At 34.3% G+C, this 134,232-nt stretch overlaps 8 protein-coding genes and 3 pseudogenes across 13 annotated transcripts; 7 read left to right on the top strand and 4 right to left on the bottom strand.

The window, feature by feature from the left end:
- Positions 1-8,811: 8,811 nt before the first annotated feature.
- Positions 8,812-11,649, bottom strand: QUA1 (Nucleotide-diphospho-sugar transferases superfamily protein). Its single transcript, XM_059606836.2, has 3 exons — positions 11,375-11,649; positions 9,756-11,003; positions 8,812-9,379 (listed from the first exon to the last, which is right to left on the bottom strand). Exons 1-3 carry the CDS (start codon positions 11,531-11,533, stop codon positions 9,104-9,106), a joined length of 1,683 nt encoding a protein of 560 aa, XP_059462819.1. The 5' UTR covers positions 11,534-11,649; the 3' UTR covers positions 8,812-9,103.
- A 13,883-nt stretch (positions 11,650-25,532) lies between these two features.
- LOC132166409 (acidic leucine-rich nuclear phosphoprotein 32 family B protein) lies at positions 25,533-26,862 on the bottom strand. The gene has a single exon (XM_059577215.2). The coding sequence runs from the start codon at positions 26,727-26,729 to the stop codon at positions 25,647-25,649; it is 1,083 nt and encodes a 360-aa protein (XP_059433198.2). The 5' UTR covers positions 26,730-26,862; the 3' UTR covers positions 25,533-25,646.
- Positions 26,863-32,169: 5,307 nt separating this feature from the next.
- LOC148587198 (wound-responsive protein-like protein) lies at positions 32,170-37,083 on the bottom strand. The gene is made up of 2 exons (XM_088513687.1): positions 36,857-37,083; positions 32,170-32,446 (listed from the first exon to the last, which is right to left on the bottom strand). Exons 1-2 carry the CDS (start codon positions 36,925-36,927, stop codon positions 32,374-32,376), a joined length of 144 nt encoding a protein of 47 aa, XP_088369813.1. The 5' UTR covers positions 36,928-37,083; the 3' UTR covers positions 32,170-32,373.
- A 6,915-nt stretch (positions 37,084-43,998) lies between these two features.
- On the top strand, positions 43,999-51,219 carry ACR11 (uridylyltransferase-like protein). The gene is made up of 10 exons (XM_059603407.2): positions 43,999-44,459; positions 47,135-47,192; positions 47,309-47,434; positions 47,616-47,710; positions 48,227-48,311; positions 48,417-48,476; positions 49,307-49,362; positions 50,141-50,246; positions 50,353-50,421; positions 50,910-51,219. The coding sequence occupies exons 1-10, from the start codon at positions 44,308-44,310 to the stop codon at positions 50,970-50,972; spliced, it is 870 nt and encodes a 289-aa protein (XP_059459390.1). The 5' UTR covers positions 43,999-44,307; the 3' UTR covers positions 50,973-51,219.
- Positions 51,220-69,182: 17,963 nt separating this feature from the next.
- Positions 69,183-70,345, top strand: LOC148587197 (rust resistance kinase Lr10 pseudogene; annotated as a pseudogene).
- A 1,996-nt stretch (positions 70,346-72,341) lies between these two features.
- On the top strand, positions 72,342-80,168 carry LOC148587196 (ubiquitin-like-conjugating enzyme ATG10). Of its 4 annotated transcripts, none has more exons than XM_088513212.1 (7): positions 72,342-72,711; positions 72,789-72,974; positions 73,069-73,106; positions 73,188-73,284; positions 73,458-73,551; positions 77,715-77,812; positions 77,926-78,558. In XM_088513212.1, exons 2-7 carry the CDS (start codon positions 72,816-72,818, stop codon positions 78,082-78,084), a joined length of 645 nt encoding a protein of 214 aa, XP_088369338.1. In that variant the 5' UTR covers positions 72,342-72,711; positions 72,789-72,815; the 3' UTR covers positions 78,085-78,558. The 4 variants fall into 4 exon arrangements, with proteins under 4 accessions (XP_088369338.1, XP_088369336.1, XP_088369339.1 ...); XM_088513210.1 differs by having other exon boundaries at positions 72,343-72,711; positions 73,452-73,551; XM_088513213.1 differs by lacking the exon at positions 77,926-78,558 and adding an exon at positions 78,572-80,168 and having other exon boundaries at positions 72,345-72,711; positions 73,452-73,551.
- A 15,855-nt stretch (positions 80,169-96,023) lies between these two features.
- On the bottom strand, positions 96,024-98,397 carry LOC132181768 (rust resistance kinase Lr10-like). Its single transcript, XM_088513214.1, has 2 exons — positions 97,469-98,397; positions 96,024-97,270 (listed from the first exon to the last, which is right to left on the bottom strand). The coding sequence occupies exons 1-2, from the start codon at positions 98,183-98,185 to the stop codon at positions 96,137-96,139; spliced, it is 1,851 nt and encodes a 616-aa protein (XP_088369340.1). The 5' UTR covers positions 98,186-98,397; the 3' UTR covers positions 96,024-96,136.
- A 41-nt stretch (positions 98,398-98,438) lies between these two features.
- Positions 98,439-101,053, top strand: LOC148587195 (uncharacterized). The gene is made up of 4 exons (XM_088513740.1): positions 98,439-99,222; positions 99,373-99,423; positions 100,133-100,186; positions 100,971-101,053. Exons 1-4 carry the CDS (start codon positions 98,448-98,450, stop codon positions 101,051-101,053), a joined length of 963 nt encoding a protein of 320 aa, XP_088369866.1. The 5' UTR covers positions 98,439-98,447.
- A 730-nt stretch (positions 101,054-101,783) lies between these two features.
- LOC132168084 (rust resistance kinase Lr10 pseudogene) lies at positions 101,784-103,320 on the top strand (annotated as a pseudogene).
- Positions 103,321-105,780: 2,460 nt separating this feature from the next.
- LOC148587194 (ubiquitin-like-conjugating enzyme ATG10) lies at positions 105,781-112,760 on the top strand. 3 transcript variants are annotated; one of them, XM_088513209.1, is made up of 7 exons: positions 105,781-105,949; positions 106,027-106,211; positions 106,306-106,343; positions 106,425-106,521; positions 106,695-106,788; positions 110,913-111,010; positions 112,508-112,760. In XM_088513209.1, the coding sequence occupies exons 2-7, from the start codon at positions 106,053-106,055 to the stop codon at positions 112,703-112,705; spliced, it is 684 nt and encodes a 227-aa protein (XP_088369335.1). In that variant the 5' UTR covers positions 105,781-105,949; positions 106,027-106,052; the 3' UTR covers positions 112,706-112,760. The 3 variants fall into 3 exon arrangements, with proteins under 3 accessions (XP_088369335.1, XP_088369333.1, XP_088369334.1); XM_088513207.1 differs by having other exon boundaries at positions 105,782-105,949; positions 106,689-106,788; XM_088513208.1 differs by having other exon boundaries at positions 105,782-105,949; positions 106,306-106,353; positions 106,438-106,521; positions 106,689-106,788.
- A 9,225-nt stretch (positions 112,761-121,985) lies between these two features.
- LOC148587193 (rust resistance kinase Lr10 pseudogene) lies at positions 121,986-123,235 on the top strand (annotated as a pseudogene).
- Positions 123,236-134,232: the final 10,997 nt, after the last annotated feature.

The following is a 134,232-nucleotide window of genomic DNA, read 5'->3' as shown; positions in this document are numbered from 1 at the left end:
TGATGGAATCAAGGTTCAATTTCAGGACCTTTAGCTCTGATACCATGTTAAATTACCACTTATCCCAAAAGCTTAAGCTTATAGGAAGAGGTAAATTTAATTACTTAATCAATACTTTAACATAAACTTGTTATACTTATTTGAGTATTAAACGACCCCCTTTATGTGAACATCATCCAAATTTAAATTTTACTATTAAAAGCTCATAAAAATACTAAACTATATGGGTTTAAAATTCTAATGTATAAAATTATAAATAAGTTGGTATTAAATACAATTTTGGATCCTTATATATATAATGAACAAATTTCAATCTTTATTACCATAAATACAATTTGAAATTTTTTCTAACCAAATTTTATCTATGACATACTTAGTTAATTGTCTCTCTTAATTTTAAACCATGCATGAGCAGCAGAATTTGTATCCCTCTTCATGTGATCAACTCTCCAAGAACTCAATTGACGCAAACTCTCTCTAATTTCGTCCACAATATATTCATATTTGAACAAGTTTTTGTTCTTCGCTTTGACCGCATTGACAATCTGCATAGCATCATCTTCCAAAATTATATCATAGAAACTCAACACCTTGCTGAGTTCTACTGATATATTTTTTGTTATACTTGGTGCAGCCAATATGAAACCTTCATAATCCCTTACAATAATGCCAATCCCTACACTCCCCTCAATTTTATCCACAGCTACATTCCAATTAAGTTTAACCATACCTTGGGGGCTTCTTCCCTTATATGGGCACCATGTCTTGGGTGGATCTCCTTGCATCAGTCTCTTGTGCATTGACTCTCCTAGACTCACCAAGGGAGTGAGCGGCTTCTTGGAATACTTAATTGGTTTGGGTGAGTGAATTCTTCTCCATGCACAACTGAATTTCTTTTGAACCATATTTTTCATGCAACCACCACCGCCAATTCAAGTTCCTCCAAATTACATAGTCCTAACATGAAAAAAAAAATGAGTCCCTCTTCCTAACCTTTTTGTGGCTTCTTCGTGGCGCACCCCCAAACATCTCACGCGGATGGGCAGTTCCATAATATATGTTGGACAACTTCTTCACCTCTTCGAAATAAATTTTTTTTAAAAAAATTTTTTGGTAAAAGGTTGTTGCAGCTCTTCACATAAACATTTTGATGCATTTAGAAATTTAAAATTCCATATTGCCTTCCAAAATTTAACTCTCTCTTTTTGCCTTTACGCCCCACCATTCCTCATTAACCTTTGCTCCTTTCCCATATTGATAGGCACTCATGATCAAGAAATCCCCACTAGTTGTACATCTCCAAATTAAAAGATCCTATTGTTATAATGGGCTCAAAGGAATTTGGCAGATGAATTTTGCCTCCCCCTCTTGGAACACCTCTCTAATCAGATTGGAATTCTACAATTTTGTATCTTGATCAATGAGCTATGTTACCCTTGCATCCTCCGCTAGTAATTTCCTTGGAGACTATACAAAAAAAGATATTAGAGTCAGAAGCCATCTGTCACTCCACACCTGTATATCTCTGCCATCACCCCACCTGACATACAAGCCCATTTTTTAACAACTCACATGCCGACAGCAAACTCCGCCATGCAAATGACAATCTTTTCCCCATACTAGCATCTAAAATGGTGCTATGTGGGTTATATTTTGCCTTGATGATACTTGATGCTAATGACTTGGGATTCTGTAAAAGCCGCCAATATTGTTTGGCCAAGAGAGCTTTATTAAAAGTTACCAAATCGCTGAAACCATTCCATCTTAATAATACCCAAATATGTATTAAGTAATGTATTTTTAATTAACAAATTACTAAAAGTTAGATCTCAACGGTCTGTTGTTATACAATTCTTATTGACCCAATTAAAATTTAAATATGTTATTTGAAACTAGGAAAACATTGTACATCTATTATATATATAACTACTCAGTAAATAAAATAAAACCCACTAAGCCAATGGCAATGGGTTAATTTGTTCCATTGAAAATATATATATATATATATATATATATATATATATATATATATATATATATATATATATATATATATATATATATATATATTATGGATGCCAATTTAGATGGGTTAATTGGGACCGGAATTTCTTAAATAAAATGGGAGAGAATTTTCATTCTTAGAGCGGGGAGTAGAGCTAAGAATGCAACAAACATAGAATTTTTTTTTTTTTTTTTTTAATTTCAAGTACTATTTCTTAAAAATAGTAAAACAAGAAAATAAAAATTTATGCATGATGGTCGAATTTGGATTGGTAATTATTGGACATTATGCATGCATTAAAGGGTTGAAAATTTTTAAGAACGAGATATGACAGTCTCATGTGAAAATTTGAGTGGATTCATCTGCTAGGCAAGTATTCACCACTCAAGTAAAAGAAATGGTATGGGCCAATATTTTTTTTCATATTTAGAACATTTAATCTTACAAATTTGTTAACTTATGTGGACTTCATTGACCCACATAAGTTAATGATAGACCCTAGGCCTACAAATTTAATGATTGATCTATTTAATTTGTAAGAAAATATGGATCAAATATAATAAAAGTATTGACCCGTAACTTTTTTTTTTAAAAGTATGACAAGCAAAAAAGAAAGAACCTAATTGCAGAATATAAAAACTCAATTCAACCTGATGATGAACCGAGAGAGGCAGAAAGTGTGTAATAACGAAGAAGACAGAGGAAGCCATAGAATCAGAGACTTAGGAGATCAAAGGTAGAAAAAAAATCTGGACGGATTCTGGGAGTAAACGTCTCATTCTTGTGCAGCTGGCATCATGTATCTAAAATTAATGCCTAAATTTTATGTATTCCATATTATGAGATATTTGAAACCCAAATAAACAAACAATTACTAAAATTTAGATCCAAAATAAATAGGTATTATGTGCGGCTTATTTTGGAGATTTTCAGTGTAGAGGAGGCTGAAAAAATTTGCAGCATCCCAATAAATGTCAATCGATAGGCTGATAAAACTTATTTGGGGTGGTAACTGTTCCAATCCTAGTGTTTAACATTAGTTAAGTCTAATCTTGACCATGTGTATATAAACTCTTTGATATCATTCCCATGCTTGCAAGCCGGTTTTCAAGGTGAGTTCTACCCAAAGTTTGTAATATTTGGTATCAGAGTTAACCACTATTTTGAGAGGTTCGAGTCACAAAGTTGGCGACCTATGAACTAGATTAATATACTGATAGGTGAGTGGAGCAGCCAAAAAAGAAAGGACTGCCATTGGGTAAGTATCGATAGAGTGGGCCGCCGTGGACATCGATAATTTTCCAGTCAAAAGTGCTTATCATATGGGAAGAAATTTATCCATATAGGAGGACAGTAAATGTTTCAGCTCTTCTAAACACCGTGATATATGGAAGAACATATGGGCTTTGAATATGCTCAGAGTTGTGAAGAGTTTTCTTTGGAAGGCGTGTAACAATCTATTATCGACTAAAGAAAATTTCTTCAGAAGGAAGGTGACGTCAGGCCCAGTTTGCCCACTATGTAAGGTAGACTGGTGTGTTAGAATATATTGTATGAGATTTGATATTATAGAGGATGAGACAATTTCTTTCAGGTCAGTTCTAAAAAAAAATTGAGAAGGAAAATACTGAATTATGAGTGACAGTTGTATGTAGAATATGGTTAAGTAGAAATAATGTGGTCTTTGAGGAAGATCTCATGCACGACAGCATAAATTGTCAAACGTTCAAGAGAAGTTGTAATTTGTAAAGAGTTTTATGCAGCGAAACAAAAAGAAATGCATAAAGATGTAAGAAGTCTTCCCGATAGGTGTGTATAAAATAAATTAGGATGCTACAATTGACAAGGTATGTAAGATTATGGGTGTTGGGGTAATTGTTAGAGATGATATGGTTATGGTTCTGGGCCTCCAGCACCAATGTGTTTGTTTGTTCGGTACATCATTGACCCGATTATTAGAGGTGAAAAAGCAATTATGGTTAGCGTTATTGGTTAGAACAGCTATCTGTAACTATCTAAGCGGTTAGTAAAATTCACTAACTGTCTATGTGATTAACCGGCGGTTAGCGGTTATTGGCTAGAACAGCTATCCGTAACTATCTAAGCGGTTAGTAAAATCTACTAACTGTCTATGTAATTAACCGGCGGTTAGCGGTTAATAACCCTAATAACCGCTAACCGGTTTTTATAAAAAAATAATAATAATAAAAAAAAAAAGTTTTTTTTTTAAAAAAAGAAAGAAGTTAATTTTTTTAAAAAAATTAAAAATTAAAAAAAATAAAATAAAAACAAAAATGACGTCATTTTTATGGTAATATGATAATACCCTACAACGATTATGGCAGAAGCGTATGCGGCATGGAACGCTATGCTATTTGGCAAAGATATATGCCTACATAAAGTCATTATAGAAGATGATGCTTTGGAGATAATTCATGCTTTTTAAACCGATGATCAACTATGACAGAGGTATGGTAATCTGACTGAGGATGCATTGCCTTGCACAGTCTAAAGCCTTGGAAGGTGTGTACATAAAGAGAGAAAGCAAATATGGTGGCACATGCTTTGGCAAAGACGGTGTTCCAGACATCTACTAAAAAAATTTAGGAAAAAATTCACTTTATCCCCTTGAAGTTTCAGGGGTTTTTCAATTTGAATCTCAAAGTTTAAAAATTAACAATGTACCCCCCTAATGTTTCAAAAATTTTCAATTTAAACCTACGTCAAATTGGACGGAAATCTATGAAATTACCTAATTACCCTCAGGCTTTTTTAAAAAAAATTCCGTCCAATTTAACGGAAATTAGTAACGGAAGGTTTAAATTGAAAATTTTTAAAACATTAGGAGGGTACATTGCCAATTTTTGAACTTTGGGGTTCAAATTGAAAAATTCTTAAAACTTCAGGAGAGTAAAGTGGATTTTTCCGAAAAATTTAAATAGGGGAATATCCTGATTTTTTACATGTTGTCTACAGTTGTATGCTTTGATAGTTTGTAATCTCTAATTTTTAAGAATGACTGAAAGAATGAGATTTCACTTTTAAAAAAATAAAATAAAATAAAACATTTTCCGTCTATTATATAATTACTCAATAAATAAAATAAAACCCAGAAAGCTAATGGCAATGGGCTGTGGGCTAGGCAAAATGCAGCACCTAAATCAAGTTGCAGCACGTCGGTGTTAATAATATAAGAGGGGCTTTCAGAAAATATAGTTTAATTATGCACTATGAAGTCTTACCGTTTAAGAGTCCATATCAATACGCATGCTATATCTAATTGCCTAAAAAAAATTATTATTGAAATAGTAATGGTAGAATATTTTTATTTCATAGTTATTTTATAATATTGATTTAGTAATTTTAATTAATCATTGAATTAGTTATTATTATTATTATATATTTCTCATACTGAAAACGGTCTCCATCCATCTAATGAGAAAAAAGAAAATATATATATATATATGCTCCGAAAAAGAGCAAAAGAATAAAATGAAATTTTTTACTTGATGGTATTAGGATTGGTAATGATTGGACATGATGCATTGGGTGGATCTCTCCTGCCGGATGGATATTTGGACAATCTAAATAAGTGTGGTTCGGGCTATCCTGACACCTATTTGAACAAGTGGAGCTCATCCATACTCTTACATGAGTTAACTATTGCACCTAATTGAGATCCGTTGAGAACATGATTACCAAAATCTCTATCAAAGTACTGCCTGATTTTGTCATCACCCCAATGCCTGGGGTTAGATTGGATTACATTGAAGCATGTCTTTTTAAATTGTGATTTGCCTTCAATCAACTTGGCTCATGGGTTTAATAATTTTCTGTGCTCTTCAATTTAATTCAAGTAGTTATCTCTATAGTTTACATTCGTTGCATCTCTTTCTATCCCAGCTTTATTTAGCTTATGATTAACATATAAAACTATTTACCATTAACAAAAAAAAGCATTATTATAGTTATACATTCTTATCAACAAATGAAGCCCATTTAACTTAGTTTCTAACCATCTTATGCGGGAGCTGGGAAGACTAAGAAATATTGTACAACGGGTGTGCACGCCGCGTGCAAAAAAAAAAATTGCACAGGTGTGCGTGGCACGTTGTACGCCGCGTGCAAAAAAAAAATTTGCACAGGCGTGCGTGGGCGTGCCACGCACACCGCGTGCTGCCAATCGCTGCCCTTGTACAATAGTTGAGGAGACACCATCTAGATCAATGAGACAAAGAACCACCAAGATCATATAATTTTTAGGTAGAAACAATGATCTAAAATTTCAAGTGAATCAAACGGGCTCTACAAACTGTAATGGAGGAGATTTGTTGCATGAGATCAAAAGGAACGGCGACGCGTAGGGTACATATGTGAGGGAGGGGGTCGGTGAATGGTTGGGCAACGGCCAACAATGAAGCAGGAGGCGCGCATGAGTGGTGTAGGTTGTGGGTTTTCAATAGATATAACCTCTAATAATCCAAACAAAAAACATTGAAAAACTAAAGTAGAAGAAGAGGGAAAAAATTAAAAAAATAAAAATAAAAAAAGCACCAAAAAAACAGATGAGGAAGAGGAGTACATGAGAGTTGTGGTAGGAAGCCCTAAGTAAGATATGAGGGGGGAAAAAGTTTTTTGTAGAGAGAGAGCTGCTGGTTGTGAAGCTCATTTTATTTTACACAAATAGCAACTACTTATAAAGATTAATCAGCTAGTTGTCTGCAGTCAGTAACAAAGCAATATTGATGTTGTTAAGTTCAAACATGATGGTGGGATTGGGATTGGTAATGATTGGGTGGGTCTCATATGCTGGGCAATTGTTCCAACTGTTTGAATAGATGTGATTCGGACTGCCCGAATACCTATCCAAACAGGTGGAGTCCACCACTTCGACGGCCTATTGAACCAAATCAAGATCCGTTTACAATATTGTTAGTAGAATCTCTTTCAAAGTGTTGCCTGACTTTGTCCTCAATAATCAAGTCAAAACATGTTCTTTAAAGAGCTCAAGATTCTATAATCAGATGAGGAAGAGTACATGAGAGTTGCGGTAGGAAGCCCCAAGTAAGATATGAGGGGGGGAAAAGTTTTTTGTAGAGAGAGCTACTGGTTGTGAAGCTCATTTTATTTTACACAAATAGCAACTACTAATAAAGATTAATCAGCTAGTTGTCTGCAGTCAGTAACAAAGCAATATTGATGTTGTTTAGTTCAAACATGATGGTGGGATTGGGATTGATAATGATTGGGTGGGTCTCATATGCTGGGCAATTTTTCCAACTGTTTGAATAGGTGTGATTTGGACTGCCCGAATACCTATCCGAACAGGTGGAATCCACCACTTCGACGGCCTATTGCATCAAATCAAGATCTGTTTACAATATTGTTAGTAGAATCTCTTTCAAAGTGTTGCCCGACTTTGTCCTCAATAATCAAGTTAAAACTAGTTCTTTAAAGAGCTCGAGATTCTATAATCTACAATATTGTATTTCTAATTCCTATGATCCACCTCAATATTCATCTAAAGCTCATTTTGTTATAGAGAAATGCTATATACCACTTTTATTCTATTTAACAGATGTTACACTGCGTGTCAGCCTTTAGATCCCTTATTTCAAACAAACAAACATAAACACAAATCCAATGGCGGATTGAAAGTGTCACATCAACAAAGTGAGATAAAGTATGGTGTATAGCATTACTCTTTGCTCAACTACTAATAAAAGATTAATCAATAGTCGTCAAAACCACTAATAAAACAATATATCTTTTCGGTAGCAATAGTTTTTACTTGGTGTTGTTTACTTCAAATATGTTCCTTCTCAAAATAAAAAGTGGGTAAAATAGAAGAGGACAAATCTTCAAAGGTCACAATATGATGCTTAAGAGGACGACAAAAAAGTGAAAGGAAAACGAAATTCATCAAAGCAATTTTGCCATTTGTGCCATAGGTAAAAGACACTTTGGGAGCAAGAAGAGAGAGAATAAAGACCAAAGATGAAACAAAAGAAAAGAAACCCATCCCCCGTTCATTCAGACTAAACAAAACCATAAAGACACAACCACCTTCTACGGCCAACCCTATCCCTTACTGTAACGTGAGGACTGTCTATACTTATAAGAACTTCAAAAACAGGAAAATACAGCAAAATTTAAACCAAAAGAAAGATTTAAGGGACAAAAGAAAAAGAATTCAAATTACTCATACAGGGTCATCATGTCCATGGCTGTTCTAAATGTATGATCAAAGGGCAACTAGTACTCTCATGATATAATGCAAAAATCATCTGGACTGCACCTTATACCCTAAACTACAAGAAGAAACAGCAAAAATGAAGAATGACAAAGAAAATACAAAGATGTTGGTATAGCAGAAGAGAGAATTATTTTTTTTTATCAGTAGAAGAAAGAGTTATCACACATACAATATAGGCAAGACAAGATAGCATTAAACGACTTGGAGAAAAAAAGAAAGTGAAAATGGACAATAATCTGTTTTTCCAGTGCACTTCTTCCCTCTTGAAATCCAGGTAGTAAAATGCTACTGTTGTTTAACTGAATCCAGTGCTCTACAAAGGGTGACAGAATGAGAACTCCGATATTTACCATACAAGAAAATAAAAGAGAGCATGCATAGCAATAGAGAGTGCACTAGAGCATTAAAGAAAATATTGAACTCAAATACTATTGAACAACAATGGTTCAACAGATTATACATAAAATTACCGTCATCTCTGCTTATGATAAATAAATTCATATTTAAAAACAGAAGATGTTACAACAAAAAGTCGCTACATTTTTAAGGGTAAAATGAACAGCTAAAAGCAACTTGAATATTGTGATAAGGATACAACGATCTTCTTAATGATTAACATCTGTAGACAAAATACTCGTATGGACAATTCAAAGAGGAATTCTAAAACTGATATAGCGAAAGAAGTACTTTACACTTGGGTAGAAAGCAATTTTTCTTGCGTGCAGAATAATGACTTGGTTAAGGTGTAAATAAATAGCAACAGAACTAATGACATGATACTTGCTATGGGGCCAATATAAGCAAATTCCTTGGAGAGAGACTTCAACCATGAGTATCATTATTCAGAGACCAAAATTACAAGCCTGGACAAATTCTAAATCATAGTCAACATACTTTGTCCAAAGGGGTCGAAACTGATTCATGGCAATGTCGAGCCATGGCTTCATATTCCCGTTGAAGTGCACCACTGCAGCGTTGCGGATCTCATCCATGCTAATGCTTGGATTGTAACCAAGTCCAAGAACATGCCATGATTTGTCCAGCGGCTTCGTTGTTGAGTAAAATGTGATTAGACCTGGGGGCAATGTCCCCAATTTCCACAAGGTACGGTTCTCATTCTGCAACAAGATTACAATTATTAGTAAATACTACTAGCCCACACAAGGTTTCTCGCAAAAGATATGGTACAGTACTGACTAACCCACGAAAATGCAAAAGAAAACATATTAATGACAATAAGACTACGATGTCTAATAAGCTTTATATCTTAAAAGTGAAGCCTCTAGCAGCAGAAAGCAACAAAACAGGCAGGGTGTTTAGAAAGCAACAAACAAGATCAATTGGTTCAAACTAGTGCATCAGAATTTGCAACCAAAACAGGTTGTAAAATAAAATCATTCGAGCTCAGTACAGTTTAATAGGCACCAAATGTTGCTCAAGCATGGTAAATGCACGAAAACAAGCATGTTAACAGAGAAAAAATCAAATCATTACCAGATTCTGCCAGTAATGATATTCTTCCGTGCACTTCTCCCTCCTCCAAGCATCCAAATCAAAGAAGTTCATCCCATAAGCCCACGCGCAAGCTTTTGGGTTAAACTTCTCCTTAATCAAAGGGTGCGAGAAATTCATGTACTGTGCATAGCGATGGAACGACCCAAAACATGTCTCGACCGCCCCATTCACCTTCCCATCCATATCTATCTTCCACAACCCTGTCAAGTCCCTCTGAACCACTATATCATCATCCAAAAACAAAATCCTATGCAATTTTGGGTACATTTCCGGCAAATAAAACCTCAAGTGATTCAATATCGACAAATACTTTGGGTTCCTAAACTTCATGTTTGTGGTGTCCTTTGTTGCATTCTCAAGCTTATTCTCAAAGTAAAACCTCTGGAGATTTGCAGACTCCAATTGCCGAAGCACTGGCACATACGAAGAGTTCAAGAACTTGTAATCCTCAACTGCCTTCACTTCAATGTGCGCTCCATTATAGTCCTTCAATTTGAACATAACTTGCATCGCCCCGAGATTCATCTTATCAGTCACGACATGGAAAACATGCTTCCACGGCTCCTTCGAGTTCTTTACCGCCGAATTGACCACCACCGACGCTGCAACCACATTATCTGAGAAAATTGCATAGTGGTAAAGCTTCGGATCCTCAAGCTCCGGTGGAGTCTGCCTCCCCTCATCTGAATACTTCTCTGGATGGGCGATTCGCTCTTCCATCAACCGCATTGCCAGGCAATGCAAGCTTTTGGGTATCGATTTTGCGGCTATCAAGCTCGAGAAAGCTCCTTGCTTCTTCGCCTTGGTTAACTGCTCATTCACTGCGAAAATTGTATCCTTCAGCTTCTGGATCTTCAACTGATTATCGAAAGACTCCTTCGCTTCCGCTATCACTTGCCTCGTCAGTTTGATTCGTTCCTTCACTTCCTTCTCGAATTGCCGCAACGCCGATTCATCGAGGGAGATCCCGTCGGATTCGTAGAGACCGTGATACAAGGGCTTGTTGAGGAGATCGGAGTAGTTCCGCGAGAGATCGGCGAAAACCCTAACGAGCTTGGAGTTCTCGAGCTTGAGCTTTCGCGCATAGGAAGCGTACGCCAGAGCCAATGACCGGTGGTCGTCCGCTTGCTTTCGGATCTGGTCCAACCGGGGCTTGAGAGGGTCCGATTTGAGCGCAAGTACGGATCTTCTCGTAGTTCCCAATCCATATGAACCCGACGCGAAACCCTAATTCATATCAATCCAGTAAGTAAATTAATTAATTAAACAACATGCTTCAACTACAAGAATTTGCCGCATTTACACTGACATTCCACAGTAGAAACCCGTTTGTTTCCCGAGAGAATAGAAAAAGAAAAACTATTTTCCGGGGAAAGAGAAACCTAACATGTCAATTACATTTCTTCCCGCGGATCCGTAATGTTAAGATCCAGAAGTTAAACCGTAACTCAAACCGAAACCAAAAAAAAAAAAAAAGAAACAAAAAACAAAAATAAATAAATAATAAAAAAGTTCCCTCACATAAGAAACAACCTGTTTGTTTCTCGGGAAAATTTTCCCGGAAATCAGATCTGAGAGGGAGAGAAAGAGAGACTTACGAGGTGGTGGAGGTGGGAAGTGTCGGTGCGAGACGTGAAGAGAAAAGAGAGAGTGAAGAAGAGGCAGAGAGCCACAGTGATGGCGCACCCCAACACTCTGAAGCTGAACTTCACGCCGGCGCCTCTCTCTGCGGTGCGTGCGGTTCGATGGTTCGCCATTTTCGTTGCCTTTGATTGATTGAGAACTGGAAAATGATTGCTGTCAGCCTTTCAGTGAGAGAGAGAGAGAGAGAGAGTGCTGGCTCCAACTCAGAATTTTCTTTTCTGTAAAATATATTTTTATATGAGATTATATGTTAACTGGCAGATGACGATAACGCGGGATGATCGCCTATTCGCCTCTGAGGAATTATTTTTTTATCATCTAATTATTTTTAATAAATTTCAATAAACTAAATAATTAAGATTTACTCACATTAATATTTACTATTTTTTTTTATCAAAGCTAATAATAAATTATTGCTTCACCTGTGACCTGTTAATTGTTATCTAGTTATCAAATATTTTTAATACAGTAAAGTACCAATAATGTAATTTAAAAAGGATATAGTAATTTAATCTACAAATTGTTCAGTAATAAATACATATTTTTTTAATAGCATTAAAAGAATTTGAGTAAATTTTATTAAAAATATATATATATATATATATATATATATATATATATATATATTTTCTTGAATGTTAAAAAATACAAGGCAATTTTATAAATTGAGTTGGAAGATTTTTTAATTAACTTTGTTCATTTAAAAAATAATTATTAAAATTTAAATATTTTTTATATTATAGACAATCTTTATTGGCGTTAAGAATAATGTTGAGATAAATGTTATTGGTTAGAACTAGTAGTGGAAACATTTTTGAAAATTTTGATTATTTAAAAAGAAAACAAAAATTAATTGAAGTTAATCAAATAATTGTTCTTTTTAATTGAATCTAATCAAACAATGAGATAAAAGCTAATAGAGTTATTGATTAGAACTACAATAGAGTTATTTGGCACCCGAAATGGACTCTTCCTTCTTGTTGATTGAATCTAAAATTTCTATTTTAAAAAAAAACAGCATTTAGTTATAATAAAAGTTAATATAGTTTCATGATTAATTAATATCAACCAGGTTCAATAATGACTAGTATTAATTACTTGGAGAAACTTCACCTAAGGCACTTGAACTATACCACTCATTTTAAAAAAATTCCTTCAAATTTCAAAAACTCTCAATTTTACCTCCTCAACTTTTAATTTGATTCAATGTACTCCTTACATAAGATTTTAAACATTAAAAATAATAAAATGGCATTTATACTCTTGACTTTTTTTTATAAAATTTCAAATTTATCCTTAATTTCAAATTAAAAATTAGAAAAACAAAAATTGAAATCTATTTTGGTATTTTTAGTAATTTTTACGACTGAATCTGACGGATGGGTCAATTAAATCAAATTAAAAGTTCAAGGGTTAAATTGAGAGTTTTAAAAATTTGGGAGGATCTTCTCAAAAAGTGTGGTAATTTAGAGGTTTAAAGTGAAGTTTCCTCTAACGATTAAGTGAGCAATTGAGCATACAAGATTTTTTTATGTTTTTTTCCTAAGCAAATAACCAGAAAGGGGAAAGGAATGATTAACAGAAAACAAAGCACAGATAAATGACTCGGTAACCCCACAATAAGCTCCAATACAACTAGATTAGTACCGAAAAACAAAAAATAAAAGAGAATATGCCAAATGAATGACACAATCTCATCAAACGTTTCCTCAAAACTAATTAAACCATAATTTGACCAAGTTCTATGCCCTAATGCATGTTCAACCTCATAAATTCTTTTTTAAGCCACTAAACTACGGCCACCGATGATAATAAAGATGTCATATTGAATCTACGAGATAGAGTCTTAGAGAAGTAATTTTATTATGATAGAAAGAGTTTAAATGCTACAAATTTATAGCAAGAATTAAACTCTTCCAACCAACAAAAATAATTCTCTCAAAAAAAAAAAAAAAAAAACTAACAAAACTAATGGAATGAAGATATTTCAAAAACAGCTAAAGTTGAAAGAGAGAAAAGACAAGTGACGGTGGACTAGGAAACAGTATGAAAGCTGGTTGAAAAATTGCCACCCCCCCCCCCCCCCAAAAAAAACTTTGGAAAATGTCGATTGGGGACAAAGAATGTATTTCTGGACATGTGAACACTAGAACCGGAATAATACGTGGCAAAAATTGATTGGTCTATGAGAAGGATCAAGGATATGGATCATATATGTATAAATTTTGGAGAAAATAAAATTTAAAAATTAGTTCTCAAGCTTTAAAAACAACATCACTTTTAAGGTCTGTCTGTTTAAACGGAAACCATTTTCTCTATTTTTTTTTTTATATATTTGGTACAACAACAAAAATATGCTCAAATATTCTTTAATTTGGGTAGAATTTGTCGGAATTCACCACAGAAGTTAATTGGAATTTGCTACGGACCATTGAAGTTAACCAGAATCAGCCGCTAGTCACCGCTATTGGAGGTCCTGAAATCTGTGATGTTCGTCGAAAGTCGTAAGTCATTTTTTGTCGTCGTTAATTTTTTTTTTGAAAACAAGACAAGCACGTCTTGTATATATTATAGAAACAGAGTTTGTAAAAAAACTCTAAGAGACAAGAGCAAGTTGCTCTAAAGTAACAATTGAAATAATACAATTAGGAATCTCCTCCATCCATATCCTATCTTGTAACTTGAGAAGAGCATTTTTTGCCAATAAATGAGCCGCCGAGTTCGCTTCTCTCTTCACATGGCTAGCCACCCAGCTCCTCCTTGTATATAATACGCTACGAGCATCCGCAACAATCTGCCCGTAAGAGCTCCAATTTGGGCTGGCACTCATTAAAGCTTGGATTACTAGAAGAGAATCTCCTTCCAAAATGATGTCCTGCAAACCCAAATCACGACATAGCTCTGCCGCCATCAAAGCGCCCATGGCCTCCGCATGTATCGGTTCGGGAAACCCATAAATTATCCTCCCTTGTGCAGCAACCACAAATCCACCATGATCACGCACCACAATTCCACAGCCCATATGTTTTGCACAAGAATCTAACGCTATATCCCAATTGGCCTTATAACGACCAAAGAGAGGGGATTTCCAGCGCATGGGTGATCGACATGGTGAGTGGCCCATAACTGAAGTCGTTCTTGACACTGTCCTGGAGAATTGAGTCTGTAATTCAGTTGCTTCCAGCACAACCTGGTTTGGGTGCTTAAAAATACCACCATAAAACACACAGTTTCTTCTCGCCCAAATCATTTTTGCTGCAATGGCAAAAACATACAACTCCTCCTTGCTGCATCTACGCATCATAACATCCACAACTTCTATGAAAGAGAAGAATCTACCCGTAGTTTTTTGGATATTGATAGCACAATTCCCCCAAACATCCATCGAGGATGGACACTCCCACAATATATGCAAAACAGTCTCCCTCTCCATTTTACAGAACATACAAGAGTCTTCTTTCACGACATTCCTTCTAAGAAGATTGTCCTTTGTAGGGAGGATGTCAGAACAAGCCCTCCACAAAAAGACCTTTACTGCATTAGGTACCTGTAAATTCCAAACAGCCTTCCATACAGGAGTATACCCAGACCTATTTGACCCTCCCCCCTTGCACACAGCCTGCTTCTCCATCTCTAAATGATACGCACTCCGTACAGAAAATATGCAATTTTTTGTGGGTCGCCATATCAATGTATCAGATCGGTGGTACCTACTCATAGGTAAACTGCAAATCAAGTGAGCTTCATCATCTGTAAAAATATCCTGAATCAATTGTTTATTCCAACCCCCCATATCCCTATCCATGAGTGCCTCTACCTTGGTCTCCCTTGGTAATCTGGAACACGCCGATTGAACCACATAAGAGGTTGGGCGCGGTAGCCATTTGTCCCCCCAAATCCGGACTGTACTTCCATCACCAATACGCCACATCAACCCCTCTTCAAAGAGCTCTCTAGCGGATAACAAACTGCGCCAAGCAAAAGAAGGCCTACTCCCCAATTTAGCCAAAAACAAAGACCCTCTCGGAAAATATTTTGCACGAAGTATCCCGCCTGCCACACTCGCTGGATTTTGCAATAATCTCCACCACTGTTTTGCTAGAAGAGCTTTGTTGAAACATATGAGATCCCGAAACCCCATTCCCCCTTGATCTTTAGCAATCCCCATTTTCGCCCAACTCATCCAATGTATCTTTTTGTCGTTGTCCTTATGTCCCCACCAAAATTTCTGCATAATGGAATTCAACTCCCGACAAAGTTCTTTCGGCAAAAGAAACACGCTCATACTGTATGTAGGGATCGCTTGAACTACCGCCTTAAGCAATATTTCCTTCCCAGCTAGGGATAATGATTTTGTCTTCCAATCGGACACCTTTCTTCGTACCCGATCAATAATATTATGGAATTCATTGATACGAGATTTGCCCACTAAAGCTGGTAATCCCAAATACGTATCAAAACGTTGAGATTCAGGAATTCCAGACAGCCCCAAGAACCACTCCCGAGCCTCCCTGCTAGTATTCCGACTGAAAAATACCGAAGTTTTTTCCTTATTAAGCCTTTGCCCCGATGCTCCCTCATACTCTGCCAAAAGATCAGAAAGACACTGCCATTCCTCCGGATTAACCTTACAAAATAGTAAGCTATCATCCGCAAAAAATAAATGGGTTAACCGCGGGCCACCAACCGAAGTTGGAACCCCTCTGAGTGTACCCTGTCGTTCTGCTTGCTGAAGCTTGGCACTTAAAACCTCTGCACACAGGAGAAAAAGGTAAGGGGAAAGGGGATCCCCTTGTCTGATTCCCCTAGATGGCTGAATATCACCCACTGGTTGGCCATTGACTATAATTGAGTATCGGACAGTAGTTATACATTTCATTATAAGGTCAATCCACCTTAGAGCAAAACCCAACTTACACATAACTTCCTGCAGAAACACCCACTCTACTCTATCATACGCCTTACTCATATCTATTTTCACAGCCATAAAACCCGCCTTTCCCCACATACGAGCATGCATAGTATGTAGAGTCTCATACGCTGCTAGAATATTATCTGATATAAGACGACCCGGAATGAAAGCACTTTGGGAGCTAGAAATAATAAAAGGAAGAACCTCCTTTAACCGGTTAGCCAAAACCTTAGACAAGATTTTATAAACAACATTACATAGGCTTATAGGGCGAAACTCCGACACTCTAGAGGGCTGCCTATTTTTGGGAATTAAAACGATATGTGTGTAATTAACATCATCTGGAAAACTACCACCATTTAAAAAATTCAGAATTGCATCACATACCTCCGGGCCCACAATCTCCCATTGATCTTGATAGAAGCATGCCGGAAATCCATCAGGACCTGGGGATTTCAGAGGAGCCATCTGCTTCAAAGCCACCCATACTTCATCTTTCGAGAAATCCCGTAGAAGTTGCTCATTCATTCCATTTGAAATTCGACAAGGCAGTGCTGCCAACCCATGTGATAAGTCTATTGGCGCAGAGGATTTGAAAATCTCCTTAAAATAATTGATGAATGAATTTTCTACAGCTTCTGGAGTGGTATGGTACTGCCCCTCTGTGTCGAAAATACTGTGAATAGTATTCTTTTTCCTTCTCACTTTCACACACGAGTGGAAATACTTCGTATTCTTATCACCCATAGTCAGCCAATGTTCTTTGGCTCTTTGCCTCCACTTTAACTCCTCCTCCTCCAACAAATCATTTACTTCCCCTTGTAACTTTCTAATTTCCATTAAATTAGGCAAACCCTCCACTTCTTGCAGTGAACTAAGACTCTTTGATTTTTGATTGATAACTTCCTCAGTTGAACTCTTGTTAACCCTCTGCCACCTCATCAACCCTTGCTTGCATGTTCCCAACTTTTGTTTAATAACCTGCCACCCCTCCATTCGTGGAATTTTTTCTCGCCATATCTGATGCACAACTTTCTTTGGCTTTTCATGCTTCCCCCAACTAGCTTCATACCGGAATGGCTTCACATAACGCCGACGCTGCCCTCCACCCTTCTCAAAGAATGTGAAACAAATAGGAGCATGGTCAGAATTTTTAGAAGCTAAAACATGAACCTTACTGTTCGGATAAAGCTCTTGCCACAAAGGATTTGCACACACCCGGTCAAGTCTTTCTTTGATAAAATCAGCCCCCTCCCTCATGTTACTCCAGGTAAACTTCGGACCCACATAACCCAAATCCCGCAAGCAACAAAAGTCCAAGGTGTTACGAAATTCCAACATTTGCCTTCTAGACTTCATGACAATGCCAAACTTCTCATCCACTTCCAAGATTTCATTGAAATCTCCTACACAAACCCATTCTTTTGGAGAGAAAGAATTTAGATGGCGAAGTAAACTCCATGCTTCATGACGCCTCCCCACCTCCGGATGGTCATAAAATCCTGTAAATTTCCATGATTGTCCCAACATTTCTGTTTTGATCACTGCGTTAATGTGACGGCGGCTATAATTTTGAATTTCCACCGAAATATCTTCACTCCACATCAGTGCCAAACCACCACTTTTACCAACACTATCAACGACAAACACATTACTTAACCCAACACGAGCTTTGATAGATTCCACCCGATAACTACGCAGTTTGGTTTCCATAAAAAAAACCAATTTGGGCCGCTTCTCCTTCACCAACCGGCAAAGGTCTCGGACTGTTCGGAGGTTCCCAAGCCCCCGACAGTTCCAACTAATTAAATTCATTGGAGTTGGCGGGGCTGATTAACAGCCTCCGCCAATGCCATGGTGCTAGAACACCCTTTTTGCCCAACATTAGTCTCCTTCATCTTTTTCCCCACTTGCACTTTAGCACCCCCTACTGGTTGCTCCTTTCTTTTAGTCCCCAGAGTAGCAGCCTGAAGAGTGTTAACGCTGCAACCTAGAGGCTTACGGGCTTTTTTCTTCCATTGTTTCATGTTACCGCCACCGTTTTTTCCCTCTTCATTGCCCACAGTGGGCAAAAAAACCTGCTGCTCCAAAGATGGCATCCCGCTTAAAGGCATAATACTTTCCTTAGTTTGGCCCACCCCATCTGACTCAACCCCTACATCCATGCATGTAAGTTCATGTGCCAAAGGTAGCAGCTCCCCATGATCCTCCCCCATCACTTTATTATTTGCCACGTTGAGATTAAGAGACTCTCCACCTAGCATGAAATTGCCACCTTGCATGAGATTGCCACCTGCACTATTCTCATCCCTTAAAAATAGTAACTTTGAACTCTGATCCACGTCTTCAAGCACCTGTAAACCTCCACTAATTATTCCTTTTCCCTTCCTGTTTTGTCCCTCCATATTTCTAGAAACCAAACCATCTACATCAGTGACCAATCCAACATTCAAATTTTGGAGTACGTTATCCTCACCAGCTTTCAAATTTTGAATACCGTAATCCTCTCCCCCATTTTGGCTCTTCGTAGATTCACCCCTACTAACCTCCATAGTTGGTTGTTGGTAATGGCTAGTTATCCCGTGAGAACCGGAATCATCTGACTGATTGTGCCGTGCTGGACGTTGCCTCCAATTCGCCGTTACGTGTTCGTCGGAGGAAGAGGATCGTCCACCATTACCTTGCCGGAACTCACCCTGTCTCTTCGGAGCTTCCGCCCTCAGCCGCACTCCCCATTCTTTCCCTTCTTCCCCACTACTCATCCTCCGTTGAGAGCTTAAAGGACAACCCTTCATACCATGAATCACACAGCCACACTTAAAGCAAAACAAAGGTAGTTTTTCATATTTAAAAGGCACCCAAAATGCCTTTCCTCCTACATGCAAGGTCCTGCCCCGTTCCAATGGCCTAGTAAGATCAATAGTCACCCTAATCCTAAGACATCTCCCCCAGCCTGCTCCGTCCCCAGCCACATCAATGTCCTCCAATTCCCCTAGAGATTCACCAATTTTCTTTCCCACCACTCTAGTCATGCAGAGAAGCGGCATATCATGCACTTGTATCCAGAATGGCGACTTTGTGAACTCCATTTGAGATGGTGGGCACTGACCATCAAATTCATTTAACACCAGAATTTGCCTATCAAAAGACCAGGGTCTACCTTCCATCACCCTGTTTTTATCTGCCTCCTCACTGAATTCAAAAAGCCAAGTATTGTCTTGTACCTCTTTGAAAACCACCGATCCCGCCATACGCCAGAGCCTAGACAATACAGACTTAAATGCTTCTCTGTTAATCGGTTTCTCGGGCCCTATCCTGCCAATCAAACACCTCCCTCCAATCTCACGTATTTCAGCAATTTCTCCTTCCGAAACTGAGATCTCCACCTTTTCCCCCTCCAACAACGAAATCTTGCTACATAACTTGGACAATTCGGAAGCCATTGCTACTACCAGCCGCCCCTAATACTCAACTGCCTATCCTCCTCGTACAGATTAGGAGACTAGACCCTCACCCCACGATATTCTCTGAGAGAAAAACGAGAGAGAAGACTTTCGATGCCGATGCAGTTGCTTTTTCGTCGTCGTTAATTTTTCATACGAGCTAAACGTCAAATTTTGTTAAAAATATTTTCAAACGTTACGCTGAAATAAATGAAGCCCAAGTGTCAATCACTGCATTGGTATTTTTGTCCAATTTATTGATAGAATTTCAATCGCATCAAGTCATCAACCAGTTGCTAGTTCTACGTAAAGTTACAATTATATATTAAAAGTAATATAAAAAAAATATTTTTAAGACGAAATTGAAATTTCGCACCGGCAGTGGCGTGATTGGCTGATGTAGTCACCTATATGAAAGAAATTCTGAATTTTTAAATGAACTAAAACCAGTCAAAAACCAAAGGAAAACCGACTAAATAATGAGTCGACCCGCTTAGAAAAAATAAATAAATAAATAATGAGTCGGCGCCAGAACAGAAGTCAAAGTTATATGGAGAGATAAAGATTGGTCATAATTTATTTTAAAAAAGAAAAGAAAAGAAAATCTCAGCCCACCGTCTCAAATCTAAATCTTTGGCGTTGTCCTTTTCAGTCAAAGTGCAAAAAGTAAGTAACAGATTTAGGGGATTGGGAAAATCAAATCCATTATTATTAGATATTTAAATAATATTATTAGCATCCTTTCCCACTTTAAGTTGTAGTCCCTTCAAGTGGGCGTTTGGCAAATGAGAAGGCCTAAACACTGTAGTTGATGTAGATTGATGTAAAAAAAGTAAGAATGTTTGGTATAAAAAAAAATAAAAAAGTTGTATGGAAAAGTGAAAAAGTTTTATTTTGTAGTAATTTTTTTATTTGAATAATAATAAAAAGTGAATGATTTGATATTAAAAGTGAAAAGGGTATAATGTTTTGATGTTAATTTTTTTAGGAAATTGTGATGAACAGTGTTTGGGCCAACCCCACCCCCATTACCAAACAAAGCTCAAGGTAATCACATTCCGCTCAACATTTTAACTATTTATTTTTAAAAAAATATTATTTTTTAACCATTTAGCTGAGTGGATGTATAGTCTGTCTAAAAGAATTTTGTTATAAAATGAGCTAAAATAACTTTTTAACTATTTTATTGAGCGCGGAACAAAATATAAATCTTAAAATAGTTCTTATGAATTTCACTTGAAAACATAGAGAATCATATTCCGATCAAAACATGGACAAAATCACCGCTAATATCATTAGTTATCATCGTCCAACGCTAAACAAACCATCCCACCCACATCAATTGCAGGAAGTAATTTAGGAAAGATAAATGCCATACATAGGATTTGTATCCCTTTTTTATCCCTCCAAAGATAATGTGATTTTTAAAATAACCATTAAATATGAAATTGATCATTATTGAATTTTGATTAAATAATAATTATTAAATGCACATCACCTTTAGGGGGATAGAAATCTTAGAAGCTACAAATGGAACACATATCCTATTAATAAAATAATATTTAAAGTTTTTTTTTAAAAATTAAAATAATAAAAAATTACGGGGTGTCTGGCCATCCCATTTTAGCCCTAGGGGTGGCTGCCCACCCATGGCCCTTGGGGAAGGTTCAACCACCCCCCAAGGGCCAAAAAAAAAAAAAAAAAGGTTGCCTTGGGGGTGGTTGAGCCACCCCAAGGTCCATAGGGTGGTTCGGTCACCCCAAGGGCCAGTTTGGGGTGGCCAAAGTCACCCCCATGGCCTTTGGGGGTGGCAGGGGTGGCTGGTCGCCCCTAGGGCAATTCTTTTTTCTTTTTATTTGGTCTTTGGAGGTGGCTGAACCACCCCAAGGGTCATAGGGTGGCCAACCACCTCCTAGGGCCAAAATGGTGTGGCAAGCCACTTCATAATTTTTTATTATTTTTTTAAAACTTGAAATATTAATGGGACATGTGTCTCATTTATAGTCTCATGATTTTTAATCTTGACCCTTAATTGGACACTCTTTAGTCTATTTTGAACTAAAAATGATCCATTTCGGTCAAGTACACATTTTTTGTCATGACACTAAAAATTACCATTGCATCTAATATGTAATAGTAATTAATTCAAAATATAATAATAATTTTTAATATCCCATAAAATATATCTATTTCGGTCAAGTACACATTCTTTGTCATGACACTAAAAATCAACATTACATCTAATATGTAATAGTAATTAATTCGAAATATAATAATAATTTTTAATATCCCATAAAATATATATATATAACTTAAAAGTGAGAATAACACATTTCTGAATAAAGAAAACGATAGACTTGACAGTTCAAGTAATTGTGACCATGAATAATAAATTAATGGAGGGTCTTGAGTGAACCTTAAATGGACGGGCTTTGTATTATATATTTGCCTTTCAACATCACGATTCACAACCCATAAAAAACTCACATGGGTTGTTTTTCTTCCCAAAAAGCATGATAAGGGACATGCTAGGTTTTTTTTTTTTTTTTTAGATTGTCATATTCTCTATTAACATTTTTAAGGTGTTAGCTTTTTATAAAAAATATACATACAGTAATGATGCATTTTTAAAATTGTTCTCTTACTGTCTGAACATTTTATGGGACCATGTTCGGTTTTTTCTTTTTTAGGAACAAAATTAAAGTTATTTCCTGACCGGGGGTGCATTTGGCATTGTATTTTTATATTATAGATAAAAATTAAAAAAAAAAAAAAGGAATTTTAAATCAAATTGCCAAAAATGGATTGTTTGGTTTGCGTTTTTAAAAAATTGCGATTTGAAAATGTAAAAGATATGTGTTTTCCAATTGCATGTAAAGAGTTTTTTTTTTTTTTTTTTTTTTTAAATGTACAATTTTAAAGACTAAATTATGATTTTAAAGTTCAAACTGCGATGGAGGACATTACAAAAATTTGAAAGTTCGATATCATAAATTGAGAGTTTTCAAAGTTTAGGGAGTAATTTCAAAATGGGTAGAAGTTTAAGGAGGGTTTTGAGAAATTTCTCATATGTATAAAAAAATTACAAGTTTAAAACACGCGAAAGAAAATAATTTTAATTACAAAATATAAACAAAGAAAAGAAAAGAAAAAAAAACACCTTGTCTAAGGGTGCGATTTAAACAAAAATCATTATTTCACATAACAAATATTTGATTTAAAAAAAAAAAACATTTTAACATATTTTATCAAATACTTTTGCGATTTTAAAAAGTAGCGATTTCAAAAAACAATTTTTAAAATCGCACTTATTAAAACTGCAATCTCAAAGACCCTAAAACTAAGAGCCCTATCTGCACATCAAACTAGGAAGATTGTTCAAGCTCTCGTCTCACCCTAGCTAGTTAGTAGAAGTTGATAAGAATAATTCCCCTGTTGTCATTTTCTCTCGTTCAATTAAAAAAAAAAAAAAAAGGATAAGAATAATTTATCTTGTAATTTATCCCTTTTTTAAGTCACGATAGGATTAAGATAATAAGTAATCTATGATTTAAAAAGTTGCTTAAGAATCATACTTTTGTAATTTATTTATTTAAAGAAGTTGAGTTTTGATAAAATGGGGAAGATTTTTTTTTAATCAGATGTTTTATGTTTTTTTGGGAGGTTTAAGTTCTTCGACCTACCTTCACGGCTTCATGTATGGAGGCCCAAATCCATTGAATTTGTTATGTGGACACGTAACATGCCCATTTATGGTCTACACTCTAGACCAACAAAATCTACTTTGTTTGCTCATTGAAGCCTTTTAGGTCCAACCAATCATTCCATACCAACTCTTCTATGTTAAACTAAAAAATAATGTGAAAAATTATATTTTTATTTTATAATTATTTTTTAATATTTTCAAGTGGCATATTGGCAGCTAGTCTCAACCGATCTTTGGATCAATTTTTGTTAAAAAGAAAAAAGAAAATACAATGGTTGATTGGATAAAAATGTGGTATATAGTATTGATTTAAACTAAATTCTTGTATTTATCAGGACCCAAATTCTATTTCTAACTCGCGACATGGCACTCTCAACTAATTATTGGATGATTACATAAAGAGAATAACTTCAATCAAGTCATGGTGTAAACTGGGTGTTTTGTACTTTCGAATAGGAAGCAGACTCCTAAGCTTGAAATAACAAAAAAATTATATAACCCTTCAGACTAAATAATTTTTCTTCTTAACAAAATGCCTCATAGACAAAACCACCAGAGCCACCGTCTTGATTGGTTTTGGATACTCTAGTGTCAGGGGCTCAAAGGTCAATGGTGGGCGTTGGTTTAAAATGAATAGAAAAGTCCATGTAATTTATTTGAATTAAATATACGATGTTCTCATCTCTATTGTATTTGATATTTTTATATGATGTGCCAAATTTTTATTGAAAACGTAAATAGAAGGGACTATTTATAACATTACTCTTTCTAATTTATCCTTAATTTCGTAGGGCCTTCATATTGATTCTATGCTGCTTAAGTTTAGCTCTAAATCATGTAGTAATTTTGTGTTTTTTTGTTGTTGTAAGTAGTAATTTTGTGTTAGAATACAAAAAGGGATGGGTAGCAAGTCAATGCAAATCTTAGAGGATTTTAGATCCCAACCAATTTGATCGAACAAAGAATCATGGCATCCTTGGTTTTGCCTAGGATGCCGATTCCCAACCTTATGTGAACGCAAGTAATAGCCAATGAAGAGGCAGATTACCAAATATCATAATAAGACTGTTGGATGCACCTCCTATCTGGTTGTCTTGCAAAATAATCACTCCATAACATGTGACATTATAAATTGAAGGGCCCTTAAGCCATTATTTTATAGTTACCCTTACTTTTTCGGTTACAGGCAATTGCTGTGGCCTCTCTCTATAATGCAACAAGTAGCATATCCAAATTCCGTGCAATGTGGTTGCTCGTTGCACGGTATAATGTGATAGGACACCTAAATTTTATATGTTTAGAGAGGTGTTCGAGCAGCTTAAACAAGTAGGTCTGAATTACCTGGACAAACTAATATCTGCTAAAAATAAAGACACTTATTTCTTGGATCATGGATTGTGAGATTCAGATCCCGTGCAATATGAGAATGTCCTTTGCACAGTATAATGTGAGGACAACTCAAATAGGTGGGTCTGAACTACGTGGACAAGTTAAGATATGCTAAAACTAAGGACACTTATTCCATAGATTATGGATTGTGGAATTCAGATCTTGTGCCATATAAGACTGTCATTTGTAGACAGTGTAATGTGAGGACAACTCAAATAGGTGGGTTTGGGCTACATGGACAAACTAAGATCCGATAAAAACATGGACACTTATTCAATGGATCCTAGTTTGTGGGATTCAGATCCTGTACAATAAGATTGTGCATTGCATGGTATAATGTGAGACGACACCTAAATCTCACCTGACTTGTACGTTCGGGCAGCCCAAAACGGAGGGTTTAGGCTACCCAAACACTTGTCCGAACAAGGTGGGGGCAACCCACTTATTGCTAATTGTGCACAATGAAGGGGCTCTAACATGGTAGGAACTTAACCGTTCATGCCATACCCACGCGCACCAACAAACTCAGAGAATTATCACAGCAATGGAGAAAAGCAATATTATGCAGGCGTGATGAACTTTTGCCACGCTGCTTATTATAAGCTAGTTCGCCTAGAAACCTCCTCTCTATAGCAGAGTTTAATTATGATTTGTTTTTAATTAAGAACACTTATCATGAACAAAAATGTTAAAAACAAAAGGGAATATTTACTTGTTATTCTTAAACAAGCTGACACATATCTGATAATTGCAAATTAATCAAACATGAACAAAATTCAATGGTATCCTTTCTTGCCATGCCTGCTGAGATTGTGCAACCATCCAAACCCTTTGAGGGTTTTGGAGATCTTGACAAGATTAGGCCTTCCCATTCCCAAGTTCATCTTCCCTGCAGAAAACTTCAGAGCTTGTAAGCAGCATAGCTGCTCATCCATGTCTTCCTCTTCATCTTCATCATCATCATCCTCATCATTCTTCCTGTTGCTGCCTTTTTTCTGACCCTTATTGGATTCTGTCTCATATGTCTCCCAAAGCATATCCATTCCTTCTCCTCCTCCTTCCACATTGTGTCTCTCCTCAAAAAGCTTGCATGCCAATGTCCTTCTCCACTCCTTCTCTTTCCTCATTGATCCAAAACTTCCAAGATTGGGAGAATTTTTCTCCATCACTGCCTTGGATTCTTTTTCTCTGTTTTCCTCTTCTTCTTCCTCTTCTTCCACTTTATAGGACTCTACGCCGGTTTGGTTGACTTCTTTTTCTTCCTTTGAAAAAGACATGGTTTTCTCTAACTCATTCTCTTCTTGGAAAAAGCTTTCCAGCCTCTTCACTTCCATAATCTGCTGAGTGATGACTTCTGCAGGCTGTGTAGTCTCATAAACCAGACTCTTGTCAACCGGTGGCTCATCATATGCTTGTGATGAGCAAATTTCTTTAACTTCCAACTCCAAAACTTCAGCCGGCTCCTCTCTAATCTCAAAGGTGGAGGTGTCAAACACAATCTTGTAAACTTCAAGCTCCTCAAAATGCTGGAAACTTCCATTGTCATCCTCCAATTTTGGCTGCAGTGTGTTCAAAACAGTTTGATATGGACTAACAAGAAAACCCAATTCGGATGAGTGGGACTTTTCCTGGACAAGGTGGGGAGAGATAGTGAGAAGAACAAGGAGGAGGAGGAGGGTGGTGATGAAGAGAGGGGAGAGGAAAGAGAGGAACTTGAGAAGGTATGGGGAGAAGAAGATGAAGTAGGAGAAGTAGAGAGGGTGGGAGAGAATGAAGAAGCAAATTTGGAAGAAGTCAGAGAGGAGAAGGGTAGAGAATTCTGTCTTCTTGAAGGTGTTTGAGAAGGAAAACTCAGACATTTTTTTAAGGAAGAGGGTTTGGTTGTAATGAAAGGGAGATGTAGGAAACCTTTCTTTCTTCTTGTTTTTGTTTTAGCAGTGGAGGAGAAAAAGTGTGTATTTGGAAGTGAGAGCGGCGTGAATAAAGGGGAGAGACTGGCAATTGAGAGAGAGAGAGAGAAAGAGAGAGAGAGATAGAGCAACTACCACTAGAGAGAAAAAGCCCCTTTGGAAACTTTTTCCTGTCTATCCATAACCACCATGTTTTCTTTTCTTTTCTTTTCTTTTCCATTTGTTTAAGTCATAGTTAATAATTACATGGAATCTGTACAAATTCTATGCTGTCAAACAAAATTACCTCAAATCCGGAACAACATCGTCTCCATTTTATGGTTCAGTTTGGATTTTATAGCATCTAATGATGTATATGTTGCTTATATTGTCATGTCATTTAAAATTTTTAAATAATATGACACAATATACACCGTTAAATATCATAAAATTCAATTTAGACCATAGAATAGTTCATCTCCATTTCATATTAGCATGTTGCAGTTTTTTAATCCCATACCATATTTGTTATCTATATATGTTTATTATATTGCCAATACAAATCCCTTGACGTGAATAGGATTAAGGTTAATTAAAAAATGGTTGTCACTTGGATATTTTAATTTAATATGATATCAAACTCAAAGTAGAGGTCGTGAGTTACAAATTTAATTCTCCTAGTTTATCCCTATTTAAATTAAAATATTTCATGTGTTATATGATCTCACAAGTGGGGAGAGTGCTAAAAATATTAATTAAATAATTAAATTTACATATTTTGAAAAGGGAAAGGAAAGGGTGATGAGACAAGAAGAGTAATTGGATTTATATAGACAAAATACGATAATATATGCTTACAATAACACAAAATTTAACGACGAATCTCAATCTTTAAGAACTTATTTCAATTGTATGACATTTATATAACAGTCTACTTAATAATATTATTCATTAAAAAAAAACCCATAAGATATTTACAAGAATAATTGCAAAATAGTAAACAAGGAGTCCACCCAAAAACTTGTGTAGTTTCCGAGTAAGAAAGAAGCATGTTACTTGTTAGTCACTTTTGTCATGGCATGATATTCTTATCTCAAAACATGTTAATTTCTTGTCTTCTTCTTTCTTTGATATTCTTATCTCAAAACATGTTAATTTCTTGTATTCTTTCTCTCTCTCTCTCTCTGTTTGTTTTTTTTTCATCTCACTTTTCTAACATGAAGTTGAAATGGTTAGATAAAGAGAGATGAGATATGAAGAAGACTTGTTTAAATATCTTATTTATCTCATTAACATTAATTAAAAGACACCTACTGAGGGATTTATTCAGCAATATAATCAACATATATGATATGGTACAAACAAGAGTCGTAATACAGTGGTACAAAACAGAACATATCAGTCAAGCTTCCCTGAATTTCTTTTTATCAAATTTTATTTCCAATATTTGGTAAAATGATACAAACATCAACTAGTACTTGCTCTTAAAAATCGGTTTACAAAGAGAGGAAGCCCAAGAGCTTATACACACATGGTTAAAATTGCACTTAAATCATGTGGAACACTTAGAATCGTAATATACGATCACACTTCGCAACCGACGTCCCCGACAACCCATTTTATTGACACTGATTCGATTGTAACCTTTTCTCATTTAGGGGTTCCAAACTCATTTCAATATTCAATGATCTAATAATATGCCCATACATAGTATTAAGATGGTTTAATCCAGCCTTTAGGTTTCTCTCCTCCGTGACTTATCCACAAAGTCGTAACCTATTCGATCCTATACTCGACAAACTGCGTCTGATCTCATACTCGACGAGTTGGTGGCTTTGGTACCAAATGATACAAACCTTATATATAATTAACTCATCCTTGAAAATCAACTTATAAGGAGGTGGTGCCCAAAAGCTTATACACACATGGTTAAGATTACATTTAAACAAAGTAGAAAACTTAAGATCATAACACAAAAGGTTCACAACCTAGATTTCTTTCAAAAGGTTGACATATTTAAACACGGGTTTGGTTTGGGTCCACTTATAACCGAAATTGAATCTATTGGGATAGGGACATGTGTCCCATAACAGTAACACAAGGGACACATATTTAATCCCAATAAATTTAGTTTCAACTAGAATGGAATCCTTTAAACATAGGTATTCAACCACTCTTAGCTTCACCTAATGCAGTAGCACTAATGTCAAAATCTAGCTTAATAGTATACACGGCACAACAACCTTTAATTACAACCCATCATACTTAGCTTTATAGAGTCGGTAGAAATTCTAACCCTTTCTCATGCTGATTACAACATAACAACCACTCATGCATTGAAGCTTTTGGTTCAATTTGATGAAACCGTTATAGCTAAACTAAATAAATATGTCTCTCTCCGTAGCATGTGAGGAATAGATGAAAGAGATAAACATACCTCCATTCTTAGACGGTGAGTTTTTCATCTTTGATTGATAGTCGCATCCCTATCTGTGGGTGCGCGTGGAGGAGACTGATCTCTTAACTCTAATATTTCTGATGACTTAATGAAGTCTAATGGGCCAACTCCATTTATATTTAGTGTAATAGTATAGGGTTTCCTCAAGTACTTATAGAATAGTTCAGCTCATTATGGACCCAATAATAAAACGATGAGTTTTTCATCTCTGATCGATAGCCGCATCCATGTCTGTGGCCATGTGTGGAGGAGACTGGTCCCTCAACCCTAATCTCTCTGATGACTTAACAAAGTCTAATGGGTCAATTCCATTTATATCTAGGGTGAGAGTACATGGCTTATTCAAATGCTTACAAAATGGTTCAGCTCATTACAGACCCAATAATAAAATGATTATACGAGTTCACCCAAAAGATAATAAACACAACATAAACTAGAAAAATAGGTTGTGGGTTGTGGATGCTTCAAAAATCACACATAGGAAGAATGAAAATAGGAGACAGATGATGATTGAGGTGTTGGGAGGGAAGATGGATTTGCACATGGGAAGCCACTCATTGCCACTCAAGTTCATGCCTTGCATGCACTCCCATTGTCTACGGCTTTTTTCACCTCTCGAAAGGGACCCATATGTCTCTTGCTTCCCTTTTGGATTTTGCCTGCATGCTATTGGGGTGTCAATGGAAGCTTTGGCAGATTCTCCTTTCCCATCTCATTTTGACCAGGCCATCAATGCCATCGTGGTACTTGGTCTTCTCTTGTATGTCGGTAGGATTTGCCGTCTAGGATATGCATTAAGCGGTCTAAATTACTAGTAATTTGAGTAGTTATTGTGAGAGAATACATATGAGATTTACTTGTCCAAATAGGTGGTCGGCCAACCCAAAATTTATTTAGACGGATAGATTCTACATAAACTCTCTCATAGTAGTAGCATATTCCATTCTTCTTCTTCTTCTTCTGGGGGGGGGGGGGGGGATGTGAGAGAAATAAAAGGAATAGGAAAAAAATGCAAAATTAGTCCCTATGGTTTACCTGATTTACAGTTAACTGCATGTGGTATCAAAATGAACTCTGAGGTATTTGAGGTATGCCAAAAAATAATTTGGTCCTTACAATCAAATTTCGCTTACCAATTTAACAGATTTCATTAGTGTGACATTGACTTAAATGCAACAAGTGTCACAATTTTATTGGTTTTAACGTTTCATGTTATCAAAATCTTATAAGTCAGTGAACGGAATTTGACTGTAAGGACTAAATTATTTTGTTGACATACTTAAAGAACCTTTGAGTTCATTTTAATACCACATGGAGTTAATTGCAAATCAGATAAACCACATGAACTAATTTTGTATTATTCCCAAAGGAATACGACATGGGTTATTGCGACTTTCTCATGGAAACGCTTGGAGTATCATGACTTTCACTCTAAATTTTCCTGGAAATTGTCGTTGTGGTTTATAATTGGTGAGATGAATGAAACGTCAAAGTCACTAACTAATTAAATTGATAAGTCAATTTTTTAGTTAATTATTTCATTAATTATGGACAGTCATGTTAGTTTATAAAAAAATTTATGGCAAAAGTTGTAGTAAGCCGAATACACTCTCTTTCTCACTATTGATGGGAGAGACAAAAAGGGAAAAGAAGAGATGGAAATGCTTTATGTTAAATCAATGAAGACGGCCTACTTGGCCAAATTGTAGGCAGAGAAATTGGAACTTCAATGAACTTTGACAGCTGACCATACCACATCAAAGTATCAAATTGCTCAGGAGAAAGTGAATATCTCTAAAGATCGAATGGGCGATATTTTCTTGTCCAAAGAGAAACTTTCAGAATTGCAAGGATGGCAAAAAGTGAATAGCCATTATCATAAGATGGTCGAGACCAAATGAAAAGCTTTCTGAGAGTTATTTTGTTCAGTAATTTCCCAAGTCAAAAATATTTTTTTAAATAAAATTGTGATAAATATCTTATATGAGAATGCGTTCGAGAAACATTAAAGATGGTTTGAAAATATGAAAAACTTATGTTTTCAAATCAGGTAAAAATCCTGTTTTTACCAAACGTTTACCCATATTTTTAAAAATCATGTTTCAACCCAAATCAGGTCACAAGTTTCAACTCAAACACAACCCGTTTAATCAGTTTTAACCCAAACACAGCTTGTTTGACCCATTTTAATATGTATTTATTATATAAAAATAATATATAATTTTATAAATGGGTCAAGCGAGTTGACCAATGATTAACCAATTTATTAAACAAGTCAAGTGAGTCGACCTGTTTATGACCTAAACCTCATTTATGCTATCTTAATTTCATTTTAGGTTTATGAGTCATGTCAAAAAGTGTCAATCTCAACTTTTATAATCTTCTACCCATGTTTTGGAATAACTCAAACCCAATGCACAACATACCAAGGCTAGCAACCACTTTTGACGCGATTGATGACTCGATATGAACCAAACACAAAATTAATAAATTAAGGTTTGCAGATCTAACATATTTAATTAAATGAATTAAGTTAAGATTAATCTACATAATTTTATATCTATACTTTGATATGACCCAACCCGACACGTAAATATCAATTATCACCGTTAAATTAAGTCAAGTGAAGCTAGTGATTTGTCGTCTAGCATGAAAAGAATGGATGTGTTTATGTGTGTGTGTTTACTCTAGGAATGTGACTCTCCAGACATTGATATTTGCCTCTGGCCAGAAATGACTAGAAGCTGACCCTATCAGAACTGGAACAGATAGCCACAAATCCCATTTCAGCTCGGACCCCACCTTAAAGGCTTAAAACCATGTTCTCAGGTAATTATAATGACTTCCATATAGCCATGGACAAGTAGGGCCTACTGTTGACAATTTCTCAGCATCCTAACCAACAAAGGCAGCATATAGCTTTTAATTGTTCCTAAAGAAAGCTTTACCCTATTTAAGTCAATCAGCAGTCCTTGATAATCCCATTACAAACTCAAAATAACATCCATGTCCAAGAAGAAATCATGAAAAAAAAAAAAAAGCTCAAAAGAAAAGTCATAAAACCATGGGTTTAATCAAGAGTAAGCTTACATTTAGAATAGCAGTTCAAACATCAACCATCCTACCCCATTTAAAACATGAAGGCCCAAGTGGATATCACTCTGTCATAACAGGCTTATTCTCGTTTGCTTTGGGTCTCTGCTCCTTTGGTTTCTGCTCTTCCATTTTCCTGGAAACCCCATCAAAAAAGCATCCATAAATCATGAACTTTCAAAAAGTTGCATTATTAATTCATTACATACAAATCAACCGATTTAAGTAGGTTGAAAAGAAGAAAGAAAAAGGTAAAGCACACATATATGCACTTTGCATACTTTTAATAGGTGGTTAACACACAAGTATCAATATTAAAAACAAAACCGAGAGCTTTAATGGATGAAGAAAGGACTGTAAATTTACCTAAGAGAGGGACATAGATAAAGATCCAAATGAAAATGTTAGTTGGCTTAATAGATACCTCACCAAACACACTATGAAATGGCATAATCATACATATTAATATCATAAATCAGTCTGAAAAACCCGAAATGTAAGAATGAGCTGGCTAGGGTGAGGCTCATAATCATAAAATCAAGTTGAATTCGGTATGTGGACCAGAACTGAACCCAGCAGTCTTCAATGATCAAACCACATCCAACCAGCCAAAAATTTTCTAACTCCAAAACAACTAACCAAGACTAAACCAAATATTAAGTATGTATTGGTTGGTATATGTGACAAAATGCCTCCTCTAACACACATATATAACAATCTAAATTAGCGCAGCAAATGAACCATGAATAGCTAGAACTCGACTCTAATAAACTCAACTTGAGTTCGATTCTTTTAAGCTTGAACAAAAATTTAGACCTGTTAATTAAATGAGACCAACCCATAGTATAATATAAAAATATATAATTATGTTCTTAGATATATATTTGTTTTGAAAGGGAATATGTATTTTATATGCATACATATATTATGCATTACCCTAAATCTCTATTTACCCTATCTAACTTACCCTAAATCGCAAATCCATATTTCTTTCTCTTAATCTCATATAAACGCCCTCTATCTATCTCTCTTCTCTCTTCTCTCTTCTCTCGCACTCTCAATCTCAACTCTAGCTGGCTCCTCTTGTTATCTCAATCTCAGCTGACTGCCTCTCTTGATTTCTCTCAAAATATATACATCTTGTCCCTCATCTGAGCAAGTTTGCTACTCCGACTGTTTTATCATGGAGTAAGTTTTGCTACTCCTTTCATTAGCAAACAAAAAGAAAAAGAATGGAAAATACAATTAAAAGAACTTCCTCTTAAGTCCGCCAAAATTTACTCTATAAAACAGGTGATATTTGAAGAGAAGATTTGCACCAAGGAAAAAAAAAAACCAATAATCTCTTGGGAGTAATTATGTAATAATATGCAGGAATTGGCATAGGTTTTATATTAATCTCTAAAACTAATTGGATTATCATTTACCCTATAGCTTTGCAATCTGCGCCTCAGTGAGCTATTTGAAAACTAAAAAACTCTTCATGTGAACATCAAACAATATTTCACTACAAAAAGCTGCAAAATAATGGCACCTTCACTAGTCGAACTGTGTTTATCTATTAAGGTTTATAGGCAAGGACAAGCATTGTTTGCAATTTATTTGTCCAAATACTACCTGTAATTTACATAGAGGGAGTTTTGATGTTCAGCTAGGTCTCAAGGCACAGTTTATGTGGGTCATCACCACCTTGGTAAGCTATTGCCACAGCAACTGGCTAATCAGACATGAGCCCCACATCAGATATCATTTTTTTGCTTTTCAGCCTACAGGGTGTTTAGCAACCATTTCCATTTGTTTCCCTCCTATGAGCAAGTTCTTATGACTAACAAAACTTCTTGTTTGTAATTTTTGGTCAACAGAAACTTGCTAAATGTAAAGATTGTGTCAATCTTGAAATTATAGGATAAATACTGATATAATTGAAAATTCAATGTTTATTTTAAAATTATGAACAAATTCTGTTTTCTATAATTTACCCTTTTTGTTCAAATCTCCCTTCAATCTAACCAATAACAAAAACAACACAGTTTTCTACTTTTTATCTTTTCTTTCTTCCTTTATTTCCTATCAAAGAAATCAACTAAAACTAAACAATAACATCCAAAAACATTATGCTTTTCCCATGTTTTAAAAAATAAACTAGAGGTGTGCAAAAGGTTATTGGCTATAATCGTTAACCGCAATCGCCTTAGGCGGTTATCGATTTTTAATAACCGCAACCGCAACCGCAACCGCCTAGGCGGTTAGCGGTTATTCAATCCAATAACCGGCGGTTTTATAACCGCTTTTTTTATATGGGCTTTTGGGTTTTTAAAGTGTTTTGGGCCTTTAATTGGCCTATTTTATTGGCTTGTTTTAAGGGTTTAAGGCCAAAATGTTCCAAAAATGATGGAAAAAAAAATATGCTTTTTTTGGGCCCACCAATGTTGTTGAATAAGGCTTGGCCCAAAACATCACATACCACATTATATATTTCACATACATAGTCATAAATAACCCAAATCCATTAATCCAAATACAAATGAAAAAATTAAAAAGACAAAATCCAAATGGAGGCATAGCACAGCCAAATGGCCCAAAACCAAAACAAATAATATGTCTGGATCAGGCAGCCAGGCAGGGAGAGAGAATAATATGTTTTGGTGTCTAACACCAAAACAGCATCATTTTGGAGGGTTTATTATATATTTGATTATTATAAAATATTTAATATATATTTTAATATTATTATATATAAAGGTAGGCGGTTAGCGGTTATTAACCGCCTTGCCCTACCCCTAAAACCCCTAACCGCAACCGCCTTAGGCGGTAGGTAGTTTTTATAACCGCCTACCAATGCGTTTAGCGGTTTTGCGGTTAGCGGTTGGAGGGTCGATTATAACCGCACCATTTGCACACTCCATCTCATGATGGCACTATGCTTTTTATCTAAACCCATGATTTCCAGCAATCCTCAACTTTACTCTCAAAGTTACAAATATTTTGTGACTGTATCTTTTCCCAAATTTATACTGCTTTTAAAATTGGTGATTTTATCAAGTTCTCTTACTCTTTTTCCAAGATGCCTAACCTTTCATGTATCTCCGCATGATTGTGACACCACCATGGCAGAACCCAATTGGAAAAGCTGACACCATCACTTTCGTCACATAAGACTTAATCTCATTAACAAAATTCACAGGTAGATACCGTCAAATTTGGCTTGAGCTTGAGCTTGAGCTTGAGCTTGAGCCCAAGCTAAATTTATTTTGTTTATTAAAGACAAACTTGAGCCAAGCCAACTTTAGTCGAACCAAGCTGTAATACCCCTATTCGAGCTCTTCTTGAGCTCAAGCCAAGCTTCAGCCAACGTGTATGTTTGTCGAGCCAAGCTTGAATGCTCAACTTGGATCACATGCATCTCTACCTATATCAATGACCATCTTTACATTTTTAAAGTACAATAATCGCAAAATAAAATTTATTCTTCTTCAAGTGCAGAATATTTATTAATAATTAGTCCCTGCTTCTAACTCTTTTTAAAGAGCAAATTAGCTGATTAAAAAGAAGGAATACCAAAGGGGTTTTAGGTATTCTTCTTGGCAGATAATCTGCTTGCATAAAAGAAGCAAGAAGACGATAGAGCATCCATACTATAAGGCAATTCCTTCTGGTAGATCTCTACTTTGGTGTGTTTACATGTTTTATGAGGTGGACATGAAAGAGCAAACTAACACTAAAACAAAAACAGACAGTGAATACAACAAAGATATAAACAAAAGAACAGACACATTCACACACAACACTCCACAACATTTGAATATACGTAATAGATTTTGTTATATAAGCAGGCATACTACAACAACGAAAGGTACCGCTTTAAACAAAACGGGGGAGCAGGCAGGCAGCCTACAGCTCAGGAAAGTGAGGAAATAATTTGGATAACTACAAACAAGCTTCTAGAGGATGCAGTCCTTTGTAGAGCACTACTAAGAGATCAAATCCCAATTATAATATAAGAGACTTATCACTCAAATCCCTGATGTAGGAAAACCCACAAAGAAGGTGTAGTTGATACTAGAGATATTCAGAGATGAAAATCACCCTACTGCGTCCAATTAATCCAATTTGAGTCGATTTCCTTTACCAATCCAATGTTTATTGAGAGAATTCAAGTGAGATACAATTGCAAACAAAGGAAGCCCCCTAAAATCATTTTTCATATCAATCTATTCCCCCTCCTTTTGGGCTTTCATATCAAAGCACCAAACCACAAGCATATTTCCTCCAAAAAAATTCATCCCCCCAAAGGAACGTAGTATTTCTAACAGCGAGTTTTCTAAAGCTATTTTTCACAAAGTGAGTCCACTAAAAAACCACATTCATCAACAGCTTCAAAACAACCAACCCAAAAGGCATTAAGCTAATCCATTTATTCCACAGCTTTCAACAGAACCAGAAACCCACCACAAATAAAACCCACAAACCAATATATCTATAAGCACATAAAATGAATATCTACATCCATAGAAAGAAAGAGAAAAAGAGAGATTCAAGTACATACCTCTTGTCAGAGGAACTACCCTTCTGGCTGAGGAAGGATCGGAAGAGGTGTGAGTTCACGTCGTATATCATCGTCGCCGATTAGGTTTCGTGGGCTAGCTCTCTCGCTTGCTCGCTCTTTCTGAGTTGCCGACCTTCTACAATCTTCGTTAACACAACGGCGCACGGGTTTTCGAGAAAAACTCAGGCATTTTATACAGAATTGGGTCGGCAAGGCCTCCCAGTCCAGCCCAGTGAGGCAACAGAGTGGGCTGCCCAGAAAAAAAAAAAGAAAAAAAAAAAAGAAGAAGCTGGGCCTACTATTTATTTTGAAATATTTAGGGTGCGTTTCGCATTGTGATTTTATAAACAAAAAGTACGATTTTAAACCAAATCGCTAAGGGTGATCATGGCTAAAACCGCTAACTGCAACCACTTAAGTGGTTAGTACATTTTACTAACTGCTTCTGCTAACCGCTAGGTGATTAACCGCTTAGGCGATTAACCACCTGGTTAGCGGTTAACCGCATCCAGCTAACCGCTTTTTCTACTAGCCGCTTTTTTTGGATTTTTTTGTGCTTTGTTTGGGCTTTATTTTTGGGCCAAATTTGAGAATTATATTTTTTTTTGGGCCAAATTTGAGAATTATATTTTTTTTTGGGCTCACTTTAAATGTTTTTTTCCTTTTTTTTTTTTTTTTTTTTTTTTGGCCTTTTGTTCCAATTTTCAGTTTTGGGCATATTTTGGCCTTTTTGGCATCAAAATATGCAATATTTAACAAGCATATAGGTTGCGATATACCACATTAGGCTTGCTCCAAAATGAGCCCATATAAAAAAAAAAAATGTAAATGGTACCTAAAAAAACCCAAATGCTGTCAGCATAAAAAAAAAAAAAATAAAATAAAATAAAATAAAAATAAAAATCCATAGTTAGATGAAAACCATCAAGATGATCAAATTCCTAACCCAAAGATACAAATATGAAAATCAAAGAAAACCCAGTTGTTAAAAAGCCTTAGAGTAGGTATCCCAAATAAGGAACACAAACATAAACATATTCAATTCTACTTCCATCACCATTTGGTCTTCTATATTATATATTATATATAATTATATATAATAAAAATATTATATATATATATATATATATATTAAAAAAAGGGTTAGCAGTTTTCAAAAACCTGCGGTTAGCGGTTACAAAGCGGTTAATAAAAACCGCATGAACACCCCTACAAATTGCAAAAAATGAATTCTTTGGGATTACTTTTTGAAAAAATTGTGATTTGAAAACGCGTAAGTTAAAGAGATGATTTTTGAAAACGCGTAATTTTAAAGGCTAAACTGTAATTTTAAGAGTCAAACTGCGATTTTGCCAAATACTTACTGTGTTTTTAAAAATCACATTTTCATATCGCACATTTTAAAATCGTAAACCCAAACGAACCCTTATTCAACCCTAAAAATATGTTATTGTTGTGAGTGAAATTATTTGAATAAAGTACATCAAGCCGCCGTATGGCCTCAAAGTTTTGGAGGATTGTGATCTTAGAATACGTAATTTTTAGAAATAAACATATGAGACCTTAAAGGCTTAAGGGCCTTTTGGGATTGCATTTGAGAGGTTTAGAAGTATTTGTTTTTTTAACACTCAAAAGTACGTTTGAAAAAAAAAAATTATTCGTTTTGTAAAAAAATTAAAAGCACTTTTAAAGGTCTAAAAAGTTAAAAAATTGCCAAAACGCACTTTTGGCAAAAGCTTAAAAATGAAGCGTTTGCCAAAAAACGCTTTTTGATTTAAAAGCTCTATTTCTTAAATGCAATCTCAAAAAGCTTTAAGTGCATATTTGAGATTGTGTTTGAGAAATAGAGTTTTTAAGTCAAAAAACATTTTTTTAGCAAAAACTTCATTTTTAAGCTTTTGTCAAAAGTGTGCTTTGGCCCTTGTAGAGCCTGTTTGAGTATGAGTTTAAGGAGCCTAAAAGTGCGTTTAACACTCAAAAAGTTTGTTTGAAGAAAAAAAAAAAAAAAACCCATTTAGTAAAAAAATTGAAAGCGCCTTTAACGGTTTAAAAAAGCCTAAAAATGGTCAAAACGCATTTTTGGTAAAAGTTTAAAAATGAAGCTTTTGTCCAAAAAAAGAACTTAAAAGTTTTATTTATCAAACACAATTTCAAACATGCTCTTAAAAGTCAAAGTATTTTTGAAATTTTTTACCAAATATGCCAGCTTTTGTTTGGCACAACTTTTTAGGTATTAAAAATATTATTTAAGCCCTCTAATGCAATGACAAACAAGCTCTAAGTCACTGGACGAAGATTTCACATAAATTTGGACAACTTAAGAGAAGGAAGTTGTGGAGCGTACCTGCTACATACAAGTGAACGTTAATGCACTCTAGGTTGCTCGGGATACGTAGGCAACTTTTTTTTTAAGTTACCCGAATTTTGTGAAACTTAAATAGCCTACTCTCAGGGGATCTCAATCTTAAGTCAATGTGCGAGAACAATTTAGATATTCAAAAAATAAGCATGTTCATTTGACATTATCATCTTGAGTTAGAAATCTATTTTCTAATTTAACAGTTGTACTGTGATTGAAACCTTTTAACAAACTATTTTTAAATTATCTTGTATAATATTTTGTTTTCTATATAATAATTTTAATTTCCTATAGTTAGGGTCAGAGCTCATGAGGCCAATGACTAGGGCAATATGCCAAACGACTTGAGCACTAATTTTGAGGATGCAAAGGGATACAAAAGGGATTAGTATCATTTTCATTTATGATCTATATTAGATTTTACAGATTTAGTAGTGTATATATTACCACATAGTGAATATATTATCACGTCATTTAAAAATTTAAATAATGCGGTATCATATTTAAATATAACAAAACAAAACCTTGATTGTAAAATAGATCATTTTCATTTCACTTGCTGCTGCTATTTTGCTAGATCTGCATTTTTTTTGGCAGCTTCAACAGCTTGTAAAAGAAAAATAGCACAAGACATGAGAACAAAAAAGGGAGAGAACAAATAAAAGCATGAGTTAGATTAAACCTCGGAGTCTACACAACTCCTAATGAGACAGGGGAGAAACAATAGTTACCACATTTAGCTGTTGCTAAAAATAACAGTGAATGAAATGCTTCTTCCTAATATATAGTTCATATATATTCTCTTAAGCCTATGTTTTCCTAATATACAGTTAATTAATATATAGTTCATATAAATGCTTCTTCCTAATATAAAGTCTATGCACATTTACATTCAATACCTCAATTGGATGACGATAAGGAACAAGTATCCCTTGTTACGACTTGACGATTTATTTAATTAGTTGCAGGGTGCCGGTGTATTCTCCGAGATAGATCTTGGATCCGGGTACCATCAGCTGAAGATCCAAAGCAAAGACGTGTAAAAGACGGTTTTTAGGACTTGATATAGTCATTTCAAGTTCCATGTTATGTCGTTAGGGCTGATCAATGGCCCCACTGTTTTTATGGATCTATGAATTTAGAGTTTGTTTGGGTTTGCGTTTGAGAAATAGAGCTTTTAAGTTAAAAAACATTTTTTGACAAAAGCTTCATGTTTAAGTTTTTACCAAGAGTGCGTTTTTGTTATTTTTAGGCTTTTTAGACCTTTAAAAGTGCTTTTTAATTTATTTTTTTTTTATCAAAATAGTAACTTTTTCTTCAAACGGATTTTTTGAGTGTTAAAATCACTTTTAAGCCCCTCAAACGCAATCCCAATTCCCAAACAAGCCTTTAGTATTCCAAAACTACCTATATCAATTCGTTGTGGTATTCATAGACTAAGTCCTAGATATATGTTAAAGTAATGATTAAGTGATTAAATTTATCTCTTTCTATTAGCTTAAGTTTTTAAGACAAATAGTGATTTAACATGGTATCAAAGTCACAGGTCTTGGGATCGAATCTACTCCGTCAATTCACCCTCATTTAAATTAAATATGTTAAAGTACTGATTAAATGATTAAATTTAGAGAAAAATGCAAAATTAGTCTTTGTGGTTTATGTAATTTACAATTAGCTCCATGTGGTATCAAAATGAACTCAAAGGTCCTTGAGGTATGCAAAAAAAAATAATTTAGTCCATACACTCAAATTTCCTCTACTAATTTAACAGATTCTGTTAGTGTGATACTAACTTAAATATAACAAATATCACAATTTTATTAGCTCTAATGTTTCATGCTACCAGAATATGTTAAGTCAGTGAATTGAATTTGACTGTAGGAACTAAATTTTTTTTTGATATACCTCAAGGACCTTTGAGTTCATTTTAATACTACATGAAGTTAATTGCAAATAAGGTAGACCACATAAACTAATTTTGTATTTTTTCTTTAAATTTATCTTTTCTTATCAACTTAACTTGTTGGAACAAGTGGTAATTTAACAACGCATGTTAACACACCTTTAATTCTTTTTAAAGCTGCGTAGTTTAAGATAAAAATGGAGAGATTTAATCTGAACTGTATATTAAAATAACAACGGATATCATCACCTGTTCTACATTTGCATATTTCTTGATGTAGATATCATTTATTAATGTCAAATACACACTTGTAATTATATATATAAAGAATAAAATAACTTTTGTTTTTTATAACAAAATTACTTTTGTTTTGAGTATTGAAAACCAAAAACACTTTATAAAAACGTTCACTAACCACATGAATGAATGCAAATGTTATTATTATAAAGCCTAATTATTAAAAAAAAATTTTAAAAAAATCCTAATTAATGAATCCTATAATTAGATTCAGCCCTGCCTTTTGACGGCTTGGTTCCATCAACACAACTGCTCAACAATAATCTTTGGTGACAACTGACGTAGAATGAAAAGATCGATGGAAGCATTTCTACGAGGTACTCGATTAGCAACTTGCCAACTTACATAATAAATGTAGGATTTTTTCTTTTTTTGGTTTAAATTTTGGTGTTCAAATTATTAATAATATAGACATCAAATATAAAAGAATTTTTAAGTGATTTAATCGTTTAAGCAAGTTTCAAATAGCCCACTCATATATTTGGGCAAGTGGCCTCATAACAATTTTTTCTCACATTTGTCCGAATTAGTAGGAAATTACCGAAATTTTGAATCCATAAATGTATAGGTGCTTTTTGAGTCTACAAATTTAGTGACTGATTTATTAAATTTATAGGATGAGATGCTCAGGAAGGACTTAGATGGCGGAAACCGCAGATGCACCCTCAAGACCAGTTGAGCCATAGCTTAACCGTTGGCCCCACCAGGACATCAATGAGAACTAAAGTGGTTTATACTAATCAGGCATAATGATTCTCCATTGCAGAGATTCGAATTCACACCCTAGTATTTATCTAACCACTTGAGAATTTTCTTACCATTAAACTACCACCCTTAATGGTATTTACAAAACCATTTACTTAAAAATAATATGGTTGAAAATATTTTCCGATATTTTTCGTCGAATCTTAAAAGGCTTGCAAGTTGCACCACCTATGGCTATGAGTTTTTGTCATCTCTAAATCTGACCTCAATAAATCTTATCCTGTTATACCTTCTTTTTTTTTTTTTTTTTTTTTTTTTTGTCCTGTAATACCTAGCACGCGCTATCATATTAAAAAAATTTGAGAAAATTATATTTACGCCTCTCTAATTACTATACTTTTTACAATATCTCCCTCATGTTTTAAATTTTGCATTCAATATATATATATATATATATATATATATATATATATATATATATTCTTTTTAAAAGAAGACAAAATACTGTCCATTATATCACAATTCACAACCCTCCATTAGAATCCCTAGTCTTCCACCTTTCCAACATACCATTGGGCATGAATTTTTTTTTAATTATTTAATTTCTTGAGAAATTGGGCCATGTTTGTTTCATTTTTTTTTTAATTTTTTTATTTTGTTTAGTTATTGAATAAATACATTAGGAAACAACTCAAAACAGTAAAGATTTCTCAAAACAACAAATTTTTTATTTTATTATTATTATTATTATTATTATTTACCTTAATCATATGATATCACCTTTTCAAATTAAAAATACCCAAAAAAACACATTAATAAACATGAGTGTTGCATTCAGTGGCGGATACACACGGGGCCCTGCCCGCACCTAGTAATTTTTTTTTTTTTTTTTAACTTAAAAAAAAAAAAATTTATGCCCAAATTTTTTACTAACTCCTATAAAATAAACCCAAATTTCATATCTTTGACACTTTTAGCTCTTATAGAACTCAATCTAACCCAAATTTTAGCAAAAAAATCAGAGTAAACGGTAAAAGATGATGTTTTACACTACTTTTTACCAACTTGCTACCACAATTTATTTTTTCTTTCTACTTGTTCATTGTTGTTGGCTGTGTGATTCTGTTTTGTGAAACCCGTGGTGAAAGTTTTCTTGTCTGAGCAGTGAGTCATTTTTTGCAAGCCGTAGCTTCATTATATTTTATTATCTTATTTTTGACCCTATTAAGATAAATTCCTAGATTAGCCACTGGTTGCAGAATGAATACCTAAAAAATAAATGAAGTGTTTTTTTTTTTTTTTTTTTCTTCAAAGGGATTGGCTCAAGGTGGTAAAAGCCTTGATCTTAATAGCATTCTATCAGGTCTAAAATTTGAATTTCTTTAAGTGCAAACAATTCTTTAAGGCCAACTTGTCGAAGTATTACTAGATCTTTGTGGAAGGAGCACTTTACATAAATCTAAAGTTTATCCAATAAGAATGAATAATAGGTACACGTAATGGTTCAATGGTTCTGTCTTGAAGAGATAAAATAACTTTATTTAGGCCTAGGTATTTTTTAGAGCCACTTTGTCCCAATGAAAATGTTCGTCCGAACCCATCAAACTAAGGTGAGAAAAAGAAACACACCCAAAAATAGAAGAAAAAAAGTTATTGCAGGAAGAAAAGAAATTGAAGCTTGTGGCCCTGTATTTACATTAACAAAAGTTATCCTATCTGCTACGTAAACATCCGAGGCTGAACCAAACGCGTCGCTGTTATGGATGCAGATGGGAACAACCAAATCAATAAATGAAAGGTGGGATTGAAAAAACCAGTAATTATATATATATATATAATAAGAGAAACGTAGATGAGATGATGAATGGACGCTGGAGATAATTTGTTGCTGCTGCTGATGAGATAAATGGCCTGAAAAAAAGAAAAGAAAAAGAACAAAAAGTGTTGGCTCTCTATCTATCCAATGGCGTATATTCCTAGAGCTCGCCAACCCAGCTGCCACTTTTTATTCTCCATCTTGTTTGCCCAAAACCCACATTCCCATTTCTTCTTTTTCTTCTGCAAGATTGCCATGCTCTTTGATTTGGGTTTTTTGGGTTTTGTTTCTTCTCTCTAGCGTCTTCTTCGTTGGCCTTCATTAGCCTGTTTCTTTTGTAAAGTTTTAGTCTTTTGAGCGAAAATCTAAGAATGGCTGTGGCTGTGGCTTCTTGGGGTCTCGGGAAGTACCTCTGTGATCATACTTGTGTTCTGAAAGCTTCTGATCGCGTGTCAAGTGGGTCTTTTATCAGGGGCCCCCTTGGGTTTGCCACCAAACGTTTCTTCATTCTTCATAAGACAAGGTAAAGCCTTTTTCATTCTTTCTTCATGTTATATATAAAAGAAGAAGAAGAAGAAAGAAGAAGATTATCCACTTGTTTGTTTGAGGTAGTTGCTGTTTTATCTCATTTGAAGTTTAATGTCACTGCTCAAGCTTGTGCTTTTGTATAATCAAGTTGATTTTATACAAGTGCACTGATTTTCTTTTCTTAGATTTACTATTTCTCTTTGGATTGACTTGTTCTCTCCTCAAATTAGGATATGAAAATAATCTCTTTAGTTCTTTTTTTGGGGCAATTAAGACTGAGTCTACTTTACCAAAAAGAAGTAAGAATCTGTCTATTCTAAAGAGAAAATAGTACAAAAATCAAAGGGAGTATACCCCAGCAAACTGTACAACAAAGAAAAATCAATATAAGCTCTAGAAAACAGTCCTGCATAGGGAAGCGGACAAACACTAGCTATTAGAATTACAAAAGAGAAAATCGGGTGGTTTGCAAGGTCTCTCAATCCACAAGTTTTCCGGATTCCCAAACCCTTGATCATGTTGATAGGAAATTGCACATTCCTCAAAATGGTTATGACGAAATATCGTCTAAGTGAAGCATAGGCTTCCATCAAGTCTGCCTTCAAAACACATCTAGGACAACAGGAGGCTCTGAAAATTTCTCATAAGTTTTTGAAAGAGGAAGATATTATCACCAATCCTTGTCTTCTCAACAAATGCAGTTTGCTGCTCACCAATTAGACCTCGGAGAACTTGCCTTATTCCATTTGCCAAAGTCTTGTTATTGCTCCTGTACAGTGTACACTACAAGACATGGGTCTATATTTAGTTAGCCTGGTTGGATTTGCAACTCTCGGGATTAAGGTAATAAGAGTAAGTAAATATCCAGAAGCAAAGAAAGATTAATTTCTTCTGGTATATCTTTCCCAATTATATGTGAAGTCTTTGTGAAAAACAAGGTATTCTAAGCATCAGGGAGTGGAGTCTTGTTGTCTTTGAGTGAGAACATTGCGTATCTAACCTCTTCATCACTTACCTTCTTGAGTCAGCCAGTCCTCTGTTGAACACCAAGCCTTTTAGAAATAGCAGCATTCAATCTTTCCTCATTCAGCTCAGCAAAGTTAGAATTTACACCCAGAAGCTTTTGGAAGAAGCTTACCATTTCATAGTTGACCTCTTCAGGGTCTTCCATCCTATTTCCATCTTCTTTAAACACACATCTGTGATTTTGTTTCTACTGTCTCTGTACTTAACATATTTGAACTAGGCTTAGCCACTGCCCTCTAGCCTTTATCATATAGAAGCTTTTAACAACTCTTTTTCTTTCAACAAAAGCTCACCCTTTAAAGTATTCGGCTGAATTTGCTTCTGGATGCTCTCAAGTTTTTCTCTACCCATGACAACTCTCCTTGATAATTGTTATACTGTAAGAATTATCTGCATAACAATAGAGACAAACAAGTCCATTTCATGTTCCAGCATGTTGCTGATATTCTTTGAGCAGGCAGTTGTGGAATGTCTGGTACTCAACTTCAATGGTCAACAATCACTGTTGTCGCATTGCAAATCTAATTCCTCAATTCGACCATCAGCTGCATCCATTTCAACACTTATTCTAACAAAACTAATCCCCTTTTTTTATTCTGTCCATGTGCCTGCCAGCAAAGGCTTACCAACTACATTTGCTGCATAACTGAATCACGTACCTGAACGACATTCCTGAGGAATATTATAAAACATCACCCTTGCTGGAATATTTTTAAGATGTTCTTCGGAAAGAGGCATACCAGGCTGGCACTTTTTGAGCACCGGTAGTTTATCAACAAAATGCCAAGGGCGCTCTATCAATAAGAGCATTCACAGCATCCATATCAATAACTATAATAAAAGAAAGACCATTATCCTTAGAGAGGACCTCCATCAGACCATCCTTATCCTGATTATGAGCAATATTATTCACATGGAAATTGAGGCAACTCATGTCAAGAAAATAGCACACTATGGTATGCTCCCAGTCGGATTGTCGTTCAGCAGCAATCATTTTCGAAGGGGTAGCCTTAATTTTATCACCCTCCTTTCTGGGGTTGTGAATTCAAACTCCATCCTGCTCACCAGACTTGACGACTGTACCATCTACCACTGTGGCGGCACCATTATGGTTGCTGCTGGAGAGATTGAAACCCCTACCAGCATTTCCCAACCTCCCCCCCCAAACCCCACTTACTTTCTTGCTTCACCACAAGCATACCCTGGTTTGAGAGCTGTAAACTCCAAAACTTTTCTTCAATTCAATCTCTAATTCCAAACTTTTCCCCTCTGACCTGGCCTAAGTCTTCTTTAAAATCATTATAAGGCTAGCATTTACTAGCTGTAGAGAATGATGATAAAAACAAGTTAATACTCTCACTAGGACATTTTATTGCCTAGAATCTTATGAAATCTTCTTTCATACTAGATCTTCTGATTCTTCCAGAATTCTGTTTTTCCATTTTGTTAGGATTAGACAATTTGTTTCTCTATTTTACTCAACTTGGCACAGCTTCATCTTGTCGGGATATGTATTCAGAATTAAATGATGGCATAATGAAATCATCATACTTAGTACCTCTAGTAGCTTGTCCAACATCTCCTCACACTCGGGTACGGCATTGTTGCTATTCTTTTTGTTAAGTTTCTGTGGGTTTTTGTCAGATGGTTATCTTCAATCACTACAATCACTCCACTAGCATCATCAGCTACAGCTCTGGAGGTATTCAACAATTTTTTTTTTTTTTTAATCTATGCAATTGGGATTTTTGCATATTAACTAGCTGACCTCTCTAATTTCCTTTGGCTTTTGGATTTGGGGAATTGGATGGCAAACAGGATGCAAGTCCTAGCGATAGTGATACCATCCCAACTCCTGTAGTTATTATCGACCAAGACTCTGATCCAAGTGCAACTGTCGTGGAGATAACTTTTGGGGATCGGCTTGGAGCTCTTCTCGACACTGTATGAAGCCAGTTACTTCTTCCTTTATATGATCATGTTACCTCTCTTATTTTTGTTTATTATATTGATGTTTGAGTCTTTAGTTTATTGAGCATGAGAAGTTTTTGCTTCTGTGTGATTTATATTAATTTGTTTTTGAAATATGTTGGTTACTGGAAATTAACCAGCAAATGGGTTGCAGATGAATGCGCTTAAAAATCTTGGACTCAATGTTGTTAAGGCAAATGTTTTTTTGGATTCTTCTGGGAAGCACAACAAGTTTGCCATCACTAAATCGTAAGTTAAATTATGCCTTACTTGTACATATGAACTTCAGACTTCAGTCCTTATATAAATTACTGTCTATCTCTGCTCTTATATTGTCCTGACAGCCGCCAAATTTGCAGTTGATATCAGTAAATTTATTTATTTATTTTTTCTCTCTTCTTTCTTTTTTATTTTCTGGTCACTCTTGACTGAAAGTTCAGATCTCTGTTGTCCTTGAAAGAGACACTTCTTATATGTTTTCTGGAGTGACCTTCCTTGCAATTGGTGGTATTTGATTCACAAATTTGACAAACCCTTGAACTAATGCAAACACCTAAAAATAAAAAGAGAACTGGTGACATTAGTTCCCGGGTAAGGAAACAGCTAGTAGTTTCTGATATGGTTGCAAATCTTAGTTTCCTAGATAATTCTGAGAAGTGAAAACTATAAAAATTTGACATGTGACTCATTCCTTGTTGTAATTAGTTCTTGTAGTCGCTGTTTTATATGGATTTTGATTTATTTGTTGGTGGAGTTTGTTTGCAGTGATACTGGTAGAAAAGTAGAAGATCCAGAGTTGCTTGAGGCAATTCGCTTGACAATTATAAATAACATGATGGAGTATCACCCGGTATTTCATCTTTAAACCTTTTTTTTTAATGTTCTTTAGATAACACCTGGTAGAGCACCACTTCTAGGAGTTCCTCTCTTTCTAAGCTTCCTGAACACATTCCAGGAATCAAGTGCCCAATTAGCAATGGGAGCAGCCTTTGGAGTAATGCCTCCAAAACAACAGGTTTCAAATCTTTCTATTGTTATATTTTATTTTTGAAGTATAAATCTGGTTCGAGTTTGTGTGTGGTGGAGCACTTCTTGTTGCAAAGTTAACTATCAGAGCTATCACATATAGAATATTATTGCTATGTTTACCTTTCTTCGTTGAATATGTTTGGGTTATCTTATTCATTAAAAAAAAAAAAGGTTTGTGTTATGTTTCATGATTATGGTACAAACAAGTGGCTTGAGGTCTCTTCTGCTGTGTGTTTGCATCTTCGTGCACACTCTCAATATTCATGTACAATTGAGCATGAAAATGTGCATGTGGCCCTGATTTTGATGATGCCCTAGTTCTCAGTTTGCCATAGTGACCATTGCCTTTGCCCATCACAGTCATGGTAGAAATATTCTTATTCAAAAAGTGTTTGATGGATCTACTGCTACTGGAAGTGGAAGCAACCTCTTCCCCCCTCCCCCCGGCGGGCCCCTTACTAGAAAAATAAATATATAGAAAATGCATGAGTAGAATACTTTTCTGCACTTCTTTTTTATGCTCCCTTTGTATAACATTATGCAGTGGCTTGAGACTTATTAAGTAGTATTATGTCAAATTCCCAAATTGCTGATTTACTATCATATTGAGTTGCTTGTGTCATGTAATGATATTTTTTCACTAATTAAGTTGTGGAACATGGTGGAAGTGAGATAGTATTGTCATGTAATGATATCTATGAGGGATATATTATGTCCATGCATCCTGATAGATTTATGGGCGCATAAAATATATGTCGATTGTTGAAGTCCCACACTTTTGCCCCAATTCAGAGATATTGTGTTGTTATTCCTCAGGTGGATGTGGATATAGCAACTCACGTAAGCGTCTATGATGATGGCCCTGACCAGAGGTAATGCATGTATCGGTTTTGTTTACTCATGTGATTAACTCCAGCAGCCCAACAACAGTTGCTCCTATGACAATTTTTGAGGTTGCAGCCCCACGCCCACATTAGCAATTATCTCCTAAGCATGAATCATGACATCCTTACTATTGAGTATATGTGTGAGTGTAAAAGGAATAGAGTCCCACATTAGAAATATGTAAGAATTGTGAGTAGTTAATATAGTATTGTTGGGCCTAAACCTATGGGCTTAAGCTTTTGGGTTGTGTGGTGTCTCAATATGCTATATTATGGGTTCACTAAAAAAGACTTCCCAAGCTATTAATCTCCCAACAACTGGTATCAAATTCAAGTTTAGTTTCTTGGGATGGGTGTCTGGACGCATTTGATTTGGAGTTGTGTCCGCTTCCGCAACTCTTGCATGTGTGACACTCTGGGAAATTTAAAAAAACTCATAAGCGAGGGGGAGTTGGGCAAATGTGGTAATGGATTCACACATAAGGGAGAGATTGTTGAGTATATATGTGGGTCTAAAAAGAATAGAGTCCCACATTAGAAATATGTAAAAAGTGTGAGTGGTTAATATGTTAATATAGCATTGTTGGGCCTAAACCCTTGGGTTTAAGCTTTTGGGTTGTGTGGTGTTTCAACATGCTATATTTTGTGCTCACTAAAAAACACTTGGCAAGGTATTAATCTCTCGACATTTACATGAGAATCCAGCTGGCAAAAAATAAATTTTCCTGTTGTCTCCCCTGCCCTCTCCATAATATTATTTTTGCAGTTTACTATATGTGGAGACAGTTGATCGCCCTGGATTATTGGTGGATCTCGTGAAGAACATTACGGACATCAGTGTTTCTGTTAAATCGGGAGAATTTGATACAGAGGTAATAATTTCTCATTCACTGTCTGCCCGTTTTTATTTATTTTCTTTCCCCCTATTGTATGCTGAGTATACTGATATATTCTCTACATTTTGTTTCTGGGACCTAGGGTTTGTTGGCTAAGGCAAAGTTTCATGTTAGCTACAGGGATAAAGCCATAAGCAAGCCTCTCCAGCAGGTAATCCAGCATTCTGGCAATGCTAAAACATTAGAATTGTTTTCAAACTATCAGGTGAATTTTAAGTACCTTCCTAACATCCATGCCAGTGTGACTTGAAAAAGCATTTGTCCTTGGCCCACCAGCTATATGTACTGCAGCTTTTCCAACTTTCCTTTACACCCTAAAGTGGGAAAGACTACTTGCACCCCAAAAAAAAAAGTGGGGAAAGATTTGGGTGGAAACTAAAGTTTTTAAATGAGAATTTTATCACTAGAAGAATATAAGGACACAGCCCTTATACTTGCCTTTCCAAACTTCAAGGATAAATCTGATCCTCTCGTCTCCTCTCCCTACTAAATTCACAATGATTATATCAGATTATGTTGTGCTGAGCTTGCACCCTGCAACAGGATATTGAGCAAAACTGAGAATTTACAAGCCTGAGATTCTGATGCAACTCTTTTGTTGCAATACTGATGTAGAATTTACTCTACTTCATTTGGCAGGTTCTTGCTAATAGCTTGCGATATTTTTTGAGGCGGCCAACAACCGAGGAGGCGAGTTTTTGATTTGTGTAGAAGACCAAATTCAAGATAATATATTCAAGGGTTTTTGGCATTGTCAGTTAACAACCTTAGGGGAACTGTAGGATGTTGTCATTTCCACATTTCAAGGGATATACATACAGAATAGTGAAAAAAAAAAAAAAAAATCCACAAATCTAAATTTGGTAAATTTGCAGCTAAAATAGAGATGTAAAATGATAATACTTTGTTACAGTGATAGCATTATAATAACCCTTTGTGCTTTTATGCATTTGCTGATTATGTCTCCCCAAAAAAACAACAGAAAAAAAAGAAAGAAAAGTATTTGTAAATCTGAAATGCTGGGGCGTTCTGAACTTTTCATTAATTAACTGCATTACCTACCTTCAATCATGCTTAATTAAGGATAACTCTTGTTAATTAGATTGTCTTGGTAAGACAAACCCGTAAAAGAAAACTTTACACATGTAGGACTAGTTAATAGGGGAGAGTTTTCCATGTTTGGAGGGGCATATTTGCTTTTTTGACTTCTCAAAGAAAGCAAGCTTGTCTCTTACGCTTCAACCCACCCCCTTGTTTTCCTTTCTTTCCCATTTCTCTAATTCATCTCTCAGGTCTCATTTCAACCTCTTCCAACACTTTCACCCTTATGAGCTCAAACCATCTCAAAAGACAACACTTTTTAGCGAAGGATGAGCTCGTTAAGTTCTCTTAGTGTTTTTATTCACACCATTGCAAGTAATCCATCCCCTCCCCTCTCAAAGTTATCATCTATGTTATACTTGAACTTATATGTTAAATTTTCCTTAAATATTGAGAAACATGTCATATTATGGTTAAGCCTATAGGTGAAATTTTTGCTTAGGTATTAAAAAGTTTATTTAAGCCATGAAAATGTGACTATGTTGCTTTACTAGATAACTTTATCTTTAGATGATCATGGATTTTGTAAATAACCAATTGTATGAATATATGAACATACCATGCTTTAATGAAACCTTGTAAAGTCATTTAGTAGCCAAAATGCATGATTTTGTAAGATGGTAGTTTTATAACCTAAAAGTTATTTATGTTTACAAGATATGTTTCTCTTTTTGTAGAAAATATTTGTTCTTTAAAAATGAGAACTTCATAATGACCCTTTTAATAATGTTCTTTCATGAAAAAGACCTAGGATTTCATCCCTAAAGCCCATAGTGCTTATTGATGTGGAAACTGAAAAGTGTATTTTTAAAATGTGTTATGGGCATGGATTTTAGGCTAGGTCAGAAATGTTTATGGCCAAACAAATTTCTAAACATTGGCCCTTAAAAGTGGCGTTAAAACCATTCCAAGAAAACAATTTATTTCTCATATATGGCATCAAGAAAGGCTTTGAGTTAAAATCTGAAAATTTTATGTCCATGACATGGTTGTGTCTGTGTTTTGATCCAAATTTTATTAAGTGTGCCTTTGATGTGTTTGGGGCCAATGGGCTAAGTGGTTAATTGTAGTGCACTAGTTTAAGCATTCAGTGAGTTGTAGGCCTTAGTTAGGAAGAGGTCCAAGTGGGCTATTTCTAATCCAAGCCCCCATAAAAACAATTTTTAGATTTTGGAAGAAAAAGTAAACCATTTTTGGGAAAATTCCAAGATTAACCCTACTTTGATCTCTTTATTCAAAGGTTGTGAAAATATCAATAAGATAAATAAGACTAAAATTAAATATGTTTTTAGGCAAACTCAAATCCTATTTTCGGACTGAGGGCAAAATAATAATAATAATAATAATAATAATAATATTATTATTATTATTATTATTATTATTATTAAAAGATAGAGAAAGAAAAGATACTCTAGGATTAAGCCCTTAACTTATTTCTAAGAAGAAAACTACTCTAATAATTGAGGGAAAGGTCATAAAGGTCAAGTAAGTTAGGATGGACATCTAATTAGCGTCTATGTGCCTAGCATAGGGCTAACTTAGCTGAACTTTATTGTTCAGGTTTTAACTGATTCCCACATACCATACCTCTATTGCAGTATTGGTGATGCATGCTACACATCATTTTCTTAACCATCTTTCAACCATCTATTTTTGCAAATCAAATGGATCTACCATTAGATTTGTGGACTCACGTGAGTCCCATAAAAATTTAATGGTAGATTTACCTATTCACTACACGGAAATAGTTGAAAGATGGTTGAGAGAATAATTTTTATCATTTCTCTTATAAGTTTTAGCAGCATTTTTAAAAACGTCGCTAATTTGAGTTGGGAGACATTGTTAGTAATATGTTACACAAAATGCAGGATTGATCTATTTTTTTAGTGCCTTTTACGAAGGTGCAACATTACTCAGGTGACTCTCTGCTACGATCTCATTGGTGTTGCTTTTTTCAATATTTCATGGTATATGAAAATTTTATTTCTTGATTTTTATGGGACTTAAGAACTTAATGTTGGGGCAAACTATTTATGAGTGAATTAAACTAATAATTCAAGCAACATATGGAAGAAAAATCATGAGTAATTTTAGAAGTTTCTCTTATGTCTCTCTAATAATGATGTGACTCTTAAAATTACTATTTGAATCCAATAATGATCAATCACAAGCCCAATGGTGATTTTAAGAGCCACATCATTCTTGAAGGGACATAAGAGTGATACAAGAAGGACTCATAGCATTATTCAAAAATCACACTAACAATTAATCAAACACAAAGAGAACAACGAACAAGAATATAACTAATGTTGGAACTAATGGCTCATATTAGAACACCAATGGATGTCCAAGTAGACGGAGCGGAGTGAGAGTATTTTGGGAATTTCAAAAATACGTCAGTACAATTAGGGTTTAGGGTTAATAGAAAAATATAGCTGCACTCTCTGTGGACGTAGGCACATTGCCGAACCATGTTAAATCTGTGTCTCGACTCTCTCTTAATCTCTCTCTTTTCAATTCTATATTATTCATCATTATTGTGCACGGTAACAACACTAAATTTACCTAGAAAACTTTTAGTGTGGAGAGAAAAATCAAGGCGTCAATCCAATCAGTCCATCATAATAAAATAAAAAGTATAATACTCAAATTTATGCTCAATACTTGAGTTCATAGCAAAATTGTTTAAAAAATAAAAAATAATCTCACTACAAATCAATACCTAAATCCCACTTACTCGATGTGGGATTCTATTATCTCAATCGATCATTGTTTGCGTTGATCCTTGGAGACCTTTTTCTTCCAACAACTAGGAAGTGGAACCAGTCAAAAATTGGAAAAGAAAGCATTGTAGGTTGAACTTCTCATGATTCATGCCATTTGATTGCATGTAGACTAAAGAATTGGAATTCTCTAAAATTATATAATTTTTCTATTCGAATTTCTATTAATGAGGATAGTCTAAGAAAGAAAGATTGTGAGATCTACTTGTCTCGAACAAGTAAATTCGACAATCTAAGTTATCAGGGTAGGTGGGCTATTCAATCTCCTTTCTTGAATTGTCCAAATTTCTATAAAATTCAAATGCTTTAATTGTTGAGAATCTTTATCTCTGGGCGAAACCACATAGTTTCTTTGAAAATTGCATGTTATTTGTCATATTTGTTTCAATTCTTATTGTCATGAGTCGAGTCAAATGGGAGATTATGAGAGTTTCCACTTGCTACTTCTTTCCATAGTGTTTTCTTTTCTAGTTTTATTAATCCATATTTGTTTCAATTCTTATTGTCGTGAGTAGAGTCAAATGGGAGACTATGAGAGTTTCCACTTACTACTACTTTCCATAGTGTTTTCTTTTCTAGTTTTATTAATCCTCCACTACCAATCGTGCTGCACGATTTGCTTTACTTCAAGTGGATAATCAAGTGGCACAAGAATAGAAAAAAAAAAAGTTGATAAGTGGCACAAAAGGTAAAGTTGTTTTTAATTTCTAATTTAAAAATTTGTTTTAATGTAACATAAAAGTAAAAATTATTATTTTTTTTTTTTTTGTCACTTCATACAACCAGATTGATTATATTCCTTTTTTTTTTGATAAACTGTGTTACTCTTATTTCCAATTAAGCATCAAAAATAGCTTCCTCAAGAACCAGTAGGTTCTGAATACAGAGAGGAGGGTCAACAACCCACATAGCATCCATTACACTTTTAGTTGCCATTCTTGCAAGCTCATGTGCTGGCCGATTGGCCTCCCTTCCACTGTAAGCTATCTTCCAGTGTGACAACTCCCGCAGATGATGGTGAAGGTCTTCGAGAAGAGGGTGCCGCCGACTCCAACCTCGCGCCCCCTGCTGAACTGCTTCCACTACCAGCTGTGCATCGCCCACAAACAACGTGCTATCAAAGCCCCAGGTTCGGCAGATTTGGACAGCAGTAATAGCTGCCATTGTCTCCGCATCGATAGCACTAAGATAACCCCGTCGTGTGATACTTCTTGCCATAATCATCTTCCCTTTGTGGTCTCGCAGTAACACTCCCAGTCCAATAAGTCCTCTGTCCATGTCCAACGAGGCGTCCCAATGTGCAATAATCCACCCATTCGGAGGAGTCATCACCTGAACAGGCCTGGCTGGTGTCCCCGGCACAACTGGCTTCTCGTTGGCTTGTTGGAAATCTAGTAGAGCCCCCCTTGTACGTAGGAGCAGCTCTTTTGGAGAGGCAAAAGAACCTCCATGTATCACCTCATTTCTTCGTAACCATATCCGCCTTGCCAATCCAACGAACAGTCTCATTTCTTCCAAATTACATGCTTGGAACATTCTTTCCACAACTTGGACAAATTGAGGACCATTGAGGGAGCTTTTCTGAAATTTACGATCCCCTTCACCCCACACATCCATAGCTGAGGGGCATCTCCATAGAATATGGAAGACCGTCTCAACCTCAAGGCCACATATAGGGCACCTTGGGTCGTCTATGATGTGTCGTTTGTGGAGGTTTTCTCTGGTGGGTAATATATCCTGGCAAGCCTTCCAAAGAAAATTTTGTTCCACACTTGGTACCTTTAATTTCCAGATCAGCTTCCACACGGCTCTACTGGAACTGCGTATTGAGCATTCTCCACGTCCCTCTTCCTCCTTCTTCTTTTGCAAATGGTAAGCACTTCGAACCGAAAAATCCCCCTTCACCGTACCCCTCCACACCATACAATCTTCTTGATTTCTGCTACTAAGGGGGATGGCTAGAATCATTTTAACTTCTGCCGGAGAAAAAATCTGTTCGATGAGGTTGGTGTTCCACCATTTGGTGTCTCTATCCACAAGTTCACACACCCGAGCCGTCGGGGCAATCACTGTTGGTTGGGAGTGTATCTGGTAGTCGTTCGGATTGTGAAGCCACTTGTCTTGCCATATACGAATCTTCTCCCCATTTCCCACTCTCCATATAAGACCCTCCCGAACGATATCACACGTGCTTTGGATGCTCCGCCAAGCGAAAGAAGGCCGTTTCCCCTTTGGGGCATCAAGGATAGAACAGTTAGGGAAGTACTTTGCTTTCATAATTTTTGCAATAAAGCTGTCGGGCGACTCCCACATTCTCCACACCTGTTTTGCCAAAAGGGCCTTGTTAAAAAAATTAAAATCCCGAAACCCCATACCTCCGGACCCTTTTGAGGCCCCCATCTTGTTCCAACTCATCCAAGCAATTTTGTTCTCCTTCATCTTATGGCCCCACCAAAACTTTTGCATAAGTGAGTTTATTTCCAAGCATAAGGACTTTGGAAATAAAAACACGCTCATGCTATAAGTAGGAATTGCTTGAATGACCGCCTTCAATAGGACCTCTTTTCCAGCTTGAGAGAGGAACTGAAGCTTCCAGTCTTGGAGGCGTTTCCATATCCGCTCAATAATGCTTCGAAAAGCCGCCGTTCTCGATTTCCCCACAAGTGTTGGTAACCCCAAATATTTTTCATATCGTTGAGTGGAGGGTATTCCAGCTAACTCCAAAATTTGTCGACGATCCTCCATTGGAGTATTTTTACTGAAAAAGATGGAGGTCTTATTGTCATTCATTTTTTGTCCGGATGCCCCTTCATATATCTTCAAAATCTCCGTCATGGCCTGCCATTGGGATTGAGTAGACCTGCAAAATAGTAAACTGTCATCTGCAAAAAACAGATGACTAATAAGGGGACCGCGTCGGGAGGTAGGAACACCCGACAACCTCCTTTCATGATGGGCATTTGTCAACATGGCACTTAGCGCCTCCGCACAGATTAGAAACAAATATGGAGATATAGGGTCTCCCTGTCTTAGGCCTCTTGAAGGAATTATATTGCCCCAAGGAGAACCATTGACCAAAATTGCATACTTTGTCGAGGTTACACACATCATAATCAATCTAATCCACCGCTCGTCAAAGCCCATACCCTTCATAGCTGCCGCCAAAAATCTCCATTCTACCCGGTCGTAAGCCTTGCTCATATCGAGCTTGACCGCCATAAAACCTTTTTTTCCCCTCATCCCGGAGTGCATTGTATGTAAAGTCTCATACGCCGCGAGAACGTTATCTGAAATTAACCTCCCGGGGACAAAGGCGCTTTGGGTAGGAGAAATGATGAAAGGTAAAACTTTCTTTAGTCTGTTTGCAAGGACCTTGGATAAAATTTTATACAACACGTTGCATAAACTAATCGGACGGAATTCCGTAACACAAGAAGGGTTGTTTGTCTTAGGAATAAGGGCCACATATGTCGAATTCAACGAAGGGGGCATCACTCCCGAATTTAAAATGTCAATAACTGTTTTACATACCTCATCTCCTATCGTTTCCCAATTTTTTTGGAAAAATTCTGTCGTGAAACCATCCGGGCCCGGAGCTTTAAAAGGAGCCATTTGTGAAATTGTCACCCTTACTTCTTCATTAGTGAACTGCTTCAATAAATCAGCATTCATCTCCCCCGAGACTCCCACAGTTAGGTGTCGTAGGCATGGTTCCATATCCTCCTCTGGCCCTGCTGTAAACAAATCAGAGAAATAGTTAACAAAGGCCTTGGCTACCGTCTCCGACGTCTCCCAAATCTGCCCCTCCACATCCTTGATCGTATATATTGAATTTTTCCGTCGTTTGGCATTTGCACATGCATGATAATATTTAGTATTACGGTCCCCATCTTTTAGCCACATTTCCTTAGCCCTCTGCCTCCATTTAGTATCATCTCTGTCCAGGAGTATTTGTAGCTCCTGATGGACCTTTTTTTCCTCCTCACTTGCTGCTGTCCCTTCTTGCCCTTGCAGCTCCAATAGTTTTATTTTCAGCTCCGCAAGTTTTGGGTCCCGTTTATTTCTTTGCCATTGAAGTAAAGCTCTTCTACAGCCCCTTAATTTTCCATCCAGATTGTTCCAATGGCCAGTGTTTGGGCCTGGTCGCATCCAAACATTTTTAATCACATCAGAATATTCCTCCTCAAGGAGCCAACTCGTCTCATGTCGAAATCTTGGTCCCTTCTTTCGGTCTTTCTCCAGTACTGCAGGATATAGTATAATAGGTGAGTGGTCCGACCCTAAGGCTAGCTCCACGTGCACCTCAGCAGTTGGGAACAAATCTCTCCATGCTTGGTTGGCCATGCCCCTATCTAGTCTTTCCTTAATAAATTCCTCCCCCTCTCTACAATTTTTCCAGGTAAACTTTGGCCCATAAAATCCCAAGTCAGTGAGTTCGCAGTCCTCTAAGGCCTTTTGGAAGGCCTCCATTTGATGTCTTTGTCTCACAGCCCCACCCCACTTCTCAGAAGATGTCAAAATCTCGTTGAAGTCGCCTAGGCAGACCCACGGTAGTGGTTGGAATTGAGCTAGAATTTTAAGCAAACTCCATGTAATCGGGCGTTTGGCCTGGACCGGGTGGCCATAAAATCCCGTCAGCTTCCAGGGTATAGTATTCTTTGGATCTTTGATTATGGCGTTTATATGATGTTGACTAAAATTCTGTATCTCCACTTCTGTTCCCGAGTCCCATAATAACGCCAACCCGCCGCTTCTCCCAATACAGTCCACCACAAATACACCATGATATCCCAGTGTGCACCTAATTGCTTCCATTTTATTCTGTCGAAGCTTGGTTTCCATTAGAAAAACCAAGTTGGGTTTTTTTTCCCTCACCAAACGGTGCAGGTCTCTAACTGTCCGAGGGGTCCCAAGCCCTCGGCAGTTCCAGCTTAGTGTCGTCATTGCGGTCGGCGGGGCTGTTTTCCAGCCTCCGCCAATCCCGATCCATTTGAGAGACGCACTTTTCCACTGAATTTTTTCTCCTTTGGCCCTACCATGTCCTCACTAAGTGACCCACGAGATTTTTTATTTTCCTGCATTGGCTCTTTTGATTCTACCTCCTCTACAAATTTTCTTTTCCACGCAGTCAGAGCTTTTGCTGGGTCATTGATTACCTGGGCCCCCTGCAACGTTCGGGCCACCTCAGATATACATGGGCCTTTATATCCCGTTTCCCCCGGGCTTGGAGTGAGGCCCAAGTGTCCACTCTCTTCTGGGCGCATCTCCACCGAATTACCGCTATCTGCTCCTTTTGTCTCTTTCCTTTTCCCCAGCAGTTGACTCCCCTCTGTTTCTCCCACATTAATACTCGCAAATCCCTCTGATTGGGGATTCCTACTTTCACGCCTAGCATCTGGCCCTTTTGAACGTGATTTTTCCGTTTCTCTCCTATTTTTGATTTCTCCATTATTTTCTCCTTGATTCCCGTTTTCTTTCCTTCTAGGCGACCTGGAGTGATTTGCCGTAACGGATTCGCCGGAAAAATCTCCGTCTTTCCTTCTGGGTGATCGGGGTTTGCTAGCCGGAAAATTGTCGCCGGCAGTCTCATACCCTGTCTCCTCCCTCCAGTCATATTCTCTCTTATGATTCCGCCCATACCTCCGATCCCGTTCACCTGTTGGAGAACGTTCTGAGTTGGCCGGACCCCTTCTCTGCATATTCTTGTTTCGTTCAGCCATTCGCGTGGGGGATGGCGCCCTCAAACCGGGACCATACTGGGGCTTAATTTCTGAGTGGCGTAGATCACTTTTCTTTGCGCATCCTGTTCTACCGTGACTAATAATCCCACAGTGAAAACAGAATTTCGGGAGGCGTTCGTATTGGAACGGGATCCATTTCACTTGTCCTTCAATATTCAATTTTCGTCCCCTGGGAAGAGGTTTTGTTATGTTCAGCCGAATCTTGACTCTGAGAAATTCTCCCCAACCCATTCCGTCGCTCTCCGTATCTACGTTCTCCACCACTCCCACCGTCTCCCCGATCTTTTTGCCAATTTCACGTCCCATACAGGCCAGAGGTAGGTTGTGCATCCGAACCCAGAACGCCGCTTGATCAAAGTGGAACTCCGTTGGTTGGGCCGATCCGACATACTCCTCTATCAGAAACAGACACCCTTCGAATACCCACGGTCTCCCTTCCAGCACCTTCTGCTTATCCTTTGGGTTTTCAAACTCGATCAAGAACATATTCTCTCCCAGGATTTTGAATGTCAGCTCATTTGCCGGTTTCCACCATTGGATTAGGGTGGTCTTCAGAGTCTCCTTACTCACCATTCTTTCCGCAATCAGTTTTCCAACGACACATACTCGCCCCCTTTTTTCCCCTTCAGCCAGTTCAATACTTTTGATTCCCACCTCCACCTCCTCATCCTCCGTGAGATTCAGATTTTCCCATAGTTTTGGTAGTTCCTCCGCCATAGTCTTGAGATTGCTAGTAAACAGATGAAAACACTTTTACCTTTCACAGACTCAGTTCAGCCTGGAAAGCACTTGTCCTTCTCCACTAGGGTAAAGCTAGCGAGAAAACGAATACGAATTCGATTCGGCAAAAACTTCCAGCAAAACTCTGATCTCTCCCTAATGGCCTCAATGGACAATCGGTAGCGCCACCTCAAAGGCTACACCCCCCATTGTCCCCACTAGGTTTTTCGAAATTAGAGTTTTCCGGTCGCCGGAGATTATATTCCTATCTTATATGCCATGGCACCCGCATACTATACATTCAAAGCGCCGAATATACATTAAATAAAAGTGATGGGAGTGGATTGTGGAGCGTTTCCCTCACTCTAAAGATGGGGATTTTCCCACTTGGTACGCCTTCATTAATAAATATGTTTTATTTAGGTATAAATGAAATACTAAAAACAATTTATATATTAAAAAAAAAACCCACAGTTTATACATAATGTTCCTACGATGTCATTATTTTCTAAAAACATCATATAGCAAAATCTTTTGCTCTTTTTCTTTGAAGACTATCAAATGATGTCAATCAAAACAAATATAAAATAAAATAAAATAAATAAGACTAAAATAAAATATGTTTTTAGGCAAACTCAAATCCTATTTTTACACCAAGTGCCAAAAAATAAAATAAAATAAAATAATATTAAAAAAAAAAAGAAAAGAAAAACTTATTTCTAAGAACACTACTCTAATAATAGAGGGAAATGTCATAAAGGTTAAGTAAGGAAGCATTTTCTACACATCATTCTCTCAACCATCTATTTTTGCAAATCTAAAGGATCCATCATTGAATTTGTAGACTCATGTGGATCCTATAAAAATTTAATGGTAGATTTACCCATTCACTAGACGGAAATGGTTGAAAGATGGTTGAGAGAATAATTTTTATCATTTCTCTTATAAGTTTTAGCAGCATTTTTAAGAAGGTCGTTAATTTGAGTTAGGAGAACGCGGTTATTTCTAACATTTTCATTTTTCACTAATATGTTACACAAAATGCAGGATTGATCTATTTCTAAATCTATATACCGACGTTGAGAAAAAGACTGATAAATAAACATTAGCAATCGTTTTCCAACGTTTTTATTTTTAATATAGTCGTAGCTAGAAAACCGAGGATCCGGCTTACATGCTGTTATTAAAATAACATCATATATGCTGTAGTGTAAGCAACGGTCAAGATTGAATCTCTCAAAATCTTTCTTCATTTTCTCTCTCCTATTAAAAGCTTCTCAAAGTAAGTCAACTTTGAGATTCAATCTTGACCGTTGCTTACACTACAGCATACATGCTGTTATGTAAGCCAAATCCAAAAGGGAGAATGCATGTGCCATAACATATGTTAACCATTAAATTTATATTTCTTTCTTTTCTTAATTCTTGGATTTCTCACTCTCATCACTTTCCATTAATTCATGCATACCCCCATGTTACCATGCCTATGTGATAACTTATTTCTAATTCTAAAATTCCAAACGCTGACGTTATTCTTTTCTTTGTCACAGGCTTCCTACTACAGGACCTATTAATGAGTAAGGTTTCTATCTCAAGGACTAAAGGATATATGATAGAATATTTTATTTTATTTCTGAGAAAAATATATGATATTGAATAACACAATGAAATACCCTCTGAAACTAGGAAACAGATTCCCGAAATGAAATGGAGAGGAACCATTTAGGTTAAAGGGTTAGGACATAATTCTCTTAAAGGATAAGGTAATTTTGTCTCAATTTTAACACATTTTTCACTAAATGCCTCGTTCCCATTTCATTTGAAATGAAGAGGATTTATTTCCTTGAAACTATCACCTTATTGTTAATGTTTTCTTAAACTATTGATAAAGCCAATGTCTCTGGTAAACTACAAAAAATTATTAATATTCTTTAGACTAGCAAAAAGACAAAAATATCTTAAAATCTTTTCTATAAGACTCACATACCTTTATAAATTTGCAAAAAAAAAAAAAACCGAGGATCTGATTTGGTGAGTTTACCTACGGTTATGGATAAGTAGGGTAATTTGAAGAACCCTAAAAACTCACAATCAAATCAAGAGCTGAACAATATTAATTTCTCTGATGATGAAGTACCCTCCGGCCATTAAGGCATTAAGCATCGGAGAGTTTAAACGAGAATTGAAATACAACTTCCACTTCTATATTATTCCTACGAGGACTCATTGCTTTATGAGTCAATATCCTAATTAATCCTATTGGGACCACAAGTCCCTACTTTAAGAGCAAGACTATTTATGTAATTCTGGATTCTTCTTTACCAACCACTTTCCACATGCCCAGCTGTGGAACTTCTTCGATCTATAATTCTTTCCTTGACTTCTTTGACTCGAGACGTAGGCGAGTTTAATTGGTGTAAAAAAGGACGTACGTGATTGATAGGTTTAGTGTTGGGTTTTGCATTTTTTATTTTATTTTATATATATATAATTTATTTGGGAATGATATTCTTGGTTGTTTAGGAGAACATTGATTCAATTTTTTTTTTTTAATTTTTTTTCAAGTTGACTCGATTTATAATTTGAGAGGAATCATTAACAATGAAGTACAAGTACATAATAGTTTCATGAGTGTATATGTAGGTACTTTTTCCAATTCTAAGCAACCTAAAGTCTAGAGGTTTATAGAGTTATTTATATTTATTGTTTTTTTTTTTTTTTTTGATGAATAAGCAACTTCATTAACAAAACAAACTAAGAACACATCAACAACTAATACAAGCCTGATTAACAAACTGAAAACAGCCTACACAGAGGCCAAAAACCAACAAACAGCAGAAAAATACTCTAGCTAACAGTCCAAAACAGTTAAACCAAACCCTTACAAAGGCCTAAACAAAAGCCTCAAAATAGAAACAAAAAACCAACAAAACAGAGGAGAAAGACCCTATCCTCAAAACAAGCCACATAGAAAATCTGCAGCAACACCCTTACAGAGGAAACAGATTAACCTCAAAACCATAAACACACCACAAAAAACCTGCAGCATATCATCAACAAAACAGACTTTCAGACAAGTTCCATAAGGAGCAGAGTAACATATTCTCCCTGGTCCTTGGGAACTTTCATTTCCCAACAATTCTAGCACGATTTTCCCACAATACTTTCTTCAAAATGTGCTCTTCAGTGTGTGGATGACCTGCATGCTTAATTTCATTTCTAGTGCACCAAATGTTATAAACTGCAGTGTAGCACCCCAGATTTTTAAAGTCTTATTTTAGAGATATTAATTTGATGCTATTAATGTTCATATTAGGTAATGACATTTACTTTGAGGTTGAGATATTTATTGATGATATTAGGTAATAATATTTATTCTTGAGGAACTTATTAGATCTTATGAATATTATTGGAATGAATATTGATTTGAGGTTATTATATCATGATGATGATTTTATATTGATTATTTTATTGGGAGATTTAAGAGATATGATAATTGATGATTGATTGGTATAATTTGGAGTATGATTGTAATAATTGGTGATATAATAAGATAGTATATGGTAGGTATAAGGATGGTATAATAAGAAGGTAGAATAGTATATGGTTGGTGAAATAGTATAGGGTTGGTGGAATAGTGTAGGGTTGGTGGAATAGTGTAGGGTTGGTGAAATAGTATAGGGTTGGTGGAATAGTGTAGGGTTGGTGGAATAGTATAGGGTTGGTGAAATAGTATAGGGTTGGTGAAATAGTATTTGATTTTCTCCTATAAATAGAGCTCTTCTCCTTCACAATTTTCACAACTCATCTCCTCTCCCATCTCTTGCATATATTCTTCATTCTTCCGCTTTTTACTCGGTCTTTCTTCTTTCTAAGAGTGTTTAAGAGAGAGAGAGAGAGAGAAAGTCAGTGAAGGGATTGTTATGGGTATGGACCAACTGCAGCAGAACGGGTTTCAAGTAATTACCTTTGATGATCCATTCATGTAATCCACTGTAAGTATTCTTACTTACTGAGTATGATATTGATATCCAATAATAGGGATTTTTGTGGTTTTATAACTTGTCTAGCATTTTGCTATATATGATTCAACAATGATTTATATTATCGGAAATCAATTGACTCACTACTTCACAGTTTTTGTAGTGTTTGCAGGAATGGAAAATCAAGGTAATTATGCAGTTGTGATTAGAGATTCATATTGAGATGTACAGAGATTCCAAGTTGGTTAAGTTTTGTCTAGAGTTTAGACTGTCAGATAGATTTGTATAAATGCCTTGTACGACATAGCTTTGGATATTTTTTGTATAAATAAAAGTATTTTTTTTGTATTGATAATTACAGTTTTTCCGCTATATGAGATTAGGATGTTACAATTATGGTATCAGAGCCACCTAGTAACGCCAGGTCATGTGGTATAGAAGCACTGCATGACGTGACCCGGTCCCATATTGGGAAGATGAGAAGAAGCCCACATTGAGTGGGTAGTTTATAGAGATAGTCATGGGTGCTAAGTCTCACATTGCCTAGTTACTAGGTGAAACTGGGCTAGAAATATTGGGATGTTACAAATGGTATCAAAACATTACCCAGCCTGAGATGGTGGGAGTTTGCACAAGCCTATGAGGGTCGCTAGTGGACACACGTTGGTGATGCCAAAAGTGGGTTATATTATAATGGTGTCAGTTAAGACACAATGAAATGTATAAGGGCCAAAAGTTAAGGGCCGAGAATGAAGAAATTCCCTGAGGATTGCCAACGGTGACACTGGTGCCCAAGAAGAGTGCTTGTAGAGTCTCACATCGCCTGGGTATGGAATATGTTATGATATTTATTTATGAACAGATTGAAAAAAAAAAAAAAAAAAAAAAAAAATTTTTTTATAGTAACTTGAGTAAGTTATGGTTCAAGTGTGATTTGTTTTTAATTTGGGTTGCTCAATTTGAAGATAGGTGGCAATTTATGGGCTTTAATTTCGAGGACGAAATTCTAATAAGGAGGGAAGATTGTAGCACCCCAGATTTTTAAAGTCTTATTTTAGAGATATTAATTTGATGCTATTAATGTTCATATTAGGTAATGACATTTACTTTGAGGTTGAGATATTTATTGATGATATTAGGTAATAATATTTATTCTTGAGGAACTTATTAGATCTTATGAATATTATTGGAATGAATATTGATTTGAGGTTATTATATCATGATGATGATTTTATATTGATTATTTTATTGGGAGATTTAAGAGATATGATAATTGATGATTGATTGGTATAATTTGGAATATGATTGTAATAATTGGTGATATAATAAGATAGTATATGGTAGGTATAAGGATGGTATAATAAGAAGGTAGAATAGTATATGGTTGGTGAAATAGTATAGGGTTGGTGGAATAGTGTAGGGTTGGTGGAATAGTGTAGGGTTGGTGGAATAGTATAGGGTTGGTGGAATAGTGTAGGGTTGGTGGAATAGTATAGGGTTGGTGAAATAGTATAGGGTTGGTGAAATAGTATTTGATTTTCTCCTATAAATAGAGCTCTTCTCCTTCACAATTTTCACAACTCATCTCCTCTCCCATCTCTTGCATATATTCTTCATTCTTCCGCTTTTTACTCGGTCTTTCTTCTTTCTAAGAGTGTTTAAGAGAGAGAGAGAGAGAGAAAGTCAGTGAAGGGATTGTTATGGGTATGGACCAACTGCAGCAGAACGGGTTTCAAGTAATTACCTTTGATGATCCATTCATGTAATCCACTGTAAGTATTCTTACTTACTGAGTATGATATTGATATCCAATAATAGGGATTTTTGTGGTTTTATAACTTGTCTAGCATTTTGCTATATATGATTCAACAATGATTTATATTATCGGAAATCAATTGACTCACTACTTCACAGTTTTTGTAGTGTTTGCAGGAATGGAAAATCAAGGTAATTATGCAGTTGTGATTAGAGATTCATATTGAGATGTACAGAGATTCCAAGTTGGTTAAGTTTTGTCTAGAGTTTAGACTGTCAGATAGATTTGTATAAATGCCTTGTACGACATAGCTTTGGATATTTTTTGTATAAATAAAAGTATTTTTTTTGTATTGATAATTACAGTTTTTCCGCTATATGAGATTAGGATGTTACATGCAGAACCCAAAGTCAGCCTACAAAGCAAGCCTTTAAGAGTATTACAACTCCAAGGACTACATCCCAGTTGAAGAATATCCTCCCATATAATAGGGGGATTAGCCACTTTGCATCTAGCCATACAAAACTTCCAAATTCTATAACAAAAGCTGCATTCAAAAAATAAATGGTTTCGACTCTCCATTTGATTTCTGCAAAAACAGCATTGAATATCTCCTCTATAACCCCAACTCAGCAACCTTACTCCTGTAACCAACCTATCCTTCATGGCAAGCCATAAAATGAAAGCTTGCTTAAGAATGGCTAAAGAAAACCAGACTAGTCTCCACCACTCAATCTGATCCATTTTTTCCCTAAGAGCCTCTCAAGTATCTGAACTTACATAGATACCTTTCCTAGAAGCAAGCCAAATAGGTTTATCACAAGAACCCAAACTGATTTCGGTAAGCCGAGTTTGAATATCCACCAAGGCTTCAGACCTAGCAGGCCTCCAAAACCATTCTCCATTATGGATAACAGAAGATAATTTTGCCTCCACACTACTTTGAGCATCATAAACAACTCTAAATCCATACTTCTCAAGAAGAATGCCACCAGGATGCCAAAAATTCAACCAGAAATGTATATTTCTTCCATCTCCAACCTCAAATCTCAAGAGCTTCTTAGCTGTATCCCTCAACCTGAGGAGTTTCCTCCAACACCAAGAGCAATTCTGTGGTATATTGACACTCCAAAAACTCTTTTGCTTCAGAAAATTTGCCTTAATCCAGGCCACCCATAAAGAACCTGATCTAGCAAACAAACTCCATATGTGCCTAAGCATAGAGGTTTTATTCCAGACATCAATTCTCTTCAGCCCCAAACCACCCTCTTTCTTAGGAAAACAAATATCATTCCAAGCCACTTTTGCTTTTGCAGCCTCCATATCCTTCCCATTCCATAAAAAACCTATTAAATTTCTGCTCAATAGCCTTTATAACCTTCTTAGGCAGAATGAAAATGCTTGTCCAGTAAACTTGCAAACTATATAACACAGAAGAAAGAAACTGAAGCCTACCTGCATAAGAGAGATTTTTGAATAACCAAGAATCAATACGCCCAGTAATTCTCTCCAAAAGCACCCCACAATTAGCTGAAGAAAGCCTAGAAGAGATTAATGGGACCCCAAGATATCTCACAGGCAGCTTCCCCTCCTTCATCTGCAAAGCATTTAATAAAATTAGGTCATACTCTTTTAAAATTATTCAAGTTACCTTTTCGATTAATTAATGATTTTTTTTTCCATGTTGTAGATATTTGGGAGATAATAACGTACACTACCAGGTGACTACTTGCTGTACGGTAAGAACGTATTTATCTCTTTTGATTTTGATTATTATTTTTTTTTCTTTCCCTTGCAATGTGATGTTATTACTGAACTTTGCATTATATATATATATATATATACACAACAAATACTCTATTTTCAACTTTAAAATAAATGTTAAGTTTTAATTCTGTGTTTCCAAACACTGATGCATGTTATTCTTTTCTTTGTTAAAACAGTACAAAATATTGGAGGATTTTATGAACAGCTGTATTACAAAGGTGCGGTTTCAATCTCAAATGATACGATGATGAAGAAAATAGAGGATTTACCAAGTATTTGGGAAATGGTTGATCTCAAACTTTTAGGTTTATGAAACAATGAGGAAACTGAAAAATAGCTTATTGCCTTCTTCCACTGTTTCCTTCATAAGATAGCCAGATTTGTTTATGCAATTTTATTAATTATTTAATTTGTTGCAGCTTTGCCAATCAAAGTATTGACGTTACGTAGAACCCTCTCTCCTTTGATCTACTTTAATATTTTTTCTTTTAGCAAATTATTCTTTGCATTGTAAAGCACGAATTAAAGATGGGGCTAAAATTAAAATATTGATTAGAAAAAAATATACTTTAACCCTCTGAACTATTATTCTTTTCGTACTTACAATTCCAAACTTTAAAAAATGACTTTAATTAGGGCCTCACTTACTATCACCATATGTCAAATTAGATACTTTTGTATTTTTTTCTTGAAAATACTTTCGAAGTTACTATATATAAATATATATAAACAACAATTTGAAAAAAATAAAATAAAGAGGGAAAATATGAAGAGGGCCACCCTTTTTTGGCGTTTTTAGTTTTTATTTTTTATTTTTTTAAAATAATTTTAATTTTTCTAATGGTTTAAATAAGTTTAAGGGTATTTTGGAAAAAAAAAAATGTAAAAGTGACTAATTTGACATACAATGATAATATGTGGTGCCTCGATGTCACTTTTTTTAGTGTGGAGGCATAATTACAAAATGAATGATAATTCAGAGGGCTAAAGCATATTTTCTCCTATTAGTTATTACAGAAAAAAGATAACAAGTACTGTAAGGATCAAGAAGATTACAACAATGCAACGACATGTATTGGCTTATGATTCATTTTGGTGATGTTCTTCCATAGGACTATTCCAAGCAGCAAAAATGATATTGGTGACTCCATTTGTGATTGCATTCTTGATATATAAATGGCGTAGGAGGCATTTATCAATGTATGATATTGTTGAAGAATTCCTAGAAAGTCAAAATAATCTCATGCCAATAAGGTACTCTTATTCTGAAATTAAGAAGATTACCAAAAGTTTTAAAGACAAATTGGGCGAAGGAGGTTATGGCACTGTATTTAAAGGAACGCTTCGAAGTGGCCGTCTTGTGGCCATAAAGATGTTAGGCAAGTCCAAAGCTAATGGGCAAGATTTTATAAGTGAAGTTGCAACCCTTGGAAGGATTCACCATGTTAATGTAGTGCAACTCATTGGTTTTTGCGTTGAGGGATCAAAACGGGCTCTTGTATATGAGTTCATGTCTAATGGTTCCTTGAATAAATACATGTTTTCTCCATAAGTGTGCACACTCCTAAGCTATAATCAAATGTATGATATAGCTCTAGGAGTGGCTCGTGGGATTGAATATTTACATCAAGGATGTGACATGCAAATTTTACACTTTGATATAAAGCCTCACAACATTCTTCTTGATGAGAATTTTACTCCCAAGGTTTCTGACTTTGGACTAGCAAAATTGTATCCAACAAATAATAGCATTGTTTCTTTAACTGCTGCAAGAGGGACATTGGGATACATGGCTCCTGAGTTGTTCTACAAAAACATTGGAAGCGTCTCATACAAAGCTGATGTTTATAGTTTTGGAATGTTATTGATGGAATTGGCTGGTAGAAGAAAGAACTTAAATGCATTTGCAGAACACTCAAGCCAAATATACTTCCCTACTTGAGTCTATGACCAATTGCACGACATAAATGACATAGAAATGGAAAATGCCACAGAGGAAGAAAAGAAAATAAGCAAGAAGATGATCATTGCTGCATTATGATGTATCCAGATGAAGCCAAGTGATCGACCTTCAATGAACAAAGTTGTGCACATGCTTGAAGGAGAAGTTGAATGCTTACAAATGCCTTCCAAGCCTTTCCTATCATCACTAGAGAGTACCATAACAGATGGTGGTGAGAATTTGAATGAATCAAATGAATCAAGTCAATCATCTCAATTTTAAATGCAAATTAAAATTTTTGTGTAACAAATTAGAGTTTTTTATTTTTATTTAAGATATGTCTCCGTATTACATAACGTTTTCATATTCGATTCTATTTTCTCATAATTGACCAATAAAATTGGGTTTTAAGTTTGAGAAGTTATGTTGCTATTCTTCATTCTCGACTAGTAATATGCTGCTTTGTGAATGTCACATATTGGATTGGACTAATCTTGTCATTTGGAGATAATGCTGTTGGCATTCATGAACTTTTATTTTTGAATATGGAAGCCAACAAACTATTTGAGCAGTTGTTTCTTTGAAAGATTTGAAGGCATGGAATGTTAAAACAATCGTTAAATATTTAAAGTCACCCTAGAGATTTTTGGGTTTGATGTAAGTGTCAGGTGTGCATTGATTCATGGAAAGTGCTTGATCAAATGGTAGACCATAATGTCATGTCTTGACAATAATAATTGTCATAGTATATTTGCAAAATGAAGGGCGTGGTAAGAAGTGGGAGCTTCATTACCTTGTTTGACATTTTACAATATTCTACGTGTGTGGTCCATTTATAAAGGCACTTGGAACCCATTGGAATGGCCTAGTTTACTTTATTTTTGATGTTTTAGCCATTGGGCATAAGCTATATGGTTTCTGGTCAAAAGATAAAATGTGCTAACCCTTGGGTTTTTCAACTCATACTTGTATTTAATGTGTCGATGTGGGGGTTGGCATCAAATGATTCGTTTGCATCCTTTTTACATTTCCACATGAACATCCTCTAACATTTCGAGTTGGTGATTGTGTGTACTGCCAAAAACATTTTAAAAGTGTGCAGTTTAGGTCATTTCTATTTTTTCACCATACAACCAGCTCACTTAATTTGTCTTTAAAAAAATTTATGTTATGCAACTAGTCACATCGAAAAGGGAATGAGGGGGTAACTATTAAAAATTGGGCCGACAAACCCACACGACCTACAAAGCCTGAATGCAAAAGCCCGAAACCAATCTCTTGGCCTAGTCCTATCATACCCGAGTAGTAGGAGATCCGCTCCTATGCCAATAAAGTGTGCTCCAAGGATAATGACCATGCTTAGATCCACTACATGGAATATACTTTTAACTTATGAAATAATGGGTGCATAAGCCTAGGCCATCATGGGAGGTACTCACACGGAAAAGCTAGAAGATGACACGAAGATATGGGGAGAAGTCTAGTGTGTGTTTTGGGCATACCTTGTAATGGAGAGAAATGAGACATTTGAGGAGCTTTTCTTGGGCTCCTCTCGGGCCTTAGTTGGAGTTGGCCTTCTTTTCGGTTGTTTTAGAGCTTAGTGGAAGTGGTCTTGTGATAATTACTTAAATGTGCGCAATTTTTTTTTTTAATTAAATTAAGCATTATCATCTTTATTTTGTACTAATCTTGCCTTTTACAATTGATTTTGCTAATATTGCTTAATTATTGGTCTTGAGCTTAAATGATAGATTAATACAAGGAATAGTGTTGCCAAGTTAAGAACAAAAGCATTATTCTGCAAAGCCTGACTAGTATTAGCCACTTTGGTTTCCAGTAATGTCTTAGTAGGACTGGACTAAGCTGTGGTTCGGCTAGTCTTAAGGGTGCGTCTGCGGTTTCCGTCGTCTAGGTCCCTCATGAGCAATACACAATGGGTAAGTTCTACTATGATCAAGCTCAGGTCGGATAGCCACAGTTGGTCTCCCCGGCCTACCCTTTAAGCTTAGAAAAAAAAAAAAAAAATTCAATGCAGAAAAAGAAGTCAACTAAAAGACAAAAGAATGCAAATAATATAAACCTTGGGTAGAACTCAACCTTAAAAACTGACTTACAAGAAAAAAATGACCAAAAACTTATATACATATAGTTAAGATTAGACTTAATTCATGGGAGACATTATAATCGTAACACAAAAGTTGTGCAAAGTTGTTCTAGTGTGAGAACAAGGGCAACAATACTGATTTCCCCAAAATTATCTCTTAAATGAGCCACGAATTTATTTTATTTTTTGGACATGTCGGGCACAAGAGGGAACGGGATGGAGATGAGCCAAGAAAATTAAAGACAAGGAGAGGTGCGTGGAACACAAGACAAGGAATTTATCCCCTCATGACTCGCCAGACTCGGTGCATGACATGAAAAAGGAAAAGGCTGAAGGCCCGAACACCTGCGGAGAGAAAAGTAAAAAGAAACGAGCAGCAGAGAAACAAAACATGAGTTCACCCCTCGACTTTCTGGTACCCGTTCGACTGTTCTCGCCAACGCCATCGTCCTTGGACCCTTAATCAGTGAAAAAAGTGATTCAAACGAACTGGGTACTTTGCAATTTTCCACACGGTCCTTTCGCCGATCTGATCGAGTTTGAGGTGATTCTCCCCAAATTAGGGCATACCTATATAATTTCAACTCTGAAAGTGAATATCTTTTTGCTTTTACCCTTCAGGCTGTAACAGCTGTAAAAGAAGCTGTCATGGATATTTTATCATGGGATGGAACCCTCTCATCAGGTGATTTTCGTCTTGCTGCTTGCGCTTTTATGGAGAAATGGAAAAGCGTTATGTCAGCGTTCCCTCCGTGGTCATGGGTCCCTTGTACAAAACAACCTTGGGGTGCTTCAGCTTCTCATGATGTTAGTGTTGTCAACCGTTTTCTTAGTCTCCCTCTTTTACAATCAGTTCGTTTTCAATACTTGATGTTATTTTACTTCTCTCTCTCTCTCTTAGGTGGAAGGATACTTATCATTGGAGAACATAATTCTCAGGTCAATTGAGGTTTGTCCTTGATGTTATAATGAAGCAGCACTAGCTATTTAATTGGTCGATTGATCTTATCATTATTATAGTTGCTATGCACAGGAAGAATATGATGAACTAAGTTGCCCTCAGAAAGAAGAGACAAGTTGCTCTGAGAGAGAGGAGCCCATTGATATTGCCACCTTAGTATGTCTTTTAACTGATATTCTTGTCTCGGATTCCTTTGTTTGATATCAATCTTGAAGTGTATTAAAGGACACATAGCTATCGCTCATGAAAGTTGCATGTTTTTCTGTTACCTGTTGATTTTTGTCTCTTTTACTACATTGATCAGATCTTGCTCTTATTGCAAGGTCCAGAGCAATTGCGGCAAAGTACCTTACTATGATCTCCATATAACATATAGTGCTTCATACAGAGTTCCAGTGCTATTTTTTCGTGCTTACTACAGTGGTATTTTCATCTCTATTTAATCAGATCATAAACAGAATGCAGAGTATATATGTACACACACACACACACAAACACATGCATAGATACACACACAACAGTATGATATATTTACATATATATGTCTATGTATGGATGACGCACACACAAATGACAGTATGATACAAGAAATGCTTGCATATTCTTATATATGTTCGACAGAAACCAATTATGTCTTTGATAATGTTAAGTACATAGAGAATTTTTTCCACAAACAAGCACCTTCATAAATTTGGTCATTAGTACCACATAACATGTATGGTAAGTATGTGAGCTTATGTTTGGGCTTTGGTTGGGTCTATTTCGGCCTCTTGTGGGTGCTCCTTGTGAGCTTAGGGTTTTTCTTGGGTGCTTCTAGGTGCTTGCTTCTTATACCCCTTGTGTATTTGTGTTGCACCCTTTTGGGTTTTTTGATATATACATTTTTACTTATCAACAAAAAAAAAAAAAAAAAAAAAAAAACATGTATGGTAATAGGATTTTGTTGTGTTTTATTTCTTGTTTTCATTGACATAATGTGCATCCCGCCTTACAATTTTTCTCTTTTTAAGAAACACAGTACAGTTTGTTTTTACTCGACATACTTCTCTAAATGATTGAAATGCATGCACATTAGTTAGATTGGCCAGATTTGTTATTTCAATCAATGAGGTTGCTGGTGGTTATTTGCAAGTTTATTGTGTGTTCACCTTTTGGTTCTCTATTCTTGGTTGATCCATAAGGAGTTTTAAGGGAATGCTTTAAATCCCTCTTCCTTAGATCACTTTTTGATGTCTTCCTTTTGTGATAAGTTATTATTATTATTTTTTTTTTTATCTTTAAAAGAAAAGAAAAAATGTGGATACAGAATGATGCAGGACATCATTTAATTAATTGTTTCTAAGATTGTCTTGACAGGAAGGTTGAGTGGCGAAGGTTAGAAAAGAGAAATAGAATCATAGGTGGGATATAAAGAGGGGAAAAAATCATATTTTTGTTTGGGATCGATTATGTGAGAAAAAAGAGATTAGATTTCTAAGAATTGCAAAAGGAAAGAAGGAAAGAACTGCTGAGAACATCAACAAGAAAGAGATTTGAGAAAGAAGATTAGATAGGAAGAGACGAAGGAGGGAAGGGATTCCGAAGTAAAAAATAAAACAACTCAACTTTCAATTTATTGAATCACTGCCAAAAGAGTTCAAGTAACAGCCTTTTGTAGCCAAGGTTACTTCTTAAGGAAGTACTCACATTTCATTGAAAAGTAAGTAGGACAGCTCATTAGATCCGAGGAATTTAATGGACAGCAGCTGCCAGGGAGAAGTAACTGACTTTCTTCACCCATAAGTTCCTTCAAAGCAAAGTACTATCATCATTAGTAACTAGCTCCTATTTGAAGTAATTCTGGGAAACTTTCATTTAAAAAATGAAATACTTTGCTCATAATTACTAGCTAAGTCTTCAACTACCCCATTATGCTAATTTGGGATTCTTCTAGGCAAAAATTTCAAAATAGGCTGCTGGGAAAGAAATATGTATTATCTAAGCCATAGTGCTATACTCTTTTTATCAAATAACCGTGGTTGGCCTAGCGAGCACACCATTGGAGGAAAAACATCGCATTGCACTGTATCTATGAATTTGCAAATCAGATAGGTAAGCAAACATCTCTTATAGATATTTAAATTTGTGTTGGTTACCCAAGCAACCTTGTAAGGATTAGCATGTGTTAAGTTTTTAAACCCTTAGCATCCTCTGGCGCAACATTGGTTCAGCTGCTCTCATCAATGACCATAGTACTAGCTGACTCTTGCATCTTACACATGTTTGAAATATGCTATTTTGTTTCCAGTCTTCTTCATCCTTTTAAGTTGATAGTACTTGCCAGAGTGCTTGAGATAGTTGCTAATCATCACTATTAGCTCCATCATCTCCTCTTTCTTCTTCTGGTTCAAAGTTCGCCATCTCTTTTTGTTGTGCTGCACTAGTAAAGTTATGTTGCAGGGAGAAAGAAGCTGCCTTAAGAGCAGGATTTAAGATCAAAATTCTTCAGAAATATGGTCAATTTTGATGTGGGGCCTAATCGGCACCCTCCGTAGGCTACATTAGCAAGTATTGAGTCTTATTATTTGCGTTAGAAAGTTGTTGGCTTGGTTTATTTGTTTTATTTTATTTTAGGGGCCAAGGATGTTTCTTAGAACATCTTTGGATGCTAGTCAAATTTATGGTTGAACATTTTCAAAGCCTGGGAATTGAAAATTCATGCTCCGAATTCTTAGGTGATGATCAGCCTTTTTTTTTTTTTCCCCATTTTTCTGATTTTATTTCAAAAAAAATTCCTGTTATTAATTCTCATGTTGTTCATTTGTCATGATTAAAACTAACTTTGAACCATTGAAATAATGCAACACCTAGCCATCAGGCAGCAACAAGTTGTGAAATAAGTATGTATGGATGACAAGGATTACTTCGAATTCTCCACCTGCATTTCTAACTATTATGGAATCTTGGAAATCCAAGTTAGAGGGGAAGAAAGAGAGGCATTTTGCTGCCTTCATCCACTTTTATATTTATGTAAGCATGTAAATTGAATTTTGCATGAATTGAAAATTTAAACTTGAAGATGAACTCTTCTCCTTATGTGAATCCTTGCCATGCTGGAAATAAACTTTACATTGTTTTAGTTTTAGTAGACTTTCTTGTTTCTCGATCTTTTGTCTTTTTCTAGTTAGGTATTTCTTTCTATACTTCATGTGTACTTGGGCTGCACACTTTCGCTCTTAATAAATTTTGATTACTTATAAAAAAAAAAAAATGGTTTGACTGGACTTAGAAAATTGAAGGCAGTGTTATTCTTTGTAATGCATGGGGTTTACATGGGGTTCTGGTGTGATTTTTTATTTTTTTTTGCATAGTTTCTGGTTTTCTCTTTGAGCCTTGTTTTTTGTTGGTCCTCTTGGTTGGTTTGTATATTAGCTAAAGTTGCTTTAGTTTTGCTAAAGCTTTCTTTGTACAGAGGTACGTAGATAATGAAAAGTTACTCATTCATCAAAAAAAGAAAAAAGTTTGACTGGACTTGCTTCCATCATTTGATGTACTGCATAGAGGTTTGAACCACTGAAGGAGGTTATTAATCTACTCAACTCAATTAAACCTTTATCTCAATTAAATGAATATAGGCTATTGAGTGTTTTAATGAATGAAATAAACTGTCATTTTCTTCATGAAGATTCAATCATAATATAACTGGTTTAGTGATGGTTCAGACCCATCTAGAGGAGAATTATGAGCCTGTCTTTTTTCAAGTTCTCTCTCTCTCCCTCTCTCTCTCTCTCTCTCTCATGTACACAGGAAGTTTATACGATAATCCCCTAATGATTTTTTTTTTTTTAATTAATCGAAATTTCATTAAAAGCGTAAGGCACCCCCCATGTACACAAGTATACAAGAGAAGCCACCTAGGAAGTAGGGAGCAAAAAGAACAAGAAATTTCTCTAATGAATTACAATACAAAATTCATACAATCAAGCAAATGAAGAAAAGGTAAAGGAGAAGACACATTGCCAACAGCAGACATCTAATCATACAGTCCTCTCAAAACTGAAAATTTAAGGAACAACATCCTATGCTCAACACTATTAAAGGTCCGATATTTCCATTCCCCATAATGAGAACACTTCTAACTCTCTAGTGATGAACATTGAAGTAAAAGATGATTAATTGTTTGTCCCAAGTTTTCGAGCAAACATAGGATTCTAAACACAATCCTGCTATTATCTGGACAGAAATCTATTCATTTGATTCAGTGTGAGGTAATATATCTGATATGTCTTTAATTGCTCCTCCTTGGGAGGCATGCTTCTTGAGTGTGTGAGTTGCACAGAGAGAGAGAGAGAGAGAGAGGCCACCAAAATCTATGTATGTGAATATGTTGGAAGTTCAGGTCTGACTTCTGACTTGCTATCTAACTTTGATCTTGATAGATCTACCATTTTGTGGCTAAAGTATAGCTAAAATATACTACATTTTGATCTAGTCTGATTGTGAAGTTGTTCTATACTGGTTATACGAAATGCAAGCATTTTTAACATCTATATCTACAATGGTGTTAATAAGTTCCAACAAAGCACTGATGTTGTTCAATTATATAGATGGAGAACCTTTAGGGTTTAATGAAATCGACAAAGACCTTCCTGCTCACTCTGCGAAAGCATTGTTAGATTCAAAATGGACGTTCATAACCCAGGAGGTATGTTTTTTATTTCAATTTTCTCTTAATTTTGTGTTCTTTTCGGGTTTCTGTTATGACTATTATGATCACAAGTGATAGTAATATATGTGCTTTTTATAATTTGAATGAAGACACAGAACTGCTGTTATATTTTCTCAATGGATATTATGAAACTTAAATCAAATTGTCATGCAATCTCTATCAAAGGACGTTGGGGCACCTGGTGGTACAAGCTTTTACCTTTCCCAAGAATAGAGCAGGATCTAACCTATTTATTATTAGAAAATTAGCATAAGCTTTTTGGTAGATCTCAAGGTTACATTGAATGCCACTTTTGTGCTCACTTTTATATTACATAAAATATGCCATAGGCATATATGACATAGGTCTGTACATTTGCTGCTTTGTGTTTTGCATGGATAAAGGTACTTATGCTGGTTCATTGAGCGGCATAATCTATATGACATATTAATGGTTGACGCGTAATATAGGTTACTCCTACCATACAAATAGGACTATAGGAGTGTATCTTATCAAAAAAAAAAACAAATAGTTCTATCGGAGTGTACGGTTCAGTTTGGATAAGGTTTGGGATAAATCTGAAACTGAATCAAATTTGGTTGGTTTCTAAGTGAAACTGGAATCTATTTGATCGTCAAAAAAAGCCAAAGATAAATTAAACCAAAACAAGCTTGGGTTAGATTAGTTTTGATCTTTAGATTTGGGGCCCTACCATTGTCTTTATTTTTTTTTTTATTATTATTTTTTTTCTTACAGTTGTTGGGAGGGGTTTGAGGGTGGTGGCTGTGGCCATGGTTGTGGTAGTCATGACTAAGGCCATGAACATTGATGGCGAACTTGTGAAGGTGATGGTGGGGATTTTCTTATATTTGTGGAAGGAAAGAGTCTTGGTCATGATGAGGCAATATATATATATGTTGTACATGGATGAGTTTGTAGCAGTGGACACTCTGCAATGTAGGGAGGATAAGTGCGAGTACATTTTATAAGGTGAAATATATAAGGCTTCTAAAATATGAACATCAACCTTGAGATTTTTTTTGTCCTGGTTATGGTGCTTCTGTTTTACTTAGATTTTGTGCATCTATTCCATAGAATCTCCCATGTCTCAGATCAGATCCCTGATATTCTGAGGAATCAGGACAAGTCTTCTGGTAGTAATCATATTGTACATCAACTTAGTTGTTCGCTGTGAAACCAAACTACTGTCGTATATCTTCTTGTAAATATGGTTCTTGCAGTCTAATTATGTTTAATGAATAATTAGACTGAAGCATCTTGTGAAGAACCTTGTATTCATTAGACTTCATGCTATTAATTGTATTCTCAAAAATACAGTTAATAGCATGAAGTGATTTCTCAAAAAGAAGAGGGGGCTCATTAAACTCAAGGGCTAGATAAATTCACAATTTTCACCTGAAATGTCCACATTCCCTTGGAACCTTGAAAATCAAGTATACCGCAAGAAGTTGACATTCCTTCACCTGTAAAACACCACTAGATACTTACTCTGCAAGTTGAAACAAATGACTTAAAGAGGCTGACCAATATAAAATCTCAAAAAAGAAGAACTTATCTATCATCAATGAGATAAGTGAGATGTTGCCTATTTTCTATTTCCTACATACACAAATATATGGATTATGGAAGAAGTAATAGAGACCTCTACGCCTCTACTAACAGATCTGTGTGTGTTAGAACACCAAAGCTGTTAAGAAACTTATCCTATTACTCAAGATCCATGTGATGCGAAAGATAAGAAGAAATGCAAAATAACAAAGATCAGGTAATCATATACGACACCAAGATTTAAGTGGTTCAGTTTAACAAGCCTATATCCACAGGCGGAAACGACCCAATTTTTTTTATTTTTTCTATATCATTTAATTTTTTTTTTTTATTTATTCTTTATTGATTCTATCTTTATTTCTTTTCTAAAAATCGTATTTCTTTCTTTATTTTTTCAACGTAATTTTTTTAAGACAATAATTTTTCTTTTGAGCACGTACAGGTCACTAATCTTTAAAATTAACTCCAGTTTAGAGCAAAGAGACAAAAATTTGGATTGGTTGAATGTGTTGTTGGAATTGAACATCTCTCATAGTCACAGCCTGTTTCATGTCCCATACCCCCTCCAGTAAAATAAAAGATTAAAGCAAAGCTACGTTGGTATTGTTATAGTATATTTAAATGACCATAAAGCTAGAGATTTGATGAGGATTATATTATTTTTTATGAAAATTAGATTAACTTAACTTTAATTGAATCACCTTCAATTAAGGAATTTGATTAAGATTATATTTATTATGTAAGCTCTATTAAATAGAGCATTTTGTATTGTAAACTCATCCATTGAATAAGAAACACCCCCACCTCTATTTTTTTAAACACGAAAATTTGGTTTTTTATATTTTGGAAATTAGCTTTTGTTTTTTTGGGTTGTTTATTGATGTTTTTATTTTAAGAATAGAATACAAAAGATAGAAAATAAAGAGTTTAACCCAAAAAACAAAAAAGCTAAAAAAAAAAACCATAAGTGGGGATCAACGTTCAGGACACCCTAACTCTGTTTTTTTTTTTTTTTTGTTAATTGTGTTTTACGCTTTTTAAGGAGTAAATATATTTTTTGTTATTGATGTTTTTATTTTAAGAATATAATACAAAACACAGTGAACAAAAGAGTTTAAAACAACCAATCAGTTTGTGAGGCATTATGTATTAGTAGAACTATATTTATCTTTAGAGTTATCATATATGAATAACTTATTTTGTGTAAGCATAAGTGTTTTGGATCACCACTATTTAAATCATACCTGTTCTAAAAAAGTCTAGCCATTTTGAATTGTTTGTTGACACAAAAAAAGTCAAGACAAACCTTAAAATTATTTCAATATTGGACCTTGGACATATAATAGTTCCCAATCAAAATATATATGAATAATAAATATTAAGGTAAAGTTCACTTAACTTCTTTAAATTACCACCACAATGACGGAATAAGATCTTTTCCATTTCAAAATTTCTTAATTTCCTCAATTTAGTGCATTTTGAAGGGTATTGCATTTAATGCACTACTATTATTAAAACTTTTGGACAACACTACCCTTCAAAATGCACTAAATAGAGAAAATTGAGGAATTTTGAAATGGAGAGGATTCTTTTCCCACAATGACAATCTACTTTTCAAATTATCAATTGCGACAATTTACCTCCTAAACTACAAAAACAATGACAATGTACCCCCAATTTTAATAAAATGACGAAATTACCCTTATTAAAATAAAAACAAAAATACTAAAATTTAATTTGTTTCCAAACTTTTAAGGGTATTTTTGTCTTATTGAAAATTTTATAGGGATAATTTTATCATTTTGCAAGCATTAGGGGGATACATTGTCATTGTTTTGGTAGTTTAGGAGGTAATAGAGGTGTCAAAAAATACCGGGGGACCGGAACCGGAACCGGAAAACCAGGAAACTCGGTTCCGGTTCTGGTTGAAAAAAATCAAAAACCAGGTACCCAGTTTCGGTATCTGGTTTTAGGTACCTGGTTTTTACCTGGTTACTGGGAACTGAGATAATTTTATATATATTTTTATATTTTATGTTTTTTTTTAGGTTTACTCCCTCTGCCTTCTTTTTTTCTTCTTCATTTCTCACACACGCCATCGCCCATTCCATTCTGCCTCTGCCCTCTTTTCTAGTTTTCTCATTTTTCTCTTCCAACACCCGGCCTCTCTCTCTCTGACTCTCCTCCGTGCAGATCTACCCCTTGAGCTGTAGGCAGTTGGGGAAGGGAGATTTTTGACAGTGGAAGAGAAAGTTTGGTTGGTCTAACAAATGCTGACCCTTTTGGTCAGAACGTTTGGTTGGTCCTCCCCTGCCTCGTACACTGCCTCTGATCCCTCTCATAGAGAACACAGAATCTACCAGTCAATCCAAACAAAATCCTATAACCCATCTTTCACCTTCTCATCATTGGGTGGTACACATTTTCATCATCCAAGATATGAACTACACGTGTCCATTTCTGCCTGGGAAAAACATGGGGGCATATATATAAGTCAGGCTGCAGAATAATGAAAAAGAATTCTCAACTTTCTCATACTTGAAAAGCTTTCTTTATTTAGTCTAGATTTCCATGACCCCATTTGATGATCATTGGGGGTATTCATAGAGCAATGCATTATGTGGAAAGAGCTCAAAGAAGATTTCCTGCAGGTAAGTCAATCTCAGCCTTACAGCTTTTCCTTCTTATCCTCTTCTTTTTCATGCTTTTAAAAATCGGTTACTGGATCGGGTAAAACCGGAACCGGCCGATAACCGGGGTACCTCGGATCCGGTCCATAGTTTTGACCAAAAACCGAAAATCGGATTGAGTTGACAAACCTATGGGTAAATTGTCGTAATTGATAGTTTGATGGTAGATTGTTATTGGAGTGGTAGTTTGAGGAGGTTACTTATCCCCAAAGTTGAAACTTTTATAACAAGTGATGATTTAACATAGTATGAAAGCAAAAGTATTTAGTTTGAACCTTGATTCCGTCATTTATTCTCATTTTAATTAAATATTCATTGTGTTAAATATCACATATTAAAAGGGAATTTGAACCCAGATGAGAGAGGGTGTTAAAATAATGATTAAGTGAAATTTGATAAATTTAATCACCTATTAAAATTGGTAATTTAACATGTAATAAATACTAATGCGGCATATTTATTTTGAAAACGTAGTTGATAAAATTTAAGGAATTTTATATAGTATAATACTCTAAAAATTGTAGGGATCCTAATTCAACAAATTAAAAATCTGCTAGAGGACATTCTGTAAAATTATCCTTTCTTATTTTTCAGAGATGTTCATTAACATTCAATTCTTTATATATATATTATTTTTGGGGCTTTCTTGTTCTTGGGCATGTTTATGGTAAGGCCCATAATTATCCCAGACCCATATCCGCAAAAAAAAAAAAAAAATGATATCCATTTTTGTTTTCCTCAAAAAAAAAAAAAAAAAAAAAAAAACAGGGTGGTATCCATCTTTGTTTTCCTCCAATGGCTGTTTGTTTGGCAGTTCACATTTTTTGCAAGCATATTGATTGGTAGACACTAGAGCTGACGATCTCTTTGACAGGCAACAGTTTGGATTGAGGTTAGATGCAATACCTATTATATATTTGGACCCTTCATTTAAGATGAACTCCCCGATTGTGACAGTAAATAAAAAGAAAAAAACAAAAAGTGGTTCGAGGGTGGCCAAATTAACCCCTTAGCCATGAGGGGGACTCGGTCATCCCCATTGGCCAATTTTGAGGTGGCCAAACCACCCTTGTGGTTAAAGGGGTGGTTCGGCCACCCCAACAGTTACACATTATATTGCAAGTGTCTTTTTTTTTTTTTTTTTCTTTTTTTTTATTCATTTAAATGGACAGTCCAAATAAAAAATATTGCACCAAATCTTAACCCCTATAGTTTTACCTCATATGGTTTAATGACTGTATGGGTAAAGATGCTCTTAGCTAGAGTTTTGTGCGCACTATCCCTTACAAGAATAGCAACTCTGTAGGTGTAAGTTTAATATCCCAAACCCGTTTTATATTGAGAATTTATTCCAACACCAATTGAAGAAAATGGTTATTGCACTACTCATTATCATACTATCAATAGACGTGACGTGTTTTAAATGATTTATCATACTAATTACCTTAAAAAAAAAAAAAAAAAACTGCCATTTAAAACACATAACGTCAATCAATATAAAATGAGTATGAATAATAACAATAGTCTTTTGTTCTTTTATCGTTTTGTAGATAAGCAAATAGTTGATGACCTTAAAACTGAAAGTAAATAAATAAATACATACCCTACCGCTTGCCAATTTACCAAATATCATTTTCCTAATAGCCCGCAACTGAGATTGGGCTTGGGCCCGACGTCGGGTTGGCGATTGTGGATGTTGAAATTCAAGCTAAACCAGAGAACACACTAGCTTACTAGATTTGGTGTTTGGGTTGCCTTAGGGCCAAAGGAAATAGGAATCAAATTAATAGCAAACATATGTAGATTATATGAGATTGAGGTGTTACAAGTACTTTATTTGTGAGGTAGACGATATTTTTTGGGAGCAGAAAATTTGTATTGATATTATATGATATTCTTTTAATAGTTAACATTCTATTGTATAATTTGTATTGATTAATTGGTTTTATAATTTTTGTTTTTCTACTATCAAGTAAATTCATTACCGTTCATTTTGTTTAATTAATTTGAGTACATTTTATACAACTCATTTGTCTAAAAATAAATAATTAATAAACAAACTGGATAAATACAAGAAATACGACATTAGTTCATTACCAAAATCAAAGGCATTTAAAAAAAAAAAAAAAAAGAAAAGCGGCATTTATGAAAGCTTCACTATTTCTGTAAAATAATGGTGTGGTTTTTTTTTTTTTTTTTTTTTCAGAAAATGTAAATCTTACAAATTCAATAGTAAATTTCTATTTATAAAAGAATGAAAACAAACTGTTTTTTTTTTTCACCGAACATGTAAAGAAATATGTGACTAAGAATACAACACTAAAAGGAAAAACATATAAGCTAAAAACATATAATTTATAAAGACTTTAATTTCTCAGTTTCAAACATTCTACAGAGTTGTTTTTGTTTTTGTCACTAGTTGACTTCAAGATAGAGGTTGTAGTAATTATTTCCTAAACGCATCATGCATCTCAAAAAATCTAGTTCACTAGAAGATGGCTCCTAAAGTGACATTTCTTTGGATGTTACCATGCATCCTTTTATCTCAAAAAATCTAGTTCACTAGAAGATGGCTCCTAAAGTGACATTTCTTTGGATGTTACCATGCATCCTTTTTTCTTAATTAGCTGTCTTTTATTTGTCCAGTAGTTCTCCTTTTTCTCTGATCTGGTACGAAAATTTCACATGATACAAAACTGTCCAATCTTAAAACACGCCTTCTATCTTTGAAATGCCAGCAAATTATTAGTTGTAATGAATGGTGTGACAAGTCTCAGTTGATTGAAGAAAAAGTTGTGGAGGACCACCCCCAATAATGTTAGCCAAAATAGAAAAATTTCTATCCTCAGAGGTTAGGAAACTCATACAAATTTTCTTAATTAGTTGTTTCTTTTACTTTTCCAGTAGTTCTCATTTTTCTCTAATCTGGTATGAAAATTCCACATGATACAAAAATGTCCAATCTAAAAAAACGCTTTCTATCTTTGAAATGCCAGCAAATTATGAGTTGTCATGAATGGTGTGACAAGTCTCAATTGATTGAAGAAAAAGTTGTGGAGGACCACCCCCAATAATGTTAGCCAAAATGGAAAAATTTATATCCTCATAGGTTAGGAAACTCATACAGATTTTCTTAATTAGTTGTTTCTTTTATTTGTCCAGTAGTTCTCATTTTTCTCTGATCTGGTATGAAAATTTCACATGATACAAAAATGTCCAATCTTAAAACACGCTTTCTATCTTTGAAATGCCAGAAATTATTAGTTGCAATTAATGGTGTGACAAGTCTTAGTTGATTGAAGAAAAAGTTGTGGAGGACCACCCCCAATAATGTTAGCCAAAATGGAAAAATTTCTATCCTCAGAGGTTAGGAAACTCATACAGATTTTCATAATTAGTTGTTTCTTTTATTTGTCCAGTAGTTCTCCTTTTTCTCTGATCTGGAATGAAAATTCCACATAATACAAAAATGTCCAATCTTAAAACACGCTTTCTATCTTTGAAATGCCAGCAAATTATTAGTTGTAATGAATGGTGTGACAAGTCTCAGTTGATTGAAGAAAAAGTTGTGGAGGACCACCCCTAATAATGTTAGCCAAAATGGAAAAATTTATATCCTCAGAGGTTAGGAAACTCATACAAATTTTTTTAATTAGTTGTTTCTTTTATTTGTCCGGTAGTTCTCCTTTTTTTCTGATCTGGTATGAAAATTCCACATGATACAAAAATGTCCAATCTTAAAACACGTTTTCTATCTTTGAAATGCCAGCAAATTATTAATTGTAATGAATGGTGTGACAAGTCTCAGTTGATTGAAGAAAAAGTTGTGGAGGACCACCCCCAATAATGTTAGCCAAAATGGAAAAATTTCTATCCTCAGAGGTTAGGAAACTCATACAGATTTTCATAATTAGTTGTTTCTTTTATTTGTCCAGTAGTTCTCCTTTTTCTCTGATCTGGTACGAAAATTTCACATGATACAAAACTGTCCAATCTTAAAACACGCCTTCTATCTTTGAAATGCCAGCAAATTATTAGTTGTAATGAATGGTGTGACAAGTCTCAGTTGATTGAAGAAAAAGTTGTGGAGGACCACCCACAATAATGTTAGCCAAAATGGAAAAATTTCTATCCTCAGAGGTTAGGAAACTCATACAGATTTTCTTAATCAGTTGTTTCTTTTATTTGTCCAATAGTTCTCCTTTTTCTCTGATCTGGTATGAAAATTCCACATGATACAAAAATGTCCAATCTTAAAACACGCTTTCTATCTTTGAAATGTCAACAAATTATTATTTGTAATGAATGGTGTGACAAGTCTCAGTTTATTGAAGAAAAAGTTGTGGAGGACCACCCCCAATAATGTTAGCCAAAATGGAAAAATTTCTATCCTCAGAGGTTAGGAAACTCATACAGATTTTCTTAATTAGTTGTTTCTTTTACTTGTCCAATAGTTCTCATTTTTCTTTGATCTGGTATGAAAATTCCACCTGATACAAAAATGTCCAATCTTAAAACACGCTTTCTATCTTTGAAATGTCAGCAAATTATTATTTGTAATGAATGGTGTGACAAGTCTCAGTTGATTGAAGAAAAAGTTGTGGAGGACCACCCACAATAATGTTAGCCAAAATGGAAAAATTTCTATCCTCAGAGGTTAGGAAACTCATACAGATTTTCTTAATCAGTTGTTTCTTTTATTTGTCCAATAGTTCTCCTTTTTCTCTGATCTGGTATGAAAATTCCACATGATACAAAAATGTCCAATCTTAAAACACGCTTTCTATCTTTGAAATGTCAACAAATTATTATTTGTAATGAATGGTGTGACAAGTCTCAGTTTATTGAAGAAAAAGTTGTGGAGGACCACCCCCAATAATGTTAGCCAAAATGGAAAAATTTCTATCCTCAGAGGTTAGGAAACTCATACAGATTTTCTTAATTAGTTGTTTCTTTTACTTGTCCAATAGTTCTCATTTTTCTTTGATCTGGTATGAAAATTCCACCTGATACAAAAATGTCCAATCTTAAAACACGCTTTCTATCTTTGAAATGTCAGCAAATTATTATTTGTAATGAATGGTGTGACAAGTCTCAGTTGATTGAAGAAAAAGTTGTGGAGGACCACCCCCAATAATGTTAGCCAAAATGGAAAAATTTCTATCCTCATAGGTTAGGAAACTCATACAGATTTTTTTAATTAGTTGTTTCTTTTATTTGTCCAGTAGTTCTCATTTTTCTCTGATCTGGTATGAAAATTCCACATGATACAAAAATGTCCAATCTTAAAACACGCTTTCTATCTTTGAAATGCCAGAAATTATTAGTTGTAATTAATGGTGTGACAAGTCTTAGTTGATTGAAGAAAAAGTTGTGGAGGACCACCCCCAATAATGCTAGCCAAAATGGAAAAATTTCTATCCTCAGAGGTTAGGAAACTCATACAGATTTTCATAATTAGTTGTTTCTTTTATTTGTCTAGTAGTTCTCCTTTTTCTCTGATCTGGAATGAAAATTCCACATGATACAAAAATGTCCAATCTTAAAACACGCTTTCTATCTTTGAAATGCCAGCAAATTATTAGTTGTAATGAATGGTGTGACAAGTCTCAGTTGATTGAAGAAAAAGTTGTGGAGGACCACCCCTAATAATGTTAGCCAAAATGGAAAAATTTATATCCTCAGAGGTTAGGAAACTCATACAATTTTTTTTAATTAGTTGTTTTTTTTATTTGTCCGGTAGTTCTCCTTTTTCTCTGATCTGGTATGAAAATTCCACATGATACAAAAATGTCCAATCTTAAAACACGCTTTCTATCTTTGAAATGCCAGCAAATTATTAGTTGTAATGAATGGTGTGACAAGTCTCAGTTGATTGAAGAAAAAGTTGTGGAGGACCACCCCCAATAATGTTAGCCAAAATGGAAAAATTTCTATCCTCAGAGGTTAGGAAACTCATACGGATTTTCATAATTAGTTGTTTCTTTTATTTGTCCAGTAGTTCTCCTTTTTCTCTGATCTGGAATGAAAATTCCACATGATACAAAAATGTCCAATCTTAAAACACGCTTTCAATCTTTGAAATGCCAGCAAATTATTATTTGTAATGAATGGTGTGACAAGTCTCAATTGATTGAAGAAAAAGTTGTGGAGGACCACCCCCAATAATGTTAGCCAAAATGGAAAAAATTCTATCCTCAGAGGTTAGGAAACTCATACAGATTTTCTTAATTAGTTGTTTCTTTTACTTGTCCAATAGTTCTCATTTTTCTCTGATCTGGTATGAAAATTCCACCTGATACAAAAATGTCCAATCTTAAAACACGCTTTCTATCTTTGAAATGTCAGCAAATTATTATTTGTAATGAATGGTGTGACAAGTCTGAGTTGATTGAAGAAAAAGTTGTGGAGGACCACCCCCAATAATGTTAGCCAAAATGGAAAAATTTCTATCCTCAGAGGTTAGGAAACTCATATAGATTTTCTTAATTAGTTGTTTCTTTTATTTGTCCAATAGTTCTCATTTTTCTCTGATCTAGTATGAAAATTCCACATGATACAAAAATGTCCAATCTTAAAACACGCTTTCTATCTTTGAAATGTCCACAAATTATTATTTGTAATGAATGGTGTGACAAGTCTCAGTTTATTGAAGAAAAAGTTGTGGAGGACCACCCCCAATAATGTTAGCCAAAATGGAAAAATTTCTATCCTCAGAGGTTAGGAAACTCATACAGATTTTCTTAATTAGTTGTTTCTTTTACTTGTCCAATAGTTCTCATTTTTCTCTGATCTGGTATGAAAATTCCACCTGATACAAAAATGTCCAATCTTAAAACACGCTTTCTATCTTTGAAATGTCAGCAAATTATTATTTGTAATGAATGGTGTGACAAGTCTGAGTTGATTGAAGAAAAAGTTGTGGAGGACCACCCCCAATAATGTTAGCCAAAATGGAAAAATTTCTATCCTCAGAGGTTAGGAAACTCATATAGATTTTCTTAATTAGTTGTTTCTTTTATTTGTCCAATAGTTCTCATTTTTCTCTGATCTAGTATGAAAATTCCACATGATACAAAAATGTCCAATCTTAAAACACGCTTTCTATCTTTGAAATGTCAGCAAATTATTAGTTGTAATGAATGGTGTGACAAGTCTCAGTTGATTGAAGAAAAAGTTGTGGAAGACCACCCCCAATAATGTTATCCAAAATGGAAAAATTTCTATCCTTTGAGATTAGGAAACTCATACAAATTTCTTAATTAGCTATTTCTTTTATTTGTCCAGTAGTTCTCATTTTTCTCAGATCTGGTATGAAAATTCAACATGATACAAAAATGTCCAATCTTAAAATACGCTTTCTATCGTTGAAATGCCAGCAAATTATTAGTTGTAATGAATTGTGTGACAAGTCTCAATTGATTGAAGAAAAAGTTGTGAAAGACCACCCCCAATAATGTTAGCCAAAACGGAAAAATTTCTATCTTCCCTAAACGCTAGATACTCTCTAGGGTTTGAAGGAAAATAAGAAAAAAAACTCAATTTTGAGACTTCTTATTGATAAAAACTCACATATAATCAAAAGCTACGTTCTAGGGTCTATAAAGTATACATTTATAGGCCTCTAACCCTAAACCTAATATAAGTACAAAATTAAGTCGAACTATAATTCTACGATACCCGTCCGGATAGAACATAACGCTGTTCAGACGGTTACTTAAATTAATGAAAAAAACTGGGAAATTACATAGGCGTTTAGACGGTCTCTGGACAAGGACTTCAGATGAGGCTCTCGGGTTTAGACCCATCGAGACGGTTGCAGACGAGGCTCTCGGATACCAACTGATGCAGGGTAACTTAGTGGCTGTAAAGAAGAACATTAATAAAGAACAGATAGATATTTCTAGATCTTGATACGATCAAAGAATCTGAGAAATTTTCTCTAAATGCTAGATAGTACTCTAAGTTTTGAAGGAAAATAATGAAGAAACTCAACTCTGAGTAATCTTATTGATAAAAACTTATTCACAAACAAATACCCTGTTCTAGGGTCTATAAAACATGTATTTATAGGCCTCCAAATCCTAAACCTAATAATAATACGAAATAAAGTCGGTTTTAACAAATCTACGATGGCCATCCAGACGGGACATACCCCTTTTCGGACGGGCACCAAAGAAATAAATTAATGTAAAGCTAAAACATAGATGTGTCCAAACTTGAGGAATCCAAGTTCGGACATGTGTCTCAGGGAGCTCTTTGCAACCCATTTTGACCTAGTAAACATTGGAATTAGTCAAATCTTAGGAAATATGACTTTGTAGATATTTGAATTAGCTTTCCAATGCCATCAAACATGCTCCAATCCGATATCCGAAACTCAAGTTATAATCTTTATAATAAAGCTGGTCGAGTATCTGTTCTGCCCTACATCACAATCTCAGATTTTATTGGGACCATAAGATTTAAGAATCAATTCAAATGTGAAAGCTAACATGCAATTCTCAAAGTAACTTTGTGGTTTGGTTTAGACGTACATCCAAGTGGAATGAATTATGTTTTCTTTTCTACTTTTAGCGTCACTAGTTGATTGAAGCAAAAGGCCTCCAAAGGATCAACACTGATCGTTGGGATAATGTTTAAAAATAAAATAAATTAAAAATAAAAATTAATTAATTAATTCCTAACCTCCTAGATAAATGCACACGCCTTGACTAACCAGGCAACATCAAATTTATTTATTTATTTATTTTTACCCATTTATAGAGTTTTGCACTACTATCCATTATAGGAATATCACTATGTAGGTGCAAGTTTAATATCCCGAACCCTTTTATATTGAGTATTTATTCCAACACCTACTAAAAAAAACCAAGGTTTAGGGACACGTTCTATAATGAGGTCATTTTAATAAAACGACTACATTAGGGGTCGTTTCAATAATAAAATGATCCCTCTTAGAAAGATGGATCGTTCTACTGTAACAACGTTCCCATTCAGTTGGGGGGCATTGTTACAGTGAAAAACACTCCCCTCCCTTGATCTACGTGCTCCAAACCACCCCCCTCTCCCTCGATCTCTCGTCCTCTCAGTTCTCTCTTTCTCTCACTCAGCTGTCTTTCTTTCACATATCAGCTCTTTCACTCGGCTCTCTCTCTCTCTCTCTCTCTCTTTCACCTCTGGTAGCACCGCTCCTCCGATCCCTGCCTTGTTTTTTAATAAAAAAAGGCTGGGTGGCTTCTGGTTTCCAAACCAGCAGCCACCCTTGAGGGAGGGGGTGGCCCACGAGCCACCCCAAAGGTGGCCGGTGCCGAGGGTGGCCTTCCGGGGTAGATTCGGGGTGGCCCGCGAGCCACCCTAGAGGTAGCCGAGGGTGGTGCCAACCACCTTTGGGGTGGCTAGCGAGCTACCCCCGAGCATATTCGGGGTGACCCAAAGGCCACCGCCAGCCTCAAGGGTAGCCCGCGAGCCACCCCAGAGGTGGCCATGGGTGGTTTGGCCACCTATGGGGTGGCTCCCGGGCCACCCCTGAAGGCCACCTCATCGGTAGCTACCCCTCTAATTTTTTTATTTAAAAATTTAATTTGATTTTTTTTTTAAAAGAAAATTAATTTGATTTTATATATATATATATATATATATATATATATATATATATATATATATATATATATATTATAAATAATTTTTTGGGAATTTTTATTATTTATTTATTTTTTTTTTTTTAAGATTAGGGACATTTAAACTGTACAAAGCTTCCCCTTCTAAAAAGGGGACGTGGACTGTACACGTACATGTATCCTTTTAAAAGGGGACATGTCAGTGAAAATGTTCATTTTTTTTCACTGTTTAAATGTTCCTAATTTTAATTTTAGTCACTTTATTTGGAACATTTTACAAATTGTCAGTATTTGAGCGTCGCTAATTAAATAAAGACGTTTTTTTGCCTTAAAATGTCACCTTAAAAATGTCTCTAACTCTAATCGAAGAAAATGATTATTGCACTACTCATTAACGCCTTCATATCTACTACTCTAAAACCTGAATATTAATGCATTTTGAAAATTATTTTATTCTATAATCTTTGAAGACTATCAAATGTTGACTATAAGATATGAAAAGAATGTGAAAAATAACATGCAATTCAAAAAGTAACTTTGTGGTTTGGTCTGGAGGTAAATCAAGCGGCATCAATTATGGGAGTTCCCACTTTCTTTAGGGTTTTCTTTACTATTTTTCTGTGTTCTGACTCACCACTAGCTAGGTTGCACTCTTTGTTTACTTGAAGTACGTTGATAAGTGGCACAAAAGGTCAAATTGTTTTTAATTTTTAATTTTGTTTTAATGTGATATAAAAATAAAAATCATTTAATTATTTTTATGTTTTGAGGAATGTTTTTAGACGTTTGAATCGGGATATATAATCTTTTAAGATTATTGGGAATTAATCTAAATTTCCTTCTAGAGAGGTGAAATACATTTTCTTGTCCCAGGAAAAGTTGCCTTCCTATCTTCTTTATGGTTGCTTTTGAATTCTCTGAAATTAACTTTTGGGATTAAAAATTTGACTGAGTTGTCGTTACGTTTGGATGTTATTATGGTTGAAAAGTTAGACCATGTTTTAATTTTGTTATTATTATCCAAATGTATTTTTTGTTTTAATTGTGACCGTTTATAAAATTTGTATATAAAAGTGAATAACTATTTTATTTGGTTATAAATGAATAAATAAAAATAAAAATAAAATAGTATTAGAACATTTATATATTCATAAATAAAAAATAAAAAACCGCACTTGGTATATAATTTTCCTACCATGTCATTATTTTCTAAAAAATTATCTAACAAAGTCTTTAGTTCTTCTCTTTTTAAAGAATATCAAATGTTATAAAAAGTGATTTAAAATATCAATATAAAATGAGTGTGAATAATAGCATTATTCTTTTTTTCTTTTATCATTTTGTAGACAAGCAAATAGCTGACAACCTTAAAACCGAAAAAACAAAGAAATAAATAAGTACATGCCGCTTGCCAATTTACTAGATATCATTTTCTTAATAGCCAACAACTAAAATTGGGTTTGGGCTTGGCGTTGGGTTGGCAATTGTGGATGTCGAAATTCAAGTTGAACTAGAGAACTCACTAACTTACTAGATTTGGCGTTTGGGTTGCCTTTGGATCTGAGGAGATAGGAATCTACACTTCTACTTAACTTTTTTTTTTTTTTAATTGGAGATCGATAATATGACAAGGATTAGTATTCAATGCTAAAATAGTGAGAGAACGATAATTATTTAAAAAATGCAATTAGTCAAAAAGTGAAGTTTACTAAAATTACTTATAAAGTTGAGTTGTCTTACTATATGGACTTAAACCATCTTCTTAATATGAGATTGAGGTGTTGCACGCACTTTATTTTGCATGACTTGTATGATATTCTTTTTATAATAAACATTCTCTTATATAATTTGTATTGATTATTTGGTTTTATAATTTTTGTTTTTTCTACCATCGAGTAAATTTATTAGCTTTCATTTTTTTTTAATTAATTTGAGTACATTTTATACAACTCATTTGTAAAAAATAAAATAAATTAAAAAAAAAACTGGATAAAAATAAGAAATACAGTGGCAATTTACCCAAAATAAGTGGCATTTATGAAAACGTAAATATTTCTGTAAAATAATGGTGTTTTTTTTTTTAAAAAAAAAAAAAAATGTAATAATAGAATTTTACATCTCTTGTAGATAAATGGATAAAAGATATAATTTTTTTTTTTACCGAAAATGTAAAGAAAGATGTGACTAGGAATACAACACGTAAAGGGAAGACTATAGCAAGCAACTGGAAGACATTTAAGTTAAAGACACAATCTACCGAGTTCTTTTTGATTTTGTCTCTAGTTGACTAATTTTATGTTATTATTTTCTAAAAACATATAATTTTCCTACAATGTCATTATTTTTTAAGAGAGTGAAACGGTACTGTAGTAGATTTGATTGATATGAGAAAAAAAGTAAGAATATTTTGTATAAAAAAGTAAAAAAATATTTATTTTGTAGTGATTTTTTTATTTGAATAGTAATAAAAAATGATTGATGTGATATAAAAAATAAGCATGTTAGAGTTGATTTTGAAAAAAAAAAATTTAGATTTTTAGATTCGATCAGGTCCAGCCCTTATCTAACAAAATCTAGTTGACTAGTTGACTAGAGGATGGCTCCTAAAGTGGGATAGTGTGACATTTCTTGACGTTATTATGTATCCTCTTTTCTTAGCTGCTTCTTTTCTTTGTTTCTTATTTCTCTTTTTTCTCCGATGGTATGGAAATTTCCCATGATACAAAAGAGTCCAATCCTAAAACACGTTTTCTGTCGTTGAAATGTCAACAACTTATTAGTTGTATTGGTGTGACAAGTCTCATGACTTGTTAGTTGATTTCTCTTTTTCGTAGTGGATCATAAAGTATAAAGTGATATTTCTTTGGATGGTGTGAAAATTCCACGAGTCAAAAGAGTTATTGATGGGTTAAGACAGTAAAGAAAAGTTTGGGGTGTCTTCCCATGCCATTAACGTGGGGTCCTTTGCTTGTGTGGCGTGAGTGGTCGGACATTAACTTACAGGAATCTATCTATCAACAGCCCCTTTAAATGGGTCTGACACTAATCATAATTCTGTCTGAAATTTTCAAAAATTTATCATTTCAGCGTCCTATCTCACATGGAGACATTCTTGTTTGGCTTCCTGCAAATTGTCATGTTCTAGTGTTTATAATTCATCTAATGGTATAAATTATTATACTTTGTTGTTTCAATGGTCTCAAAAATGTTTGTTAATACTTTTTTGGAAGGCATTCTTTTTTAATGTGTTTTTTTTTTTTTTTTGGAAAATGTGATATAAAGGTAACATCGTTATATATATATATATATATATATATATATATATAGTCCTCTTTTTTTTAGTGGATCATAAAGTGATATTTCTTTGTATGATATGAAAATTTCACGTGATACAAAAAGTCCAGTTAAAGTTTCATCTATCATTATAGTCATCAATATAGATTATCCTGTAAGGATTCGATCTATTGTAAGTGGTTAATTTTATTATTGATACTTTTGTACACAAAAAAATCACATTAGAAAATGCGTGAATACTTCAAGGGGTAAAGTGTATTTTCTCTTAATTTTAAAGCTCACCCAATTTTAATTTTAATGCTCCAATACTTCATTTAATGTCGATCGTCATTCGAACGCCCTTAGTTTTAATATTCACTACATTAGTTGGTTCATTAATTTTAAACCAATGATTCATTAAGGCTTACCCAACTTTATTTGGTTCGTGACTCATTATAGTACAAATCAAACAATTCATAACACTTAAAACGAGAAATCAGTTAATTTCAACTGTATTTAAATTCCAAAATCTCTCAAAAGAAGAAATCAATCTACAATAATATTGCAGTTAAAGTAATTTGTTTAAAATTTATAAAAAAAATAATATTTAATTAAAAATTAAAAAATATATAGAGAGTTTGATATTTGGTTCATTCTAAAGATGGGATCCGAATCCTCTCCAGTCTACAATGGACTAGAAAATATCCAATTTATGGTTATGATTTCTTTAAAGAAATCTTAGGACCACAAATAAGACACGTGTTCTAATAATAAAAAATATATTATTTAAGGATAAAAAATAATAATAATAATTAAATAATTAAAAAAAAAAAAAAAGAATGGATAGGGGTTGGCTTGAGCCACCCCCAATAGCTAGCCAGGGGGTTCGGCCACCCCCAACGATCAACCCATTATTTTTATTTTTTTCATTTGGCCCTTGGGGGTGGTACGGCCGCCCCCAAGGGCCATGAGGTGACTGAAGACACTGACAATTGAGACAGGCAAAAAAGCAGCTAAAAGAACAAAATAGGAAAAACAAAACAAATATAGCGCACACTTTATTTATAATCCTCGAATTGGTTATACATTGACTAAAAGGTTAATAAGTTCTAAGACTACAAGATTATTGCAACTTATAAAGTTATTACATTTGCCAAGTTCACATATAATTATTCTAATTCTGGAATGACCTCCAACTCAAGATTTAGACGTTTCGTAGGAATATTTGCATTAGTTTTTATGGAGCCTGCAGAGGCAAATGGATTAGGAGGCATAGTTAATTTATCTTCTTCTCCTTCCAACATTTGAACCACATTTTTCATGCAAGGACGATCCACTGGGTGCCATTGGATGCACCAAATTCCTACGATTGCAAGTTTCTTTGCAATCTTAGAATCTCCATCATCTTCAACATAGATTCGTATGTCTTCCTTTTGTTCTAAGAGATTGTAGATCCATTCTGGAAAGTAGACTTTGCTAGTGTTCTCAACTGTAACATCAACATTTTTCCTCCCTCCAACTATTTCAAGTAACAACATTCCAAAGCTATAAACATCTGCTTTTGAAGACACATTTCCAAAATTTCTAGAGAACACTTCAGGTGCAATGTAGCCTATAGTCCCTCTAGCTGTGGTCATGGAAACTGCACTTTGATCCTTCGAACACAACTTGGCAAGACCAAAATCAGAAATTTTTGGATTGAAGTCTTGGTCTAGCAAAACATTACCAGGTTTGATATCAAAATGGAGGATTCGTTGGTTGCACCCTTGGTGAAGATATTCAATTCCTTTTGCTACGCCAATAGCAATATCTTGCAACTTATCCCAATTAAGGATACGGTTCTTGGTGACTGTTGAAGATATGAACTTCTCTAGAGAATCATTTGGTAAGAACTCACAAACTAGAGCACGTCTAAATCCATCAGCGCAAAACCCAACCAAGCGAACCACGTTAACATGATGGATCGTACCCATTGTTCCTACTTCATTTATGAATTCTTCCCCATTTCCCATAGAAGAGTTAAGGATCTTCACTGCAACATGAATTTCATTGGAAAGCTTTCCTTTGAATACTGTTCCATATGCTCCTTCGCCTAATTTCTCACTAAATTGATTTGTAATCCTTTTAATATCGGCATATGAGTATCTTGTAGGTCTGAAATTTATGTAATCCTCCAAAAACTTTTCAACCTTCGCTTGATGTTCTTTTTCTACTTTATCATAAGAATAAAAACAGTAGAGACCAAAGACACATGGCAGTAGAAATGACCCTAAGATGATGACACCTGCACCATAAACATTCATGTATCAATAACTTCCATGTCCACAAGAAGAAGAATTTCAAATACCCATCCAAAATAGATGACTCACCAACAATGGCTGACTTTGATAATGTACCTATCAAAGATTTAACACATTCAGCTTCTCATTAATATACATTTCAAAACATAAAGAAACGGACAACTAAGTTAATTGGAGAAAGGTTGATGAAATGAATTGGATAGATAGAATACCATGAGTATGTGTAGAAATAGAAATGCACTGATGAGTTTCTGATCCATTGCTATTACTCCTCACACATCTCTTGCCTTTCACTTCACAATCTCTACACGCTGGAATGGACCACTTCAATTGGACAGATTTGTCATGATGCCGTATTATACCATCTGGAATTGATACAAGATTATACATCTTTGTACAAGATACGAGGGACGCCGTGATGTCAGTCGCAGGATAAACTTGGTAGGTATGGTCGCTAAGACAAGAGATCAGATCATATTGGTAATCCATATCTTCTGATCTCGAGGAACAATTGAATAAGGCATATTCATCAAGGCCATAATCAGGGTATTGTTGGCCATAATTATGAGGGTCTTTGACTTTGAATCGGAAAGGAGTGGAAGACAAATTGAGCCACCGAAGCTGGCTTGGAAAGCAATTATCTGGATCATACAATTGAATTACCTGAGATTTGTAGTCAATATGTTTGACAAAAAGCTTCACTGAAATGGGCAGCTCGAGAACCGTATGTTTTCTATCAATGCAGGAGAGAGTAAACCCAGGATACCCACAGTCATTTGGGTGGGTGTTAAGTTGGAAAGGAAATCGGATGGCTGGGCCATGGCCTCCACACCGTGATTCATTAGCGCACACATTTTGGCCTTCTCCAACATCGACTATGTTGAAAGCCAGAAACAATAGCAAGTATGAGATTACCATTTCTAAGCAAATATCTATCTCTGCTCTCAGCAATATTGCTTCTCAGCCTCTTAAATAGTTTGGATTTCTCCAGTGATTGCCTCTCACTGTGTTCAAGGAAATTTCGGGTGAACTTCTCAAGGACTTGGACGTCAATGGCTTATTTTAACTTTTAAGTCCATCTCACTCCCATTGTTACCGCAAATGCCCTCTTCTTTCTTTTTAATTTATAAAATGCCTATTTTTCAAATATCTATATGACGTAAGTGCTTACGCCTTGTAAATGTACATTATTTATAAAAGGCTTTTAGCTGTGGTTGAACGTGGAAACCCTCTCTCTCTCTTTCTCTGGCTCTCTCTCTCTAGATCTCTCTCCATGGCAAGAGGAAACATGGGATTCTCGGTCCTTATTGTTGTTGTTGTCCTACTACTTCATCAAAGTTGCAGTACTAGTGCTAAGGCTGATTACCACTGTTCTGCTTCTTCCTGCGGCAATTTCTATAATATAAGCTATCCGTTTCGATTAACCAGCGATCCAAAAAACTGTGGCGATCCAAGGTATACTCTTTCATGTGAGAACAACCAAACGATGTTGCAGTTATACGGTGCAAAATACTACGTACGAGAGATTCACAACTACAGAATCCGAGTTGTCGACCCAGGTCTTGTAAACAATAATCACCCATTCATCCCTCGTTATCTTCTAGACAAAACTAATTTCAGTTCAGGGGATCCATATCGTCCTCTTTATTACTCATCGAGTGTGGTATTCGTCAACTGTGAAAAGCCAGTGAATTCTTCGTATCATTTAAACATTTCTGCTTGCGTTGATGATGATGAGGATGATGGGATGTATTTTCCCAAAAGGTATAGATATGCTCTATTCGCCTATGGTAATCGTGCAGTGGAATTGGGGGACTTGTGCCAAGTAGACCAAATATCTCTCACATCTAATTTTGATGTTCGGTATGGTCGACAAGACTTACGAAGTATTTCCTGTAAGGACTTCTACAATGAATCCCTATGGAATTTTGTGCTTTCTTGGTACCGATCAGAAGGTGCGTATATAAAAAAAGAATGCATGCGGCCTAACATATGTTAACCATTAAATCTATATTTCTTTATTTTCTTAATTCTTGGATTTCTCTCTCTTATCACTAACCATTCTAAAATTCCAAATGCTGACGTTATTCTTTCCTTTGTCACAGAAAGAAGCTTCGGACAACGTATACGTATACGTATACTGGAAGTATTAAGCGGTAAGCTTCGGACTAAAGGATATATGATAGAATATTTTATTTTAATCGAGAATTGAAATACAACTTCTACTTCTATCGAATCGGACAATAAGTCCTTTATTATTCCTACGAGGACTCTTTGCTTTAATTATGAGCCAATATCCTAATTAATCCTATTGGGACCACTAGTCCCTACTTTAAGAGCAAGACTCTTTATGTAATTCTGGATTCTTCTTTGCCAACCACTTTCCACATGCCCAGCTGTGCAACTTCTTCTATAATTCTTTCCTTGACTTCTTTGACTCGAGACGTAGGGCGAGTTTAATTGGTGTAAAAAAGGACGTACGTGTTTTATAGGTTTAGTGTTGGGTTTTGCATTTTTTATTTTATTTTATATATATATATATATAATTTATTTGGGAATGATATTTTTGGTTGTTTAGGAGAACATTGATTCAATTTTTTTTTTTTTTTTTTTAAGTTGACTCAATTTATAATTTGAGAGGAATCATTAACAATGAAGTAATAGTTTGATGAGTAGTGTATATGTACGTACTTTTTCCAATTCTAAGCTACCTAAAGTCTAGAGGTTTATAGAGTTATTTATATTTATTGTTGAGCATGGCCCAAGCCCAAAGTTGTTTATGCAATTTTATTAGGTCATAGACTTTTAAAATTATTCAAGTTACCTTTTCCATTAATTAATGATTTTTTTTTTTCCATGTTGTAGATATTTTGTTGATAATAAGAGCACCAAGTGACTACTTGCTATACAGCCTATACGGTAAGAACGTATTTATCTCTTTTGATTTTGATTATTTTTTCTTTCTTTCCCTTGCAATGTGATGTTATTACTGAACTTTGCATTAAAAATATATATATATATATACAACAAATACTCTATTTTCAACTTTAAAATAAATGTTAAGTTTTCAAATTTAAAAGAAATACTGAGTTTTAATTTTGTTTCCAAACACTGATATATGTTATTCTTTTCTTTGTCAAAACAGTACTATCTCGAGGACGAATAGATTATTACGTAGGTGATGGTGAGGCTTCAATCTCAAAAAGTTATTTGCAAGATACATGGTATTTAATAACACAATTATATAGAAATATTTGATCGATTATCCATTTTGTGCTTGGGGATCAAAATAGATGGTCTCAAACTTTTAGGTTTTATTTAGATTAATTATGAAATAATGAGGAAAATGAAAAATAGCTTAATTAAGTTGCCTTCTCCATGCCAATGTTTGCTTGATAAGAGAGCTAAAGAGGGTTAGAGTATTTTTGAGATTCCATTAAGGAGCTTAAAATTTGGTTTTAGTGAATAAAAAATCGTGCCAAGCAAAAATTGGTAAAAAGAACTTAAGAAGCATTTCTTTGACGTACTTTTTTGCTTTTTTTTTTTTAACTTTTTTTTATAGATAAAAGTTTTATTTTCCAACGCAATCCCGAATACACTGTTAGTATTAATACTATACTTTCAAATTTAAAAGAAATGCTGAGTTTTAATTCTGTTTCCAAACACTGATACATGTTATATATTCTTTTCTTTGTCAAAACAGAACCATTTGGAAGATATGAATATTACAGTCCTGAAGGAGGTGAGTCTTCAATCTCAAAAAGTTATTTGCAAGCAGAAACATAGTATTTAATGACACAATTACATAGAAATATTTGATCGATTATCCATTTTGTGCTTGAGGATCAAAATGGATGGTCTCAAACTTTTAGGTTTTATTTAGATTAATTATGAAATAATGAGGAAAATGAAAAATAGCTTAATTAAGTTGCCTTCTCCAGGCCAATGTTTGCTTGATAAGAGAGTTAAAGAGGGTTAGAGTATGTTTGAGATTCCATTAAGAAACTTAAAAATTGGTTTTAGTACATAAAAAGTAAAAATGTACGTTTGATAATAATATTAAAATAAAATAAAAACTTAAGAAGCAATTTTTTTGACTTTTTTACTTTTATAAAAATTTTATTTTTCAATGCAATCCCCAATACACCGTTAATATTGATAGCTTGTTTACAAGCCTCAATGGGTAAATGATGCATCCACTGCTACAGATTTAATTAGCTCAATGTCGTTGACAAGTTATAGAATATTCGAGCTCAATCTAATTGAAAGCCTGGACACATAAAGTGAAGAGGTTTATAGTGACGCTTTTATTTTTTTTTATATTTTTTTTCAATGCTGGAAGGGGGGTTTATCGTGTTGCTTTTATTTCTTCTTAAGCATGGCCCTAGGTGAGATTTTTTTATGCAATTTCATTAATAAATTAAATTTTCTTTTCATAATTTTTGCAGCTTTTCGTAGTACATTAATCTCTCCTCCTATCACGGTACTAGTGGTTATGACCAACTGGGGTAAGAACCTTCTCTCCTTCGATCTTTTTAAATTTTTGTTTTCCTTTTTCGCATATCATTCTTTAGGATGTAAAGCATGAATTTGCCAAAATGAAAAAATAAATTACTACCCATAAAAGATAACAAGTATTGTACTTAATTACTAGGCTTTAAAAGGCAATTAGGTGAGCTTTAACTATACAAAATAATAATAATAATAATAAAGATTTACAGCAATGCAACATGTGTTGGCTTACAATCCATTTTGGTGATGTTCTTCCATAGGAGTGCTCCATGCAGCAGCAAAAATGATACTGGGGACTCCATTTGTGATTGCATTCTTGATATATAAATGGAAGAGGAGGCATTTATCAATGTATGATGTTGTTGAAGAATTTCTACAAAGTCACAATAACCTCGTGCCAATAAGGTACTCTTATTCCGAAATTAGAAAGATTACCAAAAATTTCAAGGATAAATTGGGCGAAGGAGGTTATGGCACTGTATTTAAAGGAACGCTTCGAAGTGGTCGCCATGTGGCTATAAAGATGTTAGGTAAGTCCAAAGCTAATGGAGAAGATTTTATAAGCGAAGTTGCAACCATTGGAAGGATTCACCATCTTAATGTAGTGCAACTCATTGGTTTTTGTGTTGAAAGATCAAAACGGGCTCTAGTATATGAGTTAATGCCTAATGGTTCCCTGAATAAATTTATATTTTTGTCAGAAGAATGCACACTCCTAAGCTATAATCAAATGTTTGATATAGCTCTAGGAGTGGCTCGTGGGATTGAATATTTACATCAAGGATGTGACATGCAGATTTTACATTTTGATATCAAGCCTCACAACATTCTTCTTGATGAGAATTTTACTCCCAAGGTTTCTGACTTTGGACTAGCAAAATTGTATCAAGTAAATGACAGCATTGTTTCTTTGACTGCTGCAAGAGGGACATTAGGATACATGGCTCCTGAGTTGTTCTACAAAAACATTGGAGGAGTTTCATACAAAGCTGATGTTTATAGTTTTGGAATGTTATTGATGGAAATGGCTGGTAGAAGAAAGAACTTAAATGCATTTGCAGAACACTCAAGCCAAATATACTTCCCTACTTGGGTCTATGACCAATTGCACGACGGAAATGACATTGAAATGGAAAATGCCACAGAGGAGGAAAATAAAATAAGCAAGAAGATGATTATTGTTGCATTATGGTGTATACAAATGAAGCCTAGTGATCGCCCTTCAATGAACAAAGTTGTGCACATGCTTGAAGGAGAAGTTGAATGCTTACAAATGCCTTCCAAGCCTTTCCTATCATCACTAGAGAGTATCATGACAAATGGTGGTGAGAATTTGAATGAATCAAATGAATCAAGTCAATCATCTCAATTTTAAATGCAAATTAAAATTTCTGTGTAACAAATAAGAGGTTTTTTTTTTTTTTTTTTTTTTTTTTTTTTTTTTTGTTTAAGAAATATCTCCTTATTACATAATGTTTTCATGTTCGATTCTATTTTCTCATAATTGACCAATAAAATTGGTTTTTAAGTTTGAGAAGTTATGTTGCTATTCTTCATTCTCCACTAGTAATATGTTGCTTTGTGAATATCACATATTGGATGGGACTAGTCCTTGTCATTTGGAGATAATATTGTTGACATTCATGAACTCTTATTCTTGAATATGGAAGCCAACAAACTATTTGAGCAGTTGTTTCTTTGAAAGATTTGAAGGCATGGAATGTTAAAACAATGGTTAAATATTTAAATTTACCCTAGAGAGTTTTGGGTTTGATGCAAGTGTCAGGTGTGCATTGATTCAAGGAAAGTGCTTGATCAAATGGTAGACTATAATGTCATGTCTTGACAACAATAATTGTCATAGTATATTTGCAAAATGAAGGGCGTGGTAAGACGTGGGAGCTTCATGACTTTGACATTTTACAATATTCTGTGTGTGTGGTCCATTTATAAAGGCACTTGGAACCTATTGGAATGGCCTAGTTTATTTTGTATTTGATGTTTTAGCCATTGGGCATAAGCTATATGGTTTCTGGTCAAAAAATAAAATGTGCTAACCCTTGGATTTTTCAACTCATACTTGTATTTAATCTGTTGATGTGGGGGTTGGCATCAAATGATTCATTTGCAACCTTTTTACGATTTCCACATGAACATCCTCTAACATTTCGAGTTGGCGATTGTATGTACCTCCAAAAACTTTTTAAAAGTGTGCGGTTTAGGTCATTTCCATTTTTTAAAAGTTACAACTAGCTCACTTGATTTTTCTTTAAAAAAATTTCTGTAATACAACTAGTCACATCGGATAAGGGAATGAGGGGGTAACTATTGAAAATTGGGCCGACAAACCCACACGACCCACAAAGCCTGCATACAAAAGCCCGAAACCGATCTCTTGGCCTAGTCCTATCGTACCAAAGTAGTAGGAGATCCACTCCTATGCCAATAAAGTGTGCTCCAAGGATAATGACCATGCTTAAATCCACTACATGGAATATACTTTTAACTTATGAAATAATGGGTGCATAAGCCTAAGCCATCATGGGAGGTACTCACACGGAAAAGCTAGAACATGATACGAAGATAGTTACTTCGGAACCACTATAAAAGCCAAGTCCAAGCAAGGTAAAATAGACTTTAGGCTCCTAACTCAAAACTTTTGCTCAATTCAATTTTATTTCATGTCTCAAACATTACTAACTTAAGCATCAGAGTAATCCACTGCCAACACCCTCGACAGGTTTTCCTCTTTTGCAAGTCCAACTTAATCGAGTATTTGGCACAAGAAAATTGTTCTAACAAAAATGATTCACATGGTAGTAGAATTAATTTTCCAATATACATATGGCATTTTTTTCAAAGATCGAGGCATCACCAAGTTTTGAAAACTTGATTCTCCTCAAAGTCGCATGTTTCAAAGGAAAATACTTATATGGAATCAGTACTACCAGGAAAGACTCGAAATAAAAAAGCGTCATTTTTATCATAATTAAGTATCTATATCATAAATAACTCATGTACAATGCCATGCATGCATACATTAATTCTCAAAAAACGACTAATTAAGTTTACAAGATGTCGAAATCATGGTCTTCTTTTCCATAGAGATAGCAAAATAGAGATATAGGAATAGTAATAACAGCAACCAGTGAATAAAATTGATGCCTTTAACCTCTGCCAAATGAAGTTGCAATTTTATGACACTGAAGCTTCACTGAAAATTCCATTGCTTTTTTACTTATTGCAGTATATAGGAGGAGATGTAGAAGTGTAAGGCCAAGAACATTAATCCAGTCATAAATGTAGATCCAAAACTCGTTCAGTCATGAGACCAATGCCACTCAGATGTCCAAGTCAATATCTTTGAGCTTGAGGGGAGAAATGGAGAGAGATACAGGGAGATCCTCATATGGGGAGAAGTCTAGTGTGTGTTTTGGGCATACCTTGTTATGGAGAGAAATGAGACATTTAAGGAGCTTTTCTTGGGCTCCTCTCGGGCCTTAGTTGGAGTTGGCCTTATTTTCGGTTGTTTTAGGCCTTAGTGGAAGTGGCCTTGTGATAATTACTTAAATGTGCACAATTTTTTTTATTAAATTAAGCATTATCATCTTTATTTTGTACTAATCTTGCCTTTTACAATTGATTTTGCTAATATTGCTTAATTATTGATCTTGAGCTTAAATGATAGATTAATACAAGGAATAGTGTTGCCAAGTTAAGAACAAAAGCATTCTTCCGCAAAGCCTAATTAGTATTAGTCACATTGGTTCCCAGTAATGTCCTAGTGGAGTTAGACTAAGCTGTGGCTCGGCAAGTCTTAAGAGTGCGTCAGTGGTTCCCACTGTCTAGATCCCTCATGAGTAGTGCACAACGGGTAGATTCTACTATGATCACGCCTAGGTTAGATAGTTATAGTTGGTCTTCCCAACCTAGCCTTTAGCTAAAAAAAAAAAAAACAAAAAAAAGCCTTCAATGCAGAAAAGTAAATAAGAAACAAGAGCTGCAGAGAAACAAAACTAGAGTTCACCCCTCAACTGTCTGGGACCCGTTCGACTGTTCTCGCCAACGCCTCGTCCTTGGACCCTTAATCAGTGAAAAAAGTGATTCAAACGAACTGGGTACTTTGCAATTGTTCCACACGGTCCTTTCGCCGATCTGATCGAGTTTGAGGTGATTCTCCCCAAATTAGTGCATACCTATATAATTTCAACTCTGAAAGTGAATATCTTTTTGCTTTTTCCCTTCAGGCTGTAACAGCTGTAAAAGAGCTGTCATGGATATTTTATCATGGGATGGAACCCTCTCATCAGATGATTTTCGTCTTGCTGCTTGTGCTTTTATGGAGAAATGGAAAAGCGTTATGTCAGCTTTCCCTCCGTGGTCATGGGTCCCTTGTCCAAAACAACCTTGGGGTGCTTCAGCTTCTCATGATGTTAGTGTTGTCAACCGTTTTCTTTGTCTCCCTCTGTTACAATCAGTTCGTTTTCAATACTTGATGTTATTTTACTTTTCTCTCTCGCTCTTAGGTGGAAGGATACTTATCATTGGAGAACATAATTCTCAGGTCAATTGAGGTTTGTCCTTGATGTTATAATGAAGCAGTTCTAGCTATTTAATTGGTCGATTGATCTTAGCATTATTATAGTTGCTATGCACAGGAAAAACATGATGAACTAAGTTGCCCTCAGAAAGAAGAGACAAGTTGCTCCGAGAAAGAGGAGCTCATTGATATTGCCACCTTAGTATGTCTTTTAACTGATATCCTTGTCTCTGATTCCTTTGTTTGATATCAATCTTGAAGTGTATTAAAGGACACATAGATATCGCTCATGAAAGTTGCATGTTTTTCTGTTACCTGTTGATTCTTGTCTCTTTTACTACATTGATCAGATCTTGCTCTTATTGCAAGGTCCAGAGCAATTGCAGCAAAGTACCTTACTATGATCTTCATATAATATATAGTGCTTCATACAGAGTTCCAGTGCTATTTTTTCGTGCTTACTACAGTGGTATGTTCATCTCTATTTAATCAGATCATAAACAGAATGCAGAGTATATATGTACACACACACACACACGTGCATAGATACACACACAACAGTATGATATATTTACACATATATGTCTATGTATGGATGACGCACGCACAAATGATAGTATGATACAAGAAATGCTTGCATATTCTTATATATGTCCGGCAGAAACCAATTATGTCTTTGATAATGTTAAGTACATAGAGAATTTTTTCCACAAACAAGCACCTTCATAAATTTGGTCATTAGTACCACATAACATGTATGGTAAGTATGTGAGCTTATGTTTGGGCTTTGGTTGGATCTATTTCGGCCTCTTGTGGGTGCTCCTTGTGAGCTTAGGGTTTTTCTTGGGTGCTTCTAGGCACTTGCTTCTTATACCCCTTATGTATTTGTGTTGCGCCCTTTTGGGTTTTTTGATATATACATTTTTACTCATCAAAAAAAAAAAACATGTATGGTAATAGGATTTTGTTGTGTTTTATTTCTTGTTTTCATTGACATAATGTGCATCCCGTCTTTCAATTTTTCTCATTTTAAGAAACACAGTATAGTTTGTTTTAACTCGACATACTTCTATAAATGATTGAAATGCATCCACATTAGTTAGATTGGCCAGATTTGTTATTTCAATCAATGAGTTTGCTGGTGGTTGTTTGCAAGTTTATTGTGTGTTCACTTTTTGGTTCTCTATTCTTGGTTGATCCATAAGGAGTTTTCAGGGAATGCTTTAAATCCCTCTTCCTTAGATCACTTTTTGATGTCTTCCTTTTGTGATAAGTTATTTTATTTTATTTTTTTATATTTAAAAGAAAAGAAAAAATGTGGATACAGAATGATGCAGGACATCATTTAATTAATTGTTTCTAAGATGTCTTGACAGGAAGGTTGAGTGGCGAAGGTTAGAAAAGAGAAATAGAATCATAGGTGGGATATAAAGAGGGGAAAAAATCATATTTTTGTTTGGGATCAATTATGTGAGAAAAAAGAGATTAGATTTCTAAGAATTGCAGCAGGAAAGAAGGAAAGAACTGCTGAGAATATCAACAAGAAAGAGAATTGAGAAAGAAGATTAGATAGGAAGAGACGAAGGAGGGAAGGGATTCCAAAGTAAAAAATTAAACAACTCAACTTTCAATTTATTGAATCACTGCCAAAAGAGTTCAAGTAACATCCTTTTGTAGCCAAGGTTACTTCTTAAGGAAGTACTCACATTTCATTGAAAAGTAAGTAGGACAGCTCTTTAGATCCAAGGAATTTAATGGACAGCAGCTTCCAGGGAGAAGTATCTGACTTTCTTCACCCATAAGTTCCTTCAAAGCAAAGTACTATCATCATTAGTAACTAGCTCCTATTTGAATTCTGGGAAACTTTCATTTAAAAAATGAAATACTTTGCTCATAATTACTAGCTAAGTGTTCAACTACCCCATTATGCTAATTTGGGATTCTTCTAGGCAAAAATTTCAAAATAGGCTGCTGGGAAAGAAATATGTAATATCGAACCCACAGTGCTATGTTCTTTTTATCAAATAACCATGGTTGGCCTAGCAAGCACACCATTGGAGGAAAAACATCGCATTGCATTGTATCTATGAATTTGCAAATCAGATAGGCAAGCAAACATCTCTTATGGATATTTAAATTCGTGTTGGTTACCCAAGCAACCTTGTAAGGATTAGCATGTGTTAAGTTTTTAAACCCTGAGCATCCTCTGGCGCAACATTGGTTCAGCTGCTCTTATCAATGACCATAGTACTAGCTGACTCTTGCATCTTACACATGTTTGAAATATGCTATTTTGTTTCCAGTCTTCTTCATCCTTTTAAGTTGATAGTACTTGCCAGAGTGCTTGAGATAGTTGCTAATCATCACTATTAGCTCCATCATCTTCTCTTTCTTCTTCTGGTTCAAAGTTTGCCATCTCTTTTTGTTGTGCTGCACTAGTAAAGTTATGTTGCAGGGAGAAAGAAGCTCCCTTAAGAGCAAGATTTAAGATCAAAATTCTTCAGAAATATGGTTAATTTTGATGTGGGGCCTAATCGGCACCCTCCGTAGGCTACATTAGCAAGCATTGACTCTTATTATTTGCGTTAGAAAGTTGTTGGCTTGGTTTATTTGTTTTATTTTATTTTAGGGGCCAAGGATGCTTCTTAGAACATCTTTGGATGCTAGTCAAATTTATGGTTGAACATTTTCAAATCTTGGGAATTGAAAATTCATGCTCCAAATTCTTAGGTGATGATCAGCCTTTTTTTTTCCCCCCATTTTTCTGATTTTATTTCAAAAAAAAATTCCTGTTATTAATTCTCATGTTGTGCATTTGTCATGATTAAAACTAACTTTGAACCATTGAAATAATCCAACACCTAGCCATCAGGCAGGAACAAGTTGTGAAATATGTATGGATGACAAGGATTACTTCGAATTCTCCATCTGCATTTCTAACTATTATGGAATCTTGGAAATCCAAGTTAGAGGGGAAGAAAGAGAGGCATTTTGCTGCCTTCATCCACTTTTATATTTATGTGAGCATGTAAATTGAATTTTGCATGGATTGAAAATTTAAACTTGAAGATGAACTCTTCTCCTTATGTGAATCCTTGCCATGCTGGAAATAAACTTTACATTGTTTTAGTTTTAGTAGACTTTCTTGTTTCTCGATCTTTTGTCTTTTTCTAGTTAGGTGTTTCTTTCTATACTTCATGTGTACTTGGGTTGCACACTTTCGTTCTTAATAAATTTTGATTACTTATATAAAAAAAAATGGTTTGACTGGACTTAGAAAACTGAAGGCAATGTTATTCTTTGTAATGCTTGGGGTTTACATGGGGTTCTGGTGTGATTTTTTATTTTTTATTTTTGCATAGTTTCTGGTTTTCTCTTTGAGCCTTGTTTTTTGTTGGTCCTCTGGGTTGGTTTGTATATAAGCTAAAGTTGCTTTAGTTTTGCTAAAGCTTTCTTTGTACAGAGATACGTAGATAATGAAAAGTTACTCATTCATCAAAAAAAAAAAAAAAGGTTTGACTGGACTTGCTTCCATCATTTGATGTATTGCATAGAGGTTTGAACCACTGAAGGAGGTTATTAATCTACTCAACTCAATTAAACCTTTATCTCAATTAAATGAATATAGGCTATTGAATGTATTAATGAATGAAATAAGCTGTCATTTTCTTCGTGAAGATTCAAGCATAATATAACTGGTATAGTGATGGTTCAGACCCATCTAGAGGAGAATTGTGAGCCTGTCTTTTTTCAAGTTCTCTCTCTCTCTCTCTCATGTATACAGGAAGTTTATACGATAATCCCCTAATGATTTTTTTTTTTAATTAATCGAAATTTCATTAAAAGCGTAAGGTGGCCCCATGTACACAAGTATACAAGAGAAGCCGCCTAGGAAGTAGGGGGCAAAAAGAACAAGAAAATTCTCTAATGAATTACAATACGAAATTCATACAATCAAGCAAATGAAGAAAGGAAACGGAGAAGACACATTGCCAACAGCAGACATCTAATCATACAATCCTCACAAAACTGAAAATTTAAGGAACAACATCCTATGCTCAACACTATTAAAGGTCCGATATTTCCATTCCCCATAATGAGAGCACTTCTAACTCTCTAGTGATGAAACATTGAAGTAAAAGATGATTAATTGTTTGTCCCAAGTTTACGAGCAAACATAGGATTCTAAACACAATCCTGCCATTATCTGGACAGAAATCTATTCATTTGATTCAATGCGAGGTAACATATCTGATATGTCTTTAATTGCTCCTCCTTGGGAGGCATGCTTCTTGAGTGTGAGTTTCACAGAGAGAGAGAGAGAGAGGGAGAGAGAGAGAGAGAGGCCACCAAAATCTATGTATGTGAATATGTTGGAAGTTCAGGTCTGTCTTCTGACTTGCTATCTAACTTTGATCTTGATAGATCTACCATTATGTGGCTAAAGTATAGCTAAAATATACTACATTTTGATCTAGTCTGATTGTGAAGTTGTTCTATACTGGTTATACAAAATGCAAGCATTTTTAACATCTATATCTACAATGGTGTTAATAAGCTCCAACAAAGCATTGATGTTGTTCAATTATATAGATGGAGAACCTTTAGGGTTTAATGCAATCGAAAAAGACCTTCCTGCTCACTCTGCGAAAGCATTGTTGGATTCAAAATGGACGTTCATAACCCAGGAGGTATGTTTTTTGTTCCAATTTTCTCTTAATTTGGTGTTCTTTTTGGGTTTCTGTTATGATTATTATGATCATAAGTGATAGTAATATATGTGCTTTTTATAATTTGGATTAAGACACACAACTTCTGTTATATTTTCTCAATGGATATTATGAAACTTAAATCAAATTGTCATGCAATCTCTATCAAAGGTTGTGGGGGCACCTGGTGGTACAAGCTTTTACCTTTCCCAAGAATAGAGCGTGATCTAACCTATTTATTATTAGAAAATTAGCATAAGCTTTTTGGTAGATCTCAAGTTGACATTGAATGCCACTTTTGTGCTCACTTTTATATTACATAAAATATGCCATAGGCATATATGTCATAGGTCTGTACATTTGCTGCTTTGTGTTTTGCATGGATAAAGGTATTTATGCTGGTTCATTGAGCGGCATAATCTATATGACATAATAATGGTTGACACGTAATATAGGTTACTCCTACCATACAAATAGGACTATAGGAGTGTAACTTATAAAAAAAAAAAACAAATAGGACTATAGGAGTGTACGGTTCAGTTTGGATAAGGTTTGGGATAAATCTGAAACTGAATCAAATTTGGTTGGTTTCTAAGTAAACTGGAATATATTTGATCGCCAAAAAAAGCCAAAGATAAATTAAACCAAAACAAGCTTGGGTTAGATTAGTTTCGATCTTTAGATTTGGGGCCCTACCATTGTCTATTTTTTTTTTCTTACAGTTGTTGGGAGGGGTTTGAGGGTGGTGGCAGTGGCCATGGTTGTGGTAGTCATGACTAAGGCCATGAACATTGGTGGCGAACTTGTGAAGGTGATGGTGGGGATTTTCTTATATTTGTGGAAGGAAAAAGTTTTGGTCATGATGAGGCAATATATATATATATATATATGTTGTACATGGATGAGTTTGTAGCAGTGGACACTCTGCAATGTAGGGAGGATGAGTGCAAGTACATTTTATAAGGTGAAATAACTGTAAATGAATCCCTACGTAATGAAATATACAAGGCTTCTAAAATATGAACATCAACCTTGAGATATTTTTTTGTCCTGGTTATGGTGCTTCTGTTTTACTTAGATTTTGTGCATCTATTCCATAGAATCTCCCATTGCTCAGATCAGATCCCTGATATTCTGATGAATCAGGACAAGTCTTCTGGTAGTAATCATATTGTACATCAACGTAGTTGTTCCCAGTGAAACCAAACTACTGTCGTATATCTTCTTGTAAATATGGTTCTTGCTGTCTAATTATGTTTAATGAATCATTAGACTGAAGCATCTAGTGAAGAGCCTTGTATTCATCTTGCATGTGTAGTTTTCTATGCTTAGCTTTTGTATGCAAAGCAGATGTTGAATCATCGCTTGTCAACTTTACTTGTGAGAGCTTTATGTTTCATGAAGAATTTACTATTTATACCTTTGGTGTTGACTTAAAGCGGTGAGAAAACTTTGACAACATTGACTTTCTCAATTTAGGAGCATCCATACTTGAACAGGCCATGGTTCAAATTACATCCATGTGGGACAAGTGAGTGGATGAAGCTGCTTTTTCATGTTGATGTTTCTGTGGCTAAAAATGGAGTGACAATTGAACTCTATCTGCTTTCATGGCTATCAGTAGTTGGGCAAGTGGTTGGTCTTAGAATTCCTTTTGAAATGCTGAATCAGCCATAATGACTTGTTGATAACAGTTTCTTTGATTATATCTGCACATGATTTCTTTTTTCTACGTTCCACTAAATGAACATACTGGAAACCCCCTTTATGATGAAATAGAAAAGGTATTAATTTTAGTTTTTTAATGGATGAAATTGCGGGATCATGAGAGGAGCCAGTTAATGGGTAGGATTTTCTCAAAAAAATGTCCCTAAAAATTGCATGTTATAAAGAAACAAACAAATAAAAGAAATAGGTGTAGTTTGCTAGATCTAAGGCATGAGAACGTGCTCAGTAACGTAGGCATGGACCATTTCTTGCACTTGGTGATGGCAAAAGGGACTATTCATGGTGCTCAAAAGAAAAGCAAATAGGGGAAGATTAGAAAGTGCACGATGGAGGCAGTTGAATTACTTACATGGGTGGTTACAAATGAATGTGGGTCTTGGGAAATCGAGTTGTTCTATCTGGGTGTGACCATAGTAATAACTGCTTGTTAGAAGCTACACATGAGAAGCTTAGATGGTCAAAACCATAGGTACTCTCACCCTAGTACTTGCCTAACCACTTTGAGAATTCTTTGAGATCACTGATTTACCATCATTGATAGCCTTTATCAGTGCTTTTAGTCACAACACAAGATATCATGGTATAAAATTCCTTCACTTTAGTTACAATTATAACCATGTTTGTAAGTATTGTGTTTCTGGAACGGACAGGCTGTTGCATAAAAATAAACGATGTCACCTATTGAGTGCCTTAAAAAGAATAAACACCACAACCTTGTATTGTGTAAATATACACCCAATTCACTAAGTTGGGGGATGAAATGTACTATGTAGTTCAATCATTGGTTCTCGTTACATTTCTCTTAATTAATTGTTTTATTTTTCTCCAATGAATAGACTATACAGTCTACACATAAGTTTAGTAAGCCTCCATTAGTAAAAGATTTAGTACTCTTAACATTTTTTTAATAGCTAATTTATTTAGTAGGTGTGAGTTTAAGTATGTTTTGCAAGTAGACTTTACGGCTTGCTTGAGTCAAGGGCTTTGTGGGTCCTTGTCTTTATGGGAAGTTAAGAACTAGTAGTAGGCGGTTATTGGGAACTAGAATCCCATTTAATATTGGCCCAACCCTTTATTTTGGTGCTTATGGGGCCACCACTTTAGAAATGCTATTGAATCAATTTTCTAGACTGTTAGATGGTGATATCATATGGGGCTAATTTCTCTTAAAAGTATGTTTGGGATTGTGTTGAAAATTTAAGCTTTTTTTTTTTTATAAAAAAAAAAAAAAAAAAGAGTTTTGATCATTTTTAGAGTAAAACAGTCAAATAAGTATAAACTTTTTTACTAAACATGACAAATTGTTGTTTGGCACAGTTTTTTAGGCATTAAAAGTATTTTTTTACATTCTTTAACGCAATCCCAAACAAGCTTTAAAGAGAAATTTGTATCATCATGATAATTTGAGGCAATCGGTCCACGAAAAGTCACACCAAGAGTCATTTCTTGGTCGATAATTTATTTTGTTTCATTCAATTCAAAGGTGTATATAGAGCCATGTGGTAAATATATTGTCACATTATTTAAAAATTTTAAATAATGTGACATCGTATACACAGTTTAATAAAACAAAATAAGCTATTGATTCGGAAATAGCTCATTTCCATTTAAAATGAAATAGAACGAATTCTTGTCCACTTTCACAACCTTAGCAAGGTTTCAAATAAGAGTATTACAGAAAACTACATTTTAATTTCACAATTATCTTACAATACTAACGTGATAGTCCCAACCAACCCTTGAATCAATCTTTACTTTTTCACATCGGCATTGTAGAATGAAAATACAGTTTCTCGCATTTCTCTTTAATATCAGATACATAAAACAAACTCAAGGCAGCCTTTGCTAGAGAAATCAAAATTCTCTACAACCTTCATGATCTTTCCAAGAACCTGGACAACAAATGCAAATCAGTAGAGCATGTCTTCTTGGAGATTTATTCAAATTCAATGGCAATTTGTGTTTTATCTCATTTCCAAGCAATCAAAACGGAGCCTTGAGGTACAAGTAATAGAAAAGCCATGCAAATTAACAAATAATTGAATGGGTCCTAATCAAGAAGTATACGGAAAGTTGAGAAGATGGAGATAATAAAACTAAGTAAAACATACAAGAAATTAAGGCCAGGACTCGACTTAGAGTCAGAGCACCATTATCGTGCCCAAACATTTTGGCTATGTTTGGCAATGAAGTGGACTTAGGAAGTGTGTCGGAACTGTATCAGATTTGATTGATGTAAGAGAAAAAAGTAAGAATATTTTGTATAAAAAAATGAAAAATTTTGTTTTATAGTGATTTTTTTTATTTGAATAGTAATAAAAAGTGATTGATGTAATGTAAAAAGTAAGAATGTTGGAGTTGATTTTGAAAAGAAATTTTTGGAATTTTGGGTCCGATCCAGCCCACTCCTTTGCTAAAGACAGCCAAATTGGTAGTCTATAAGTTTGAGTTTTAGAGATCAAATTACAAATTGGTTGATAGTTTGAGGAATAAAAGTGTAATTTATCTATATGTAATTAAGTTACAATTTGAGCTTTTTATAATTACTTATAAATAATCAATGTAAAACTTAACACCCATAACACCTCGGCACATGATTCTCTCATGTTCAAATAAATTGAAAAGTATCTAGTTAATTCTATTTGAGAGGTATTTTTGTCTTTCCACTTTTTGATTGAACAAAAATACTCATCTAATATAATTAACTAGATATTCTCTAGTTCAAATGAACTAGAGAGTATGCTAATTCTAACACCTCTATGATTTACTGAATGTAAACAATTCATTTTTTCAATGTGTTTCAATGTGTGACTAACTTTTTGAGGTGCTACAGTATATATATATATATATATATAGAGTAGACTACCATACAAACGTTGCACTGAAAATTAGTTCTTTTTTTTTTTATTTATTTTATTTATTTTTTTATTTTTTACAAGTGCTAGTCCAAAGGGCTAACATCATCAAATTGTATGATAGTCATATAATAGTTTAGTAAATAACATTATTCATGTAATAATTATTGAAATCAAAATATCTTTTGTCATATTTCTTTATTATATAGGAACTATGGTTTTTTTTTTTTTATCCCAACTTATAGATAAGCACATAAATACATATAGTTTCTGTATATGGGTGCGCATTTATGTATAGTAAAACAGACAGAATAAAAATATAAACATGTACCAAAAAAATTTGTGCTTAAAATAAAAACAGTGCTATGATATAAATAAATAAATAAATAAATAAAAAAGAGAAGTATTTTTCTTTAATAATTTTAAAAACATTTTGAGTTACCGAAACCCTCCAAATACCAATTCAAGTCATAAAGCATGATTGAGATTTCTAATAATTTATTGTCTAGCAATTTAATCTGTATGGTTGAAAGATTTTTTTTTTTTTTCTTTTTATCATTTCTTTTTTCCATATAAAATTTATTTTTCGAAATAAATTTTAAACTATCTGATTATCTTCTCGACAAATGAGTTTCATGTGATTTCCATTAAGATAATTTGGAGTTCTATTGTAGATTTTTTTTTTTTTTTTTTAATAGCAATAAGAAGTAATTAATGTGATATAAAGTAAAAATGAATTTTGAATTTTTTTTTAAAAGAAAAATAAAGAAAATTGTTTGACAATAATTTTAAAAAGAGGTTAACTTTTTTTTCTTTTTCTTTTTTTTTAAAAAAGAAGAATTGTTTGGCACGTTAAATTGAATGGCAAAATGTTAACTTAAAAAAAGCTGCCATTTTTCAGGTCATGCAGAGCAAAAACAAATAATATAAGAAAAAAATAAAAAAAGAACTTGGAATTACACTGCCATTATTGGCTTGTTTGGAAGTGCCAATTACTATTCATAAAATAAATTCAGTTATTAAATATTTTTACTTTTTACATTACAGTAATTACTTTTTATTACTATTTAAGTAAAAAAAATTACCACAAAATAAAGTTTCTTTACATTTTCATATTAAATACTTTTACTTTTTTCTCACATCTATTAAATCTTGCTATAGTTCTTGCTATAGTTTCAGGTCAGTAAACAGTAACGATCCAATGGGGTTGTTTGCTAATGAAAAAAACAAGAAAAAAAAAAAAGCCACGTACTATTCATCTCAAATTTCACTCTCAATATTATTACTTTTTACATCACATCAATCATCTTTTACTACTATTTAAATAAAAAAATCACTATAAAACAAAAATATTTTTTTTCACTTTTTATATCAAATATTCTTATTTTCTTCTATACTAGCCCAAATTCCAAACAGCCCCCACAGAGACCCACCAACTTTTTCTGATTTTGAATTTTTAAAAATTAATTAATATTTTATTATTTAATTTAAGTGAAACATGTAACATCGTATGAGCTTTTGGATAAAAATGAATGGCCAGGATTAAAAGTTGGAGATTTTCCAATTCTCCCAATAATGAGAGGGGATCCTAATCCTTTCTTGTAATACTTTTCCGGGTATTTCATTGGTCCACCCTCCTATTGCTTTTTTTCCTTTTTCGTGTTCTTAGGAGCAATTTTTTTTTTTCTTTGTTCTTAGGAGCAACTTGTTTGTTGGTCCGGATTACAAATCATTATGGTGGTCCATATCTTTTCCAAACAGCAATCCTCCCATCACGGAGGAGAATGGAGACTACGGTGAATGCAAGGCCAAAAGAGAAACCTTTTATGTGATCTTATTTGTTTGGGCGAGTCGGCGAGATATTTGAAACTTTTGGTTACGTGAGTTGTTACGATCTTTGTGTTTGATTATACGATCGTATGTATATAAGTTTAATTTTAATTTTAATTGAGTGTATATAAGTTTTATGACACTCTCTTTCTATAAGTCGGTTTTTTAGAGTAAATTTTATTCAAGATTTGTATCATCTCATATTAGAGTCAAACACCATATCGTGAGTTCAAGTCACAAAGGAGATGATGCAGGATGAAAGGAGAACAACTGAAAATAGATAAAGAATAACATAAAAGGATAAATAAACCACGTTGATCAAAGGCTCACCGATCAACAATGGAATTTTGGTAGAATCTCACTACCAAGAAGAAAAGAACAATTATGTTTCCAAGAAAACATATTTTTTCTTTAATCATAATGTAATCTCCATAGGAGTACCAAGAGTATTTAAATAGACACGGTAAAATAAACTTTAACCCTAAATTGACTGCTCATTATTAAATAACAAAAATCCTAATTTAACAGACTTTAGGCCAAACCCATAACAATAACTCTTAAATACTAATTTAAATGCAAATAACCTAATTAACTAATAAAATTCAAATAAAATATGTCAAAAATACTCTACTATAGGTACTCTCATCGCTAACCATTAATGCATACCCCATGACCCATAGCATTCCAAATTAACGCTGATCAACGTTATTCTTTTCTTTGTCACAACAGTGGACTATGTCGGATATTAGCATGTAAGATTTCTATCTCAAGGAGTAAAGGATATATGGTAGAATATTTTATTTTTATGGTAGAATATCTTATTGTCAATGTTCTGCCAAATTATTAATTTGGTCAATGTTCCACTTAAACAATTAAAAATTTTCAATGTTCTTCAAGCCTGCAAAAAGGAAAAAAAAATGACATTAAAATTATTTTAATAAGTCAAAAATACTTTTATAAATTTTAAAAATAAAAATTAAACCGCATTTGTGTAAGTGAAGAGTTTGACAGAAGCTAGATTGTCGTTATGCTTGCTATATACGAATACTCAATGCCGCGATTCTCTTACATATAAAAGTGAACGCAGCCCATTAGTTTAGGCTTTTGGGCTAGTGTGATGTCAAAATATGTATATTAATATACTCTTAGTAAAATTACATAACCGCTATATCCAGTGGCGGCGGCAAGATTTTGGTTGACGGGGGTCAAATTTTTATTTTTTTTATTTTATGAATGAAATTAAAAAAAAAAAAGAAAAAAAAAAGTTAATTAAAAATATTTGAAAAAGTATAACTAATGAAATAAATAAAGAATTTGAAAAAGTATAACTAATGAAATAAATAAAGAATTCAACAAAATTTATATATATATATATATATATATATAATACAATTTATGTTGTCAAGCTCTTAGAATTTAGTCTTTATTAATCAGAATTTATTTTAAAAGAAAGCATCTACTAATAGATTTGCCAAATCTATTTCGATACGAGCTCATTTAGAATTTGATTGGAGGTCAATAAAATTATTGTTATTCTTCATATTCTTAGGTAACTACAATTACATATTTTATACAATTAAAATCTGTAACAAAAACTATATATATTCATAAATAATTAATCCAATTGAGCAATATAAATATAAAAACTTAATCAATATTAACGTTTGATTATATAACTAAAATATTTTAGGAAAAGGAAATTGTCAAAAAGCAATTGATCCGAACAGTTGAGGGCTTAAAAAAAAAAAAAAAAAAAAATTGACAGACTAAAAGAAAGACTTTAAAATTTTGTAGAATTCTAAATTGCAATTAGTGATTTTACTTTTTACTGTAAATGCCTTTTTGTCTCTTGTTTTTAATTTAACATCTTAGATGAGTCACTTTTAAAATGAGTCGAACATCAAACTCTCTGTATCTTTTTCTACTTTAGTTAAATATTATTATTTTATTAGTTGTAAACCAATCAAGAGAGAGAAGGGTAAAAAATAAGCTTAAAAATTATTTAACTTGAATTTTTGGAATTTTGAGAGCATCTATGACAAGAGTTAAATATAAAGTAGAGAAGTGAGATTGTTAAATTAGTGTTTTCATAAGTTTTGTTAGATTTTAAAAGAAAATCTAAATATAAAAAGCTCATTGTAAATGCTTTTATCTATGGAAACCTATAGAACTTTAGGGCTTTTTTTTTTTTTTTTTTTTTTTTTATGATGTGTTGTGCTGCTACACAGGGAGTGGTTTGGATTGATTTCGAGGAAAAAAAAAAGAAAAGAAAGTTGTTTGGACTAACGTTTTCTATTTTTTATTTTTAACTATATAGACTTTTGTTTTTAGAGTTGGCCCAGTACTACACATTGTTTTTTATTTTCTAAGCCCACCAACACGTTAAAAGCAAGAAGGGACTTAGCCTTAACTGCATGCCAGCGTGGTCCACACAGTCAAACAAAGAAAACTAGAAAAGTAATTTAAACGGTGCGTTTAGTAAATGTCATCTTTTAACCATCTTCTTCACTCTTTTCATCTAACCTAACCCTAAAAGCTTGAAAAGTTGTAACTATGGCAGAAGTAAAAACACACCAGACGTCTTGGTGTTACTTGCGAGTGTTGCCTCTTGTCTGTGGCTGAGGGTGGGCAAACAGGGAGCCAATGGATTTTTTATTGCGGTAAGAACAAATTTTAGAGGTTGAGGGGGGCATTTGACCCCTCTCAACCCCCCCTCCCTCCGCCCCTGGCTTTATCTCCCATCACGGTGCACTAGCTGTAACCCTATTCCCTTAATCCTGCACACACAAAATAAATTAGTCAATATTATAATACTACCAAGTAGTTTAAGATCCAATTATTGGAAAGCATGCATGTCTTGGGAAGTTGGCTGTGACAGTGGGTCATCACCATTGGTCACTTTTGCCTAATTTTTTGAGATCAAGTGGATCTAGGAGAATGAGAGAGTGTGTTTTAACTTTGGATTTGGCTTACATGCTGTTATTAAAATAACAGCATGTATGCTGTAGTTTAATCAATTGTCAAGATTGAATTTCTCAAAATCTATTTTTATTTTCTCTCTCCTATTAAATACTTCTAAAAATACTGTCAACTTTAAAATTCTATCTTGACTGGTGGGAGGCCCAAGGCGTAGGCGAGCTTGGTGTAGGGTGCGTTTGGCATTTTCATGGACAATAATTGCGATTATAACGATTATAAACCAAATTGTAGAAAATATATTGTATGATATTGCGTGTTTAAAAAATTGCGATTTGAAAAAATTGATTTATGCAAAAAAATTGTGTTTTCAAATTGCAGGTAAACGAGGTATTTTTTTGAAAACACAATTTTAAAGTCTAAACTACGATTTCTTAAAAGCCAAACTACGATTTTGCCATTCGCTTTAATTGCGTTTTTAAAATTATGTTTTCAAATAACACATTTTAAAATCATTATTTTTAATCTCACTTTTTAAAATCGTAATCTCAAATAAACCCCGTAAATAGGAACGTGTTCGATAGGTTTAGTGTTGGTTTTTGCATTTCTAGTAAGCTTCCTGCCGCATGTAAGGGTCATGATGCAGCCCCTAACCATGCCCATGATTGCTTTCTCCTTGCCCACCTCGTTTAGATACAAACGAAGAGACAAATTGTATGAGCCTGTGGCCGAACTACCCTATGGCCGGAAACCTCTTTTTTTCTCTTAATTGTTTTTATGAAGGGTATTTTTATTATTGAGATAATATTGACCATTTTTAGTAGTATTAATAATTTTAGGAGGATGAGGAAGGAGTGAACATTGATAATAAAATTATAGTTTGAAATCTAGAAGTTTATAGAGTTATTTATCTTTATTGTTAAGCATGGCCCCTAGTGGAAAGTTGTTTATGCCATTTTACTAGGTCATAGACTTTTAAAGTTATTCGAGTCACCTTTTCGATTAATTAATGTTTTCTTTTTCTTCATGTTGTAGGGATTGCGGACATAGCAAGACTACCAATTTACTACTGTAAGAACCTTCTCTTTTGATTTTTGATTTTCTTGCAATGTGATGTTATTACTAAAGTTTACATTAAAAAATTACGATAAAAGAAATGCTAAGTTTTAATTTTATGTTTCTAAACACTGATGCATGTTTTTCTTTTCTTTGTCAAAACAGTATCAAATGGACGAGATTATGATCCGCTATATTACCTAGGTGGGGTTTCAATCTCAAATGAGACAATGACATAGAAATGGTTAAATTTGTTTATGCAATTTTATTAATTAATTAATTTTTTTTTTCATATTTCTTGCAGATATTCCAATCAAATTACTGACATACTTGACCATAGATTACGGTAAGAACCTTCTCTCCTTTGATCTTCTTTAATATTTTCCCCATTTAGCATATTATTCTTCACACTATAAAGCATGAATTAAACTTGCAGCCAAAATGAAAATATTAATTATTACCTTAAAAAGATAACAAGTATTGTACTTAACAATGATCTAAAAGGAAAATTAAATGAGTTATAACATGTGCCGGCTTACAACTTATTTTGGTGATGTTCATCCACAGGACTATTCCAAGCACCGAAAATGATATTGGGGACTCCATTTGTGATTGCATTCTTGATATATAAATGGCAGAGGAGGCATTTATCAATGTATGATGTTGTTGAAGAATTTCTACCGAGTCACAATAACCTCATGCCAATAAGGTACTCTTATTCCGAAATTAAGAAGATTACCGAAGGTTTCAAGGACAAATTGGGTGAAGGAGGTTATGACACTGTATTTAAAGGAACGCTTCGAAGTGGCCGTCTTGTGGCCATAAAGATGTTAGGCAAGTCCAAAGCTAATGGACAAGATTTTATAAGTGAAGTTGCAACCATTGGAAGGATTCACCATATTAATGTAGTGCAACTCATTGGTTTTTGCGTTGAAGGATCAAAACGGGCTCTTGTATATGAGTTCATGCCTAATGGTTCCTTGAATAAATACATATTTTCTCCAAAAGTATGCACGCTCCTAAGCTATAATCAAATGTATGATATAGCTCTAGGAGTGGCTCGTGGGATTGAATATTTACATCAAGGATGTGACATGCAGATTTTACACTTTGATATCAAGCCTCACAACATTCTTCTTGATGATAATTTTACTCCCAAGGTTTCTGACTTTGGACTAGCAAAATTGTATCCAGCAAATGACAGCATTGTTTCTCTGACTACTGCAAGAGGGACATTGGGATACATGGCTCCTGAGTTGTTCTACAAAAACATTGGAGGCGTTTCATACAAAGCTGATGTTTGTAATTTTGGAATGTTGTTGATGAAAATGGCCATTAGAAGAAAGAACTTAAATGCATTTGCAGAACAGTCAAGCCAAATATACTTCCCTACTTGGGTCTATGACCAAGTGCACAACGGAAATGACGTAGAAATTGAAGATGCCACAGAGGAAGAAAAGAAAATAAGCAAGAAAATGATCATTGTTGCATTATGGTGTATTCAGATGAAGCCTAGTGATCGCCCTTCAATGAACAAAGTCGTACAAATACTTGAAGGAGAAGTTGAATGCCTACAAATGCCTTCCAAGCCTTTCCTATCATCATTAGAGAGTACCGTAAAAGATGGTGGTAAGAATTCAAACGAATCAAATGACTCAAGTCAATCATCTCAACTTTAAATGCAAATTAATTTATATTCGAGTCTTTTCATTTATTATATCCCTGATGAAGGAGGAAATTAGTTTTCTCATATATAGTTGATAGTGTAAAGATGCTTAGTATTTTTGTGTAACAAATAAATGTTTGTTTGATTTAAGAGATCTCTCTTATTTCATAACTTTTTTCATGTTTGATTGTATTTTCTCATAATTGACCAAGAAAATTGGATTTTAAGTTTGAGAAGATATGTTTCTATTCTTCATTCTTGACTAATAATCCTCTGCTTTGTGAATATTGCATATTGGATTGGACCAATTCTTGTCATTTGGAGATAATATTGTTGACATTCATGAACTTTTATTTTTGAATATGGAAGCCAACAAACAATTTAAAAAGTTGTTTATTTAAAAGGTTTGGAGGCATAGAATGTTAAAACAATGGTTAAATATTTAAGGTTACCCTAGAAAGCTTTGGGTTTGATGTGTGTGAGGTGTGCATTGATTCAAGGAAAGTGCGTGATTGGATAGTAGATCATAATGTCATTATTGAGACTAGTGTCCTAAACTACAATTGGTTGTATGAATTTTTTGCTGTAATTGAATACTATTAGTTATTCCATGATTTATTAATGAACATTGAGCATTTGTATTACTGTTTACATGTATACTTCTGATTGCATATTATCCTATCTTATGCACACTACACAAAAAAATAAAAAAAAATAAAGCCATTTAATGTCATTTTATAACTAAGGCTAATTATGAAAGAACGTCACCAACAACTTGATGTCGTTTTAGAGATATTGTTTCAGTTGGGCAGTCACATCGAGGGCTGAGAAATTTTTTTGTCCTTTTAGCCTTAAATGACGCTTATTTATGTCGTTTCATACTGAAACGACGCAAATGGGTTAATGTCACTTGTTTCCATTGTAAAAGTCATTAAAAATTGTCGTTTATTATGTAAACCACATTAAATTTTTATGTGATTTACTGTGTAAAAGACATAAATTAACGTTGTTTACTAAAAATTGGGTATAATGACAATTATAATCTTGATATCTCCTTCAAACCGATAGTTTCCACCTCAAAATCCCTAAAGCACGTAGACAGGTGCAAATAATAATTTTGAACTTTCACAAATGGAAGACATATTTCCAAGAATGGGGTTAGAATGTAATTACGAAATATCAACTTAAGAAGAATACAATGAGCCCCAACTAAAGAAATTGAGAAAAATTCAAAGAATGGTGACAGAATGTAATTATGAAATCAGTTTCAACCAAAATATCTAGTCTTACTCGACTCCACATGAAGGGCAAGCTTCCATAATCATTATGTAGCATTCTAGCATTTAAATGTAATGAGTTGTAAGAAATGAAATCAGAAAACTAAATTCATATGTTTTAATATAATGCTACATGTTGTTAAACATTTTTAAAATAATGATTAAGTGATTAAATTTATCTCTTCTTATAATTAAACTTAAGCTTTTGGAATAACTGGTAATTTAACATAGTATCAGAGCCAAAGGCCATGAGATCGAACATTGACTCTGTCAAATCATCCCTCAAGGGGAAGTGTTAAAGTAATGATTAAGTGATTAAATTTATCTCTTCTTATAATTAAGTTTAAGCTTTTGAGATAACAAAAATATATATAGCAAAAATATATGAATATTTCTCTCAGACAATTTCAGTCATGGGACAACAAAAATATTCTCAAAAATACAATTAATAGCATGAAGTGATTTCTCAAAAAGAAGAGGGGGCTCATTAAACTCAAGGGACCTGAAATGTCCACATTCCCTTGGAACCTTGCAAAATCAAGTATACCACAAGAAGTTGATATTCCTTCAACTGTAAACACCACCAGATGCTTACTCTGCAAGTTGAAACAAATGACTTAAAGAGGCTGATGGATATAAAATCGCAAAAAAAGACTTATCTATCATCAATGAGATAAGTGAGATGTTGCCTATTTTATATTTCCTACTTACACAAATATATGGAAGAAGTAATAAAGACCTCTACGCCTCTACTAACAGATCTGTGTGTGTTAGAAGACTAAAACTGTTAAGAAATTTATCTTATTACTCAAGATCTGTGAGATGCTAAAAATAAGAAGAAATGCAAAATAACAAAGATTAGGCAATCATATACGATACCCAGATTTAAGTTGTTCGGTTTAACAAGCCTATACCCGCAAGCAGAGACGACCCAATTTTTTTTTTTTTTTTTTTTCTATATCATTTAAATATTTTATTTATTTATTCTTTATTGATTCTATCTTTATTTCTTTTTTAAAAATCGTATTTCTTTCTTTATTTTTTCAACATAATTTTTCTAAGACAATAATTTTTCTTTTGAGCAAGTACAGGTCACTAATCTTTAAAATTAACTCCAGTTTAGAACAAAGAGACAAAAATTTGGATTCGTTGAATGTGTTGTTTGAATTGAACATCTCTCATAGTCACAGCCTGTTTCATGTCCCATACCCCCTCCAGTAGAATAAAAGATTAAAGCAAAGCTATGTTGGGATTGTTATAGTATATTTGAATGACCATAAAGCTAGAGATTTGATGAGGATTATATTATTTTTTATGAAAATTAGATTAACTTAACTTTAATTGAATCACCTTCAATTAAGGAATTTGATTAAGATTATATTTATTATGTAAGCTCTATTAAATAGAGCATTTTGTATTGTAAACTCATCCATTGAATAAGGGCAAATGTAGCACTTAAGGATTTATCGTGTGGAGGTAGAACCACATAAAATCATAGACCGAAGCATATAAAATCTTTTGAATTATTTATTTTAGTATGCTATTTATGTATTTTCACAATAGGACAAAATTCATTATTCATGGTTCTCCAATTTTGTGCACTCCTTTCATCGCATGTATGCGCAAGATCTGTTCGGTAGTGACGGGAAGAGATGAAAATCAGACGAAATCGCGAACACCCACTGGATGAAAATCAAACGAACAAGACGAAAATCAGACGAACGAGCAGAGACGAAAATCAAACGTACGAAATCAAAACTAAAAAGTCAGACAAAAATCAGCACTGATGTTGTATTTGGTAGCGACTGATGGGCAAAGGAAACGGTCTGGTAAGAAAGAGAACATTAAATTGTATTAAAAAATAAAAGCATCCGTAAGCCACGTGTAGCGGTACACCGTTCACAATTCACAAATGACTTAAAAATGTATTTTACTTTTTTTTTTTAACATAATCCGATGTAAGAGGTTTTTATGGATTTTGTAAGCTAATGTGAATGCTCTTACAGTTAATCTCTGCCACTTTGCGTACAACAAAAAACTCTACCACTTTGTAATTTGGAAAATTGTGTTATTAAGAGTTTGTTTAGGATTATCTTTGAGAAATAGAATTTTTAAGTCAAAAACAGCTCATAGGTAAAAACTTCATTTTTAAGCTTTTGACAAAAATACGTTTTGGTCATTTTTAAGCTTTTTGAACACTTAAAAGCGCTTTTAATTTTTTTTAGCAAAAATTGATTGACGTGATAAAAAGTAATAATATTTTGTACAAAAAAGTGAAAAAAAAAAAAAAGGTTTGTAGTGATTTTTTTATTTAAATAGTCATAATAAATGATTAATGTGATATAAAAAATAAGAATATTTGAAGTTGAATTTTTTAGGAATAGTATTTGGCCTTTGCCAAACAGAGTCATGCTGTACAATACAACCTATACTGCAATTTGACAAATCAGACTGCTATTTGACAAATAAAAAATAAAATAAAATAAATCAGAGAAAGAGAACCAGAATTTGCCGTTTAGCAAAAAATTCTTTCCTAGTATTTCTTAAAAGATTTCTATTAGTAATTACACTTATACATGTTGATTAATTTTTTTAAAATTAATTACTTGTGAATATATATTTTCTGTTACCTATTTTAATTGTATATATGAAATATATAATTGTAATTGTTTGGGACAAAATATCTCTGGTGGGCCCCACTCATTTTTTTCACTTATTTACAATATGCTATCACCCAATCACTTGGTGACATGTGTACGCATTATTTTTGCACCCTTAGATAAAAGATGGGAAGAGCAAGGAGAGATGAGACTTTAAATTTAAGCGCCACTTAAATTTTAAACAAGCTTGTGACAAATAGGTTTAACAAATTTAAATCCTTGCTTAAGGAAGTCTTTTTTTTTAAAAAAAAAAAAAATTTACCATCCTATTTTTTATATGTTTTAAATAATAATTAAAATTTGTTGAATTGTTTATTTATTTTGTTAGCTATATTTTTTAATATTTGTTAATTAATTTTTATTTATTTATTTTTCATTCATTCAAAAAAATTGTTGAGCCCCGAATAGTTGGCTCTGCATGCCATTGAGATTTAAGTTAGCAACAACCTCTTTTGATTGGGGACAATTCTCACCTTAAAGATAGTATTCACACGCCCCTCAAAGTCGCATTGATTTTTTTTTAGTTTTTCACTCAATTTTCCTCAACAATTTTAAGGTAATAATTCGCAATGGGATTAGAATCTAATATGGAGATTATCAAAACGATGAGCGATGAAGATTTCATGCATTTTGGATTTGAATCTTGTAGTAGGAGTTCCACTCCTATGCTAGTAAAGTGTGCTCCAAGGATAATAATCGTGCTCATCCACGGCATGCATGGAATATACTCCTAATTTAAGGGATAATGGGTGCTTAAACGTACATAGGCTATCATGGGGTACTCCCACGCAAAATTTGAAATGTGATACGAAGACAAATACATTGGAATGAAACAAAGGTAAAATGAACTTCTAGTCCCTAGTTCAAAACTCTTGGTCAGAGCATTAATATTTCCTTTCCCAAACATTATTGACTTCAACATCAAAGTCATCGTTTACATTTTTGCAACTTAGTCATGTATTTGGCATAAGGAAATTGTTCTAACAAAAACAATTCACAAGGTGGTATACTTAATTTCCCAATTATATATGTGGCATTTTTTCAAAGATGCATTGACATGTTTTGAAAACTTGATTCTCGTCCCCAAGAGATAGCTCAATCGGCTAGAAACCATGCCTTATGAAGCGAAGGTCACTAGTTTGAATCCCCCCTACCCCCTCTTGTGTGGACATGTCAAAAAAAAAAAAAAAAAAAAAAACTTGATTCTCCTTGAAGTTGCATATTTCAAAGAAAAATGCTCATAAGGAATCAACCACCAAGAATGACCCGAAAACTATAAAGCATCATTTTAATTACAATTACGCATCTAAATCATCCATAACTCGTGTACAAATTACAATGCCATGGATGCATGCATCAACTCTAAAAGCACGACTAATTAAGTTTACAAGATGCAACATGTCGGAATTATTATCTTATTTTCCGTAACAATTTTAGAAGCGCAAGGCCAAAAACATTAATACTCTAGTTATAAACACATTAAATATGATAAACAAGTGATTTAATTCTCATGATGTAGTACATGCTTGAGCTGGTCTATAATAAATGAACGATTCAACATGAATTCTCTTCAAAATTTATTATTAAGTATAGGTTTTCTATCAAATTAATTGGTTCATAACCATAATGGATTTGAAATAGAGCTGGGAGTTCGGAGAAAGATAATTGTTTTTTGGACAGAGTTTTCTTTTAAATTGGGTTTGAGGAAGTTCTTCCAACTTAGTCTATAAAAACGACATGTACGTGTCATTTGCATATGAAAAACACACGTGTTTTTTTAATTGTAAAGAGAAATTTGAAAGAAATTTTATTCAAAAAGCATGTGTTTCTCAAATGCTATTTAGAAAGCATATGATTCTCAATTATTTCACTATATATATATATATATATATATATATATATATATATATATATATATATATATATATATATATATATATATATTGTATTTTATATTTGAAGTTATTTTTTAATATATTTATTTTGGACCTTCGACATATATATTTTGATTGGGAACTATTATATGTCCAAGGTACAATATTGAAATAATTTTAAGGTTTGTCTTGACTCTTTTTGTGTCAACAACAATTCAAAATGCCAAGACTTTTTTAGAACAGGTATGAGTTAAATAGTGGTGATCCAAAACACCTATGCTTACACAAAATAAGTTATTCATATATGATAACTCTAAAGATAAATATAGTTCTACTAATACATGATGCCTCACAAACTGGTTGATTGTTTTAAACTCTTTGTTCACTGTCTTTTGTATTATATTCTTAAAATAAAAACATCAATAAAAAAATTTACATACTCCTTAAAAAGCGTAAAAAACTATCCAAAATATAAAACACAATTTTTTTTTTTTTTTTTGGTTAATCTTTTGTATTCTATTCTTAAAATAAAAACATCAATAAACAACCCAAAAAAACAAAAACTAATTTCCAAAATATAAAAAACCAAATTTTCGTGTTTAAAAAAAATAGAGGGGGGGGGGGGGGGTCTTGAACGGCCACCACACTTTTTTTTTTTTGCTTTTTGTTTCTTAATTTTGTTTTTATAATTAATATATATATATATATATATATATATATATATATATATATATATATATATATTTTATTAAAGGAAACACGTGCCGATTGGGTATGATATTGTCACAGCATTTGTAAAAAATTTAAAAGGAGGAAGTAGGAAGTTCTTCCAATCTAGTCTATAAAAACATGTGTCCTCTGCATATGATCAATATGATAATTTTTTATTTTTATTTTTTTTGGAAGAAAAGTAAGTATGATAAATGGGTGTGAAAAGTAGTATTACTCTCTTTTTTTTTTTTTTTTTTTAAAAAATGAATAATAAATATTAAGTTGAGAAAAGTAATGTTAAATCACCACTTATCCATAAAGCTTAAACTTTTATGACAAGTAGTGATTTACCATAGTATGAAAGGAAAAGTATTTAGTTCGAGCCTTGATTCCGTCATTTATTCCCATTTCAATGAAATATTCCTTGTGTTGGATATCACATATTAAATGGAAATTTGAGCACATAAGTGAGAAAGAGTGTTAAAATAATGATTAAGTGAAGTTTGATAAATTTAATCACCTATTAAAAGTGGTAATTTAACATGTAATAAATACTAATATGGCGTATTTATTTTCAAAACGTAGTTGTTAAAATTTAAGGAATTTTATATAGTATAATTACTCTAAAAATTGTAGGGATCCTAAGTCAACAAATTAAAAATCTGATAGAGGACATTCTGTAAAATTAACCTTTCTTATCTTTTCAGAGATGTTCATTAACATTCAATTCTTTATATATATATATATATATATATATATATATATATATATATATTGGGGCTTTCTTGTTCTTGGGCATGTTTATGGTAAGGCCCATAATTATCCTAGACCCATATCCGTAAAAATAAAATAAATAAATAAAAGAAACAGAGGTGATATCCATTTTTGTTTTCCTCCAATGGCGGTTTGTTTGGCGGTTCGCATTTTTTGCAAGCATATTGGTAGACACTAGAGCTGACGATCTCTTTGATAGGCAACAGTTTGGATTGAGGTTAGATGCAATACCTATTATATATTTGGGCCCTTCATTTAAGATGAACTCTCAGATTGTGACAGTAAATAAAAAGAAGAAAAAGGTGTGGTTAGAGGGTGGCCAAATTAACCCCTTAGCCATGAGGGGGACTCGGTCATCCCCATTGGCCAATTTTGAGGTGGCCAAACCACCCTTCTGGTTAAAGGGGTGGTTCGGCCACCCTGATAGTTACACGTTACACTGCAAGTCACATTTTATTTTATTTTTTTGTCCATTTAAATGGACGGTCCAAATAAAAAATATTGCACCAAATCTCAACCCCTATAGTTTTACCTCATATGGTTTAATGATTGTATGGGTAAAGATGCTCTTAGCTAGAGTTTTGCGTGCACTATCCCTTACAGGAATAGCAACTCTGGAGGTCTAAGTTTAATATCCCAAACCCGTTTTATATTGAGAATTTATTCCAACACCAATTGAAGAAAATGGTTATTGCACTACTCGTTATCACACTACCGATAGACGAGACGTGTTTTAAATGACTTATCATGCTAATCACCAAAAAAAAAAAAAGCGATTTTAAATACACAACGTGAATCAATATAAAATGACTGTGAATAGTAACAATAGTTGATGACCTTAAAACTGAAAATAAATAAATAAATACATACCGTACTGCTCGCCAATTTACCATATATCATTTTCTTAATAGCCCGCAATTGAGATTGGGCTTGGGCCTGGCGTCAAGTTGGCGATTGTGGATGTTGAAATTCAACCTGAACCTGAGAACACACTAGCTTACTAGATTTGGTATTTGGGTTGCCTTTGGGCCGAAGGAAATAGGAATCAAATTAATAGCAAACATATGTAGATTATATGAGATTGAGGTGTTACAAGTACTTTATTTGTGAGGTAGACGATATTTTTTGGGAGCAGAAAATTTGTATTGATATTCTTTTATGATATTCTTTTAATAGTTAACATTCTATTGTATAATTTGTATTGATTAATTGGTTTTATAATTTTTGTTTTTCTACTATCAAGTAAATTCATTACCGTTCATTTTGTTTAATTAATTTGAGTACATTTTATACAACTCAATTGTCTAAAAACAAATAATTAATAAACAAACTGGATAAATATAAGAAATACGACAGTAGTGCATTTCCAAAATCAAAGGCATTTAAAACATAAGAAAAAAAAAAAAAAAAAAAAAAAAAAAGCGGATAAATATAAGAAAACTTCACTATTTTTGTAAAATAATTGTGTTTTTAAAATATATATATATTTCATTACCCACATGTAAATCTTACAAATTCAATAGTAAATTTATATTTATAAAAGAATGAAAACAAATTAACTGTTATTTTTTTTCACCGAACATGTAAAGAAATATGTGACTAAGAATACAACACTAAAAGGAAAAACATAAAGCTAGAAACATATAATTTATAAAGACTTTAATTTCTCAGTTTCAAACATTCTACAGAGTTGTTTTTGTTTTTGTCTCTAGTTGACTAGTTGACTAGAAGATAGAGGTTGTAGTAGTTATTTTTGAAAAGCATCATGCATCTCAAAAAATCTAGTTGACTAGAAGATGGCTCCTAAAGTGACATTTCTCTGGATGTTATCATGCACCCTTTTTTCTTAATTAGCTGTTTTTTTTTTTTTTTTTTTAAATTTGTCCAGTAGTTCTCCTTTTTCTTTCGGTATGAAAATTCCACATGATACAAAAATGTTCAATCTTAAAACACGCTTTCTATCTTTGAAATGCCAGCAAATTATTAGTTGTAATGAATGGTATGACAAGTCTCAGTTGATTGAAGAAAAAGTTGTGGAGGACCACCCCCAATAATGTTAGCCAAAATTGAAAAATTTCTATCCTCAGAGGTTAGGAAACTCATACTGATTTTCTTAAGCGGCTGTTTCTTTTATTTGTCCAGTAGTTCTCCTTTTTCTCTAATCTGGTATGAAAATTCCACATGATACAAAAATGTCCAATCTTAAAACACGCTTTCTATGAAATGCCAGCAAATTATTAGTTGTAATGAATGGTGTAACAAGTCTCAGTTGATTGAAGAAAAAGTTGTGGAAGACCACCCCCAATAATGTTAGCCAAAATGGAAAATTTTCTATCCTCAGAGGTTAGGAAACTCGTACAGATTTTCTTAAGGGTTAAATACTAAATACCTCCTGGGGTTTTATTGCTTTATTCTTTTCTCCTAGGGTTTGATTTTTATTACAATAGGTCTATGTGGTTTTGATAATAGACCAAATTAGTCATTTTGTCAGTTGACCATTAGTTGACTTAACGGAAATCCACGTGTACAAATCAAATGTTGACACGCGGCATTTACTTAAATTTTATTTAAATTAAAAAAAAAAAAATGTATTTTTTTAAAAAGAAAAAAAAAAATTGGGGGTGGTCGTTGGCCATCAGCCACCCCCAGTGGGTACTGGGGGTGGAGCCTAGGGGGTGGCCGAAACCACCCCCAATGTTGGTTGGGGGTGGTTTCGGCCACCCCCTAGGCTCCATGGGGGTGGCCGAGCCACACCCAGTGGGTACTGAGCCACCCCCATGGGCACCAAGGGGGTGGCCAAAACCACCCCCAACCACCATTGGGCGTGGTTTCGGCCACTCCATAGGCTCCATGGGGGTGGCTTGCCACCCCCAGTACCCACTGGGGGTGGTTTCGGCCACCCCCATCCAACCAGATGGGGGTGGCCGAATTTTTTTCTTTTTTTTTTAAAAAAAAAAATTAAGTAAATGCCACGTGTTAACATTTGATTGGTCCACGTGGATTTCCATTAAGTCAACTGACAGAGAATTAATTTGGTTTATTATCAAAACCACAGGTACCTCCTGTGATAAAAATCAAACCCTAGGGGAGAAAAAATAAAGCAACAAAACCCCGGGGGGGTATTTAGTATTTAACCATTTTCTTAATTAGCTGTTTCTTTTATTTGTCCAGTAGTTCTCCTTTTTCTCTAATCCGGTATGAAAATTCTACATGATACAAAAATGTCCAATCTTAAAACACGCTTTCTATCTTTGAAATGCTAGTAAATTATTAGTTGTAATGAATGGGGTGACAAGTCTCAGTTGATTGAAGAAAAAGTTGTGGAAGACCACCCCCAATAATGTTAGCTAAAATGGAAAATTTTCTATCCTCAGTGGTTAGGAAACTCATACAAACTTTCTTAATTAGCTGTTTCTTTTATTTGTCCAGTATTTCTCATTTTTCTTTAATCTGGTATGAAAATTCCATATGACACAAAAATGTCCAATCTTAAAACATGCTTTCTATCTTTGAAATGCCAGCAAATTATTAGTTGTAATGAATGGTGTGACAAGTCTCAGTTGATTGAAGAAAAAGTTGTTGAAGACCACCCCCAATAATGTTAGCCAAAATGGAAAAATTTCTATCCTCAGAAGTTAGGAAACTCATACAGATTTTCTTAATTAGCTGTTTCTTTTATTTGTCCAGTAATTCTCCCTTTTCTCTGGTCTGGTATGAAAATTCCACATGATACAAAAATGTCAAATCTTAAAACACGCTTTCTATCTTTGAAATGCCAGCAAATTATTAGTTGTAATGTATGGTGTGACAAGTCTCAGTTGATTGAATAAAAAGTTATGGAGGACCACCCTCAATAA

The sequence above is a fragment of the Corylus avellana genome, chromosome 2 (assembly GCF_965113065.1).
Source record: "Corylus avellana chromosome 2, dhCorAvel1.hap1.2, whole genome shotgun sequence".
In the NCBI taxonomy this organism is placed as follows: domain Eukaryota; kingdom Viridiplantae; phylum Streptophyta; class Magnoliopsida; order Fagales; family Betulaceae; genus Corylus; species Corylus avellana.
The sequence above is the reverse complement of the archived record's forward strand: the minus strand, read 5'-3'. Positions and strand labels throughout refer to the sequence as shown.

Excerpts from the sequence above, each read along its gene's own strand:
- QUA1 (XM_059606836.2), bottom strand. The coding sequence starts at position 11,533 with ATGGCGAACCATCGAACCGCACGCACCGCAGAGAGAGGCGCCGGCGTG. Across the intron at positions 11,004-11,374 it reads CTTCCCACCTCCACCACCTC|GGTTTCGCGTCGGGTTCATA; the intron begins GTAAGTCTCTCT and ends GATATGAATTAG. Across the intron at positions 9,380-9,755 it reads ATCATTACTGGCAGAATCTG|AATGAGAACCGTACCTTGTG; the intron begins GTAATGATTTGA and ends ATCTTGTTGCAG.
- LOC132166409 (XM_059577215.2), bottom strand. The coding sequence starts at position 26,729 with ATGTCTGAGTTTTCCTTCTCAAACACCTTCAAGAAGACAGAATTCTCT.
- LOC148587198 (XM_088513687.1), bottom strand. The coding sequence starts at position 36,927 with ATGATATACGACGTGAACTCACACCTCTTCCGATCCTTCCTCAGCCAG. Across the intron at positions 32,447-36,856 it reads GGTAGTTCCTCTGACAAGAG|GAAAATGGAAGAGCAGAAAC; the intron begins GTATGTACTTGA and ends TGGGGTTTCCAG.
- ACR11 (XM_059603407.2), top strand. The coding sequence starts at position 44,308 with ATGGCTGTGGCTGTGGCTTCTTGGGGTCTCGGGAAGTACCTCTGTGAT. Across the intron at positions 47,435-47,615 it reads TTGGAGCTCTTCTCGACACT|ATGAATGCGCTTAAAAATCT; the intron begins GTATGAAGCCAG and ends AATGGGTTGCAG. Across the intron at positions 49,363-50,140 it reads GATGATGGCCCTGACCAGAG|TTTACTATATGTGGAGACAG; the intron begins GTAATGCATGTA and ends TTATTTTTGCAG.
- LOC148587196 (XM_088513210.1), top strand. The coding sequence starts at position 72,816 with ATGGATATTTTATCATGGGATGGAACCCTCTCATCAGGTGATTTTCGT. Across the intron at positions 73,107-73,187 it reads TTGGAGAACATAATTCTCAG|TTGCTATGCACAGGAAGAAT; the intron begins GTCAATTGAGGT and ends TCATTATTATAG. Across the intron at positions 77,813-77,925 it reads GGACGTTCATAACCCAGGAG|ACACAGAACTGCTGTTATAT; the intron begins GTATGTTTTTTA and ends ATTTGAATGAAG.
- LOC132181768 (XM_088513214.1), bottom strand. The coding sequence starts at position 98,185 with ATGGTAATCTCATACTTGCTATTGTTTCTGGCTTTCAACATAGTCGAT. Across the intron at positions 97,271-97,468 it reads ATACTCATGGTATTCTATCT|ATGAATGTTTATGGTGCAGG; the intron begins ATCCAATTCATT and ends AGTTATTGATAC.
- LOC148587195 (XM_088513740.1), top strand. The coding sequence starts at position 98,448 with ATGTACATTATTTATAAAAGGCTTTTAGCTGTGGTTGAACGTGGAAAC. Across the intron at positions 99,223-99,372 it reads TTCTTGGTACCGATCAGAAG|AAAGAAGCTTCGGACAACGT; the intron begins GTGCGTATATAA and ends CCTTTGTCACAG. Across the intron at positions 100,187-100,970 it reads CTTGCTATACAGCCTATACG|AACCATTTGGAAGATATGAA; the intron begins GTAAGAACGTAT and ends TTGTCAAAACAG.
- LOC148587194 (XM_088513207.1), top strand. The coding sequence starts at position 106,053 with ATGGATATTTTATCATGGGATGGAACCCTCTCATCAGATGATTTTCGT. Across the intron at positions 106,212-106,305 it reads GTGCTTCAGCTTCTCATGAT|GTGGAAGGATACTTATCATT; the intron begins GTTAGTGTTGTC and ends TCTCGCTCTTAG. Across the intron at positions 106,522-106,688 it reads TCATTGATATTGCCACCTTA|GTCCAGAGCAATTGCAGCAA; the intron begins GTATGTCTTTTA and ends TCTTATTGCAAG.